Source organism: Haliotis cracherodii, unplaced genomic scaffold (assembly GCF_022045235.1).
Source record: "Haliotis cracherodii isolate W230 unplaced genomic scaffold, xgHalCrac1.p SCAF_22, whole genome shotgun sequence".
NCBI lineage: Eukaryota > Metazoa > Mollusca > Gastropoda > Lepetellida > Haliotidae > Haliotis > Haliotis cracherodii.
In genome coordinates this window covers 7,099,503-7,232,723 of record NW_027266278.1, presented here as the reverse complement: position 1 = coordinate 7,232,723, position 133,221 = coordinate 7,099,503, and the positions used below count along the sequence as shown (strand labels likewise).

Genomic DNA, 133,221 nt, shown 5'->3' with positions numbered 1-133,221 from the left:
GCGTCCTTTGGGCACATCAAGAACCTATGATTGTGGGTTCAAATCCCAATTCGCCCCAATTATGTTTCTAGGTTTGTCAGCAACATACCCGTGCTCATGGGTTTCACCAAAGTGATAAACGTCTGAGACGTGCATCACTTCAGGCTTTCCTCCCACATTAAGTTGACATGCTGCGGTATAACTGGAATACTGTTAAAAGCGACGTTAAACCCAACTCACTCACTCACTCAAATGAAGATATTATCAGGAATCTAAGGGAGCCAACTCTCTTTCACCAGCTGATATGAATCGTTCATAACAGCAGTTATCACCTGTATGTGCCTTCATATTTTCTATACTGTTCAACTTAAGTCATGGACCTACAGTCTGTATGATGGATAATGGCCGTTCTACATATTTTTTTGTTGGTTTCACAAAATAAACATTTAGCCGTGAGTGAGCAATTTGAATTCATGAATTTTCATTATTGTAGTTGTAGATCTTGTCTGTTCGTATCTGAATGAAAACCAGTATAAACTTGATCAAATATTTTCTTTATTGCCCTTTTGGTTACAGCATTTCTCAGCAATGAAAATGGATTTTGAAATAACTGTTCATAGGTGGATCAAGAGGGGGTACTGAAAACCGAATGTCGTGTGTTGTAGACAGTAAAATTGACTGAGAGAGAATTTTGATATTTTGGACCCCTCCTTTCTGAAAATGCTGGATCCATCCTTGGTTTTGAGTAGAAATGATTTTCTTATGCAAGTGATTATGCAAATGTCAGTTTAATATCAATACGTGTTTGATTTGTTTAGATGTTTAAATTTATTGAGTTATGTTTGAGTATTTGTCATTTCAAAGTCTTACATTTTATTTGTGTAGGCTTTTCTATGAAAATCATCCTGAGACCGATGAGTTCAAGAGAATATGTAGCTTTGTTATGTAATTTAATCTGTCTTGATGACAACTCTTCTGTAAAATCTTTAATGTATCCCTTTGATTTTCAGAGATTTCTAATAAACTGTTAATAATTACGTTGTGTTATGCTGTGTCATTGTTGAATTATCATGAAATGATGGACGAACCTCCAACCAGACCATGTGGTCTGAAATACTGCTACTTGCTGTGCAGAGTTGTGTCCCTTAGCTGACAGGATCCTTCTGGGTTTAGATGCACTGATTATGATCCTTGGTTTGGCAGCACCATATCCGTGCGACCGCCTCCGTGGTCTAGTGGTAGAGCGTCCGCCCGGAGAGCGGAAGGTCCGGAGTTCGATCCCCAGGCGCGTCATACCAAAAGACGTTAAAAGATGGTACTTGTTGTTACCCTGTCTGGCGCTTGGCATTAAGGGGCTAAAACAAGGACTGGTTTGCTCGGAGTCAGTATACTGTGTCTGAGTGGGGTATTCATGTTAAACTGCGGCATGGTATCTCAGTGAGCTAGCACTATAAATTGGCATCAGTCCGCACACACACACACGTGCATGCACGTCGCTATATAAGTGCAATAATCTTGGACGCGACGTTTAACCCAATTTCACCTCACCCACCTCACCATATCCGTGCTCGTTGCTTTCATCATAGACATACATCTCCAACCAGCATAACTTTGAACTTCCCTCAGCCAACATGATAAATAACCTAGATCTGAGCCACCTCCGTGGTCTAGCATCTCACTGGATAGCAGGAGGATCAATCCCCAGCCATGTTATACCAAAAGACGTTTAAAGATGGTACTTGTTACTCTGCCTGTCAGTTGGCGTTAGTGGGACACGCCTTATACGAATTGGAGTAGGGTACTCCAATGTTAAACTGCAGAATGGTTTCTGGGTGGGCTATCACTATTAAACCGGCATTGGTCCAGACTAGTACACGAACGTACACAAACATGCAATAATCTTGAACAAGACATGAAAGCCCATTTCAACTCAGCTAACTAAATTTGAACAATTGTAGCAAATTTGATGTACGTGCTTGTTTGTAGGTCATGTCTGAGTACGCAGTGCACAGCACACAAATTGAATCGGGGTTACAATTGGTAGCTGAAGGATGTTGCTATGGAGACCGGTGTTAAATGGTTGTCCTCTCCAGGTGTCAACAGCAGCCCTGTCTACTCCATCAGCGGAGACCTGGACAGCATCTTCAAAGCCAAACAGATGTTGAGACAGGTTTGATTCTGATAGATCTTGATCAGTCAGAATTCCAGTCATGTGTTGTTTGTTTGTTGTTTAACGCCGCACTCAGCAATATTCCAGCTATATGATGGTGGTTTGTAAATAATCAAGCCTGGACCAGACAATCCAGTGATTGACATAATGAGCATCAATCTGGGCAATTGGGATACGATGAAATGCAACCAAGTCAGCGAGCCTGTCCACCCTTACGACACTCATAGTCGCCTTTTAGGGCAAGCATGGTTTGCTGAAGAATTATTCTACCCCGGATCTTCATATGTGTTCACGAACAGTCAGTGAATTCATTTGGCGAGAATTATTTGTGCGCAGACAAGTGATGTATGGCACTAAAGTTTCTGTGCAGAGTTGTGTCCCTTTGCAATTCCAGGCTCCACTAAATGTGGACCCCTGTATGAACTGGTTGCAGGAAGCTAGTGTGGCGTTAAACAACAAACAAAATTATTATGTCATGAACAATTCACAATTCCTAATCTTGGCTCATTGTCTGCTTTTGATGGATAGTTGCTCGTCATCAGCCTCTGGTTCAAGAATTAACAATTTCTTTGGTAACAAGTTTATTCAATACACGAGGATGAACAATTACTTTGTAACAAGAATTTTGACATTTTACCCAAAGCACAAGATATGATCTGAGATGGTCAAAATATAAAGGTGACCTTCTTCAACAATAAATATTAACAAGGAACATTTTCATTAAATGTAAGAGATATTTACAATTAACTATGTGAAACAACTGGACAAAATTATCCGCCATGCCTTCAGAAACAAACAAATCATTTCTGTGCTCAACTAATTAATGTTAATATAATTGCAGTTTGGGGTCATGTGGGCACAGGTTACAGTGCAATGTAACTGTTTATTTGTTTTTTTTATTTGTTGTTAAATGCCCCACTCAGCAAAATTCCAGCTATATGACGTCGCTCTGTAAATAATCTAATCTGGACCAGACAATCCAGTGATTGACATCATGAGCAGCGATCCACACAATAGGGATACGATGACATGCATCAACCAAGTCTGCAAGCCTGACCATCCGATCCAGTTAGTCGCCTCTTACGACAAGCAGTCGCCTTTTACAGCATGCATGGGTTGCTGAAGACCTATTCTACCCCGGATCTTCACGGGTCACAATGCAACTGGGATGATTGTAGTGAGTGAGTGAGTTTAATTTTACACCGCTTTTAGCAATATGCCAGCAATATCACGGCGGGGGACACCAGAAATGGGCTTCACACATTGTACCCATGTCGGGAATCGAACCCAGGTCTTCGGCGTGACGAGCCAACGCTTTAACCACTAGGCTACCCGACCGCCCCGCAGACTCGATATATAGTTTGACCCCTGTATACTTGGGTATACTTGAATGTACAGCGTTTTCATTTCAGTTTCATACTGGTTAAATATGACAGGAATCAGGAATTTATCATAGGATTGCTAGTGTTATCAATGCAATAAATCCAATCCAACAAACATGGTATCATGATCTGATAAACATGCAAAAGGGACTACCCCAACTCAAGGCCTATGAACCAATTTATTTTCCATTTTGTCATCTTCCTGAGGCAAGTATGTCCTGTAGCCTATATCAAAGCCTAGTTTCTACCCTTGCCACATCAAGGCCACTTTTCTTGGCTCGACCCTTGCGCCACCTAGAGTAGATCACAAGTTGTGCCCCTTGTAATGGAATTGCGATATTCAATCAGATCTTGTTCTTATCTCGTATAGCTTCACAAAGATGGCGACTACCATAGCAGACGACATAGTCTATCAGATAATGAAAACATTCAAGATTTCATCCCTGACAAAAACAAAGGCAATCTTGGGGGGTTTAAAAGATGCAGAAGACATATCCATATCAAAAGACAGGCAGCGATACATCTATTTCATACGACGTTGTACCAGTCGGGGATGTTGATTTTGTGAAACGTTCTGACTGGACTATTGATATGTGCGATAGTCCAATCATATTTAGCACAGGAAAGTGGGCTTGACGTGGCAAGGGTGGAAACAAGACTTGGATAAAAAAGCTAGTGGACGCTCTTGCCTGGGAAATAGGCATCCATTGAGTTCTGGAAACCTCTTCATTTCCTTCATCTGGGACTGAGAACAGACTGACGGTGGAATCTCTTCTCGAACCAGGTTTAGCTTCAGCCTTCTCCTTCCAAGAAGGTTGGTTTGTTGTTTAACGCCGCACTCAGCTATATGACGGCGGTCTGTAAATAATCGAGTCTGGACCAGACAATCCAGTGATTAATGTCATGAGCATCGATCCACGCAAATTGCGAGCCTGACCACCCGATCCCGTTAGTTGCCTTTTACGACAAGAATAGTCACCTTTTATGGCAAGCATGGGTTGCTGAAGACCTATTCTACCCCGGAATCTTCATGGGTCGCTTCCAAGAAGGGAGAAGTCATCTAAGTTTCCTGCGTACACCATAGTTTGAATCCACTGATTTTAGAGCGTTTAGATGGGCAGGGGTTAATCTGCCTAATTTTGCCACCTCAAACAGACATATCCAGAGGGGTTCCAAGGAGTTCCATCCCATTCTGTTAAAAATGACCTATACACTTGCCAGAGAGTGTGCCATCACATAGAATAATATGCACAGATTACTGCTACATTAGGACACATCACCTCATCACCTATTCATGAATATCTAATAATTCACTCAGGCCTTACAAATTCCCTGACCCCAAATTATGACTAATTCTGATAGACAACATGACTTGTGTTGGTTTCAGTCATCGCGTCTGCTGCTGCCAAGTTTATCTCCGTCAGTTGTATCGTCGGATCCACCATGACGTCCTCTTGAATACTCTCCTCCTCCACCATGACAACACTCTCTTCCTCCTCGCCGATCTCCTCGTGCTCCGTGTTGATATGATGCTCTGCGTCCTCGAACCTCGAAAACCCGATCTGACACACGCTACACAGATAGATCTCCGTCTGCTGCTCCTGGCTGCTACAGTCCAACTGGGGGTCAAGGTCACTGCCGGAGTTGTTCATGACAACAAAGGAATTCATGACCGCCATGTGAACCTCCGATTCGGACACTGCAATGACATTGGGCTCTAACGAAACTTGAGAAACCAATGGCCGTTTTTTCACGACTGCTCCTCTACACTTCTGTTGATGGATCCTCAGAGTTGCCGATGAACAATATGGCTGATCGCATCTGTGACACATGTGTTTGCTGGTTCCAGTGTGGCCAATCATATGCTGCTGCAGCTTTGAAGCCAGTTTAAAACCTTTGTTGCATTCTTTACATTTGAATGGCCGGTCAGTGGAATGCACAAAGATCTTATGTTGGGCAAGCTGGCTACGGAACCCGAATGATTTGTCACATTGGGTGCATTTATGTGGCTTTTCCCCAGTGTGCTTGTTTAAATGATCATTGAAGTTGCTTTTGCTTGTGTAACGATTGCCGCAAAATGGACACACGAATCGGTACTCCCTATCGCTAGATTCCAGGTGAATCTGCTCATGGGCCTTGAGTGTGCATTTCTCGTAAAAGGCTTTTCCACATTGATTACAGTTGAAATTCTTGGTTCCAAAATGACGTTTACGGTGACCAATGAGATATCGTTTATGTTTGAATACCTTCCCACAAATATCACAAGAGGCAGTGTGAGATTTCTTATGGTGTAGCTGCATATGAAACTGAAGGTTAGAGGTCGAGTTGAAGGTCATATTACATTCTTTACACTCCAGAACTCCTAATTTGTGCTGCAAGCGGTGTTCTCGGATTTCCTCGACAGTCTTTGCAATGAAGTAGCAAGTCTTACACTCCAAACAGGCTGATTGTCTTGCCTTTTTGAACTTCTTTCTGTGGATGTAAACTTGGTGTTGAATTAAGGATGTCTTACTTTTACATACCAGTCCACATTCAGAGCATCTGTTGGAAATTAACCCTTCCTGAAAAGGTCCATGGTGACTGGTTAGATGAGACTCAAGATGTGAATCACTGTCAAAAACTCTTTCGCAGACGTCACAACGCAATGGATTGGTTACATGATGTTCTGACATCAGATGAGACGACAGTGCCTGGAAGTTCCCTTCATCAACTGAACACAGTGGGCACTTGGTTAAAGGTTTTTCAAACTGAGAACTTGTCCTTTGACGAGGACCGTGTTTCAGGGACAGGTGAATGTCCATCGATTTGTGCTGGCTGAACACTCTCTCGCAGACATCACATCGAAGACGCTCAGCGTCATGCTCGGAAATGATATGGTCCGAGACATCTACAAAGTCCCGAGATGTGTAATGACAGTGTGGACACCTCTGGAGTTTGCTCTCCGAATCATTCTGCTTCCCTTTTTGGCAAGATTCCCCATGAGCTGACTTGGTCTCCTCGTCCAGACACAGGACCATGCAGTCATCACAGTGAAGACCCTCGTCAATCCCATGTTCTTCGGAACAATGGCCCACAACGCTGAGGAAGGAATCAGATTGAAACTCACACACAGGACATCCAAACCCTTTCAAGACCTTGCCCTTCTCTCCCAGAGCTGCAGCCTCTCTGTTACAGGACTTCTTGACACTGCTTCCAATGAGTTGCTTGGACATGCTCTGAGACTGCATGTTGAAGGTGACCACAGGCACGACCGCCATGCTGCTGTACACCAATTTATAAGAAGCTCGAGTTGAAGTCGCTTCCTCGTCATCAGGATCGTCATCGCCAGATTCTCCTTCATCATCAGACACTTCCATCTTCTCTACTGTCTGTGTCCAGGACTCTGAAGAACAGACCGATGGAGAGGTGTCATGTTCAAGCCTTGCCTGAAGAAAATCCTCGCTCCCTTCCATACTCTCTTTTCTTTGTATCATAGCATCTGATGAACAGACAGATGAAGAGGTCTCATGTTCAACCCTTGGCTTGTGAATAGTCTCTCTCCCTTCTTCCTCCACCTCCCTCTCGCCTCCCTCTTTCTCCTGCATCCTAAATTTTGATGACATGACAGACGAGCAGGTTTCTGAGGAGCAGACGGAATGGGATGTCTCATTTTCCATTCTAGACGGATGCAAATCCTTTTCTCTCTCTCTCCCCTTTGTCCTGGACCCTTCTTGCTCTTGTACAGCGATTTCCTGAGGTTCTGGAATCCCCTTCTTTGTCCTCTTCTGTGTCTGGGACCGAGAACAGCCTGGTGATGGAATCTGTGGTTTAGGTTTCTCTTCCTTCCTTTTCTTTCCTGTAGCAAGAAGTGAGAAGTCTACTTTATTTCCCCGTGTAGAATATCTTTTTACGACTGGTGCGCTGACATTATCCTGTTTCTCGGTAGTCTTGCCTTTGCTTCCTCTGGGTCTTCCTCTGGGTCTTCCGCCAGATTTGCTGACAGGCTCCTCAGTTGGTTCCCGATTTGATTCAAGATATATTTGTTTGTCTGAGACTGAAGTATGGGGAGCTTCAGCAAAAGGGGATTCACGTCTCATTCCTTGCCTGTTTTCCCGAGCAGAAGAAGAGCGTTTTCTTTTACTTGTTCTGGTCACTGTCTCTGAAGAAGAAATGTCACCATGTCCTCTCTTCCTTGTCCTCCGAGTTTCAATCACATCAACATCCTGATTGCTGGCAGAGTTAGCCTCGAGCATCGTCTGAACTTCCTCTTGTGTGGTCTGACCCTGTTCTTCTTGTGCCATCTGACCCTCCTCCTCTTGTGCCATCTGACCCTCTTCCTCTTGTGTCGTCTGACCGTGTTCCTCTCTTGCCATCTGACTCTCCTCCTTCTTCTTCACAATCTCCACAGCTGAAGACAACATTTCCAAAGCATTAATCAGCAGCTCCTTCCTGGGAATCTCTTGCTTCACGTCCACATGATCCCCCAAGTCACTGTAGAGGTCTTTAGTGTCAGCCTGAGTGCTCCTCGAGGATCTGTGATGGGGAGTGGTAGCATGTAGGGTTCCAGTCGCACTTGAAGGGGCTCCTGATGAATGTTCTGCTGGAATGTACTGTAGCTCGCTAGAGGCGGCACTGTGGGCGCCAATGGACACAGGAGGGGCTCCTTGGTTACGTGTCGTGTCACTCTGTGAATGACGCCTGTGTTCTGACTCACTTGGGTGTGAGGATGTATCAGGAATGCTTCGTGATATAGCTAGAATGTTGGCTGATATATCTGAAAAGAATGGATTTGATTGTTTTAAAATGGCCAAATGTATTTTTTACATCAGCTCAAGCAACTTACAACAGTATAAGGATCTATAATGAAACGTCGCCTTTACAGAAAATAAAGAAGTTGTTATGCATTAATATACTTTGTCATCTGTCAACTTCAAAGTAATGCCTATCAAACAATTCAAGTTACGATAAGCCTTCATATTACATCCCAATTTTTATGAGTTTGGGTCGTTTGGACTCGCCATCACTGATATCAATATTTCAACAAAATTCCAATTCCACAAAATGTATCATTACAAGCAAACATTTTCCACCCATACAACACATATAAAACTGGCAACTCTCAACCCTATCAATTCACAAGCCTGTCATGTTATACAGTTTTGTTTGTAGGAACCTCTCTGAAAACAAAATAAATTCATTTTGGCGCCACATTTAAGAACAATTAAATATCTCTATGTCGTTGTCGTTTTCTAAAAGAAGCAGGCAGTTGGGTGACCTGGTCGTTAAATGATTCACTCATCACACTGGATTCAGTTTCAAACACCGTTCATTCCTATCAGATGAGATATCGCTGGAATATTGCTAAAAGCGACGTTAAACATTACTTCCTCTGTACATGCGCTGCGGTTTATTATCTGTATGTTTCGACTTTAAGTTCAATATACACTACTCAACAGAAGTTAAAGAACACCCAGATTTTTTCATATGACTAAAACCCGTGTAGATCCAGGTTTGAATTGGTCTTCAATAACCCATGCTTGTCGTATGAGGCGACTAAAGGGATCAGGTGGTCAGCCTCGCCGACTTGGTTGATGTATGCCATTGTATCCCAATTGCGTGGATTGATGCTCATGATATCAATCACTGGATTGTCTGCTCCAGACTGGATTATTTACAGAATGCCGTCATATAGCTGGAATATTGCTGAGTGCGGCATTAAACAACAAACCAACCAACTTAGCTGAGTGTGTGCTCATGATATCAATCACTGGATCGTCTGGTCCAGATTCGATTATTTACAGAATGCCATCATATAGCTGGAATACTGCTGGGCATGACGTCTAACAACAAAGAAACATAGAGTAGGATATTTTCTATATTATGTGGTGCTTAGGTTGCAAAACATCAGTTTCAGCTGAAGATATAAAACCTTATCCTTCAAAAGTGTCTTACTAGCTTACCTGAAAAAGGATTAAGGTTAATAATTCTGCTCATTTATATACATTGTTTGAAATGGCAGTGTAGTTAGTGAATGAATGAGTACGATTTTACGCCGCTTTAGCAATATTCCAGCAACATCACGGGGACACCAGAAATGGGCTTCACACATTGTACCCAAGTGGAGAATCGAACCCAGGTCTTCAGCGTGACAGGCGACCGCTTTTACCACTAGGCTACCCCAACGCCCCGAAATGACAGAGGAAGGAAATGAATACGACAGTAAACTTACTTGATTAATAATTGCTATAAATAATTTCAGGCTGTTATTTTATGATTCATCAAAAAAGTTTTGAGTTGAAATTTTACACTGCATTGAGTGAGCGAGTGAGTGACAGCAGAAATTTTGCTTCAAACAGAGTAGCCATGTGGGAATCGAACCCAGGTTTTAGGCGTGATGAGCAAACACTTTAACCACTAGGCTACCCTAACGCACTGCACTGCTTTGAACAGTAGTTCAATTACATCACATACTGTCGGCTTCATGTGTCAGAAGAGTGAGTCAAAAAACAAATTCTTATGTATTCTTTAAACCAACAAGCATAGGGCAAGGCTTGGAACATGCGCTGACAAACTCAGTCTGAGCAATAATATTAACAGGACACTTCCTACATTTAGTGTGTGTGTATTTCTTTTTAAAGCCTAACGGTATTCCAGCTATACGACAGTGGTCTGCAAAAACTGTGTCTGGACCAGACAATCCACTGATTGATATTATGAAAAAACAATCCACACCATCATGATATTTTTGGTCTGGTTTGTTGTTTAATGCCACACTATGCAATACTCTAGCTATATGACTGCGGTCTGTATATAATCGAGTTTGGACCAGACAATCCAGTGATTGACATCATGAGCATCAATCCATGCAGTTGGGATACGATGACATGCATCAACCAAGTCAGTGAGCCTGAGCAACTGATCCCGTTAGTCGCCTCATACGACAAGCACAGTCGCCTTTTACGGCAAGCACGGGTTGCTGAATACCTATTCTACCCGGGATCTTCACGGGTCCATCGTGATATGACAACATGCTATCAACCAAGCCACTGAGACTGATAAACCCACAGTGCCACCATACCTCTCCTCTAAAGTACTACTTACCATTAACACTGTAGGATGTCGGGGTCCCTTGGAGCGACTTCAGGAGAGACTCTGGTAGATTCTGTAAACAAAATCAGTGAGTGAGTGAGTGAGTGAGTGAGTGAGTGAGTGAGTGAGTGAGTGAGTGAGTGAGTGAGTGAGTGAGTGAGTGAGTGAGTGAGTGAGTGAGTGAGTAGGGTTTTACACCACTTTTAGCAATATTCCAGCAATATCACGGCGGGGTCACCAGAAATGGGCTTCACACGTTGTACCCATGTCGGGAATCAAACCCGGTCTTCCGCTTGAACAGTGAACACTTTAACCACTAGGCTACCCGACCGCCCCCTGACATTTTTAAGTCACAAGTCTGAATGACTGCAATTCTTAAGGACATTATCTCACTATTCTCCGTTCAGGTACTAATTTAACAAACTTCATAACATTTTGAGATGATTCTGCAATGATTCTTTATTAACCATGTGTATACCACTACAGCTGTCTGTAAACTCATTCACTCACGGACCGATCAAGAACAACTGATATTCAAACCTGTCTCAACATCTGTTTGGCTTTGAAGACGCTGTCCAGGTCTCCGCTGATGGAGTAGACAGGGCTGCTGTTGACACCTGGAGAGGACAACCATTCCACACCGGTCTCCATAGCAACAGCCCTCAGCAAGTCGTCCACGGGCCCATCATGCACCAGGGACGAGATGAACTCCGGTGACAAGATGGCCAACACTGTGTTGAAGACCTGACAACGAATACAGTGGGTGAGTGAGTGAACGAGTGAATGAGGTTTTCAGTAGGGTAATTGTCTCTGTTTGTTTGTTGCTCAATGCCGCACTCAGCAATATTCCAGCCAACTGATGGCGGGCTGTAAAAAATTGAGTCTGGTAATCCAACGATTGACATCATGAGCCTCGATCCACGCAATTGGGATACAATGACATACATCGATCAAGTCAGCGAGCCTGACCATCTGATCCCATTAGTCGCCTCTTACGACAAACTTATAAACCTATTCATTGAGATCCCAATTAAGTAAGAGAGTTCTTTCTATAGGCATTAAAACCTATTAAGAGGTTTTACTTTGAAAGTAAAACCTATTATGAGGTTTTATTTCATTCGGGAGGTTTTACTTTGAATGTAAATCCTCAAATCCCAGGTTTAACCAAGTAACTGAAAAAATGACAAGTAGCAATTAAAATTTTTAATTGAATTAAAATTGAATGTCATGTGTACAGTTTCGCGTGGACATTTAAAAGCGAGTTCACTTCAGAGTCTCTGGTGAAAGGACAGCGAGGTTCCAAAACACGTGCTTTCAAACAAGTGCTTATCAATGCTGCACAATTTGTACGTGCAGTAACTGCTAGCCGTTATGTCACAACTACCTCTATGTAACAGTTGGATTGTTTAAAGTCGAAAATCTTGTAAAGCAAAAAATACCTTTAAAATTTGCGAATTGTCGTTTTGAAAAGTTTAAAAGAAGTGGAATATTGCAACACAAACATTTAGAAACCGAAGATTTCACTTTCATTTAAACGTAAGTATTTTAGTTGTGTTTTGTTGTTGACACATCCAAGTGTCTCTTGAACGCCTGGCAAGGCAGCGAATTTCACGTGCATGTTATGATATCACGTCTTCAAGGAAGCGCTTTAATGAAGCGCCTCATTTATAGATGCTCGTTAGAACATTTAATCAATTTAGACGGTTTATAAGCCCCCTTGGTTTTTCCCTCTCCCCAGGGCATGCTCGGTCTATCAAAACCTCGTAAGCGTGTTTTCTCCAACAGAGTCGCCTTTTGTGGCAAGCATGGGTTGATGAAGACCTATTGTAACTCAGATCTTCATGATCACTGATATACATCAATTTGAGTTAGTGACAAATACAGTGAGTTTTAAATGACTTCATTAAAACTTGCTTGGACTGCAAAGTTTCTGGAGCTTACTCTCCATTTAACCATTCGGTCGGCATCCGTGGTCTTGAAGGTAGATCACCAACCTGGGGGTTAAAATCCCCAGCCACATCAAACCAAAAATATTAATAGAAAATATACTTGTTGTTACCCTGCCTGGCGCTTGACATAAGAGGCTAAAACACGGACTGGTCGGCTCGGAGTCAGTATACTGTGTCAGAGTGGGGTATCCATATTAAACTGCGGCATGGTATCTCTTGGAGCCAACACTATGAAACTGGCATAAGCACCCTACCCCACCACCCCCAACACATACACATCGCTATATAAATATAATAATCGACATAAGCGACATAAATCCCATTTCATCACCTCATTTATGACAAAAATCATCTGGAACAAAGTAATCAAATCACACCTCCAATGCTTTCTTCTGATCACTGTTTGTCTTCTGCTCACTTGTTTCCATGGAAACATCCTCATTCCCATCATCCTCTGTTACAGCAGGCTCTTCTACTGAATGTGAAACAGTTTTCTCCAGTGAAGAGTTATCTTCCCCCTCTCCATAATCAGCTTCACCAGGACCTTCAAAACCTTGGTGGGGATCCTCAGGTTCTTCGTTCTCATCACCTCCGTGGATGTCTGTCTCTGTGGATTCTGACAGAAGACAACATCATATAATATGAGCCAGCGAGTGAGGGAGTTGGGCTTAACGCCACTTTTATTTGTGTTTGTTTCTTGTTTAACGCTGCACTCAGCAATATTCCAGCTAAATGACGACGGTCTGTAAATAATCGAGTCTGGACCAGACAATCCAGTGATTGACACCATGAGCATGAATCCACGCAGTTAGGATCGATGACATGCATCAACCAAGTCACCGAACCTGACCACCCGATCCCCTTAGTCGCCTTTTACGGCAAGCATGGGTTGCTGAAGACCTATTCCACCCTGGATCTTCATGGGTAACCCTACTTTTAACAGTATTACAGTTATATCACAGCGTGTCAGCTTAATGTGGGAGGAAAGCCCGAAGTGATGCAGGTCTCAGACGTTTACCACTTCGGTGGAACCCATGAGCACGGGTATGGTGCTGACAAACCTAGAAACATAATCGGGGCGAACCGGGATTCGAACCAACAATCTCTACATGTGAGAGAATTCTGTACTTGGCGTTAGGAAAGATGAAGATGGCACTATGGGATAAATTGTGCGACTGCGGTTCACTGAAACATTGTCGTCATTTGGGGAAGTTAAGTCTTTACATAGATCATATCAACAAAGGCTTGTATAATACAACTTTTATTACATGATACAAATGATATTTATGATACAGAAGCAGTCAGCTAATAATCTCTCTATATGTTATATTTGGGACAACACTTTCTTAGTAAAAGACAGATTCTCATACTTTTTGGGTTGAGTCCCTTCTGGGATTCGAACCAACACTGCCAGGGTGAGGCACCTAATCGCCAGCACACAAAGACCACGATCTAACCCACTCAGCCACCGAGGTTCCACAAAATGAAAGTCTGACAACTGGTAGTCTGGATCGCGTACTTTGTTTACCCCTCTGACAAGTGTAAATTGGTACGGGATAAAACTTTCTTAGTAAAGTACAGATTCTCTCCTGGACGGGACTTAACCAAAAAGAGTACGAGAATCTGTAGTTTACTAAGAAAGTGTTATCCCAAATTTAACATTTGTTACATTTGACCACTTTCTAAATGGCATTGTGTATTCATACCTGAAACCTACCTGTCTTGATACTTGGTCCCAGACACTCCCTCAAGTGGTTGATGAACTGTATTTTCCGCCTGCGAGACTGTCCACACACTGGGCAGTGGTAGTGGTACACAGACGAGCCGTAGCGGGGAAGGCAAGGCTGATAGCACACCAGACAGCTGTAGGCTGCAGCCAAAACAATAGTGTCACCTCAAGTGACCTTGACCTTGACCTACAGAGCCATGCCAAAAACTTACATACTTTCGGAAACCTGGGCCCATCTGCACAAAGCGATCTTAGAGCTTAGATGATCGTAACTCCCGTACTTTAACATAGGCTTACAATAGTTGAAGCGCTAAGATCACTTTGTGCACGTGGGCCCTGATTTGGAGATGATTTTTGTCAACTCCAAAATACTCATGATGTAGGCGACAGATTTTTCATGCCTTGTTCTTTCATACCTTCAATGTTAAAAAAATTCATGCTTCTGATTGGTTGGCTGGTTGGTTTGTTGTTTAACGCCGCACTCAGCAATATTCCAGCTATATGACAACGGTCTGTAAATAATCAAGTCTGGAGCAGACAATCCAGTGATTGACATCATGAGCATCGATCCATGCAATTGGGATCGATAACATGCATCAACCAAGTCAGCGAGCCTGACCACCCGATCCCGTAAGTCGCCTTTTAGGACAAGCAAAGTCGCCTCTTACAACAAGCATGGGTTGCTGAAGAACTATTCTACCCCGGATGTTCCCTGGTTCATGCTACTGAATATTTCTTTTAACCTTGATGGATTGATTTACTTTTGCTCAAAGTATATTTTCAAAACTAATTTTTCAAGGCTTTTCAAATTAACACCATTATTCAATGGCATTGTTTATGTTACAACTGTTGTCAAATCTGTGACCCCTAAAAAGACATCTCCTAAACCAAGTTTGTTCCTCACCCCCACAAACAGCACGGCTGTTCCAGTGACTCAGGTAGTGTTCCTGAATGTGGCTGAGAAACGCTGGCTTGAATTTCGTTGAAGGACAGAGATTACAGTGAAAACGATTTCGACAACAGCCTTGGTCTTTGCACCTCTCAAAAGGGAGATCACTCAAGTTCCTCACAACAGACATGTGACACTGAAACATGAGAACAGTAAACTCAAAAAGGGTCTATCTCTGACAACAGTTAAGCTCCTTACACTGTTGCAAGGGGAGACCACTCATATGACACAAACAAACATGACAAAGAAACATGAGAACAGTAAACTCAAACAGGGTCTGACTCTGACAAGTCAGGCTCCTTACACTGTTACAAGGGGAGACCACTCATATGACATACACCAGACATGACACTGAAACATGAGAACAGTAAACTCAAAAAGGGTCTATCTCTGACAACAGTTAAGCTCCTTACACTGTTGCAAGGGGAGACCACTCATATGACACAAACAAACATGACAAAGAAACATGAGAACAGTAAACTCAAACAGGGTCTATCTCTGACAACAGTTAAGCTCCTTACACTGTTACAAGGGGAGATTACACACATGACACACACCAGACATGACACTGAAACATCTTATTAATGGTAAACCCTGTAAGGGTTTTACTCTTAACAGTCAAGCTCCTTACACTGTTGCTAGGTGAGATTACTCATATGACACACACCAAGCTCCTTCCCAGCACGTGACACCTTCGTTACACTCTTGGTAACATCGCTGCCACCAATGGGGCGCGGCCATTACAAGAATATTGAAATGTGCCCTCTAACCCCAAATGTAGTAATGTATATACTTTTATTTTTGTCTTTTTGAATGCCAGTACAGTTATGTTTGAAAAGGTTTACGACTGAGCATATTTCCCAGATGAATTTAACTTTTTGTTTGATTGGTTCGAGACTGCAGACGAACTGAAAATCTCCCAAATTCCCCTTACATTCTTACTATACCAATTACATGATGGTTGAAATGAAATAGAAATTCAAATAGACAAAGAAAGAAAATAATTTACTTAGGGTAAGAGTATTCGGCATCACGGCTGTCATTGCTTGTTTGTAAACATAACGGTCCGTCTGTTGGGAGTTCAACTCCAAGCATGGCTGTGACCACATATGACAGTGGGGAGTTTTGACTGGTGGCAGCGAGCTCCGCGAATGAGCTTTCGCTGTGAGGAGTTTGGACACACACCAGATATGACACATCCTATTGAAAATCATCCCAAAACCTCCCATCTCAGTTTATGTAGACTGCGACTACCTCAAAGACCATGTGATTCGCTGTGCGGAGTTGCATCCCGTAGACACGCCAGAAACCTATGATTGTGGGTTCAAATCCCGGTTTGCCACGATTATGTTTCTAGGTTTGTCACCCGTGCTCGTGGGTTTCACCAAAGTGGTAAATGTCTGAGACCTGCATCACTTTGGGCTTTATTCCCACATTAAGCTGACACACCACGATATAACTGATAGGCTGGATAAAGTGGCATTAAACCAAACCCACTGACTGGCTCAGCTTATCCCTGATTTGGTAGAATGTTTAACATTGTTTAACATGTGTGTCAAAACTAACAACTGGGTCCATATTCCCTTTCTTTGTAGGAAATAAGAATTTGATACAGACTGCTTAAAGAAATATCATTATCTGTTAAAAAATATATCATAATCTAATCCAATCTAACACTTGTCTGAGAATATGTAGATTGAATTAATCATAAAAAAATGTGGTGATACTAAATACATTTTGCTCTGAGAGCAATCATTTTCAATCATCAGACAATCACCATTTTGAATTCCTGAACATTTTGCTAAATCTCATTAAAATCAGATCTGATACCTCTCTGAATGAAGATCTGATGATACGATGGTCACATCAAGTAAATCTAAATGAAGAACATCTGGGTTCTTGAGCCAATCAGATTTTAGATTTCGGAAACCATTTGTAACCACCTAAACTAAAATCCCACGTAGAACAGAAATATTACTTCGATGGAACTCCAGTCTAGATGCCAAGGGGCTCAGAAACAACAGGGTTTATAACATATCTACAACCATGTAACCTTAATTATTTACATTCGGAACTCATCTTTTAATTTCATTTTTGAGATTCAGAAATCAGAAATGTCGGTCTAAATGTTTCACTCTCATACCAAAACTTTAGCGGTCTGATAAGGAGGTTTACCTGATGCGACCTCCTCTGGAGGTGTTGTTACATCTTCAGCGCAAACGATCTGATTTCAATGGGATTGCTATTTGCTTAGATGTTGTACCAGTACCTTATCCCCAAATCTCTCCTTGGGAGGAGGTACATTAGTGTTTACAGCCATATTGGCCTTCCACGATTCATCCACGTTCTTCTTTGCTGGCAGGTCCACAGATGTCTTCTCCGTCAAGCCACTGATCTCCCGACATCGCCACAAGTGACCCGACAATGACCCCATCTCTTCAAACTTCTTCTCCTCACACAGAGGACAGTGGTAATGTCGGCCAAGGGTTCCTTCACACTGATTGGAGCAGAGCTGGATCACATGACCTGCATCATACATATTCATGATTAGAGTAAGATTCCCATAATGTATTGTATAGGAATAATGAGCAATAGGGTTGAAAGATTGAGTGTTAGGCTAAAATAAATAACAGTCTTGGTTCTCAGGCACTGCCCGCATTATCATAAAGTTCGCCTCATGTTTCGTTTTTATTTCCATTTTTAAAAAATCATTAATAATTCAAAGTTCAACGGTAGTCAAATACTGTATTCCAGTATTTTACTCATCAAGGAATACATTTATGTAGGGAGGCCCTTTCCTAGATTTTTCGTACACAGCTTGTTTTTGGGTTACACAACTGTTTGTTTGTTTGTTTACATACCAGTTTGAACAACCAATAGAAGAAAAACAGAAATCGCACACCCGCACTTTGTTTTCAAACACCATTGCCTGAGAACAAATTCTATAACTTCCTGGATGTCCTGGGCCCTGACGTTTGCTCCTGTATTACTTAATCTGAACTTCTAACTTTTTAAGATTAGGGTCATGGCAAGGCCTTCTTGAACTTCATTGTTAAATGTGTCTGTGTGTCTAACCACCCCTTTTAAAAGTAAATTACGAGGTAAAGGGGGCAGACCCCCTTTTTTCAAACAAATCGCATGACAGTATAAGTTCATTAATGAACACATATGAATATTCATAGGAGAATGATTATTGATACTTTCTCATTCAAACAAGTCATGTGAGACGTTGAATTCGTCTTTACTGTCAAATAGGTATGTGGACCTAGTTCAATTTCTTTTTCTGCTTCTCTTTCATCATTTTTCTAAACGATCATTTTGCTTTTAAGTTCTACAGATTGTAAACACGGCTGATGAACTAAGAAATGGAATAAAGGCATCAACTGAACAACTGAAATATTTCTTTTCTGATAATGTATTCAGCAAAATAACTGTAAGACATTCCCCTATTCATCCCATACCTATGCAAAGATGCCTTCAATGCTCTCCAAGTTTTATTTGTACAAGAGGGGCACGGGTGGCCCAGTCGTCTAAGGCAACCCGATTCGCTGTGCAGAGTTGCGTCCCTTGGGCACGCCAGAAACCTATGATTGTGGGTTCGAATCCAAGTTCGCCCCGATTATGTTTCTAGGTTTCTCAGCACCATACCCGTGCTCATGGGTTTCACCGAAGTGGTAAACGTCTGAGACCTGCATTACTTCGGGCTTTCCTCCCACATTAAGCTGACACGCCGAGATATAACTGGAATACTGTTAAAAGCGACAGTTAAACCCAACTCACTCACTCACTATTTGTACAAGCCCCAGCATCTGAATATTTACAAGTTCAACACTCTGAGCATAGTTGCTTTCGTAGTAATGAGACCATATAAGGAAAATCACATGATTAGACATGTGACGTCTTACGTCTTACAACACAAAGTCGACACCACAAGAATTCGGCTTCACTTTCTATCGTAAAACTCTCGGCCAACATAGAGGTGGAGCTTTAGACCAAACTTTTCTCATCCAGCTCTTTTCTGGGATCCTTGTGGCTCAAAAATGCCTCCTGACGGATTTCGGCATGCTGGCGCGTGCATGCTTATATCTAAGCAAAGCTGCCGAAGGCTGTTGTTTCCGCCCGAAGTGGGGACCCAAATACACCAATTTACTTCAATTTGGTGTAACACTGTTGCATTGCTAAAAACAATATGAGTGACAGGCCTCAAAGTTTAACTATTTACCCAGAAGCCATATGACTACAAGTTGTTTTTTTCAAGGTAGCCAATGGTAACTCCAGTCTAGATGCCAAGGGGCTCAGAAACAACAGGGTTTAAATCATATCTACAACCATGTAACCTTAATTATTTACATTCGGAACTCATCTTTTAATTTCATTTTTGAGATTCAGAAATCAGAAATGTCGGTCCAAATGTTTCACTCTCATACCAAAACTTTAGAGGTCTGATAAGAAAGTTTACCTGATGCGACCCCCTCTGGAGGTGTTGTTACATCTTCAGCGCAAACGATCTGATTTCAATGGGATTGCTATTTGCTTAAACCCAACTCACTCACTATTTGTACAAGCCCCAGCATCTGAATATTTACAAGTTCAACACTCTGAGCATAGTTGCTTTCGTAGTAATGAGACCATATAAGGAAAATCACATGATTAGACATGTGACGTCTTACGTCTTACAACACAAAGTCGACACCACAAGAATTCGGCTTCACTTTCTATCGTAAAACTCTCGGCCAACATAGAGGTGGAGCTTTAGACCAAACTTTTCTCATCCAGCTCTTTTCTGGGATCCTTGTGGCTCAAAAATGCCTCCTGACGGATTTCGGCATGCTGGCGCGTGCATGCTTATATCTAAGCAAAGCTGCCGAAGGCAGTTGTTTCCGCCCGAAGTGGGGACCCAAATACACCAATTGACTTCAATTTGGTGTAACACTGCTGCATTGCTAAAAACAATATGAGTGACAGGCCTCAAAGTTTAACTATTTACCCAGAAGCCATATGACTACAAGTTGTTTTTTTCAAGGTAGCCAATGGTAAAAATCAAGAAGTCAAGCCAATATCGTAGGTAGCCAAAGCATTTGTGACGCGAACAACGATGCAATTTATGTTACTAGATTATATAGGTATATCATTGCTTATCCAATGAGTATTGTCAACTACAATAAAATACTAATTACATTACTTTTTTGAGAAAAATATCTGAAAATACCTTTAGACTTATGAAAAATATTATAATTACAGTCAAGTCCCGTTAATCCGACACTGTTGGTTGCATATGATTATGTCGGATTAACGAGTATGTCGGATAAACGAAATTAGGTATTATCAACGTTCGTGATCGAAAATTGGACAACTACACGATAGATAACGATTCAAACATGTTGTAATAAAAAAAGGAAAAAGGAAATATTCATATTGTTGTGTTACATTGTTCGCGGAATATGTTTTCTAATCATGCAACCTCTAAAGTTTAACACAAAACACAAAGTTTATCTCTGCAGCCGTTTAAATATGCAGCTACTCGCCGACTGGTCTCGCATCAAAACACGGGGCTGTGTACTCGCGGGCAGATGACCATGGAGTACGCTGATCATCATGTCGGATTAACGAGACTGATTAATGAGTGATTTCAGCAAATCGTTGCAATTTAGCTGTGTCGGAGTCGGAGTGCGAGACTGTCGGATTAACGGGTCTAAACAGCACTGATTTAATCGGTTCCCATCATTTGTGTCGGATAAAGCCGATTGTCGGATTAACGAGTGTCAGATAAACGAGACTTGACTGTACACTGAAATAACCTCTAAGTCAATGGAAGAATGGGAGAGTGGGCAAACTCTTGGCCTGGGAGTGTGTGTCCTCTGTGTTCTACTCACCATCAAACAGGACCTTCTGAGGGTGTTTGAAGTTCGGGGCCTGGACCAGAGACTCTGCCTTACCCTACAACACAGGAGGGAAACCACATCAAACTAAAGGCTTACACCAGTGTGGACCTTATTTTAAACACAATTCAGCCAAAAATGTTTAAAATAGTCTGTGCCAAAATCTTTTAAGTCCACTAGCCCAAACTCGTCGCATCATTTTCATTACAATTTAACACCATATGGTGTTGTATTAGCTGATCATACTAGACCGAACAGAATTTTACTAGATTACTGGCTAAAGTGTGTGACATGTTGCGTAAGCTCCATCCTCCCTATTCAAGGGAGTTAACTGACTGTAGGCTAGAATTTCTGGGCTTGATCGTAGCACCACCAGTGGCTATTATGAGTTATATCCCTTCTACGTCCCCCCTACTGACCAATCAGATTTGTTAAAAATAAATTTGCGTTGCCCAGTCAAGACAATCTGATTGATAATCAACAACTATTTTGTAATAAAACTGGTCTTACTTCACGAAGTGCATCAAATTATGTGAGCACCTTGATCAAAAACATGAAAAGATTTGGAAATATCTGTTAACACTGAGTTGTCGGTACACCAAATACACATGCTTTGCAAATCCTGCAATTGACCAAAATCGAGCAAAAGTTTCCTCTGGAAGATGCATAAGCTCACAATAGTGATATATGTCTACTATGAAAAGTGGGTTGGTTGGTTTGTTGTTTAACGCCGCACTCAGCAATATTCCAGCTATAAATCGGTCTGTAAATAATCGAGTCTGGACCAGACAATCCAGTGACTAATATCATGAGCATCGATCCATGCAATTGGGATCGATGGCATGCATCAACCAAGTCAGCGAGCCTGACCACCCGATCCTGTTAGTCGCCTTTTACAACAAGCATAGTCACCCTTTACGGCAAGCATGGGTTGCTGAAGACCTATTCTACCCCGGAATCTTCACGGGTTATGAAAAGTGAGTCCATGTATAGGCTGCATTCAATCAGTATATAAGATGTGTTAGCTGAAAAGACTACACTGGGTATTGTAACACATTTAACACAAGTAACTCAAAATTAATTGGATAATGGTCAATTTAATCGCACATTTTACTAGCTTATCTGTGGAACCAAGCACAAGTAATGGCATGGAACCTGATTTTCACATGCGTGTGAACTAGGGCTGGGACGATACACCAACAGTGGGATCCGATACGTATCATGATACCTTGCTCGTGCTCCGCTATGTATCACGATACTTGCATGTGCTCTTATCTGTGGTGCGTAAGCCATCGTTTTCATAGACAGGATGGCCAAATACCTGGCACACTGATGATTTACAGATGGCAGTGTCGCATGGCGCAGCGGATGAAAATATTTATGTTTTCACTACTAACTTTCACACCTTATTAGTGCTTAGTGTAACAGTTATCAAAGCAAACATTTAAGGTCAGTATCTATATTTATATTTTGACGATGGTCTGTAAATAATCGAGTTTGGACCAGACAATCCAGCGATTGATATTATGAGCACTGATCCATGTAACTGGGTTGGTTGGTTTCTTGTTTAATGCCGCACTCAGCAATATTCCAGCTATATGAGGACGGTCTGTAAATAATCGAGGCTGGACCAGACAATCCAGTGATTGATATCATGAGCATCGATCCACACAATTGGGTTCGATGACATGCATCAACCAAGTCAGCGAGCCTGACCACCTGATCCTGTTAGTCGTCTCTTACGACAAGCATGGTCGCCTTTTACGACAAGCATGGGTTGCTGAGATACGATGGCATGCATCAACCAAGTCAGTGAGCCTGACCACCCGATCCCGTTAGTCACCACTTACGGCAAGCCAGGCGCATGGATTGCTGAAGACCTATTCTACCCCAGATCTTTTCTCGTGTGTCTTTTTTCATTGTGATCCAATCAATATCTGAATACATCCCCCTCCGACACATCAGGTTCTAATGACGTACCGCCTTCCGCAGGTGTGTGCGCAGGTGGTAGAGGAAGCCGGCTTTCTTCAGGAGCTGCTTGGGGCAGTGGGGGCAGTGGAAGTGCCCGGGGGCAGCGTCACACTGCATGTAGCACTTGACCACGTTCCTACCTGCCAGCACAAACAAGTCCATCACGCAATTTGTCTATTTGTGTTATTGCAAAACTCAATAATATTCCTGTTGTATCACAGCACAATGGCCCGAACACTGAGTACAGGCCAGACAATCCAGTGATTAATGTTTAAAGGGGCACCGTCCAGGTACAATGGCATGCAATCAATGAAGTCACAGAGCCTCACCTAACATCTTGTCGTTTGATCAATGAGTTTTACACCGCTTTTAGCAACATTCCAGCAATATCACAGCGGGGGACACCAGAAATGGGCTTCACACATTGTACCCTTATGGGGAATCGAACCCAGGTCTTCAGCGTGACTAGCCAAAGCTTTGACTAAAAGGATACCAAAAGGATACCCCCACCGCTCCTGTTTTATCAATAACATGTATTCTTTATCACATAAATATTTTCTAAAACTACCAATACGTTTTCACTGCTTCGTTTTCAAATTCCTTTAGGGAATTCATTACAGATCATTATCAGAGTTGAACCTTGACTTACAAAAGTGGGGGTCAAGGAGACCCCAAATAATTAACTTTAAGGGTCCTTGCAGGTGATATGAAGGTCCTGTAAAGTAATGAAATGGTGTGGTGTCTTGTACGTTTTGATAACAGCTTTTGAGCCTGAAATGATGACTAACACACCAGTAACTGCTCTTGATGCGCCATTGGTACAATGAATATTATTGTGTGTCCCACGGGACTCAGTATATTCTTTTTCTGTTCCAATCACAAGATTTGTGCGTCGCTTAAAACCCTGCATGCTATATTTGTATAGAGTACTACATAGAGACTACTAAATGTACCCTACTGAAATCTTATACAGAAAGGTGCTGTAGCTCACCTCTGAATGAGTGAGTGAGTGAGTGAGTGAGTGAGTGAGTCTAGTTTTAGTGAGTATATTTATACGCCGCTTAGCAATATTGCAGCAATATTACGACAGGGAACACCAGAAATGCGCTTCACACATTGTACCCATGTTGGAAATTGAACCCGGGTCTTTGGCATGATGAGCCAATGCTTTAACTACTAGGCTATCCCACCGCCCCTCACCTCTTATACAGGAAGGTACAGTTGCTCAACTCTGCATGAAACAGAAAGGTGATTCCTCTAAACGGAGTGCCAATCACTGGCAATCAGGTGGCTAGATTTAATCAACAGTAACCACATACCTCTATACAGCACGGCATGCTTGAAGTGAGTCTGGTTGAGGTGATCTCGGACCCTGGCCGGACGCGAGGGCTTGTAATTGTGGACACTACAGAAAGGACAGTGGACCCTCGAGCAGCCACAGCTCTGGTTCTCACAGCGAGACAACTCAAGCTGTGACCCGAACTTCACATAGGTCACATGATTAGTGAATGTCTGGAAACAAGGACAGAATTTGTTTTGTTTGGTATGATGTGTAAGATTCATGGAAAAACATCTTCTTGAATAAAATGAATTTCAGTTTCCATTATCAGGGATAATTCCAGGAAGGGCCCTTGGACTTTAGGCCCATAAATGTATTAAAAGGCCCACATCTTTCAAAGCAGTGGGGCTTTATGTCATTGTATTATAAAGGCAACACATAGAAATTGTTCCAAATTTCACTTAACAGTGCTATATGGGCCCACATAAAAAATCCGAGAATGATCCCAGCATTATTATTCCTATTCTATTCTTTCATTGAGGACTGATTGGTTTCAGTACCAACCTAGTATAAGATATGAATTTTTGCGAGGAATCACCAAATTTTGTATAAAGTGTTTGACACCGAAAATGTTTTTTTTAGTGACTAAAATAAGAAATATATATAGTGGTTTTGTTAACAAATTTGAAAATATATGACTTCCTTCGATGTCATTTTCTTCTAACAAATATGAAAAATATTGTTTACAAATATCGTACGTCCTTCTGCAAGATATTACACGCAAAGACCAAGGTCTTAAAAAGAAATGTTGCCTGTTCGCAGTTTTACCAACCATTCCTTCCAAGTATATCATACGAAATAATTAATGTTTTATACACATTACTGTCAATAACAATTAGTTAAAAGGTTTTATACATATATGTATCGTCTGAATGTACACAATAAACTATTTCAGAGAATGTGTATTCCCAATACATCAGCGTGTAACTAGGCCAACAGAAGTCGGCGTGTAATGTTTGCCTGATCGCCTCGGTAGGCGTCTTACAACAATGGGAACAATATGGTACAACTAAATCTACCAATGAATCAACTTCTGTCAAGTCGTTTGTCGAAATGTTGTTCTTTCTTGGCATTATTGCTCTGAAATGTCCACAATGTGAGTTAGGTCACATGCATTTCCATCCGAAGATCGTCTGACGAAAAATGGCGGTTTCCAGCGCCATCTTCACGGGTTTTCAAGGGCAGATAACTTCGAATGGTCAAAAAGTGAAATATGTCATTTTACGTCCGAATCATCGAATCGGTCGTAAAATATTTACACAAATACTACGTCTTCGCTGTGTGTGTGTGTGTGTGTGTGTGCGTGCGTGCGTGCGTGTGTGTGTGTGTCTTATTTTATCTTACAACCAGCATTATTCCATCTTTATCGAGAAAATAGCCTGTAAATACTCGTGATTTCATCTCCGTGGGTGATATTAAACCGGAAACTGAAGGGATCGAACAGTGGCACTTGTTCCTGCAAGTGTAAGCGCCACAAACTAAGCCTAAGTGTATAATTAACCTGGACCCTGGGGCGGTCGGGTAGCCTTGTAGTTAAAGCGTTCTCTCTTCACGCCAAAGGCCCGGGTTCGATCCCCCACATGGGTAAAATTTGTGAAGCCAATTACTGGTTCCCCCCGCAGTGATATTGCTGGAATATATGGCTAAAAGCGGCGTAAAACCATACTCACTCACTCGTCTAGTGACCAACTCCTGATGAAGGAGCAAGAATTAGCTCTGACAAAGTCTTATGTATTCATCTATCGTCCGGAGTTTAGGCATTCTCAAATTTGTAGGAGGTCCGGGTGGGTAAGTCGTCTAAGGCGCTGCGATTCGCTGTGCAGAGTTGCGTCCCTTGGCCACACCAGAAACCTATGATTGTGGGTTCGAATCCCGGTCAGCACCATACCCGTGCTCGTGGGTTTCACCGAAGTGGTAAACGTCTGAGACCTGCAACCTACATAAAGCTGACACGCCGTGATATAACTGTAATACTGTTAAAAGCGGCGTTGAACCCAACATTGGGTTCAACTACAAATTTGTAGTTATGTTGTTAATGTGAGGTTGATATAATCCTGGCACAATTTATGATTATATGATTGTATGATTGATATATGATTGTATGATTGATATATGATTGTATAATTGATATATAATTGTATGATTTATATATGATTATATGATTGATATATGATTGTATTATTGATATATGATTGTATGATTGATATATGATTGTATGATTGATATATGATTGTATGGTTGATATATGATTATATATGATTGACATGTATACACGGAATCCTTCGAGCTTATATATAGATTCAATTCGTTAAGACCCAGTTATAAGGTCAGATAAAACTAGACAACTCGTCACAAGCTTTGAAACCCGTGAAGATCCGGAATAGAATAGGTCTTCAGCAACCCATGCTTTCCGTTAAAGGTGATTATGCTTGTCGTAAGAGGCGACTAACGGGATCGGGTGGTCAGGCTAAGTGACTTGGTTGATGCATGTCATCCTATCCCAATTGTGTGGATCGATGCTCATGATATCAATCACTGGATTGTCTGGTCCAGACTTGATCATTTTCAGACCGCCGCCATATAGCTGGAATATTGCTGAGTGCGGCGTTAAAAAAAAAGAAAGAAAAAAAAAAGCTTTATGTTTGTGTGTATGCTTTTGTCGCTTGGTCTAGTTCTGCATTATTTTCCATTCCGTGTTGCGGCTGTTTGTGTGGCCCGTCGTGGTGACAAGTAACTACAAAACAAATAGAAATTGAACCTGCCTACCCATTTCCTGAACCGAGAAACAAAACTATTTGTGTGTGATCGATTGTGCACACACAATAAACCATCAACTATTTTCAACTCTGATAACAAATCACATTAGCGTTGTACAGCTGCCCTGTTTCGAAGGGCGGGGCTGATATGGAGTTCTCAGACACCGGGATATGAAACAACGCGTTTCCTAATATAGTGTGTCTGGTTTACGAGAAAACACGGACTTGTAACACACGGACTGCATGATGGTGATTTATGGAAACGGTGGAATTGTGTTGTCGCTAGGGAGTAAATTGATGGTGGCCAGTGGATATGTTCACTATTTCCCTTCCCTTTAAAATACAATATATATCATCTAAAACTGACTCCCACAGGAGTATCGCTTGGATGAGATCTAGCGATATCTACTTTGTAGATATCGCTGCAATGAAATTACAGCAATGCTTTGCAGATCATCGTGACGTCACTGGTTACCATGATTACAGTCTACAAATTGAAAAAGTTGGAAGAATGATGTTGGATGATAAACTTCAGAGCCCCCCCTCCATCCCCCCCTTTCGTAACTCGTAACTAAAATAGTTCGTAGACACTCCCGGGGCGGTTGGGTAGCCTTGTGGTTAAAGCGTTCGCTCGTCACGCCGAAGGCCCGGGGTTCGATTCCCGACATGGGTACAATGTGTGTAGCACATTTCTGGTGTCCCTCGCCGTGATATTGCTGGAAATTGCTAAAAGTGACGTAAAACCATACTCACTCACTCGTAGACACTCCCAACTCGAAGACAAACATCGAGGACCACGCGTACACAAAACAAATAAAGATCGGAAATAGACTTGTATATTGATATTCCACATTCATATAGAATTATTATGTGGCAAATGTATTTCAAATCTTATATGTAAATGAGTGAGTGAGTGAGTTGGGTTTAACGCCGCTTTAAACAGTATTCCAGTTACATCACGGCGTGTTAGCTTAATGTTGGGGGAAAGCCCGACGTGATGCAGGTCTCAGACGTTTACCACTTCGGTGAAACCCACGAGCACGGGTATGGTGCTGACAAACCTAGAAACATAATCGGGGCGAACCGGGATTCGAACCCACAATCATAGGTTTCTGGTGTGCTTAAGGGACGCAACTCTGCACAGCGAATCGGGGCGCTAAATGTAAATGACAATAATATGTGATCCATTATGACCTGACGTGACCTGGAGTGATATCTATCACAAAAGTACCTGCATAAGTACCACACACACACACCCTCCCTTTCAAAAAAAGTTAACTACGGCCTTGATTTAGCCAAATACCTTGTCCTTTTCACATGTTTCATTTTGTAGATTATAATATAATTTACTATTTGGGCAAGAGGAAAAAACATTTTCTCTATTAAGGCTTCATTTGCATATAGTTGTTCATTGAAACATTATATTACGCGACTACGCGTGTTTCAAGTAATAATGGTATATAATTGAATATCTGTGGTATTGTAGTATTTATTTCAAAGGCAACAGATCTACAAATGTTATTTACGGATGTAAAGAAGTATATTTCATTCTTTCTGCCCAATGTATGTTTGGTTTAAATATTTTGTACACATATTTTGAACAAAAAACACCATCATGCATAATTATCCCCTCCAAGAAATATGCAAATTTAGCATCTCGGTGCAGAATGCGGAAGTGCCTCGCGAGCTGAGAACAGCGCCCCCTAGTGTTGTACAGTGACAGACGGTCGCACCTGAAGCAGTGGTGGTCGGCCAGTGACTCACAGTGACGCCGGTATGATCAGTTTTGGAGACAGAATTTACTAAAATATCTTGGACAATACAAAGATCCGAAAAGGTAAAAATAGATGTTTAATTTTCACGTTTGTTTTCTCGTTTTCTTGAGCAGGAGAGATTTATTTTCCAGGACACATTGGGATTAGAATACTGTCGCTTTCCAGATGTGAAACTAGTAGTTGTACGACTACTTGTGTGTATCCGGGTTGGCGACAGTCTGTCGCCTCGTATAAGGAAATGAATCAGTCTGAGGCTGTTTGTGTTGTTGTGCAGAGGCCAAATCTAACTGGGTGTGTTGATTGTGAGGATTGGCGTCTTGTAGTTGAGTTCTGTGTAAATGACTAGCTAATATCAAGAAAAATAGGACTAACTTGCCAAACATAAAGTATTTTTGAAGGATTTTGATGAATATTGAATCTATCGTTTCATTAAGAAATTAAGAAAGGAAATTACAAGAAATGGTTTTATACCTCATATTTTCAAAAAAAAGCCAATAACATCCTTAGCATTTTTCTAAATACTGGTGTGTGTATCTGTCAAGTTCTCATTAAACTATTAAACTTTTATCATTTAAACAAGTTAAATATCTTTCAGTTTGTAAGAATGATTTTATTTTGCTGTAATTGCTAAGATAAAGTGAGTCAGAAATACTTTAGTGCCACTGTTGACAAAATATATCCTTTAGTCTTTGGATATATTTTGTTAAACAGTGGTTTAAATTCACCCTAATATATTGTTATATAAGGCTGAAGTGAACATTCTTTTTGATCAGAAAAAATGGTGTTTTTTAAATGTTGGTTTCTTCAAACATGTCAGAGTTGTTCTTTCAAATGATAACCTAATACTATACTTTTTCCTGAAACGGAAATGTTCACACCACATGTTGAACTAGGCTCTAGATGACCAATTAAAGCTACACTTACCATGGCTGCCATGCAATTAATCAGAAAAATATGTGGCACTTTATGTAAACAAACAACCCAACATATATTACTCCAAAGAAATTAAAGAACACCATACTCTTTCATATTACCAACATCTGTTTGGGTGTTCTTAAAGTTCTTTTGAGTAATATATGTAAAACATCCTTTCGGAAAGTGAATCATTCCTTTTCTAACAATTTGCCAATATTTGGTGATTATTTGGGTGAATGCATGAAAAAGGCATGAGTTTTCTGTAAAGTTGGGATGAATATCCCAAACCATGTATATTTATGCCAAAGTAGTTAATTGATTTTTGAGTACTGGGTCCGGAGACTAAGCAGGTAACAAAGGGGGTACTGAGGCAGATGCCCCTGGCAGTGTGTTTTCTGATGGATGGAATACTCAGTCATTCAGTCTGATGGAAGGACAGGTTAAACCAGTTCAACTTATATGTCCAGCTGTAACATTGTAATCAAGTAATTTGGATTCAACATTGTGGCTGTAAGAGTAAGAGAGATCCAGCTGTTCAGAAGTACAGTCTTCGTCTGGGTTGCCCAACAAACGGAGAGCCATTTTCCTCCTGTGTTTTGTTTTGTTTTGTGTTGATAGGTTTTCCTGTCACTCTGATCTATAGCTCTCATACGATCCTCTCAAGCAGAAAAACGAAAGTACAAGACACTGCGATTGACATAATTCTATATACACTGATTCACAAAATGGCACTTCATTGTTGATGGTAACATAACGATCATTATGAGATTAAAAAAATACAACAGAAACAGCTTCCCACATTAGGGGAGTGGATGACTGGTTTGTTAAATCTTTATTAGAAATTATAATTACTTTTTCAATAAGATTGCAACATTTTTCATCTTAAATTAAACCGCCTCTGTGGTCTAATGGTAGAGCATCCGCCCAGAGAGCGGAAGGTCCGGGGTTCGATCCCCGGCCGCGTCATACCAAAAGACGTTAAAAGATGGTACTTGTTGTTACCCTGTCTGGCGCTCGGTTTTAAGGGGCTAAATAAGGACTGGTCGGCTCAGAGTCAGTATACTGTGTCTGAGTGGGGTATTCATGTTAAACTGCGGCATGGTATCTCAGTGAGCTAGCACTATAAATCGGCATCAGTCCAGACTAGTACAAGCAGCCACACAAACACACACACGTACATGCACGTCGCTATATAAGTGCAATAATCTTGGACGCGACGTTAAACCCCATTTATCCTCATCTCACCTCTAGGGCAGGTAACTTGAACCCACTTTCCCAAACATGAAAGAACAAACTGCAATTGAGGCACAAAACATGTTGTGTCTGTGCAGCACCATCATCGTGATCACAGAACATCACTTACGTATGCATCACGAATATTTTTCCCTCCTCTCATCCTTCCTTGTTGCAGAAAGTAATATGACACCCAAACTTTTTTTAAATAAATTTGAAAAAATGAGAATTACATCCTTGTCATGACTTCATGGGAAAATGTCTTATTTTAATTACATTTTATCATGTAAGTAAAATGAAACTTATTTGTTATGCATGGGCTAGTTTCGTTATTGAAGGCCATAAACATGGGAAATATGAATAATACTGCAGCCTATATGTAGACCAGGGTCAGGTGGTCGAACTGTGATTGGCTGATTGAAATTACATGTCATTGCTTCCCTATTGTGTGGATGGATGTGACCAATTACCCGGAATATCTTGTCACTGATAAAGATATTGATCATTTATGTCTGTGTGGCAGCCATAAAATGTGTAAGACCTGGGATGGGATTTGAACCACAGACCTTCTGTCCCGAGGTTGATCGCCTAGTCCACATGACCAAAGAGGTAAACTCGTCAACAAGCTGACAAGGTAAGGATGTCGTCTGTTGGATGACGCCACGCCCTGCTACATACTCCCCCATCAACAGAAAGCATTAGTCCCGGGGCGCATAGTAGGGACCTGAGTCTTAATTTGATCAAATTCAAAACGAAGATATTTTGTGGAATTAAAATGCATGGCCAATTTTTATTTAGGCAGCAGACATATAATTTCCGAGTTCTGTGGTGGGATTTGAACTATGGTCGTTCGATCTGAGGTTGGACGCCTTGTCCACGTGACCAAAGCAGTTAACCCAATCAGGAAATGATGTCATCTGTGGGATGACTCCACACTCTTCTACATCTGTATAAACATATGTAGATTCGCTGTGCAAAGTTGCGTCCCTTTGATCTGCCAGAAACCTATAATAGAGGGGTCAAATTGTGGTTCACCTTGATTTTGTTTCATGGTTTGTCAGCACCATACCCAGGCTCGTGGGTTTCACCAAAGTGGTAAACGTCTAAGACCTGCATCACTTCGGGCTTTCCTCCCACATTAAGCTGACATGCCATGATATAACTGGAATACTGTTTAAAGCGGTGTTAAACCCAACTCACTATCACTTAGTACTGTAGTTTATTTAGTAAGGTTGGTTTTGATGTGTACAGTATTCACAGTATTAACATTTCAATCGTCTCCTGATATATCCTAGAAAAGGCCAGTTAGTATTTTTTATAATAATCAGCATCTTTTCTTATATTAAAACGTTAATATTAGGCATATGTATTTTCCTTGAGGATATATCATGATATATGTTAATTCAAGACATAGTTGGGGTAGCCTAGTGGTTAAGGCATACGTGAGTCACTAACCGGGTTCGATCCCCAACATAGGTACAATGTGTGAAGGACATTCCTGGTGTCCCTAGCTGTGATATTGCTAGACTAAAAGCGGCGTAAAACCATACACACTTATTCAAGATGTAATTATGTGGATATTTTCCGTGAAGATATTGATCAGATTTACTTCTAGTTCTGCTTCAACTTTATAGACAAAACCAGACCTCACTTAGATGAAGATTATCATGACAAACTCAGAAACAAGTTCAGTTTCCAGATAATGTCGAAACACCTTTATGTTAAATTGTTCACTATCAACACCTGTGTTTTAGCAGGTGCTTTGCTACAGTTATCTCCCCTTGAATTCCACACGCTTTATCGACATGATCAAAATTACATTCTCAGCTGATGTGATGCAGTGGTGCATCTACTGGTAACAAGCCCAATAAGACTGCTGTCTGCGTTTGTGATTAGTTAGTGAGACGGTAAGATAAGCATAAGTTAAACTTTCCCCCGAAAGTGACAGGTTAGTTTTTCGATCGTAACATTTAGGGTCTTTCGTGTACTAATCTGAAATGAGTCACACGTGTGGATGTTGTTCTAACACGTTTGATGCGGGGAATTTTAATTGTTCTGACTAGCAGTCCTGTGGATTGATGTTTAAAATTTGGTGCCGTGTTCAGATATTGTTCATATGTGTTTGAAATGTGTCGTGGATTCATCTGCAGTGAAGGTAGGATTTCGTAATAGAGTTTGTTAGGAATTAAAATAGAGAGGTAATGATCTGATTCAGCAACTGTATGGAATGAGGGGGGCCGTGATTGTAGGCAACTAATGTGGATTGTGTGGTCAAAATGTCCGCTGAGAGTGGTGGGGCAGCCTAGTGGTTAAAGTGTTTGCTCGTCATGCCAAAGGCCTGTGTTCGGTTCCATATTTGGGTACATTGTGTGAAGCCGGTGTCTGTTTTTCAGAATACATCCATTAGAAAATGTAACTTCTTGTGGAGTGTTGAACAGCTTATAGAGTGTGGGTGGTGCCAACAGCTTTAGCTGGGTGACAGTATAGTGGTAAATTGTCCACGACCTGCTTACCTCCAACATTAAGCAGACATGCCAAGATTCGACTGAAATAGCATGTATACTGTTCAGATCACCCAACCCACTCGTATATTTTCACAGTCTGTGCCAAAACCTTTAGATTCTTGTCAAGTGACATCATTTTCCAGTAAATTTTTATATTAACATAATGATGTTTGTAAGGGAAGGTTACTTGACCCTAAAATATGTTAATTATACTGGGGATAGTGGCTTAAGTCATATCTACCATATGACTGTTTTCATCTACCATATGACCTGCTGATAACATGGCCAATACCTGTCACTAATTATGCTGATAAGATCCCTTCATTTCTTGCATGTGAGTGAGTATGGTTTTACGCAGATTTTAGCAATATTCCAGCGATATCATGGCGCGGGGACACCAGAAATGAGCTTCACACATTGTACCCATGTGGTGATCAAACCTGGGGCTCTGGCGTGACAAGCCAGTGCTTTAACCACTAGACCACTCAAGTGCTCCTTCAGTTCAGATTACAGCACTCAACACAGGTAGATTTTGGACCAAATCTGGTATGCTGTGGCCTGTTGGAAGTGTCAGTACATCGCCCCAAGGAGAACCTGCACATGGCCTCAGTATGTGGTATAGTTTCTCTGTACACCTCTCCCAGACCCACCGACAGGGAGGCCTTTGTCAGTGTCTGCCGGTATGCCAGGTATTTTTATACTCATCAGCTTGAATTGTGTTAATTTCTTTACCCACAAGCAGACAGGGTGTCAAGTTTCACTGGAATTGCTTAGTTGTGACTTAACCTAGGGACTGCACCTACCTCTCCAGTAGCCAGAGGCTGTAAATAATTATAAGAATTAGGTAATAATGTTATTGGACATTATGTCTGAATTGAGCTGGTCTTGACATCGTCTAGTGTATCTATCCTGTTCCAACAACATGATTCAGAGGTCATTGATGACATGTTATTTTTATCTGATGAAAACCATGATACTTGTCTGCAGTTACCTTGTTAAATGTTTAAGTGAGTGAGTGAGTATGGTTTTACGTCGCTTTAGCAATATTCCAGCAATATCACCGCGAGGAACACCAGAAATGGGCTTCACACATTGTGCCCTTGTTGTGAATCGAACCCGGGTTTTCAGCGTGACGAGCGAACGCTTTAACCACTAGGCTACCCAACAGCCCCTGTTAAATGTTTAAGACCCCCTTAAGACAGTTTTAAAGCAGTGCTGTAGTGTTTAAGGTGGGCCTGTCTGATTCAGTTATTTAACATTTAGGAGTGGGTTATTTCCAACAAGGGCCTCCATCTCTGTCATCAAAATATTCCAGCATCCAAGATACATTCAACATGTTTAGGGGCAAGTAACATATTTGAAGGGCTAGCTGTCTAAGTGGACACTTGTCCTTGTGTTTATATACCCAGCTGCCTAACATTATCATAAGTCCTTAAGTCATTGTTAGTAAGTCTTCTTTGTACTGATCCTCACTTTTGCCTGCTGCTTAACTTGTGGTTTAGCATGTTTAATAGTATTGGTTATAATTCACTTTTATTCTCTGCATTTGATTCTTAGCTCTCTGTTGATACATGCTGTGTTTGAGTCTGATTGTGTGTTGCAAACCTTTACATTTTTAAGGAGTGTATTGTGTCATTCTATGCAATCAGAAATATGTTTTGATGGAATACTCTACAACCCTGGGAACAATAAACAAAATTTAAAAAAAGAAAAAGAAAATTATTTATTATAATTCACTTTCTGTTCAGGAATGCAACATGGAACTAGAAACCACAGTGACAAATTATCAAGCCTTTGAATGGCATTTAGAAGTGATACCCATAATTAAGAGAATTAATGGATGTCAACTTTTATATTTTGAGTAAAACAATGTTTCAAAGTATTTTATTACTCCTTCATCAGGTGAATAAATGCTATGAAGCAGAGAATATATATATGATCCTGTAAGAACAACATAAGTAATAAAATAACAAAGGGAGAAACTTAACAAGGGAAGTTGGTTGGTTGGTTTGTTGTTTAATGCTGCACTCAGCAATATTCAAGCTATATGACAGCGGTCTGCAAATAATCGAGTCTGGACCAGACAATCCAGTGATTGACATCATGAGCATCGATCCACGCAATTGGGATCGATGTCATGCATCAACCAAGTCAGCAAGCCTGACCACCCGATCCCGTTAGTCGCCTTTTACGACAAGCATAGTCACCTTTTACGGCAATGATGGGTTGCTGAAGACCTATTCTACCCAGGAATCTTCACGGGTCTAACAAGGGAAGCCAGCAGTTAATTGGTGCTGATTGGTGATTAGCAATGGACCAATCGAAAAGGACAAGTTATTATTCTGTAACAAGTCCAGAGGAATTTATATACTTGTCTCGTGATCCTTCTGTCCTTTTGAGCCATTGTCAAACCCTCTCACCATCCCCAGCCTCATCCCCTACCCCGACTCCCCAAATTAAATAATGGGATATGACAGTGCTAGTAACTTCTGAGGGAGTTAAACAAACAGTGGCTGAGTGAGTGAGTATGGTTTAACATCGCTTTTAGCAATATTCCAGCAATATCACGGCGGGGGACACCAGAAATGAGCTTCACACATTGTACCCATGTTGGGAATCGAACCTGGGTCTTCGGCGTGACGAGCGAACACTTTAACCACTAGGCTACCCGACCGCCCAAATAATGTCTGAAGAAATCTTTTGTCCTCAGACGATAGTATTGTCATTCATGTTCATACCGTACTTGATAATATATCCCCGATGTATTGTATTGATATAAGACCCGATCAAACAATATTCGTACCATGATCCAGAAATTCTTTGAATTCTTACAGCAATTTATTGTGTTTATATTCATGATGATATTAATGTTAATATACACGACTAAGTTGATGAATAGGATTTTGTTTCAGGAATGATAAAATCCATTCTTATTATTCCTGCACATTTGGATATCTTGGCTGAGCTGATGACATGATATTAAATTTATGGCTTAGGATATCCTTCAAGGGCAGATTATTTACCTGCTTTGGTCACAGTATCGCTAAATTCAGGCGTAGCTAGTTTCTCGCATCTTGTTCATCAGCGAGAGGTCATATTGATTAGTCAGACAGTCAACAGACGCCCTCATCTTGCAGGTTGGTGCTACAACTAGTTGTCACCCCACTAGCATCTGTTCCTTACAAACAACCAGGGCATGAGTGTCAGCAAGATGTTGACAGTGTATACAGATTACACGAGTAATGCTTATTTACCACAAAACACTCTACTTGCTTAGGATACCCTGAGCATGAAGTAAGGTAAGATCGCTTGAGCGGAAAACGAGGGCAAACTCGATTTGGACTAGTTTTACGGGCGTCTGGCTATTGTTGAATTGACAGATGGCCAAACCACTTTGATCTGGCACTGCTTGACATTTCTATATATATCTCATAGATTTGTGCATCCTCAAAGTCATGGCCACTGAGCCATGACTGGAAAACGTAAGAATGTGGAACAATGGCCGAGATATTTGTATTGTCTGGCGTAACGATGGCTGTGGAGAGTGAATCATGAACTGTCGTGGTCTCGGGCAGGTGTGATGCATCAATAATGTGAGCTCTTTATCCTATCTTGTTTTGCTATCTGATATCCATTGTGAATATCATGTTTTCCGTTGCTTATGATTCCCAAACACTGTCACCAGCGTAGTTGACGTTCAGTGTGATGGCTAATTGGTATAATCCTGCTTATTCTCCTGGTGCTGTTTGTTTACATGACTGAAGGTCTTTGATGATGAGTGAATCATTAGAAGTGTTTGTCATGTTTTATAGCGATGCTATTCACTAATACAGTCATTTCTCTGACTGTAAGTATAATTGTATACGATGATCTATTCTTGGTTACGAATTTGTCTTTGTGAAATGATTTTATTTTTATGAATGAAAACAGCTGTGATGAACCTACATCTTTAATTCGATATGTCCTATAAATACTCATTTGAGACATATTCATGGTTTAGTTGATGAAAAGATTACATATTGTCTATATTTTGATGTTATTTATGGTTACATGTCTTATTGATTTAACATGTTTCATGATGACAAAATCAAAACAATTGGAAACCAGTCATCAGGGTCCCATTCCACAAAGCTGTTTTAACAGCACGACTATTGTGTCAGTGCCAAAGCATGGGATTTACGATCATCTTAGTGCTAAGATCGCTTTGTGGAACGGAGCCCAGTATTTAAGTTGCAGCTTATTCCAATGATGGAAACAGGTGGTTGTAATGTTATGACATGGATTTCAAGTCTGTAAGTGATGCATAATTTTCTTACCTTGTACATAGGTTTTATCCCAAGAGAGCATGGTTTTATCCCAAGAGAGCATGGCTGAAACACATACCGTATTCGACGTAATAAGCGCCCTGCTCTAATAAGCGCCCACGGCGATATTTGCTAATATGTTGGCAAGTGAACAATCCCAATTAGCATCCCTTCCGATTGATCAATGTACACAAGACTTATTTATTCGTGTATAATATGCACTTGTGTATTATATGCACCCTTAATTATGGGCAATTAAATTCTGGAAAAATATATCTGTCGTATATAAACAGTTCAGACCGTCAGCATAAACCATGAAATTTATATTTTAACTCTGTTTTTTTCCACCAAAATATTATTCTTATAAGAGCCCCCTATTTTGAGAGCGCCCTTGGCGCTTATTACGTCGAATATGGTAGGTATATATATAAGTGAGTGAGGTTTTATGCAACTTTTAGCAATATTCCAGCAATATCACGGCAGGGGACACTAGAAATGGTCTTCACACATTGTACCCATGTGGGAAACAAACATGGACCTTCGGCTTGATGAAGCTACGCTTTAACCACAAGGCTACCCCTTATGTATAGTGTTATTGATAAGTATTTGGCCTGAAACAATATGCTTGTCCTAAAATATCCTGATATAGGAATCATTATTCATGTATTCTTATTTCACGATATATGATACAGATTATGATGAAAACATGCATAGTATTATATAAAAGGGGCGGTCGGGTAGCCTAGTGGTTAAAGCGTTCGCTCGTCACGCCGAAGACCCGGGTTCGATTCCCGACGTGGGTACAATGTGTGAAGCCCATTTCTGGTGTCCCCTGCAGTGATATTGCTGGAATATTGCTAAAAGCGGATTAAAACCATACTCACTCACTCACTCACTATTATGTAAAACTTAAACATGGTAACAGGTTCCAGTTTGTATCGATACGTAACCTGAGGGTATGGTACAAGCTTTTTAGATCATGTACCATGTATACTGAGACATCTGTCAATACTTACCACGGAAACAGCCCTGATAAGTATTTGTGTTATCACGACAAGAAGCATGACAAGTACAGCTGAGTGGTGATCCTTTGTTTCAAACAACTGCAAATGAAGGCTTGATTTAAAAAAGCCCCATTGCTTCCTGAGTATTGGGGTTGTCATGGGAACATCCTTCTGACTATGATAAGTTGTTTTTTATCATTTCCTGTGGCTTTTGTAGAGGAATACTTAATTATACGACTGACAAATCAGTTCATAGCTCAGCTTCAGATCAAATGATCTTTGCATTCATTCAATGAAAATAGTGAAAAAAATCATAACATATTGTACAGATTTATTAACGTAAGCATTCCAAAGTATTTTGTTTTAATGTGAATGAAGTGTTTCTGGTCATTATAGTAAATGATGTATCAACTTTAATGCATTAAATTGAGTGAGTGAGTGAGTATGGTTTTACGCCGTTTTAAGCAATATTCAAACAATATCATGGCGGGGGCACCAGAAATGGGCTTCACACATTGTACCCATGTCAAGAATCAAACCCGGGTCTTCATCGTGACGGGCTAACGCTTTAACCACTTGGCTACCCGACCGCCCCGCATTAAATTGAATTCATTTGACTTTTCTTGTATAAGAATAATTAAGGTAATTACAGTTCAATCATACGTTGTCTGTTACTAATAAATATTTTTTGCTATATTTCCAAACAAAATATGAATAGGTACTGTCATTAATGTCACAACTTCCATCTTTTCTGTTATGAGCATGATGGGCAAATAATCATCATTCAGTTTGAAGATATTTTCGAATGTTTAATGGACTAGGCAACTTTTTGTACTTTTAGATGCAAGTTGTCCTTGGTCTCACGTTCTGAGGTTACGAGTTTTGTAGCGAATGCAGGTGTCCTGACTTAGAGGGCTGCGTGTTTGCAATCTCTGTGCACAGGCTCCAAGTCGGCGTTAAGTAACACCTTTGTTTATTCTGCAGTCAGGTATTTCAAGAAAACCTAGTCTTACTTAAAATTTTAAAGGTCGAAACTGGTGGAGAGTAGGCCATCATTTAAAATATCTGGTTCGGGAAACTTGACTATGTGATTTGTATTTGTTTTTTTTGTTTAATACCACACTCAGCAGTATTTCAGTTATGTGAGTTAGGACCGGACTATCCAGTGATTGACATCATGAGCATTGATCGACATTGGATATGATGATATGTGATTAATTAAGCCTGACCACCTGATCCATTTGGTCGTCCTATTACGACTAGCATTTGTTGCTAGAGACCTGTATGCTTTCTCAGAATCTCTGCCGGTTCTCACTTGTATGATGCTGGGCAAGAGGGGAGTTTTTGTGTTAGTCATCACAACCTTTCAATGATTATGTGGGGGCACGGGTGGACCAGTCGTCTAAGGCGCCGCGATTCGCTGTGCAGACTTGCGTCCCTTGGGCATTCTAGAAACCTATGATTGTGGGTTCGAGTCTTGGTGTGCCCCGATTATGTTTCTAGGTTTGTCAGTACCATACTCGTGCTCGTTGGTTTCACCGAAGTGGTAAACGTCTGAGACCTGCATCACTTCGGGGTTTCCTCCCACATTAAGCTGACATGCCGTGATATAACTGGAATACTGTTAAAAGCAGCGTTAAACCTGACTCACTCACTCACTTTAGATGATTATGTACTGATTGTTCAGATTGTTGAAAAGAAATAAATTAATCATAAAAATCTTTATTTTTATTATGTCCTCCACTAGTCATGCTAGTAATATAGACTCTCAATAAAAAATGTTTATATATAAATTCTTAGTCTACATCACTATCAGAAATTCATGAAGCCAGCTGTAGTTTTAACGCCATGGCAGAATGATTTTCAAACAAACAAACAATGATTGACAGAACTATATATGTTTATTTTTATTTCAACCAAATTTGTGTGGAAAAGCTGAAATAAATCTGTGAAACATTTCATTTAAAAAGTGTGGCCTAATGTTTTTAATAACCACCAGACAAATTTTGTACGTATGTACATATGTGTGGAAAAACATTATGCATGTGGGAAATACGTCAACTTAAACAGTGTTTGGGCACAAAGGCAATAAAGGCTATATGGCTCTGCCTCGACAAATGCCATTACCCCATTCAGGGATGGGGGACCTGGATGGCCCAGTTGTCTGGAAATGACTGCAGAGTTGTGTCCCTTAGGCATGCCAGGAACCGATAATGGGTTCGAATCACAGGCTGCTTGATTATGTTTCTGGGTTTGTCAGCACCATTTTTTGTTGGTTTCATCAAAGAGGTAAATGTCTAAGACCTGCATCACCTGGGTTTCCTCACAAACTGAGCTGACATAATATATACCTTATTTGATGTAATATGCGCCCATGGTGATATTTGCTAACATATTGGCAAATGAACAATCCCAATTAGCACCCCATCTGATTGATCAATGAACACAAGACATGAATATATCTGTCGTATATAAACATTTCAGACTGTCAGCATAAACCACAAAATTAATGATTTTTCACCAAAATAATATTCTAATAAGAGCCCCCTATTTTTAATTTTGAGAGCGCCCTGAGCGCTTATTGTGTAGAATACAGTAATTGGAATACCGTTCAAAGCAGCGTTAAAACTCAATAACGCACTCACTCACTCATTCACTCTCTCAGCTTTTGAGAAGTGTGCATATTTTGGCATGTGACTATCAAGCAGTGAATACTGAGTATGGGTTGGCGAAATCACGATAATGACAATTGATAAGAGAGTTGAATTAGTGCTGTAGTATTCCTGCCCAGCTGTGTAAGATCATGCAATTGAGCTATCAAGAGGGTTGTCCTGTCATTAAATTCAATATGCAGTTCATTTGAAATTTTGAAATTAACATTTCAATTGGTTACAGAAAGCAGGCTCTGTGTTGTCACTCTTTTCGTGAGTTGATGTCCGCACCTGTTGAAACACTAACCACCAGTCGTTGATATTGGGGCCACCCAGTCCCCATTAAATCATCTCCTGTCCCCTTCTATTGGTGAGTGAGTGAGTTTGGTTTTATGCCACTTTTAGCTACATTATAGCAATTTGACCCCACCACTTAACCACCCCACCACTTACCCACCCCAGTCTTTACCCACCCCAGTCTTTACACACCCCACTCTTTACACACCCCTGGGGCGGTCGGGTAGCCTAGTGGTTAAAGGGTTCGCTCGTCACGCCAAAGACCCGCCTTTGATTCCCTACATGGGTACAATGTGTGAAACCCATTTCTGGTGTCCCCTGCTGTGATATAGCTGGAATATCTCACTCACTCACTCACTCACTCACTCACCTTACCCTTTCATCCCTTACCCAACCCACCCCACTCCTTTCCCACCCCACCCCACCTCTTACCCACACCATCCGGTACCCACCCCACCCCTCTTCTTCTATGGAATACAGGGGACCTATTGTGATGTATAAACAGCACTATGTCGTTGTCCATTAAACATACCACACATATTTCCCAGGGGTTGCTGGACCATAGAGCAATTAGCATGTGTTGTGTGTCTGTTTGCCAAGGATTTAGTGATGCTCCAGCATAATAAGATAAGTATTTACAGAGATTAGCGACAAAACGCCTTCTCTAGTCATGCTTAGTTCAGATGCCCAGTGGGAATTCTGGGTCAGAATGGTAAGGTTGATGCCGATATTTGTCGTAGGAGCTTATCCTAATGATCAGGTGGACATTACGGAGTGTTAAGAATTAAGGGGAGGGTTTTCTATTGTAGTGTTTCAGTCTAGGGATTTCTCGTTTTTGAAGTTTTAACTCTTAGGGTTATGACAAGCCTCTTGCATTAATGTTTAATTTTGAATAGGAGTGACTATTGGTGTGGAAATCACTATTGCGATAACTATTGATATTGAAAGAAACTATTGTGATAACTATTGATATTGCAAGCAACTATTGCGATAAATATAGATATTTTTCAATTTATCATTTTAGATGGATTTTAGAGTTGAACTAAACCTTTGAACTGAAGTTTGAACATGTTGAATGTGATAACCATAACAAAAAATAAAAAGTGAAATTTGAGATATGGCTGATTTGGTTTTTTTCTTTACCCTAATAATTTAAGAAAAAGAAACTTCCACATTTCCATGTGTAAATTACTACCACTCATGATGTAGAGAAAAACAAATTCCAACCACATTGCATGTAATATATTAATATGGTAAATACAATCGAAACTATCGATATTCCTAACCGAAAACGATGCTATTGATCGGAAACTGATTTAACTATCGATATATTGACTTTGAGTGCTTACCAATAGCAATATATCGATATTTCGATTTATCGTGACACCCCTAATTTTGAACACTACAATTCTTTATCTGGCATAATGTGTATGATGGTACCCTGGTGTGTGGATCAAGGTGACAGTCACAGGTTTGTCTGGTGCACACTCAACAGGCAGTCAAACAACATATAATATGGCTGACTGTCCAACAGTTTTTCAGTTTCATGTTGCAGGACCCAAAAAATAAATTACTGGTATCCAAAATAATGAGATCACTGACAAAAAGACTTGTACAGGAAAACCTATAAATCCGGACGTTGTAAGATTTAGGGGCTGACACTTGCATTGCCTCAGCAGGTCTTCGGGAGGAGTGAATCATTCTGTGTACTGTGTGTGTCGCAGATTGGTTACATCTAATGACCGCCCAGTTCCAGAAACACAAGTTTGAATTATCAGTCGGGGTGACCTCTTGTTTAAATGCGACTTTTCGGGGGGTCAATTTCTCTAACGCTGTTCTGGTTTACTGGTAATTACCAGTTTATTACCATTAAAAATAGGTTTGGACCTGTAATTCATGTGATCGTCAGTCCCTGTGGACCGGCAAATAGAATACCCTATGAATCTCTGTTGTTGAACAAAACATCACCGCTAGTCAGTAAATTTGTGAAAGTGAAATATTTAGGGGGGGGTGGAGAAATTTGTGACTGAACTTTGTGTGAATTTTGTGTGAATTATATGTATATCTCACAAAGTTACTTAAGACATGACATCAACCATGAATGTAGACAGCATTGTTGATGATGTTGAAAGAATTTAGAGGGGGGAACTGGTCATATTTAAAGTTGCTAGGACTGACTGTTTCAAAAGCCAGCGGGAACTGTGTTAGAATTTATTTCAAATCTGCTTTTAAGATATATATGCCCTGTCAAGGAAGTACAAACTCACCTTAGGAGATACATAAATAGTTGTGTATATTCAAGGTAACTGTGGTTATGTCATTTTGGAAGATGGGGCACGGGTGGCCCAGTCGTCTAAGGCGCCGCGATTCGCTGTGCAGAGTTGCGTCCCTTAGGCACGCCAGAAACCTATGATTTTGGGTTCGAATCCCGGTTCGCCCGGATTATGTTTCTAGGTTTGTCAGCACCATACCCGTGCTCGTGGGTTTCACCGAAGTGGTAAACGTCTGAAACCTGCATCACATCGGGCTTTCCTCCCACATTAAGCTGACACGCCGTGATATAACTGGAATACTGTTAAAAACGGCGTTAAACCCAACACACTCACTCACTCACTCATTTTGGAAGATCCGGGGTAGAATTGGTCTTCAGCAACACATGCTTGCCGTAAAAGGCGACTGATGCTTGTCATAAGAGGCGACTAACGGGATCGGGTGCTCAGGCTCACTGACTTGGTTGATGCATGTCATTGTATCCCAACTATATGCTCATGATGTCAATCACTAGATTGTGTGGTCCAGACTCGATTATTTACAGACCGCTGTCATATAGCTGAAATATTGCTGAGCTTGGCGTTAAACATCAAATAAACATACAAACAATTTCATTAGGAGCAGCAGCAACAATGGCTGGGAATCAATACGGATCAGTGACTCCAGTAATGGGCATGCAAAGTCAGTGAGTTCGCCCCCAAGTTCATGAAAAAAAATTGATTTTGTAGTTGAAAATAAATATCCACATTTTCAAGAGGCTACCTTGACTGATCATAGGTACAATTTATGTTGTAGAAAGACTCATGAAAACTGACTACCATCTTAGGTTTGACGTCCAATAAGTATTAATGGTTACCCAGCAGTGAATTGGTACCTGGTAGGATAGGATGGTATGTGACTCTTAGCCCTCTAGCACCTCACAGGCAGCCTGGGTTGTATGCTCCCCAGGGAGATGATAATTAAAATGGAGTGCATGCTCATCCACTGAACGGGGTAATAATTCTCTGTGGACTCAGAGCATGATATCCATCATGGAAAAGCACCATACAAATGGACTATTATTATTTGATTTTTACGGAAAATGTGTGTATGTCTTTGATGATATGATTGATAGCATGGAGAGATTTGCTTTATATTGATTATATGTTCAAGCAAAGTTCATGTACATGGTTATGTTTGAAACCGATTGATTTTCATGGTTTGAGTGCGAGAGACATGTAAAGTTCTGAAGCCATAGTATACTACAAGGGCCCATGTCATCAGCATTGTGAAGGAGCTCAAATTGATGAACATGTTATCCCAGTCTGGATGGAACTTGGATCAATAAAAGAACAGGTCCAAGGCCAGCTTCTGCTGGTGTCTTCCGTCAGGTTTCGTGTAGCTTCTGCTGTGGATGTCTTCCATCAGGTTTCCTGTAGCTTCTGCTGTGGATGTCTTCCATCAGATTTCCTGTAGCTTCTGCTGTGGATGTCTTCCATCAGGTTTCCTGTAGCTTCTGCTGTGGATGTCTTCCGTCATATTTCCTGTAGCTTCTGCTGTGGATGTCTTCCATCAGGTTTCCTGTAGCTTCTGCTGTGGATGTCTTCCATCAGGTTTCCTGTAGCTTCTGCTGTGGACGTCTTCCGTCAGGTTTCCTGTAGCTTCTGCTGTGGATGTCTTCCATCAGGTTTCCTGTAGCTCCTGCTGTGGATGTCTTCTGTCCGGTTTCCTGTAGCTTCTGCTGTGGATGTCTTCCATCAGGTTTCCTGTAGCTTCTGCTGTGGATGTCTTCCATCAGGTTTCCTGTAGCTCCTGCTGTGGATGTCTTCCGTCAGGTTTCCTGTAGCTTCTGCTGTGGATGTCTTCCATCAGGTTTCCTGTAGCTTCTGCTGTGGATGTCTTCCATCAGGTTTCCTGTAGCTTCTGCTGTGGATGTCTTCCGTCAGGTTTCCTGTAGCTTCTGCTGTGGATGTCTTCCGTCAGGTTTACTGCAGCTTCTGCTGTGGATGTCTTCCATCAGGTTTCCTGTAGCTTCTGCTGTGGATGTTTTCCATCAGGTTTCCTGTAGCTTCTGCTGTGGATGTCTTCCGTTAGGTTTCTTGTAGCTTCTGCTGTGGATGTCTTCCATCAGGTTTCTTGTAGCTTCTGCTGTGGATGTCTTCCATCAGGTTTCCTGTAGCTTCTGCTGTGGATGTCTCAAAAGGGCGATCCATTCTTATTAATTAAAAAAAAGTTAAATAAGTTTTTATAAATACACTTTTTGTTCAGTGAACTCAGAGTTATTTTTGCGACACAATAAATTTATGAAAAAAGACATACTCATTAGGGATGTAATGATTCACCGATAGCTACGATATCATTGATACCTAGGTACACACAGTACGTGAACTGTCGGTTTATGAGATCGCGATATGCTACAAATAGAACAGGAACTAATAGTTACCTCCTGTAAAGGCAGAAGTAGCATGGCGTCACCTGGAAGCATGGCAGAACATGACGTGGTAGCTGAGGACCCGCCGACTAACTGTTGCGTAATAACCATCCCTTTATTTGAAACTGTTTTGTTCTAGTTGTTTTCTTGAGATTTTGAGATAACGATAAATAAATGTATGAAGAAAGAAGTTTTAGAGCTGTATTTCAGTGATTTCATAGTTTCTTACTATTTGATGTGGTGTATCATGATACCAGTAGTATCGTCAGTCTGTATCGTGATACGAATCGTATCGCAAGATACCAGGCGATACTCAGCTCTAATACTTATGAGGGAATGTGTGTTGAGATGGACGATGGTCACACAGAGACTTTTAGCATGGTTAGCTGTGTCGTATGTTCACTTCCTGCGTCACATTAGGAGCCCAGGATATCGTGGGGAGGAACGGAAATAGGTGGTTGTCAATATGCTTCTTATTTCAGCTGTTTGGTGGAAGATACAGCTAACAGGTCATTTCAATTTTCTTTAAAGCAAGTTTGAAACTTGATAATTGCATCGTCTACGTTTTGATGAATTTGAAATAATTCTTTTGAATATGTAATGAGTCTTAGAATAAGTTTGCATGGTCCGGTTTCATTGTGTGATGCTGAAAATATCTTTTTGTAACTATATACATTCCTAATTAGACCTTGGCATGTTCATATACAGGAGAGCACTGAGGCAACAGCGTACTTTGAAAAGAACTTCAATCACAATGGTCATAGATTGATTACTAAGATCTTTGTGATAGCAGTCCACTTACTTAGTATGCTTCTGGGACGTGTGTAAAGGAATATGTGTTTCTAGTGCTGTAATAGTATTCCTATCTACACCAATCAGACTGTGATGAACATAGGGACTGAGACATGTTTGCTTTCCCAGGTTCAGGGATTTACATGATTTAACTAGTCTGTCATACCGACCCTGACACAAATATATCCAATACAGCCCATGCAAGTCTAAAATGTTTGGCAAGTCTAGATTACTGCGGTACCTGAAAATGAAGAACGTCTCTGGGCTCCTTTTTATTATGTTTTATAACCATAATTTAACAACTGTTTTTTTCTGTAAGATATGTTCTTTTAAGAGACTAAATGATAGTCTAGGATTTATCTAGGATTCCAGACTAAGAACCCTTTGGCTGGAAATAGGGAAACAATCATGATTTTGTTCAAAATGGGATTTTCACAATAATTCTTATTTTCTGAACTACTTGTAATTTTAACATTGCTTTCAATGCAATAACCTAAAACTAATGAAAACCTCACCCTCTTGCTTGGTCCTGTTATCCATGAAATACAAGTCAATGCTGCAAAGCCATAAAATTACTTGTTAATATGAATTAGACATTTTTAAGATCCAATTTGGGAATGTTTACTAACCATGCTGACATCTGTTTTTGCCAACAGCTCAAAATGCAACACTTTTACTCAAGTGCATGCTCTTAAGTCTTTAATTTAAATGCATGCTACCAGCTTGATTTGTATCCAATGTGTTTAGGGACTGTGAGTTTAGGTTTCTCTGCTTCTGTCGTGTCAGAATGACTATGGAATTATTCGTGTTTCACCCTTCAGTTATTGCTTGTCTGGTTCTCCATTGATAACAAGACCCGTGAAGATCCGGGGTAGAATAGGTCTTCAGCACCCCATGCTTGCCGTAAAAGGTGACAATGCTTGTCGTAAGAGTCGACTAACGGGATCAGGTGGTCAGACTCGCTGACTTGGTTGATGCATGTCATCGCATCCCAAATGCGTGGATCAATGCTCATGATGTCAATCACTGAATTGTCTGTTCCAGACTCGATTATTATTTATGACTGCTGTCATATAGCTGGAATATTGAGTGTGACCTTTAAACAGCCAGGAAAGAAAGATTTGGTTGTTGGTTGGTTTGTTGTTTAACGCTGCACTCAGCAATATTCCAGCTATGTGACGGCGGTCTGTAAATAATCGAGTCTGGACCAGACGATCCAGTGATTAATGTCATGAGCATCGGTCCACGCATTTGGGATCGATGACATGCATCAACCAAGTCAGCAAGCCTGACCACCCGATCCGATTAGTCACCTTTTGCGACAAGCATAGTCACCTTCTATGGCAAGCATGGGTTGCTTAAGACCTATTCTACCCCGGAATCTTCACGGGCCAGGATAGAAAGAAAGAAAGAATCATTATAACGGATCAAACTACAACTCTTCTTGCTCATGATGACATTACAGATGCTTAGACGTTAGTGTATGATACTGTATGATACTGCATATGTTCAGAGATTTACCCCGAGCATCATGACCAGGCTGTCCGGACACACATGTTGATGACTGGCAAGCCAGGAAGTCACACACTTCAGCAAATATCCGAATAGTTGACACCTTCTGCTGATCGTGGTTGGCTTTGTTCTGTAAGAACGTACAACCGCATGGGCTCTTTCACCCAATGTTTGTCATAGCAGCTGACGAGAATTATAAGGTAAATCTGACTTTGTTAATAGTAAGGACATTACTCCTTCTGCAACCCGGTCAGCAGGGTAGCCTTGTGGTTAAAGTGTTCACTCATCCCGCCAAAAAAACGGGTTCGAATCCCAACATGGGTACAATGTGTGAAGCCCATTTCTAGTGTCCCCTGCCATGATATTGCTGGAATATTGCTAAAAGCTGGAAAATCCTATTCACTCCCACCCCCACTCTTGCTGCAACCAATGATGCTACAGGCGGTAATGTCGGTAATACAGATGGAATGTTGCTCCCGGCTGCTAAGAATGCTCGATAACTCAATCCAAATGTTCTGAAATATGGGGCGGTCGGGTAGCATAGTGGTTAAAGCGTTGGCTCATCACGCGGAAGACCCAGGTTAGTTTCCCGACATGGGTACAATGTGTGAAGCCTATTTCACTCTGAAATAGGATGACAATGTTGTATCTGTAGGAAGAGGCGACTGACGGGATCGGGTGGTCAGGCTCACTGACTTGGTTGATGCATGTCATCGTATCCCAATTGCGTAGATCGATGATCATGATGTCAGTCACTGGATCGTCTGGTCTACACTCGATTATTTACAGACCGCCATCATATAGCTGGAATATTGCTGAATGCGGCGTTAAACAACAAACAAACAAAGACTTCCATAAGGCGATAACGTCAGTTATGCTAACTACAATAACATGTCGTGGGAATTTTGAATTCCAATTTTAGAATTTTTCCTGTCATTTGCTGTAGAGATAGGGCTAAATATCGGCATCTGACCGGGTCCACATAAATCCCTGGTGACCCAGATTGCTAAGAATACTTTGTTTAGAGGTCACAGCGACCCCAGCAATCCGAGGCACAGTAAGATGCCATTCAGCATCTGCGATGACATGCTGAAGTGTCATGTGTGTTTAATCATTTGTATGTTGGGACCAATTAAGCAAAAAATTGTCTGCCAGGGCAGATATAGCATGACTGTGACAATATGCCAGTGGCAAATGTTTCTCAGGCCTCAAGTTGTGACTAAAATGGTCGCCAATGCGACCCAAATTTCAATTTGTCTACTGTCTAAAATTCAGAGGTCGCCAAATGACTGCCTTGAAAAATATCTTGTGGCGACTAAATTCTATTGCTACACATTTGTAGACACAAAAATGAACATGTCTGCTACTAATTGTACCTGCAAATAATTCCTCCTAAAGTCAACAATGAACCAAAATGCATAAATATTAATGTAATTAGTATTTTATTTTAGTTGATAGTTGATATGCCTATATAAACTAGTAACATAAATTGCATCATTGTTCGAGTCAGAAATAACAAAAATCAAGTACGGTTTCCACTAATATACAATAGTAGTTATTTGATAAAAGATAATTTCAAATGCTTTTGGCTACCTACAGTATTGGCTCGACTTCATAATTTTACCACTGGCTACCTGGAAAAAAATACTTGTAGCCATATGTCTACTGGTACAAATTTGGTAAAACATCCCAAACATCACTCCTTTGTTACATGGTGTTATGGGAATATGATCCATTGATGAATGCTGCTGGTACTGACTGTGATTATGTAACTTTGTTAGAGCTTAATCAATGCGATAAACAGACAATGGTGAGCTGTGAACAGGCTGCAGCATGATAACATGGGGCTCTGTGATGTAGGTTATCAAATCAATTATGGTTATATGTAATTTGAATGTTTGTCTGTCAGACATGTAAATCAGAGTTGTAAATAAGAAGATGTTTGACCTGTGAATTCTAAACTCAGTCTCTTTTATCTCATATTCTCAGCCTTCACTCATGTTCAGACCCTGAAACAAATATATCCAATACAGCCCATGCAAGTCTATAATGTTTAGCAAGTCTAGATTACTGCAGTATCAGGCTGAAAATGAAGAGAGTCTCTGGTCTCCTTTTTATTATATTTTTATTAAGATAATTTAACAACTGTTTTTATTCTGTGAGATATGTTCATTTCAGAGACTAGAAGTTTGTCTGAAGCATGGTCAGCTGAAAAGCTATCGGTCAAATGGCCACTGACCTGTGTTGGACCAATGAGTCTTTTTCATGGCAATTTGGTTTTGATTTCCAAGGAATCAAGTATGGAATCTGTGTTCAAATATTTTCCAATTACATCCAACATCATTAGTTCATTTTAATGGATTTTAGGGGTTAATAAGTCCAGTTAATAAGATTGAGCAGAGCAGGAATTAAGTTGATAAAAACACAGTAATAATGGTCATGGTTTCAGTGGTTTAACCCATGGGGAGTCCATGGTAGAATTGGTCCCCAGCAACCAATATTCCTGAGTGTGGCGTTAAACAATGAAACAATACTGAACACAAGAGGCGGCTAACGGGATCGGGTGGTCAGACTCGCTGACTTGGTTGATGCATGTCATCGTCTCCTGATTGCGTGGATTGATGCCCATGATGTCAATCACTGGATTGTCTGGTCCAGACTCGATTATTTACAGACCGGTGCTATATAGCTGGAATATTGCTGAGTGCGACATTAAACAACAAACAAACAATGGTTTAAATAAGTGTTATTTACAAGATACATATAAGGAAAACTCAAAAGACGAATAAGTCTGTCATGCTTGTATTGGCACATGCTGAAGCAGTGTTTCAGTTTACATGTTTGGGTTTCAGAGCATTGCATAGCCGCGAATAGCTGGAATATTGCTGATGCGGCTTAAAGCAACATTTACTCACTCACTCACTCAGAGCATTGCAGAGTATGGAAAAGTATTGTTTAAGATTATTGCTGTGGTTGTTTGACCTGTGAGGATTCAAGGTTCGAATAGGTACCCAGTAGGGCTGTTACGATTCACTCGCCTATTCAGTGATTCGAACCGTATCCATTTATGAATTGAATTCGTTATTCGTGGTCATCGAATATTTATAAATATGCAATCATGTGCATTTACATACTCTGTACCTAAAAATATCATTGAGAACATATTATATGCATAGATTTCTTCAAAGACAACGCTCTTATGATATTTAATTTGACAGTATTGTGGTCACTGGTCATTGTCTCATTTGAGCAGATGCTAGAACCTGGATAAGTGAAGTATATAAATGTTTAATATATTAATAATTAACAAACCATGTCAAATAATTTATGTTGTTATTGTTTCGCTGAATATAACAAATAATACATCAACTGCTGACTTGTTTTTGTAATTGTGAATTAATATTCATATTCGTTACCCTATATTCATGATATGAATCATATTCGCCTCATGGTGTATTAGATGCAGCCCTAGTACCCAGAACACTTTGCTCGTCGTTATTCATTTCAATGCGATGTTTAACAACAAACAAACAAACAAACAAACAATGGTTTAAATAATTGTTATTTACAAGATACATATCATAAGGAAAACTCACTACCCAGAACACTTTGCTTGTTACTCATTTTGATGCGATGTTTAACAACAAACAAACAAACAAACAATGGTTTAAATAATTGTTATTTACAAGATACATATCATAAGGAAAACTCACTACCCAGAACACTTTGCTTGTCGTTATTCATTTCAATGCGATGTTTAACAACAAACAAACAAACAATGGTTTAAATAATTGTTATTTACACGATACATATCATAAGGAAAACTCACTACCCAGAACACTCTGCTCGTTACTCATTTCGATGCGATGTTTAACAACAAACAAACAAACAATGGTTTAAATAATTGTTATTTACAAGATACATATCATAAGGAAAACTCACTACCCAGAACACTTTGCTCGTCGTTACTCATTTCGATGTGATGTTTAACAACAAACAAACAAACAATGCTTTAAATAATTGTTATTTACAAGATACATATCATAAGGAAAACTCAGTACCCAGAACACTTTGCTTGTCGTTATTCATTTCAATGCGATGTTTAACAACAAACAAACAAACAATGGTTTAAATAATTGTTATTTACAAGATACATATCATAAGGAAAACTCACTACCCAGAACACTCTGCTTGTTACTCATTTCGATGCAATGTTTAACAACAAACAAACAAACAATGGTTTAAATAATTGTTATTTACAAGATACATATCACAAGGAAAACTCAGTACCCAGAACACTTTGCTTGTCGTTACTCATTTCGATGCGATGTTTAACAACAAACAAACAAACAAACAAACAAACAATGGTTTAGATAATTGTTATTTACAAGATACATATCATAAGGAAAACTCAGTACCCAGAACACTTTGTCGTCATTAGTCATTTCAGGGGTCAATGTCTCACTTCCTTATTTGGAAGCAAGTGTTTGCTATTTACTTAAAATGTTCCTTTTTTGTTTCAGAATATGTGAACCATGAGATAAGATCTGCACTGAAGATGAAGATGACGCAGGGGTGTGAGGCATGAGCGTAACTATGGTGATATGATTACATAGAGGAACAGTGTGTAGTGAGCCTGAATCAAGTGATCTGTTGAATTTGTTGGAGTGGTGAGAGGTGCCACCGATGTTGACTCACGTTGTTACGAGACTGTTTTTCACATCGTGTTGACAAACATTTGGGAATGTCTCTGTGACGTTTGGTTTGTATAAATTTTGATGACAAAGTGATTATGACCAGACGGAGAATTATGGCGGTTGTGTATAGGTGTGTAACATATGGATCCTGGTAGTAGATTTGGAGTGAAACTTAAAACGACAGAAATGGAGGGTGCGAAAGCGATAGGGAGGGGTGTGACGTCTCGGACAACAACTACGACAACACGCAGCATCAGGACACCATTGAAGCCGGCAAATGTAAAAGATCTAAAGGCGATGTTTGATCATTCAAAAGAAGACAAAGAAACGTCTAAATCTAAGACAGAAACCAAAGTGGTTAAAACAACTAGTACGTCTGCCTCTGGAATAAGTCCAAGGTCACGTAACAAGGATGATTCGGGGGTCAAGGTCATGTCCTTGACCTCAACAAAAACAGACTTAAAAAGAGAGTATGGTGGCAGTACTGGAAATGTTAATTTGTCAAAGGAAACATCATCAAGCAGTTCTGATCTTCTAGCCAAATACCGAGCTAACAGGACAGGATATTATAAAGACACACCACGACCAAATGAAACTCTTGCAGGAACTGTGAGCCAAAGTTCACCAGATCTGTCAAAGACTGGCAGCAAGTCACCCCAGTCCTCCAAAACAAGTGTGTTCTCCTTTAGTGCCAATGATAAGCCTAAAGAATTCAGTGTTCCTAGGTTAAATCTGGACAGAGTGACCTCTGTAGAAAGTTTCGATAGTGCATCATCGAAAGACGACAGTTCACGATCTCGAAGTGACTGTGCCAGTCCAGTAAGTACAGGTAGTGGAAGCCCAAAGCTGATTGGTCGGGCAAAACCCAAATATCTACCAAGTCCTCGTTCGGATACTGCAGATAGTAGTATACGAGTTGAAATTCCTGTGGCCCATCATTCCAGTAACGATGAGACCAAACTCAGTGCAGTCAGTAGTGGAGGGAGGAGTGGGGTGTCGAGATTTCGGGATACCACCGACAGAACTGCTGTGTCCAAAACAAGCGGGACGTCTCGGTTCAGTGATAGTACAGATAAAACATTTGTGTCGAAAACATCCCGTTTTGGTGACTCTGGCGATAGGACAGTTGTTTCGAAATATTCTACAGAAGTTAAAGGTCCTCTTGGGACCAGGACCAAAACCGTAGAGATTACGCAGTCTGAACGGAAGGTGGGATCGCCAGCAAAGGTTTCAATAGATGCACCGATTCCGTGGTCTGATAGGAACAAAGGCAAAGTTGGTGGCATATTAGATTCTAAAGAGGATGTTAAGGTTAAGACGGACTCTTCCAGCAGTTCACAACCGAGCTGGTTAGAAAAGAAAAATGCGAGGAATGTTTTGACTTCCTTTGTGTCGTCTGCTCAGTCAAAACATGACACTAAGACACAGACGAAGATCGAGCGTGAGATTCCTATTCAGAGGATTGGCGATTCCAATAAGAAAACTCCTTCAAGTAAAGAGGCATGGGTGCCTGCAGTTAAAACGACAACAGAGGTCAAACCTGAAAGGAGGTCAAGACAGGTCGATGTCAAGGTCACGAAGAAGGAAGAGGCTAAAACATCAAGAACAGTCACCGTGGCCAAACCTGAAATTACAAAAAGAACAAGTGATGTCTCAAAGAGGACAAATGATGTTACAAAAAAGAAGGATTTGTCCAAACCATGTGAACGCTCGGCTGCCAGTATTATTCAGGAGAGAAAGAACATGCTTACGTCAACCACCACAACCAGAACATCAGCCAGCAAACCTCCGCCGAGGAAGATGTCCGGGGGTGAAAAACTGGAGGCAGCTGGTCCGGGAGCGGACATTAGGAAAATGGTATCTCGGAAAATGAGCACAGAGCGATTCCAGAGATTGAAATTTGATTTTGAACGTGGTGTTCCCACGGAGAGCTTTGAGAGGCGTGGTTCAGAGATTGATCATATTGAACTTAAACATCGTGTTTCGGAAATAGCATCAAAACCTACAACAACTAAGCTCACAAAAACAGATTCTTTTAAACGAAAAGAGGAATCAATATTTGCCAGTGGTTTGAAGGTGTCGGATTTTGTAGAACAAGTAAATAATTTGGAGACGAACAAAAATTGCAATGCTGGGAGAAAATGGAAAGCTGGTGTGTCACGACTCAAGCGTTCGTCTCGTATGATGGAGGACGGGCAGGAGAATGAGTACCTTGAGGTCGGAGACAACGATGGCGATATTTCGGATAGCGGATCGGATTATGGGATATACGAACATGTTCCAGAAGCTGGTCTTGCAGTCACAGAAGGTGAGTTTATGATACTTATGATGATATTATTGATATATATGTATATACAGCGCTGGGAGCATTCACGTACTGAATCGAATCTGATGCATAACATACAGATCTTGTATTATTATTAATATTATTATTATAATTATTATTATTATAATTATTATTATAATAATTATTAATATTATTATAGAAATTAGTAGCATATTTTTAATAAATTTAAACCGCCTCCGTGGTCTAGTGGTAGAGCGTCCCCCCGGAGAGCGGAAGGTCCGGGGTTCGATCCCCGGCCGCTTCATACCAAAAGACGTTAAAAGATGGTATTTGTTGTTACCCTGTCTGGCGCTCGGCATTAAGGGGCTAAAACAAGGACTGGTTTGCTCGGAGTCAGTATACAGTGTCTGAGTGGGGTATTCATGTTAAACTGCGGCATTGTATCTCAGTGAGCTAGCACAATAAATCGGCATCAGTCTGGACAAGCACAAGCAGCCACTCAAACGTACATGCATGTCGCTATATAAGTGCAATAATCTTGAACACGACATTAAACCCCATTTCACCTCATCTCACCTTATAATAAATTTAACAAACACATGATAACTGACAAACTATTCATCATGTTTATTAGAATAACATTATACCACAGCACGTGCATGCAGGACTAGTTTCTTTGGCGTTTATCATGTTTATGGATTCTAATGTTAATGCTAACTACCACTATAACTATAGTAATGAAACCTGCGGTTGAGCATCAACCTTAAGCAGCACAAATTACATGCCCAAGCATTGGGAGCAACTACCCGCATATAGTGCCGCATGTATAGTGAGGGAGCATCACTGAAATGAGAGTGAGTGAGTGAGTGAGTGAGTGAATATTGCTTAACGCCGCATCAGCAATTTTGCAGCTATTCGCGGCGAGCACTGAAATGAGAAGCTGCTTGACTGAGCATCAGTCATTACTGACCCCAGCATGAGGTGCATTCGAGTATATGACTTACGCGTCTGATTTGGTTGGTTGGTTTGTTGTTTAACGCCGCACTCGGCAGTATTCCAGCTATATGACGGCGGTCTGTAAATAATCGAGTCTGGACCACGCTTCTCAGCATCAGAAACAGTATTTGGCAGCATGCCAGTAATACATAAATATGCACAGCAGTGAATGATGGGGGAAACTATCCCTGGAAACATTATGGATATTTAACTGCCATTTTACACTGGATATTTAAACATGTACAACAATGAATGGTTGGGGAAAAACGATCCCCAGAAACATTATGGATATTTAACTGCAATTTAACGCTGGATATTTAAACATGTACAACAATGAATGGTTGGGGAAAAAATATTCCCGGAAACATTATGGATATGTTTTAACTACCTTCTATGAATCATCATGAGAATCCCTGTCCCGACCGACAGGTACAGCATGACAGAATGATTGGGACAAGGAGTTGTACAAGCAACACTGATTGGGTATAAGACAAATTCCCCCGGACTTAAACGGTATTAACCTTCTAAAGCACAACATGACACTGGAAGCGCTGAGACTGTGAACATGGACAACAGGTGGTGTTGAGGGAGGAGGTGTGATTTTCTCAGATTCACTCTAGGATCAAACTGATTGTATGTCAACTCCCACAACGTAAAAAGGCAAAGAAAGCTAAGCTGGACAAAAGGCTGCCTTGAGCATGATGTCATGTATGACAAAGACATGCCATGGTTCAAGGTCAGTACTTATTGTTGCAGCACCATAATTGTTACTGAAAGGAATCGTTTTTTGGCACTGGATGTCTTCTTCACAGACCGCATGATGGTCTCTAAATGCAACAATGTACCAGGACACCAAGGATTGTCTACCCCATGACGTAGATGGGCAAACCTGATCCGGCTCAGATATTCCCTGATTGTAGAGTATGTCAGTCCAAGTTTGTGATGGCAGTGAGACACAAGATTTAACAATATTTGTTCTGTGAACTGAGGTACAACACGAGGAAACCACACCACACCGGACATACTCATAAATAACATTAAGGCTCTTAACCCAGAGTCGTACACAGTTCTTGTTTGCTTGGAGATCGCTTGTGACCAGAGGCGATCTAAGTCGAGATCGGAGGCATTGTTAGGCCTTTGAGCTGCAGGCAGGAAGTGGGGTGTGGTTGAGCCCTGGGAGCTAACTGATGGAGCTTCTGCATCGGGAACCGGACAAAGCATCTGCTATAAGATTGTCTCGACCTGGCATATGGACGGCGCTGAACACAAAGATGTACATTGCTGCAGTAACGACTAATTTCCGAAGGAAGAGCATGACTACCATGACTACTGGAATCTTTGATCTACCGTTATTGAGAAGTGACACCGTTGGAGCGTTATCACACACAAAACAGATGCTTCTTGAAACCCACAGGTGACCCCACAATGATGATGCCATGACAATGGGGTAGTGTTCCAATAAAGCCATTGACATGTCCACTCCTGCTACGTCGAACAGCTGTTGTGGCCACCTGTCTGCGAACCATTTCCCTTGAAAGTAGGCACCAAAGCCGACCGAGGCAGCGGCATCCATGAACAGGTGAAACTGAGCGGCAGTTATCATGTCTTTCAAGAAAAAGGATTTACAAGTCCATTGGCTAAGGATAGTTCTCTTTATGTTTAAGTCAATCCGACCTTCCTTGGTCAGAGAGATATGATGATGTAGTTCGGGCACGGAATGGGCCAGTTTGAGTAGGTAGGGGACGAAGGAGCGGCCTGGGTGAATTATTTGCATTGCAAAGTTTAGGTGTCCAAGAACCCTGAGGAGCTTTCGTTTAGTGATTTTCTTTTTTCCATCAATCGATTCCATTATCTGCAGAATTCTGACAACTTTAGCTTCTGGGAGATGGGCTTTCATGTTCTCTGAGTCTAGCACAATGCCCAAATACTCTAAGCACTGAGTGGGGCCGATTGTCTTATGTAAGGACAATGGAATATTTAAGTCTGCAAACATGCACTAATTCCATCAGTAGATGGCCAAGAAGTAGCCCTTAAAACTTAAAACGTTATAAAAATGTTATCAATAAAAAAAGGTGATATTTTCCAACTTCTATAACAGCAATAAAAGAATTCTATGTTGAAGTAGAGTCCAACTCGATGTGTTTAATTGTTAAACCCATGTCAGCAAATTTTCTTCCCCATATAACTTCCCAAGGCCAACAGTTTGATGGTGATGCTGCAGGTGCACGTTGGATTAAGTGTTGCAGACATGTAGATAGACTAATTAATGTATGGCAAAGCATGTCTGGCTAGGGAAAACTGATACATTTTATCCTGATGAACTCTGTCTTATCTTCATGAGAATATTGTGAGTATAAACAGTCGACTTGGATAATATTGAAAAGTGTTACTCTGCACTCTCCGGGCATCATAAGACAATACAGCCCTTGTGGGGAATAATTAATGAATGGGATCTGTGTGCATTTCAGGTTTTTTTCTGATTAAAAAGTGAAATGTTCTTTCTGACTTGGATGATGATGTAGGTTGATTTTTTCGGGATATGTTTTTATTAGTGGCACAAATGGTTCAGGGTGCTTTGTACTGTGGAAGAGGAGTCATCATGAACATGATAAAAGGATTGCCTCATCCATACTTGGTTTCAAATTTCTTTTGATAAGTACAAAATTAGGTATCATTGATTGGAAATGTTCTGAAGAACTGTAGTCAGAAACTTGGACCGTACATTGCTTCAGGGATGTTGTAGAACATACATTGCTTCACAGATGTTGTAGAACGTACATTGCTTCACGGATGTTGTAGAACGTACATTGCTTCACGGATGTTGTAGAACGTACATTGCTTCACTGATGTTGTAGAACGTACATTGCTTCAGGGATGTTGTAGAACATACATTGCTTCACAGATGTTGTAGAACGTACATTGCTTCACGGATGTTGTAGAACGTACATTGCTTCACGGATGTTGTAGAACGTACATTGCTTCACTGATGTTGTAGAACGTACATTGCTTCACGGATGTTGTAGAACATACATTGCTTCACAGATGTTGTAGAACGTACATTGCTTCACGGATGTTGTAGAACGTACATTGCTTCACGGATGTTGTAGATCGTACATTGCTTCACGGATGTTGTAGAACGTACATTGCTTCACGGATGTTGTAGATCGTACATTGCTTCATGGATGTTGTAGAACGTAGATTGCTTCACAGATGTTGTAGAACGTACATTGCTTCACGGATGTTGTAGATCGTACATTGCTTCATGGATGTTGTAGAACGTACATTGCTTCACTGATGTTGTAGAACAGCCATTGCTTCACGGATGTTGTAGATCGTACATTGCTTCATGGATGTTGTAGAACGTAGATTGCTTCACGGATGTTGTAGAATGTACATTGCTTCATGGATGTTGTAGAACGTACATTGCTTCACAGATGTTGTAGATCGTACATTGCTTCACTGATGTTGTAGAAAGTACATTGCTTCACGGATGTTGTAGAACGTACATTGCTTCACTGATGTTGTAGGACGTGCATTGCTTCACGGATGTTGTAGAACGTAGATTGCTTCACGGATGTTGTAGAACGTACATCGCTTCACGGATGTTGTAGGACGTACATTGCTTCACAGATGTTGTAGAACGTACATTAGCTCACGGATGTTGTAGGACGTACATTGCTTCACGGATGTTGTAGGACGTACATTGCTTCATGGATGTTGTAGAACGTAGATTGCTTCACGGATGTTGTAGAACGTAGATTGCTTCACGGATGTTGTAGAACGTACATCGCTTCACGGATGTTGTAGAACGTAGATTGCTTCACGGATGTTGTAGAACGTACATTGCTTCACGGATGTTGTAGAATGTACATCGCTTCACGGATGTTGTAGATCGTGGGAATTGAGGGGCATGTGAAATTGACCATGTATTCCGAAACCTTTCTCACAATAAATTTTCGAAAACACTGCGTAACAGGAAACATTGCATTTCCTCTTTTTTATCCACAGAGCCTGTAGGTAGTCTGTTTGTTAAATCGTTCACTTGTCATGCCTTAAACACGTTCGATTCCTTCAAAGGGTGGGAAGTCCATTTTGGCTGTCCCTGAATATTGCTGGAAGTGTTGCAAAACCATACATTGAACCTTTTTGCTATCATGCACATAGTTTTGAAATTTTTTTTGAAATTTTGAAGAAAACATATCTTGGTGTCATCAGATATTTGGCGGAGACTCATGATTTGCAGTTACTGTTCAGAAAATGTTAATTTTATTTGTCTTCATTTGGAATGCATATTTGATAACCATCCCAAAACATGAAAATTTGATGTGATCAATGATTTCCTCTGACGGTTGTGCAGAAAGCAATAGTGGACAATGATTCAGTGTCAACGATTCAGTGTCAATCCTCGCAGTGTTTCGTTGATCTTGTAATGAATGAGACATGATTGAATCCCAGCATTTTGTAGCAGTCATTATCAATCCTTGATGTCTGTACCGTATTCAGAATTTTTTATGCACCAACCTATCTTAATCCATGGCACATGTGATCGCACTGAACCATGGACTGGTCTACTTGTGGTTATCACACACCCAGCTGGGGCATAGCATTTGGGGGACATCTCAAAACCTATTTAATCTTTAAATGGTTTTGACATATTGACTCAGTTTGAATTATGTTTCAAAAGTATACTGAGTGTTTTTGTATAGAACTTTTGCGTTAAATGTTATTTGTAATTGTTGTAATTGAAGTTTGTTTGGACTGGAGTTTGTTGACATTATACCACCCATTATGGGTGGGAGGGTCCATTAAGGCTTTGTTCTGACGGCTGTTGCCTGTTGGTTTGCATCATGAATGATGATAACATAGTGGGCCAAATTCCAAAGTAATTTGTATTCCTATCTGTACATTATATACATCAATAACCTCGTAGATGAGAGGTTGTGGCGATAAATGGAACGTTTCCTGCAATTTACGTTAAACCACTGATGCAATAATTGGTACTATTAGACCACTTACATTTAAGAAAAAATATCGCATGCTAAAGTTTGGTTCCCGTTTTGCATTTATTGAGATATTTTCCATCCAGAAGTTGCACTTTTTGATGTAACTGGTCTTGTCAGCCATCAATGCTGTTCATGAATTTGTAAATAGGGAACTTCTTTCCTTTTGTTATGAAATTGTTATCATTTAGTACAATTGGAATTGAGGAAAAGGTTGCACTGGTTGAGGAAAAGAAGTGAAAATAGAAAATATTTCTATTCTAATTTACTCAACAATTTGTTTATGAGGTGTTGTTTTTATATGGCCTTTAACCTTAAAAACATGTACTGTGTTTTTTGGAAAAAAATGCGCACTCATAATACTCAAGAAATTACAGTGGATCTTGGGACTCGTGACCTCAACAGCAAAAACGTTCCACATGAAAGCTTTTTATTTTTGTTTCTCAGACTGTTTTTTTGTTGAACTAATGGAAAGACAAGCTGCCCATTATTGCCACTTTTCAGAAATCATAGCCTCATTTGTTTCGGTAGTGAGATATTTTGGTATGGTCCTATTTCCAAAGAAATTAATTACCATGCTTTTGGGATAGTTTTAGTTACAAATTTCCTCAACTTGTTTTTATCAATTCTGTCTATGAACATCGTACATTTTATGTAAGTGGTCAAAGGGTGGCTTGTTGATGTAAAATCTCATAGAAGAGTTATGCCCCTTAGCTGCCAGGATCTGCTGATCATGAGTTTGAATCCCCGATTCACCCAGATTATGATCCTTTGTCAATCAGCACATCACCTGTGCTATTTCCACTAAGGTTGTAAATGTCTTTTAGCTTCATCACGATGATATTCTCCTACATCATGATGACACACTGTTGTATAAATGTAATACTGTTCAAAGTAGGGCTGGGATGGGTAACTTGGGTACCCGGATTGGGTTGGTACTGAGTAGGACCCGGGTACCCACAGGACTACCCGGACCCGTGGTCACATGATATATTTGTTTAATGACAAAAAATATCTAGAACTCTATGGTTGAACTAAAAGTCACTAATGTCCGCATTTCTTTTTGATTATGCACCCATTCCTTCTGATTTTTCTTATGGTTGAAGAAAGATATAACTTAATTCAGCTTCAGTGTATGAATGACCAGATTGTTTAATACGTGTATCTAAATACGTTTTTGGCAAGGCTATGCTAAAAATGTTCCCAATCAGACATTTTGAGACATCTCCAGAGACCTACAGTGGGTACCCGGGTAGGCTCGGGTAATAGGGGGGTGGGTCCCCGGGTAGTAAACTTGGACTCGTCCCAGCCCTAGTTAAAAGTAATGTTATCTCAGCTCACTGACTCATTCATAACCATACTTATGACTTCATTCAAGAGCTGTTGCCTTGCAATGATGAACTCAGCAAAACTCTGGCCATGGCTATCTGATGATCACTCTTTGTCCGTAATTCTTTCACCTCATTTGATCAACAATTTAGGTGTGATAAGCCCCTTATCCAGCTGACCATGCTGTCAGACAACAGAACAGGCCCTCCCTTGAATCCCCCCTGATCCTGTAATCAGCTTCAGTCTGTAGTCTCCATGACTAATGTTCTTGTGCTGACTGAAGCGGAGGTACTTGAGAAGCATCAGGGCATGGTCTTAGCCTTGTCAGCTTCATGGAGCAGTACTTCATGGCTTACTGCTGGGAGTGGGGACAACAAGATGTGTTGAGGGGTGGTGGATAGCAGGGTGGGGTTAGGTGATGAGGGTTGTTAGGGGTGGGGTTAGGAGCTGAGGGTGATGGATTGGATGGGTGGGGTTAGAAGAGGGTTGTTAGGGGTGGGGTTAGGCGATGAGGGTTGTTAGGGGTGGGGTTAGGCGATAAGGGTTGTTAGGGGTGGGGTTAGACAATGAGGGTTGTTAGGGGTGGGGTTAGGCGATGAGGGTGGTTAGGGGTGGGGTTAGGCGATGAGGGTTGTTAGGGGTAGGGTTAGGAACTGAGGGTGATGGATTGGATGGGTGGGGTAAGGCGATGAGGGTTGTTAGGGGTGGGGTTAGGCGATAAGGGTTGTTAGGGGTGGGGTTAGACGATGAGGGTTGTTAGGGGTGGGATTAGGCGATGAGGGTGGTTAGGGGTGGGGTTAGACGATGAGGGTTGTTAAGGGTGGGGTTTGGCGACGAGGGTTGTTAGGGGTGGGGTTAGGAGCTGAGGGTTGTTAGGGGTGGGGTTAAGAGCTGAGGTTGTTATGGGTGGGGTTAGGCAATGAGGGTTGTAAGGGGTGGGGTTAGGAGCTGAGGGTCGTTAGGGGTGGGGTGAGGAGCTGAGGGTGCTGGATGGGAGGGGTGGGGTTAGGTAATGAGGGTTGTTAGGGATGGGGTTTGGCGATGAGGGTTGTTAGTGTTGGGGTTAGGCAATGAGGGTTGTTAGGGGTGGGGTTAGGTAATGAGGGTTGTTAGGGGAGGGGTTAGGAGCTGAGGGTTGTTAGGGGTGGGGTTAGGAGCTGAGGGTTGTTAGGGGTAGGGTTAGGCGATGAGGATTGTTAGGGGTGGGGTTAGGAGCTGAGGGTTTTTAGGGGTGGGGTTAGGAGCTGAGGGTTTTTAGGGGTGGGGTTAGGAGCCGAGGGTTGTTATGGGTGGGGTTAGGAGCTGAGGGTTGTTAGGGGTGGGGTTAGGCGATGAGGGTTGTTAGGGGTGGGGTTAGGAGCTGAGGGTTGTTAGGGGTAGGGTTAGGCGATGAGGATTGTTAGGGGTGGGGTTAGGAGCTGAGGGTTGTTAGGGGTGGGGTTAGGCGATGAGGATTGTTAGGGGTGGGGTTAGGAGCTGAGGGTTTTTAGGGGTGGGGTTAGGAGCTGAGGGTTTTTAGGGGTGGGGTTAGGAGCCGAGGGTTGTTATGGGTGGGTGTAGGAGCTGAGGGTTGTTAGGGGTGGGGTTAGGCGATGAGGGTTGTTAGGGGTGGGGTTAGGAGCTGAAGGTTTTTAGGGGTGGGGTTAGGAGCTGAGGGTTGTTAGGGGTGGGGTTTGGTGATGAGGGTTGTTAGGGGTGGGGTTTGTCGATGAGGGTTGTTAGGGGTGGGGTTAGGAGCTGAGGGTTGTTAGTGGTGGGGTTTGGTGATGAGGGTTGTTAGGGGTGGGGTTAGGCGATGAGGGTGGTTAGCAGGGTGGGGTTAGGCGATGAGGGTGGATAGTAGGGTGGGTAGGGGTGGGGTAAGGAGGGGAGGGTAGGTAGCAAGGGTAAGGTTTGGTTAAGAAAAGAGCCTCCCTCCCACCCATCCCACCACCCCCCAAAAAAACACCCTACTGGATTCACATGTGTATGGAAGAGGGAGGATGGGGTATAAGGGTGCATATGGGTCAGTATTTTGAAAGATGGGGGAGGAGGGTTCGTTTACAGCAGGAGTTGTGGGTGATTCAGGGCTCACTTAATGATAGGATTCAGAGCAGATGTGTGGGCAGTGTTTAAATGGGGGAACATCTGGCAAGTCACAATCAATAAGTTCCACTTGTAATCACCTTTGTCTGATGACATGACCCCATCAACTTCCCACCACAGACTTGTACCTATACGGTGGTCTACAGAAGTCCCTATCTTGTCAGGAGGACAATAAAACACATACATGTAACACTGTGACAGTCAGTTGTGTCTGATGTAAAGCCCCGTCCACTCACGCTGACCTGTTATAGCATGCCATGCATTGTGATTGATTGTTTGTGGTAGTGGACAGTGAGTCATTCAGTCATGATAAGCCCGATAATGTCCAGAGGCCAATTCCACTTTTACTGTGAAGCTGGGGACAGTATTTTGACTAAGGCTGTAACACTACAGTTAGTTGCAATATGATGTGCATCTTCATAGTAAGGTGATGTTAAGGTACATATCTCCATAGTGGTGTCATGACACAATTCATATATCCATAGTAAGGATAGGATACATATCTCCACAGTAAGGATACAATACATATCTTCACAGTAAGGATACGATACATATCTCCATAGTAAGGATACAATAGTATCTCCATAGTAAGGATACGATTCATACCTCCATAGTCAGGATACGATGCATATCTCCATAGTAAGGATACGATGCATATCTCCATAGTAAGGATACGATGCATATCTCCATAGTCAGGATGCAATATACATCTTCATAGTAAGGTCACGGTATGATACACATCTCCATAGTAAGGATACAATAGTATCTCCATAGTAAAGATACGATACAAATCTCCATAGTAAGGATACAGTATGTATCTCCATTGTAAGGATACAATACACATCTATATAGTAAGGATACGATAGTATCTCCACAGTAAGGATACGATACATATCTTCATAGTAAGGATACGATGCATATCTCCATAGTCAGGATGCAATATACATCTTCATAGTAAGGTCACGGTATGATACATATCTCCATAGTAAGGTCACGGTATGATGCATATCTCCATAGTAAGGTCACGGTTTTATTCATATCTCCTCTGTAAGGCCACAGTAGGCAGTTGTCTGCACAAGTCAGATAAATTCAAAACATTTTGGGTCACCATATTAGCCAATAAAATTATTCATGAAAATTATGAAATATTTGTGTCTTGTACATGACAATTATGATGTTAATTCATTTATAATTATTTGTTTTGTTTCATTCTCATTTGTCATTTATCAAATTGTCCAAATATACTTGATGATAATTCTTATTTATCATTGAGTTATATTGATGATGATAAGCTATAGAAGCAGTTGTCATTTTACATGTAACACCAACGACTCACACTAAGCTCTGATAGTGAAAGCCGGATGAGTAGCTTGGCATGGTAGTTTATATATGAACATCTTGATATTGATGTGCCTGTTAACTATGACACAGATATGTTGTGTTACGAGGACCATTGTGTGAGATACGAGGTCATATATCACAGCCCACAGTAGCAATATATTCTCATTTTATGGCTAGTTTATGGACTCTGATCTAAATGTACATATTGATTGATTACATGCCTATCTCATACAATTATTTTGACGTATGAATATTCATTTGTTTGAGTTTGATGACCTATTGTCATCTTTTGAATTATTTCATTTTCAAGTTGACTTGTGACTTCTATATTCTTTCAATGTGTTGCTTGGTAAAGATGCTGATATCTTCATCATGCAAAAATATGGCACCAACATCTGTACCGAAATGTTGCATTGAAAGAATAGAAAAATTGACAGCTGTAAGTCATTTCAGTCTTCATTGATTCTTAGGCTTCTAAAATATATCGTTATGTTGATGATCATTAGATTTGTAATCATCACCTTCACAATTTTCACCTTACTGCAAAATTGGACCCGTGAAGGTCCGGTTAGAATAGGTCTTCAGCAACCCATGCTTGCCAAAAGAGGTGACTGACGGGATAGGGTGGTCAGGCTCGTTGACTTAGTTGATGCATTTGATCGTATGCCAATTGCGTAGATCGATGCTCATGATGTCAGTCACTGGATTGTGTGGTCCAGACTTGTTTACTGTTTGGTATATATAATTCCACTGGGGTTGGGGTGGGGGGAGTCACATTGATTTTGAGTCGCATTTTTGGCTAGGGGTCAGCAGTCGTATCAATTTGGAAATGCATTTCAAGATCTACAGTATTACAGACAGCCGTCATATAGCTGGTATATTGCTGAGTGCGGTGTTAAACAACAAACAAACAAATAAAGCATAGTTGACCTCAAAGCTTTTTCCCAAGTGCCTCCAGTCATATAGTCATTAACTTCAAAGTAAACATTACAAGAGATTCCTCATACAAGCAAGGACAAGCAGCTTTATTATCCAGCTGTCGAAATGTCCAACATTCTGACGGGCATGTTTTGGCATAATGAGATTAACTGTCACCTCTGACCTTGTCCTTGATTCTCGTTCCAGATGATGAACAGTTTGACAACAATGTGGACATCGCGGGCAAGGGCCGCAGGTATGGTGTTTACAGGTATGTGCATGCTGCCACGCCCTTTCACTTCTTGTCTGTGACCCCCCCTGTCTCATGTCCCTGTTCAGGGGCTGTCCATTGGAATGTGTTGTATGTACTTGACCTAACTCTCAGTCTTCACCTTTGACCTTGGATGTGCTCTTACAGGCAGTCATTATTGTTTATGATTCACATGATTCAGGTATTTAGTGATCACAACATCAAACAAAATGACCCCAACGCTGTTCTCCCTCCCCACCTAACTACCCCTCAAGTCACTGTAGCGGTAAATAATGCTTTATCTCATTGCGAGTCAGGTGGTATTCTGACCTACGTTAACCCCTTTGTCCTGAGGTGGGATGTACATGGTATAAATGTTCGTAAAGCCTGATCAAAACAGTGATATTAAAAATGTCTGACCCAGTGCAATGTATCAATGGCAAGTTAATATATCAATCATTGACATAGGTCCAAGCTAACAAATTTCATTGATATTGATGTGCCTGTTGATTGACACGAGTATCAGCAAGTGACATGCATACACATTATGTCAGACTGTAATCAGGGTCACGGGTGGAACCCAGAAACCTTAGGTGAATGTGATATCGATACTATACCATCGATACTATCGATATTATGTGTCTAGGGTTAAGAGCACCATACCTGTTCATATGGTTTCATCAAAGTGATGACTGTCTGAAACCTGTGCTTTCTTCCCACATTAAGCTGACATGCCGTTGTATTGGAATACTGTTCAAAGTGGTATTAAGTCCACTATGATCTTCACTTAACTTTAAAATTTCCCCAATGGAATCTTTTGAACTTTTGAAATGACAGTTGTGTATAACAGTTAATACAAGTAGATTATAATTACTGTTTGAATCAGTATCATAAACACCATGCAGTATTCATTTTATGATGCTGTTGTGTTGCTTTGACTGAGATCATCTTCCTGAGGCAAGGGAGGTAACCGACTATAAAAGGGGCACGGGTGGCCCAGTTGTCTAAGGCTCTGCGATTCACTGTGCAGTCCCTTGGGCACGCCAGAAACCTATGATTGTGGGTTTGAATCCCGGTTCGCCCCGATTACGTTTCTAGGTTTGTCAGCACCATACCCGTGCTCGTGGGTTTCACCGAAAGTGGTAAACGTCTGAGACCTGCATCACTTCAGGCTTTCCTCCCACATTTAGCTGACATGTCGTGATATAACTGGAATAATGTTAAAAACGGCGTTAAACCCAACTCACTCACTCACTCAACTCACTGATGATAAAAGGCCAGTTTCAACCTTTGATGAACTAGGCTGGAATTTCTGGGCTCGATCGTAGTGCCACCAGTGGCTATTACAAAACTCCATAATTCCAGCTGAGTTCAGCAAGGGTGGATACTGAACTTTAATAGTCAGTTACCTCCCTTGACTCGGGAGGATTGACTGAGATTGAAGTTCATGACATGCATGTTGGTCTTGTTAGGGTTAATGTTTGTCCTTCCCTGCCTTGGTAAATACACACATCAGTTTGTTATGTGCTCTTGGAGATAGTCAGACATAATTTATGGAGTCACAGTCTTCACCTAAATAGGATAACTTAGTGTAAATGGCGAGATCACCAGTTTTGCAAGGAAATAATTGCAATTTAAATTCACTTTCTAGATTTAAATCAATGACAATATGAATAATACACCAACTGTGGCCAAATGACATTTTCTGTTTCTCTGTCCCTATACCGCCCCTATTACCAAAAAGACCCCCACCCCATCTACCCTTTCCTCAATACTCCAACCCCACCACCCCACCCCCCAACCACCCAACCACCCTAACCCTAATTCCTGCCACAGTACTATTCCCTGTTTCAGTTCTTTCATTTCGTCCCACCCTTCCTCATCCCTACCCCTATTACAGAATACACCCTACCAATCTACCCATACCAAGCACAATCACTCCCACCACCCCTACACCTATACTGGACTCCCCTCCCTCCCGCCCAACCCACCCACTAGATGGCTTTGGGCATGCATTACTGAAGACCCCTCCCTCATTGTCCTCAGCAATATTCCAGCTATATGACGGTGGTCTGTAAATACTCGAGCCTCGACCAGACAATCCAGTGATCGACATCATAAGCATCGATCCACAATTGGGATCGATGACATGTATCAACCAAGTCAGTAAGCCAGACCACCTGATCCCGTTAGTCGCCTCTTACGACAAGCGTAGTACTAAGCTTTATACAGCAAGCATGGATTGCTGAAGACCTATTCTACCCTGTATCTTCACGGGTCCAGGGTATATTGAACATTTTTTATGCAGGAAATAAGAGGTTTACCAGGAATACGCTGATCCTCCCTTACCAGCAAACTGATATGCACCTTTGGGATTCCCATTGTAACTACCACCTACTTGACTGCTCACCCGTGAAGATCCGGGATAGAATAGGTCTTCAGCAACCCATGCTTGATATAATAGGCAACTATACTTATCAAAGGAGGCAACTAACATGATTGGGTGGTCAGGCTCGCTGACTTGGTCAGTGCATGTCATCGTATTCCAATTTCATAGGTCGATGCTTGTGATGTCAATCACTGGATTGTCTAGTCCAGATGCGATTATTTACAGACCATTGTAATATAGCTGGAATATTGTTGAGTGCACAGGAGTGTACGGGAGACCATCTGTTAGTGTGTGTTCCTAAGTGGTGCTTGTATGCCATACATTGTGATGGCCCATTATAACGTACTTCAGTCAGCAGGAAACACTCCAGCGTCCTCTGTTGTCCAGTGTAATGTCCCAGCAGCCATGTTGTTGCCTTCTCGTGTTGCTTTCAACACAAACACATGGATGTACAGCGTTAGAAATTGGCACTAGTCCTGTAGTCCTCACCAAACTGCCCAATGGTAAAGGTATCTTAAGGACTAGTAGAAATTGGCTAATTTTAAGGGTTTTGCTATATGTTATCATTATAAGGACAAGTGGATGAAAACTGTTAGTTTCTAACCCTGATGTAGATCATTCACTACATGATGTTTTCTAGTCCTGTACCTTAACTGCGGTATATTTATGTTAATTGTAACAAGTCTATGTTATAAAAATGATAAGTGTCTGAGATGAAAAGAGATAAATTTTTTTGTGTACAAAGAGATTTCATAGAACTGTATGCTCTTTATTGGGATGAGGAATGCAGTAAGGGTGTACGGTATTATCAGTATATCGGCAAATTGAGGTTCATTCTTTCCATGATAAAAAATCACAATATCATTCTTTCATGCTCGATATATCGGGCGATGTTAAATAGTTTTTAATGCAAGATGGCAACATATTTATTGACTGAGTAAACATGGTGTACCAGCATCTTGTTTTGTTCCATTTATGAACTTCAATTCATACCTTAATGTATGAGATTGCTGCCGAATTCAAAATTTATGATTATTTAATTTATAATTGATACACATAAAAATACGGCCTTGTGCATCGCAAAATATTGTGTTACACTTTAATCCTCCAATACCCATCCCTAGAATGCTGGGAGGGAACGGGGGACAGGGGGCAGGGGGGGGGGGGGGGGGAACATGGTGGACGAGCCATCTATTCATGGTGCAGAGCTGCTTGCCTAACCAAGACAGAAACCTGAGTTAATGGTGATGGGTTTGATTCCCAGTTTGACCCAGATTATATTTCTAGGTTTGTTGGCACCATACCAGTGCAAAGAAATTGTATAAACATAGCAGTTTAAAAATAGAGCTTTGCCTACATGTTTTTCAATGTGTGTCATTTTCTGACTACACACAATTGTAGGCAATAACCGGCCCTTGGGATCCCAGATTTCTCAAATTATTTATCAGTAAGCAACATGAATAGAAATGTTGAGCAGGGTACTTCACTATTTCTGTTCCCTTGTGATCCTGATTATTAATATAACATTCCTCTGACTCTCAGGACATCCATCACTAAAGCCATGCTTGCATGTGACAGGATTTGTTTTCATGCAAGCACTCTATTGGTCTCTGATAATTAACTCTCCTCCAAGAAACAGCTGTCACATGTGGTACTACCTTCCTAACAACTTGTACAGTTCATCTCCTGAACTGAAGTCCTCATGCAGACACTGTATTAATCTCTGACAGATCTCATGCAAGATATAGATGCTACCATCCTAACAACCTGTACAGTTCATTTCTTGAACTGAAGTACTCTTCAGACACTCTATTAATCTCTGACAGATCTCATGCAAGATATAGATGCTACCTTCCTAACAACCTGTACAGTTCATATCTTGAACTGAAGTGCTTATGCAAACGCTGTTGATCTCTGATTAAACCTCTGCAAGAAATAAAAGTCACATGTGATGCTACCATCCTAACAACTTTTTCAGTTCAGCTCTTGAACTGAAGTGCTTATGTGAACGCTCCTTTTCCTCTAGGAGCACTTGTTTACCAATTTGAAGTTTATGGATGTTAATCATTTTTGTGGATTACCGTAAACTATTCCCTTCTTCTTGCACCAACCAGCATTAACACTTAATAGATATGTTGTAATATCTTATCTCTTCTCACACATTGTTTGCTGTCAGGTGAATAGCATGAGATAATAAGAAGAAGCAAGCTCCTTCCCAGCGCGTGACACCTTCGTTACACTCTCGGTAACATCGCTGCCACCAGTGTGGGCGCGGCCATTACAAGAATCTTGAAATTTGCCCTCTAACCCCATATGTAGTAACATTTTTACTTTTGTTTATGTCTTTGGGAATGCCATCATATTTCATTTTGAAAAGGTTTACGACTGACCATGTTTTCCAGATGAATTTACTTTGTTGTTTTGATAATGAGATTGGTTCGAGATCAACCAATTTCTCCCTTACATTCTTACTATATCAATAACACGATAGTTTTAATGAAACAGAAATTCAAATTGACAAACGAAGAAAGTAATTTAGCAGCGATAAGTGTATTCGGCGTCACGACAGTCGTCACTTATTTGTAAACATAACAGTCATTCGGTTGCGAGTCCAACTCCAAGCATGGTTGTGGCCACCTATTCACAGTGGGGAGTTTTGACTGGTGGCAGCGATAGTATAGAGAGCTCCGGGAACGTACTATCGCTGTGAGGAGCTTGAAGAAGAAGCTGAATGTGCAACTTGTATGGGTGTTACAGAAACTAGGAATGAATGGGTGATAAGAGATAAAATACAGCTATTCTTTATCTTATCAAGAATATACAAGTCTGCATGTTATCATGTGCACTGATGTCACGCTCACATGCATCATCTAGTGTGTTGTAATATTTTTCTTTGTCCATCTGTTTATTTGCTATGTTTGTGTTTGACGATAGATTTTTATTGTCAAAATATACAAATGATATCTTTATTTTTGTTATTGTCTGAAGGAAACAAAACTAAAGAAAAAGTGTTTTTCTTCCAGACATGTGTAAGAGTTACTTCCTGTCTTATGTTGACATACTTTTATTACTGAAATCAGTTACCATATTTGAAGTATTAAGCGCCCTGGGTCTCAGAAAATCGACACTTTTTAAAAACTTGCACAAGTTAGAATTGTTTTCAGAGATTGAGTAGCAGAGAACAGAATTGGGTCAAACATCCATAAAACTAAAACTTTTTCAATAATAATTATAAGACGGTTACATACTCCACTGTTGTGTTTACTATAAATAGATCTGTTATATGCACAACAAAATATAAATTGGGACATCAATTTTCAGATTTATTTGGGGCGCCAGAAATTACGCACAGAATGGTCCAGAATTTGGCCAAGGGGTGCTTATTGCAGCAGGGGGATTAATACAGTGAATATGGTTACACATTTCTCAAATTAAAATATTATTTTGGTCTTTTTTGTGTGAAATTCTCAATCTATGGCTGAGTTTCAAGAAATAAATAGTGGTATTACCATGCCAGCTTTTAGCCTGGAGCCCAGTTTTGAATGAAAAAGGCACTGAGAAGAGAGGGTAACCGAATAAGCGATGGCTGCATGTAATGTCAGATTTTGTTTCAGAATCTATATTTGTTGTTTTTGTGTGTTTAGTTTCAGCATTTAGTATTTCCATTGATCGTATTTCGTTATCTTGAATTTTAGAAAATAAGTTGTTTATATTAAGTCATGTTCGTTAAACCATATTTGATGAAATATGAGATTTTTGTTCAGAAACCATGGTCATGTAGTCCGTCATGGTCATATTGTGCATGGTCCAAGGACTCCTGTCTTCACATTTTGTTTATGTCTTCATGTTCATAGCATCAATGTTTAAGCTTTTTTATTATTTCAACAGCACTTTCGACTTTATGAAAAGTATTGCCAGCAAAATGGCCAAGTTGTAAGTAGCGTGAGCAGCACGATCAGTTTGACGCATCATGACCGAACCTCTCTCTCCTTAACTGTTTTCCTCATCTAACTTCACTTCACAACCATATACATGCTTGTCACTCAATCTGACAGTCACCCATCTGAGACTGGCCTGGCTGCCCTGGTGTTATTTGTGACCCATGGTAGCCGGGTCATCTTATTTGCAGCAATTCGCTGTGCAGAGTTGGTCCCTTCGGTATGATGGACGTGCCAGAAAAACCTATAATTCTTTCGAATACCATACCTCTATTACGTCATTGCCATAATCCTGTATATTGGCTGTAATCACACTATAACTTGATCTTAAGATTTTTCAACAGACGTCCTCTTCACTGTCAACCATACATGATAAGTTGTACCCGTAATAGCACAGACCCGCTTACAGCTCTTCCGTATGCAAAGGTCGGAAAATTCTCACTTCTTTCCAAACATCTACCAACTAGATGCAGACGATTGGGTGAAGATCCGGGGTAGAATAGGTCTTCAGCAACCCTGTCGTCCAAAGGGCCGTAGTTCACTGTGCAGAGTTGTGTCCCTTAGGCATGCCGACACCTATGATCATGGGTTTGAATGCCAGCTCACCCCGATTATGTTTCTAGGTTTGTCAGCAGAATACCCATGAGTGTCACCAAAGTGGTAAACTTCTGAGAACTGGATCACTTCGGGCTTTCCTCCCACTTGAGAATCTGACACGCCCTGATACATGTATAACTGTAATACCTTTGAAAGTGGCGTTAAATCCAAGTCACTTACTCCTCTGAGACAACTTTCTTTCATGGCCTTCCTTCTGTTTGCATTGGCCTTTTAAAACAAACTCACCCACACTTGTTGTGTCCCCCAGACATGTCAGAAAGCAGATTGTGGCCATCCTGTTTCTAGGTGTGTCAGCACCATACCATCTTCCTGAGGCAAGGGAGTTAACTGACTACAAAAGTCCAATTTCCACCCTTGCCGGACTAGGTTTTATAGTCAGTTAACTCTCTTGCCTCGGAAAGATGGCACCATACCGCTAAGTGCTTGTGTGCATTACTTTGGGCCATCAAGCTGACATGGCATGGTTTTACTGATATAGTATTCAAAGCGGCATTAAACCCCACTCACTCACTCACTCCAAGCCATCCTGGTTTGTGTTATGCCGCGTTAGCTGAGTTCCCTACCAACCACTCCCTCCCATGCTGATGTTGAACTGCCTGGCTATTTGTTTAGCATTAGAATGGTTTGTGTAGTTAGACTGAACTCCATTCTCAACTTTGATTCTAACTGAAATATGAAACAAATTAACAGCAACATTTCTGCATGTTGCATGCTGGTTAACGAGCTGATGTAACTTATTAGAAGAAATACATTAATTTCAATACGTTATCATTTTCACAAGGATGGAATTTTTCCAGTTATTTTTCTGGAATAAAATCTCCATTGCATGTTTAACATGTGGGGTATTATGGCACTTCTAGATGCATCAGTAATCATTTAGATTAGGAATTAGTGAACCTGATTTTTATATTTTGTTATTGATCATAATGGCTGATTGGTATAACAGGCATTTAAATGCTAAAATCTCCTGAATTTAGACACACTTGTATGTTTTGATACTATGTTTTACTTGAAAAACGAAGACATTTTCTTGTCCATCACAGCTAATTTGTCATTTTCTTCAACATTAAAAGTAATATTCTTATAATGAGGTTTAAGAAATATGCGTTTGATATCTTGACTGTTCAACACAAGGTTCAAGATTACGGAAGGACATAAACCCTATTTTCCTTGTCAATATCAGCATATTGTTAATTGAGTTCCTTCCCTTAGTGACCCGTGAATATCCGGGGTAGAATTAGGTCTTCAGCAACCCATGCTTGTTGTTTAAGGCGACTATGTTTGTCTTAAGCAGCGGCTAACAGGATCAGATGGTCAGGCTTGCAGACTTAGTTGATGCATGTTATCATATCCCAACTGCCTATCGATGCTCATGATATCAATCACTGGATTGTCTAATCCAGGCTTTATTTATTTTCCCTGTAGGAAATAAAAACTCAGGTCATCAGCTTTGACCATGAGGGTTCGTCGTATAGACTGCCGTCATACAGCTGGAATATTGCTGAGTGTGGCTTAAACAACAAACAAACAAACAAACAAACAAACAAACAAACAAATATCCATCTTTCCCATAGTTATCTGATTATCTGTTCATCCTGTGATTCTTAAACCTCTGAAGAATCCTGGACCTAGAACTTGTAGTCTAGTGGTTAAATTATAAACCTATTCATTGGGATCGCTATTAAGTAAGAGACTTCTTTCTATAGGCTTAAAACCTATTGTGAGGTTATATAATATCCTGGGTATTTCATTAATATAACTTCCGTTCAGATTGTAACATGTAATGAAATGTAAAATCAAATGACAAATGTTTTCTTTATATTCCCGAGGATCGAACTCGCAACCTTCATATCTGTAGCCCAGTGAGTGTACCACGAGGCTACAGAGGTGTTGATAAGCCTCACTGGTTTTTAGAATGTCCTTTTCAAGATCCGTATGCCAACAGATATTTTACACGCGTTTCCTAAGGTTCATGGAAAGTATGTTCTAAACATTTAAATGTTGATAAATGTTGTTTTAAGTTTCTTTTTTCGGTTTATAAGCTTGGAAAAACACTTTCCCTCGGTTTTGGTAGACAGAGAATGCCCTGGGGGTCGGGAAAAACCGCGGGGGCTTCGCCCCCTTGGTATTTCCCTTTCCCCAGGGCATTCTCTGTCTACCAAAACCGAGGGAAAGTGTTTTTCCAATACGTATTGAGTCACACCAAAGATCAGGTTTTGATTCACCACTTGAGTTCAATGTGAGAGTGTGTTTCTGGTGTAGTATTTCTAAAAGCAGCATAAAACCCTACTCACTCACTGAGTCTGTTGGGTGGTAGGTTAGCCCAGTGGATAAAACGTTAAAGCTGATGACCTGGGTTTTATTCCCTACATGGAACAATGTGAGAGCGAAGCCCATTCTCTGTGTCCCCTGTCATAATATTTTTAGAATATTGCCAAAAGTGTTAGAAAACCCAACTCACTCACCCTCCCCTACTTCTCAACCGAAAAGGGGCATTGGTGGCCCAGTCGTCTAAGGTGACGCGATTCGCTGTGCAGAGTCGCGTCCCTTGGGCACGCCAGAAACCTATGATTGTGGGTTCGAATCCCAGTTCGCCGCGATCATGTTTCTAGGTTTGTCAGCACCATACCCGTGCTCGTGGGTTTCACCGAAGTGGTAAACGTCTGAGACCTGCATCACTTCGGGGTTTCCTCCCACATTAAGCTGACCAGCCGCGATATAACTGGAATACTGTTAAAAGCGGCTTTAAACCCAACTCACTCACTCACTCACTTCTTATTCTAGTTATTTGAGTTAACCTGATCTTGTATGTATATTTTTTATGCATTAGGTGACTGTTGAATATCATGGTCCTCCGCCCCCCCCCCCAAAAAAATTTTTTTAAAAATTAGCAAATATTGTGATTATTTTTTTATCCTGATACAACACGTTGCCATTTCCTTCCTGACTTTGATCTTGTGACACAGAAACAAAAATGGCCCCTTCCTCCGCCGGGACCTCCTGCCCTCACAATGGTTACCAACAGGAGTTATCTGCCCCTGCTGCATCCACTTCCTTCTCACTTCTACAAGTTTTGCTGTGACCGGGAAAAATCACCGGGGTTAGAGATAGTGCCAGTGTTTTCAGAAGCCGGTTTACACAGTGTCCACTGTATCAATCCATTGTGGCTTTGAATTGATGGCAGTATGTTGTTGACAGGTTGAAATATTGATAGGGCTGTTATGATTCACGGATACCAGAAGGTCCGTGGTTCGAATCTCATCACGGGACTTTTATTGCCGCTACACTTGCATTGCTGTAGTGGAGAGGAGAATGATTACATAAGACAGTCCGTTAAGTAACAGCATGATTAAGTTGTCTGTGGTCCAAGTAAGCATGTTAGAGTGTCAGCTGGTGATACTACTGATAGCGACAACCTACCGTGTTGACAGATGGGGAAATTCACTTACCTGCCTGCTAATGAGTTTACAATGTCCTGGTTATTGGTGCCATGTTTGGTGCTACTTGCTGTACACCTTTCTAAAGCATTAACAAGGCCCATATTGGAGCATTCTGCTTGTTAAGGAAGTAATGGCACATTTATTATTATTTTGGTGTCAGAGAAATACAAAGAAAAAATGACATTGTGTTCTGAAATTTGTAGTCATTCTGACAATGGACAAAGATAGAGATTTGCATGAGTCATGTTAGTTAAAGATTCCTCGACCCTTTGTCCCAAGTTTGGTTTACAAAGTATACACAAGTCATATTTGGATGGACTTGACTTTGGGATGCATAGAGAACAATGCATCTTGTTGCCATGGAGCTCGCTGACACGTTGCATGATGTGTTGGGATCTGCACTGAAATTATCACATTGGATAATTAAAAAATGTAGATAATATTTGTCTTAATATTTAGGATAAACCAAGATATTGTTGTGTTTTGGGGGGCATGTGATATGAAATCAGATGCCTGAGAAATTTGGGAGTTGCATCCGTTACTTCCATGTCAGATAGGGGGCACGGGTGGCCCAGTTGTCTAAGGCGTCGCGATTCTCAGTGCAGAGTTGCGTCCCTTGGGCACGCCAGAAACCTATGATTGTGGGTTTGAATCCCGGCACGCCCCGATTATGTTTCCAGGTTTGTCAGCACCATACCTGTGCTCGTGAGTTTCACCGAAGTGGTAAACGTCTGAGACCTGCACCACTTCGTGCTTTCCTCCCACATTAAGCTGACACACTGTGATGTCACGGGAATACTGTTAAAAGCGGCGTTAAACCAAACTCACTCACTTAACCCATGTCATATGTCATTGGTAAAGTACTCAGAATTGTTCTGATTATGAACCTTGGGTTGTCAGCACCAAACTGGTGCTGATGGTCTCGTGGTTGGTGCTTGTTTAGTTGACCACTGGTTTCCTGGTCCCAAGTTGATTATACACAGTTATGGCTGGAATATTGCTGACTTGGCAGAAAACAACATTCATTCACTCACTCACACTTATTGAGGTCTATCGGTTTCATTGAATTTGTATATGTTAAGACTGCCCTTCTAAATTCACTGTAAATGTTAAAACACCAATGTAAAACTTGCATCGAGACTGAATTACGTCCCCTGGTTGCACTTTTATCGGAGCTGAATCAGACATGGGTTCTACTTTCTTTGTGTGATCAGCAATTTTGTTTATGCCACCTGTGATGAATGCTGTAGGCTGGAATGCCCACTGTAAACTTGCCTACCACCAGCATTGGGGGACCGTCTCAAAGTTTGGAAGCTTTTTTCAATTTGATATACTTGATTGACTTTTTGAGGTTTGATTTCTTTTCACAAATTGATGATAAAAATAATAATGAAATAATGATGATGATGATGATGATGATTTTGTGTGCAATATTATCGGACTGATGATAATTAAGGTGATATGTTTTTTTATTGTGTGTCTCAGTCCTCTTGTTTTTGTATAAGCAGACTACGTTTGGCTTATTAAAGATACTGCTGACACAGTGCCTCTTTGACAGATCTTAGGGATGTCATAGAGAAGGTAGTTACTACAGTTATGACACTTCCTTGCCATGCATATTCTGTTTATGTCGGCAGTTACAATATCACCTCATCCATTCAAATCAGTTGTTTCCTTTTTGACACATACCCTTCAACATGTTCAATAGTTATGTACCAATTACGCATTCCCCATTTTGTCTGTTTACAGGAAGCAGAAGGGTTTGAAGAAGCCAAGTTTTAAGACCAAGTCCAAATCGAACTCTCTGGGACGTAGCAAGAAACTGCCGACCTCTGTACCCAGCATTCCAGATCTTACGGCCAGCACTGAGAGGATCGTGAGTATTCACTGTGGTCAGACACTAGACCCTGCCTGAAAGCCTGGTTTTGATTTCCAACATAGGTACAATGTGTGAAACTCATTTCTTGTGTTCCCTGCCTTGCTATTGCTGGAATATTGCTGAACACGGTGTAAAAACATACTCACTCACTATGCACCATGGTCTGTGAGCACATGTTACCATATGAAATCCTTGCACCTTTATTAGAGTGCCAAAACATCCGGCAGTAACAATCAGCTGTGCTGAAGTACTGTGTTTATGGTTTTTATTATTCTAGGGCGGTCGGGTAGCCTAGTGGTTAAAGCGTTCGCTCTTCAAGCCGAAGACCCGGGTTCGATTCCCGACATGGGTACAATGTGTGAAGCCCCTTTCTGGTGTCCCCCGCCGTGATATTGCTGGAATATTGCTAAAAGCGGCGTAAAACCATACTCACTCACTCATTTTATTATTCTAAATATTATTGTGAAACGACACTCACTCACTCACTCACTGGCTCTCTTCCCAGGTTGGGTCAGAGGAAGAAGATTGGGAGACTGACAGCAACAGCACCACCTATGAACCAATCCCTGGCGAGAGTCTGTACGAAGAAGCCGACTTCTTGACAGAAGAAAAAGACTCGAGGAAAAAGCGTGATGGTCCTTCACAATCCCTCGGCGACAAAATCAAGGCCAAGGTCAACATTTCGGCCCAGGCCACCAGTGTTCTGAACAAAATTGGAAACAAATTTGGTAAAATTGGTAAAACTAAAGGTTCGGAACCGCCGTCAATCTCAACCGGAACTGATTCCGATATGGAAGCCGTAGATGAAGCGCTTGGTGATGAGCTGGAGAAAGTGTCGTCCCTGTCTCGGAGCTCCAGCGAAAGGAGCAGTGGAAAAAGACAAAAGAAAGAACTCAGCGAGACAGTTTCATCCAAGTTGTCGGAAGACGAGGGTCTGTCTTGTCCTACACCTCCCCCGCTCCCACCAAGGTCATCCCGGGTTCTAAACCAAACAAACATCGAAAACTCGCCACCCCTTCCCCCCCGGAATCAGTCCGCGTCCGGTCCAACCCTGGACATGGTCATTCCTCCACCCGACCGGGCGCCGTCGTCGCATTCCACGGGTGACCTTCGCCGTAAAGGTCAGCTGAGTGTCAGCAAGGACAGTTATCTCCACGGTCAGCATCTCAAGTCCGCATCGCTGGGGGACGTCCCTGCTTCCATGGACCACACAGAGGGTAATGGCGAGGAGTTTCCAGGTAATACACGCGCAATGACGTTTTATCACATGCCACTCAACTTTTGATAGGAATATTCCGATATGTCATTGTATTTAAAAATACACTTGATTTGTTATGTGAATCAGTTTTGTGTATCATGGAAAGATAAAAAAATGTTCCTATCCAAAGTTGGGTAGCATATGAAGGATATAGATGCAATAGACTGATCACAAGAATATGCAAATGAGGTCACCTGGGTACATAAGTATTTCGTTATGTTACAGGACCCTCATGTTGCCTGTAAGTACTAGGGATGCTAAAATACACCGGGTACACTGGTTTTCATGCAACGATAAGATACACGATGCTCTATATACTATATCGATACAAGACGATACACTGCTACAATAAATTACGTTCCGGTATTACACGTTTAATGTACCCCAGTGTAATTGGCTGCCTTTTCGACAAAATGTGTTGTAATCAGCCTTTAAAGTTCACTTCGAATAATAGTCGCTATGCACATGTGTCTACAGCCAGCTTTACCTTTGAAACCAGGTCTGAAATATCTATGGTCAAGATGTTTCCATGTGATTTGACATAAATGTGCGTATTGCGATACACATCGTATCATAACCTATGTATAGGGATACGTATCATATTGTGACCTCCCTGTATCGTTTCACCCCAAGTAAAGGAAATTAGTAATTGGGCATCTCTGGACCCCTAGGTTTGTAGGTCAAGGTAAAACCCTGCCTTGCTCATGCCACGATCGGCTGATTGAAGGTTTGAATACTTAGTATGATCCTTCCAGATTAGGACCCTCGTTAGTCAGAACTTGACCCATGCTCGTAATTTAACCAAAGTGGTAAATGTCAATATAGCTTTCTTCTACCCGTGAAGATCCGTTTTAGAAAAGGTCTTCAGCAGCCCATGCTTATCGTGAGAGGCAACTATGCTTGTGTAAGAGGTGCCCAACGGGATCTGGTGGTCATGCTCGTAGATAAGCTTAATACATGTCTTCGTAACCCAATTGCGTGGATCGATGCTCATGATGTCAATACCTGGATTGTATCGATTATTTACAGACCGCTGTCATAAAGCTGAATATTGCTGATTGCGATATTAAACAGCAAACAATCTGTAATGGAACTGAAATACTGAAGCGGGTGGTGTAGAACCCACCTCACTGACTGACTGACTGACTGACTGACTGACTGACTGACTGACTGACTGTTTTGCAGCGGGTTTTCATCCCACATAAAATGCTGTAATATTACTGGGGCGGACGGGTAGCCAAGTGGTTAAAGCGTTGGCTCGTCACGCCGAAGACCCGGGTTTGATTCCCGACATGGGTACAATGTGTGAAGCCCATTTCTGGTGTCCCCCGCCGTGATATTGCTGGAATATTGCTAAAAGCGGCGTAAAACCATACTCACTCACTCATTCACTCACTGTAATATTACTGACATATTGTTCCAGCGAAAGAGACTAACTGTTTTAGTCCACTAGTCCTTATCATGAAGGAATATAGTAAAACCCTTAATAATGGCAAATTTCTACTAGTCCTTATGATGCCTTTACTATTGGGCAACTCGCAAGGACTATAGGACTATTGCCAATTTCTAACACTGTTGTTCATTGCGGCACTAAGACCCATGAAGTTCTGGTGTTGAATAGGTCTTCAACAACCCATGCTTGCAGTAAAAGGCAACTGTGCTTGTCGTAAGAGGCGAACTAACCGGATCGGGTGGTCAGGCTCGCTGACTTGGTCGATGCATGTCATCATATCCATATTGCATGGATTCATGCCCCGTGAAGCTAACATGCTATTGTTCATAGCGGGACTAAACCAAACCCAATGTACTCTCTTTGTGTAGATGGCTACGTGGATTATGATCCAAGCACTGGTCGGACTGGCAAGACGGAATCTGTCGACAGAAGAGAGTGAGTATATATGCTTTGCTACTTTTCATTGTCTACTTCCCAATTATACTTAAAATTAAGATTTTTGCATGAAATATTAAGCCTTTTCTCTTTCTGAATATTTACAAATAATTACCTGTTGTTTCCACACACACTCTTAAAAGGTCACAGAACGAAGCAGAGAGATAGAATTGAAAGTGACATTGTATCATTGCTTATGCAATTACCCGGTCTTTGTCTGGTCAAGACTCAATTATCGCCCAGGGACTGTGATCTCTTATCATATGGCTACAATCATTCACTCTGGCGTGTGATAGTGGATAGGTGGAACATCTGGTGCGTCGTGATATTCTGTACCTCAATACAGGCATCGAACTGTGAGAACATTTATCGATAAAAAATGATACAAGGATGTGGAAGAGAGATGTGTAAAATTGTGTCTCGGGTGTCCTATTCAAACTGCATACATGTTTAGCTGATACCTCTTGGAAGGCCTTGATGGCTGATTAAAAGATTCCTCTTTAAGAATTGTAGTTTTGATAGATAATTTGGGGACATGTGTATTATCTTATCAATGTAGCTTTCATACCAGTCATAAAAGGTCACTGTGACATATCCTGGGTCACCATGACCTTGTGGCTTTTCTTCTTCTTCTCATTTGTTTATTTAGCTGTGTTTCAGGGATATTATAAGTGTTTATGTACAGTAAAGAAATAAGATGATATAAAAGATTTTTTTCTGGTATTGGTATGTCAAAGTAACGAAATGCATTAAGTAGAATTTTGCTGATGTGTGCATATATGAAATTATCACTTTGTGATAATTATGCTTCTCTGCATTCCACCTACTATCTGGTGCACCTGAATGTAGGTTTGGTGCACAATAATAATGGTTCCTAAATAGCTATCGTTAGATAACATTCTACACACAAGACTGGTAACATCTCTGACAATATGTCGTTGAATCTTGGAACCGGTGATTCCAAGGACTGTCCATATGAATTTGAAGTGGTATCACGGACTCTTCTGTGACCAGCAGAGATGGTTGTTATGGGATTATTGTTAAGGTGGGGGAAAAAGGAAATCAGAATTGCAATTGCGAGAGAGATGTTAATGATCTTCAGACAGCTGTTTACTGCAAATCTGCGTCTACAAATGATGGAACTTTCCTGAAGTGTGAGATTAAACTTTGGATTTGGTACAAAATAATGTAGAAATCAAATCTTTATATTAACATCTCGAAGGTTTTGATAAAAAAAAACAATCTTTGCACAGTTTTGCTAAGTCATCTGTGAAGAAGAAAAAAGGATCTTTCTTCAGGTAAGTATTTGAAAGCGTTGGCTTTTTGATGTTGTCATGGTTACCTCTTCAGTTACAGCATGTCATGGTGGCAATGTGTTTACTGCCATGGTAACCTTTGTTCACAAGCAATCCAGCATGTTGCCATGGATACAAAGATGGTTCCATCACCATGGCTACAAAGAGCTTAGTTTTTAGTATCCTCACTCTTCACTCTTCACATGTTGCCATGGTTACATAATACCCATCCATTGCATGTTGATATTGTTCATGTGAGATTCATTTTTGATTTGGTAATTCAGTATCATGATGTTTTCTCTTCTGTTGGCATGAGCTTGATCAGTTTTCATGTTTTGCTTGTTTGATATGTGATTGAATTGTAGAAACAACGAATGTGTAACACGAACATTGACAACAACATACTTGGAGGGCAGTGGTGTAGTCTAGTGATTAAAGCGTTTGCTCATCACGCTGAAGACCAAAGTTTGATTCCACATGGGTACATTGTGTGAAGCCCATTTCTGGTGTTCCTAGTCATGATATTGCAAGAACTATATACAGTACATTATGGTTATCACGAACTCGAAGGGACCAATAATTGTAGTTTTTTATAACCATAGTTCGTTATAAGCATATATACAGCGTGTATACAGCAAATGGGGGGACCAAAAGATAAGTTCGTTATATTCGTCTGTTTGTTGCAAGCGTGTTATAAACATAGTTTACTGTATTGCTAAAAAGGGCGTAAAACCATACTCGCTCACTCACTCACTCACTCACTCACTCACTCACCCACCCACCCACCCACCCACTCACTCACTCACTCACTCACTCACTCACTCACTCACTCACTGTTAAGTCAGCAGTCTGTACCTGTTGCTTCAGGATATCTTATTTGCTTTTTTTTGTTCAAACAAGAAATGCTTCTATGATTATACTGCCGTCATCAATTCTTCACAGGTTTCGTACATACTACGTTTTGCAAATGTTGACCGCTTCCGTGGTCTAGTGGTTGAGCATCCGCCCGAATAGCTGAAGTTCGGGGTTTGAACTCCCTCTGTGTCATACCAAAAGACGTTAAAAGATGGTATTTGTTGTTGCCTTATCTGGCGCTCGGCATAAAGGGGCTAAAACAAGGACTGGTCGGCTCTGAGTCAGTATACTGTGTCTGAGTGGGGTATTCATGTTAAACTGCGGCATGGTATCTCAGTGTGCTAGCATTCTTAAATCAGCATCAGTCCGGACTAGTACAAGCAGCCACACCCACACACACGTGCATGCATGTCGCTATATAAGTGCAATAATCTTGAACGCAACGTTAAACTCCATTTCACCTCGCCACGTGCAAACGCTTTGCAGCTTATAGTTGGTATTTGTCATGAACACGAGGGATACCAAATAGATGACAGCACAGAACAAGCTAGTGAGAGTGTGAAAAAGTAGAAGTCGTACGGGAAGACGTCCACAAATTGCATGTTGTCTTGATGTAACTAGATTGTCACTGCATTCAACATTTATCAAAAGAAAGCCGTTTATAAAAACATAAACGCGAGCCTCGGAAAGGTATATTATGATATTCAACGTAAAAGAAAATTTTGTGTTATGAATTTTGACTTTAACATCCACTAGTTATTACTGATGTGTGAGGTGGCACGGGTGTCCCAGCCGTCTAAGGCGCCGCGATTTGCTGTGCAGAGTTGCGTCCCTTGGGCACGCCAGAAACCTATGATTGTGGGTTCGAATCCCGGTTCGCCCCGATTATGTTTTTAGGTTTGTCAGCACCATACCCGTGCTCGTGGGTTTCACCGAAGTGGTAAACGTCTGAGACCTGCATCACTTCGGGGTTTCCTCCCACATTAAGCTGACACGCCGTGATATAACTGGAATACTGTTAAAAGCGGCGTTAAACCCAACTCACTCACTCACTACTGATGTGTGATGTCAGATGTGTGTGGTTTTATTTGTATTTAACAAACAAGAAAATCACTATTAATGTCAATCACTGGATCATTGTGCTTTTTTATGAAAAAATGTCCAACTGACGTTACAATTATATTTGTAAGTACTGAAACAGTTTCATTGATCATATGTCACATGTCTTTTCATTCAAACAACAATAGTTACCGTGGTTACATCTGATTCCAGTTGGGAATCAGGCACAGGCTCGTACCTCATGTGAGGCGGCTGTAGTGAGGATTGGGTGGTCATAATGTAGGACCTTGATGAAGTGACGACATCGTATCCTGACGGCATGGATAGTCTGTCTTGTCTTGAATAGCTTGAAATCTGCTGACTGAAGCACAGACTTCATCCCGTAACTCCAAGCCACTGATCACTGAGGTGGTCGGGTAGCTTTGAGGTTAAAGCTTTTGCTCATCATGCCGAAGACCTGGGTTCAATTCCCGACATGGGTACAATGTGTGAAGCCAATTTCTGGTGTCCCCCGCTGTGATATTGCTGGAATTTTTAAAAAAGCAGCGTAGTACTATACTCACGAACTCACTGACAACAGTCCGTAGGCCACATGTGTTAGACTCAGCTTGGTAAACAATCTTCAACAGAGACAATACTGACACACGATTTCACCTTTTCCAGAAAAACTGCCACAGCTGATGATCGCCCAGCGTCGAGCACGTCATCGTCTGGGTACATCTATCCTGAAACTGACCAATGGCATCCTGCCGGTGTGGATGGACAGTCCCTGTACCAAGATCTCGTAAGTCACGTGGATATGGGACAAGTATTGCCTTTCACTACATTTTGGCATCATTTTTAATAGGAAGTTGAATGTTGAATAGACCCGAAATTTTACACGAAATATGGCATCTTATATTGGCTTAAAATCCTTAATATGAAATTAGTTTTGTGTGCTACATTACTATCATTATGATAATAGTTACAGAACTGAATAGTCTTGTGTACCCAATGAATACAAGACTGCGACAGACTAATTAAATTTTATGGGATACGATATATACACATAATTCTATGCCAGTAATTTTGCAACAGTTTTGCAAGAGTGGTTTTAATCATTGCAATGCTTCGAGGACCGGCTTGATATATATTTGATGTTTCTTAAAAAGGAGCACCGCTCTTGTATGGCAGCTGGGTGGTCATGTGCGTGGAGTGTTTGCCCAGGTTGGACTCCTCACTTACGATGTCCATCGCAAGCTTGTGATATTACTTAATATTATAGAATATTGTCAATGTTACCAAACTGAACTAATGTTAAAATCACCATAGAGTGATCTCCCTTGCTGTGGAGTGATCTCCCTTGCTGTGGAGTGATCTCCCTTGCGTGAGTTGCCTCCCTTCATCAGTGGCTGGATGTTGCAGGATGATGATCAGGTGTACGGCCGACTGGGGCGAGAGATGAAGATGAAGACAAGCAAGTTTGTCAACGAGCCTCTCTATCAGTATTACACGAAGGAGAACCTCATTCGAGCTAACCGCAAGCTTAAGATGGAAGAGGCCATTAGTGATGATGATAGTGGTGAGTGTCTGCCTCTTTGGCCTTCAATCTTTACATCTAGGTGTTAGCTGCAATTTTGCTCACCTGAACAAAACATTTCCTCTGTAAGACAACTTTTGAATCTGAAGCGGTGTTAAACCCAACTCACTCACTTCTGAATAACTCGTGCAGATTCGGGGTAGAACAGGTCTTCAGTAACCCAGGCTTGCCGTAAAAGGTGACTATGTTTGTTGTAAAAGGCGACAGGTGGTCAGGCTCACTGACTTGGTTAATACATGTCATCGATCCCAATTGCGTGGATTGATGTTCATGATGTCAATTGTCTGGTCCAGACTCAATTATTTTTCAGACTGTCGTCATATAGCTGGAATATTGCTGAGTGCGACTTTAAACAACAAAAAACACAAACAAACAAATAAATAAACAAACAAAACACTTCTGAATATGGTGATGCCTAACTTAATGTTAGTTCTAGGTTTGATCACTGTCCTGGCCTTTGTGACATAGCAGTTATACTGCTGACCACTGGCCCCTGATACAAAGCTGTAATGTGGACGACTTTCTACCCCTGTAATACTGGGATTTTTTAGTAAATCCTTTCCCCTGAAAGTTCCTACCCGGAAAGAATAGTCATGTTTTTTACCAACTCCAATCAAAGAGAAAATTGAAAGGTGTTAATTATTTGGCTTAACATGATTGATGAAAAGGAATAGTTACTGGTCCAAATGCATGTTTTTCCCTCCAATTTATTGACCGATTGATAAGCAAGTTCCCTTTGATTTATGCTTACTAGTTGTTAAGAGGAAGAGAAAGAAAGGTAAGAATGCTGTTGTATATATGTTGTTGTAGCTCACATGTGTGATATATGCTTGTTTTGAAATACGAGATATTTCTTCCTACTAGTTGAGTTGAAATATGAGGTATTTCATCCTACTAGTTGAGTTAAAATATGAGGTATTTCTCCCTACTAGTTGAGTTGAAATATGAGGTATTTCTTCCTACCTGTTGAGTTGAAATATGAGGTATTTCTTCCTACTAGTTGAGTTGAAATATGAGGTATTTCTTCCTACTAGTTGAGTTGAAATATGAGGTATTTCTTCCTACTAGTTGAGTTGAAATATGAGTTATTTCTTCCTACTAGTTGAGTTGAAATATGAGGTATTTCTTCCTACTAGTTGAGTTGAAATATGAGGTATTTCTTCCTACTAGTTGAGTTGAAATATGAGGTATTTCTTCCTACTAGTTGAGTTGAAATATGAGGTATTTCTTCCTACTAGTTGAGTTGAAATATGAGGTATTTCTTCCTACCTGTTGAGTTGAAATATGAGGTAGTTCTATCTACTAGTTGAGTTGCTTGTACACATTTGAAATTTTCAGCAGATACAAGAAATTAAATTAATATGGTATTTTAATTTCACTGAACTTGTCAAACCTTCTACCAGTACCTAATAGTACCAGAACATGGGATATGGTAGAAACAGTGTCCCATCTTCAGACATTGACAAAAAAATTGCATGTGTCTGGTTATAAATTTGTCCCAAGACATTTGGACAAAATCCTTTCAATATAAGTGTTAACATTGTTTCTGTGTCAAGATACATTGTATGGAAATGTTGACAAGGAAAAACTGCAATTGTTTTTTTTTTATCCCTAAACATTTTGACAAACGGAACCTTTTAGTTGAAATGTTGACATCTCCAGGTAGATAAGGCTCTATTGCAGTATATCAGAGTATCTCAAGAAGAAGTGGTTGTAGTAGTGGTCACACTAGTAGTTTTGATGTTGTCATTGTTGTAGTAGTTGTTGATGCTGCAGATTCATGTTATCTTTATTTGAAATTTCTGTTCAGTGTCAGAGCAAGAACATGATCAATGGCCTTCTTCATAACAAATCTTTGTTTACATGGGGTGGGTCAGGCTCGCTGATTTGGTTGATGCATGTCATCGTATCCCAATTGTTTGGATCGATGCTCATGATGTCCATCACTGGATTGTCTGGTCCAGACTGGATTATTTACAGACACCGTAATATAGCTAGAATATTGCTGAGTGCGGCATTAAACAACAAACAAACAAATCTTTAAAGTAGACACTGACCCAGTGATTGATGTTCTTAAAAGTTTCTTTAGTCAGGATTTCTTAAATTGCAATAGTATCATGCACAAGGATCCACGTCCCCAAATTTCTGTAAAATAACGCCACATTAGATCCATTTATCCCTTTCCCATTTTACCCCATTTATTCCATTATTGGAGCGATGCTCATGATGTCAGTCATTGGATTGTCTGGTCCAGACTGGATTATTTACAGACGCCGTCATATAGCTGGAATATTGCTGAGTGCGGCAATAAACAACAAACAAACGAAAAAACTAATGAAGGAGGGAGTGCTTGGTAATGTAGTAGACAGGCCAACAATCATTTCACTTTGCATGTCCGTGACATATTTGTTGGTATAAATCAACCGCCTTGGAATACCCGATAAACTAAATCTTCAGCATTACTAAAATGAATAATTGTATTACAGCAACAAAAATCAAATTATCTGTTCTGGGTATTAAGGCTTGAGATAATCAAACACAAAAATGCTGTGGTATTGGTTTGAATCATATTCGATGTGTTTGGAGATGAGCAAAACAAAACATATATTTTCTGATTTCAGGTTAAAGCTGGTTATGTGTTTTCAAACATTTCAGATTATGTAGTCCCTATGTCTTGTCCATCGGTATATTCTTCATGATCCGTTCACAGACCTCCAGGTAAATGCTAATGGTGAAGCTTGTGCTGTTCCAGAAGGGGGAATTTACGAGGATGTGGAGCAGATGCTGCAAGATGGGATTCTGACGGACGAGGAGGCCAAGTCCGCGGAGGACATCTCACCCAGCAAACGCTCCACCATGTTGGAGGTCCTGGGCCGGACGGGATCGTTGCACAGAGCCCTCTGGTGTGAGATGCCAGAGGTAAGGCGTCAGGATCTTAAAATTTATTTTTTTCTGAATTTGAATTTCCAACAAGTCTGTCCTTGAAGTCTCAGTTCCTTTGTGGAGATTGTGGGTAGAATACACTACTGCCTAAAAGTTCATTCCCCTAACACGCGTTGAGAACGCGTGTAACACGCATGTGACACGGGTGCTCAACGGGTTGCACACGGGGTGCACACCCGTTGGACACGGGTGTGCAACGGGTGTGTAGCGCGTGTGCAACCCGTTGCACACGCGTGTGCCACGCGTGTAACACGGGACCGGGTTCCAGTTGAAGTTGACAAATTTATCAAATGAAAATTGAGATAAAACAAAACAGTGAGATGTGAAATTTGAGTTAATGAGCGGCCATTGAGCTGTGTTCACCAGACCGTCCAACAAGGTCGGCCCGTCTTAATTAGTGCTCGGTTGCTAGACTTTTATGGCATGAACCATTCCACTAGGGTCCAGTCTAGCCATTGTGGCTAGCCGACAGTAGAATAGTAGTGAATTTAGATGCGAGTTTATTGCTGGGGGAACCCCGGTGTTGACACGATTGTCGCGGGTTTGTCGCGTTAATGTTCGCCATTAAGGAATATGTCCCATTTCCCCACACCCCACTTTCTGTTTTGTATTTTAAAAGAATAAATAAAAGAAGGTTTTGTGTGGGACACTTTTATACTAATTATAAGGGGATGTTGTAAATGAATATGAACAGCCATGCTGTCTGACTGTTGATAGAATTTGAGATCTTCACAATCACCGGGTGTGACCATGTAGACAGAATCTCGTTAGGGTTTGTGCTTTTTACATTTGCCCAATGACCATAGTGAGTATTGCTGGGGATACCAAACGTAACAGTTTATTATTAGAGGTTGTGAGTACCTATACCACGTAGATAGGATATCTTTAGGATTTTAATCCTTCTTTGAGAGGCATTAGGAAGTTTGAGTACTAGGTTAGGATAAGATTTATGGGTGACTTTAATCCTTTCTTTCTCTGTGGGTAATCCTTTCACGTTGATTGGAGGAAGTCACTCAACCAGGTCATGACAGGTCGTGAGTTTACTCACTAACTACTGTGAGCGTTTTTGGCATGACATCTTTTCTTGTATAAACATAGAAACGATGCTCACTCACTCACTGTTAATCTTCTGCAGTTTGCTGGCAAAGTGGGGATAAACCTCAGTGTCAAAGACGATCAAACTTAGTTCGAATCCTTGTTTATATGTGACATGTCCCAAATGGGGACATTACTTGGCAAGTGATGATGAATTTTAATATTAATATTATTATAGTTTATGAAATTGGTAATAAAACTTTAATAAAATTGTGCTTCACTCTCACGAAAAATATATTGTCTGTGAGTAAATTTATATGTCACGTTACATCGGCATTTTTCAGTGATATTGGGACTACATGAAACATGGCTGGTTTTACATTTCTGATACAGGTGCTTGACTGACTGAGTAGTTCATGATCAATTAGATATGTTTAAATCAGTCAAGTTTGCAACAATAGATGAATAAGTTGATACATTTGGACTGCAGTTACCGATTAACAACTTAAGACATAGAGACAGGGAGGAGATATATAACCAAACCTATGGTCCTGTTGAGACAGTTGACAGTTAGAACGTTGGATTAAATGACAGTAACTAATGTGAACATTCCCCGGTAATATCATAAAATACATCATAACTCATAACAGTCCGAGAGACAGCTTCCAGCCATATACTAGTATTGAAGGGACAATCGCTTTTGACAGTTTAAAAATAAACTCACCTTAAGGTGCTTGGCAAGTCAAAACTGACCTCCCTGAATATGTTTTTTAGGTTTGACAGCAACTATGCTTGTGGATTTCAGATTTGTTAGCTAGATGTTATTACAATAAGCGAAAATGTCTTAAAAGTCCACAGTTTGTTTAATAGTAAAAAAAGTGTGTTATAGATCTATCAACGTTTTCTTTTATTGAACATAATATTTGCACTATATTGCTGTAAGCTGTAAATAATCTAGCCTCCCCATGTACGTAACTTACATATATTTATGTATGACCAGAACAGCAAATAAAGTTCTGGTAGATAGGTATCTCGGAGATTTAACGTGCGCTTTCCGACTTAAGCCTATCTCGCACACGGGGAAGTACTTACGCTTGTACTATTAGGGTAAAAAAAAGCGTAAAAAGAAGTGTGTGTGTGTGTGGGGGGGGGGGGGGGGGGGGGGAGGCACGGCGTCGGCTAGCGAGCGTGTGCGGCTAGAAGTCTAGCGGCGGTATCCTTGTAGTAGTCTCTTGGTCAGCTTAACATCCTTGGGGTCGGGATTCTGGTAGAGACTCTTGGCAAGGTGGGCGGCGGTATTGGCGACGAAGTGGTTTGAGGTCCTTACGCCACTACTCTGGAAGAAGTGGTACAAGTCTGTGTAGTTTGTGATGTCGTACTCGATGTCCTTTCCCCCCTTCTTGTGCACCATGACTAAAGGGACTCCTTGTTTGGCGTAGAGATGTTCCTTTGGGGTGTTGATCTGGTCAACCTTGAGTTCCGGCCGGGCCTTGTAGTGGTTGATCGGAATGTCTGACTTTTCCACTTGTAAATAAAGTTCTTTGGTATGACCTCTTTTATCCCTGCTGACGTTATCCTAATGTTCAATTTAAGTCTGCCTCACCAAGCGTAAGAAAGCATTGTACATGTTCTGATAAACCACACTGATGCAATTAAGCACATGAATATTTGCTGTGGGCAAATATCTATTTTCTATATATATTTGTGGATATGAAGCATTCTAGTTAATTGTGGATACACTTGGCAGACAGAATTGTGTTTATTTCCAGGCCATCCTGATCGTCGTTTACTACTATATGGTGTATGGTTGGAGGCAAGATCAAAGGCGCCGCACAGCATTTATTAGATAACAGAAGGGGTCGTCCGTTTCGCTTTGAACAACCACCCCACCCTCTCTGTAGGAGTTATATAATCGGTGCGCAAATAACTGTGTCAAGTCCACTGCCGGGCTGATGCGGTGTCAGTGTCAGCGATGAACATGAATGCTCAAATTATAGACCTGTAGCACTCACAAGTTGCTTAGCCAAAATATTTGAAAAATGTATATTCAATTCTCTGATAACAGCAAATATAACCTTAGAAATAGATTCAACATACAAACAATCAAATGTAGAACACAGACCTATGCTTAAACATTTCTACTTGATATGATCAACCTGCGGAGCCCTCTATCCGATGAAGTAACTAATGCTCGCTCATTGAAAGAAATCAAATCCTTAATTAATCGTTCTGATGCAATTATCAATAATTTTGACTTCAAATATTTTCATAGATCATGCCAAATTGTCCACTGTCGCCTTAGGCTCGGCTGCAGTGACTTAAACGCTGATATGTTTAGACGACATGTATCAGACATACCAGACTGCACATGAATATCACCTTGAAGATGCAATTCACTTTTTCTATAACTGTCAAAAAATACGATAATATCAGAAACACTATGTATTTCTACACACATGGGTATGGTTTAAAAATGATATTACATTGCAGTGGTTAAGCAGTTCTACGAACATGACTCTTCTTAAACCAGTTAACGACATTATTGTCAAAAGCAAAAGGTTTGAGTAGCTTAATTTTATGCATGTAGTAAAGGAAAACTGCATTACCTTATTTCACAGACACCACTTGCTTCAGTGTATTGGCTTCGTGTAATTTATTTGTGCATTTTGTATGTTTATGTTCGTCACTCTCTTATATATATCCAGCTGTTGTTAAGTAGTTACCTGGAGAGGTATTACATAAGCAAGTTTTGCTTGTTTACCGATCCAGATTTCTTTTGAAATAAAAATACGTTTAAGCCAACACAGCTAACCCTAAAACACATGATTGTAAACTATTCAATAACATGACATACAATTATCTACAATTTTTATTATGTACAATTTTACAAAAATAATAAAAATAGGATACGTGGATACTAATACAAATTACCAATTGTATTGTACACATTGTTAAGGAATTTAGATAGGCCTTTTAGATTTCCTACACTGTTAGTGGTCATAATTTTCTTAAATGTTTGGAAACTTAAGATATTGCTTATTTAAGAGTTCATATCGCCGTTGGTGAAAAGCTTCACATCGGAATAAATAATGCAATTCATTTCCCACAGCGATAGAATTACAGAGTGGACACTGGCTGTCTTCCCTGGGAATGTTCAGCAGTCGACCAGTTTCAACTGGTAATCCTTGGTTAGAAAGTTCTGACTTTTAGTATTGGGAGAAATATTGATTTTGAGAGCCGTAGATATTTCTCAAATGAAGGTTGATTCTTCAGGTAATACGACCTTGGGATTTCCGCTTGGGCTTACTAGCTGCCGTGAGTCAATTTGCTCGTTAACGCAACCGAGCGTGACAAGAGACTGGGCTACCAGTCTGCAAGGACAGCTAAATAAACTTACGCATTTTTGAAAACTGATTGGTTACCCGTGATCTATGAAGATTTCGACAAAGGGCGCATGGTAATTAATTTCTTCAGCCTAAACAAACAGACAAATAACTGCAAAAGCTCATCGGATGTCGTTATTTGGAAATACCCCTGATGGTTACAGTTTAATAATAAAAAAGTTTCCCTGAGTGAAAGCATTTGCGGATTTCGGATTGCGTGGATGATACAATTACTACTCCCTTGTTGTCATCCACATTTTCTGGTATAACCCTATACTTCTGTATTTGTCGTAATTCACTTGCTGCTCAGTTAATGAATTTATAACATGTATACTTAGTTGTAGCACACCTCAGATTACCCGATAAAGGTTCAAATTTGGTCTTTCTTGTACCTGGGGTAATTATTCAATCTAAATCCAGGTTTGAAGTGAGGTGGAATGTGAGTTATGTGACATGCACGTGGCAGCCCAGCAAGAGATGTATGATCAGTTGCTTTACTTTTTTTTTGTAAATCAACTGATCATTCCCAGACATCAAAGGATCAACTGGAAATACGCTGATTGATTAATTACTGTTATCTTGCACAGTGGATATGTCAAAAGTAAGTGTTTACATGTGAAGGTAGGTTTAATAAACCTAGGGAATACACTCATATCATGGCGTGAAGTACAGATGTAAAAACAACATACTTTGTTCAAAGGGTAACCGATAATACATTGACTGGTTGTTCATTGTTATCTAACACAATGTATGTTTTTAAGAACCGTGGACATTATAAAAATAGTTGTCACGTGGGCTTTCTCAGCTAACTTGGCACCTATGTGAAACAATTGAAACAAACTAAGTGATCAGTTAAGAAACAAACACGGGTTATAATATTCGATACATTTAAATAACGTTTAAAAACGATATATCTAAATATTGTAATATATTTCATATATATTCCAAATATTGTTTCCAAATAATTATTATTAAAGTTTTTGATTCTCACATAGACATTTGACATCGAATAAGTATTTTTGTACAGCTGCAGACGCAATGGATATTGTTCCTTTATGTTGATATTCCCGGATACATTATAACTTTGGTAGGTTGTAATAATGATATTTGCATTTTGTTTTCATTCATTCGCTGCAGCTTTGAACAGAATCATTCTTGTTCCTTTCCGTTTGGTTGGGAAGTTTTTCGATGCGCGATAGACGTTGTTTTCACATGTATTTTCTTTTGTAAGTGTGTATATGTTACCGTCATGAGTAAAATACGATTCACTCAGGCAATTTATTAAATATCTAAATATTTCAGTCATTTTACAAATTGACTGAATAATCTATTCATTTATTTAACCGACTGACTAAAAATGATAAAGACGATCAAAAGAGCTTAAACACATCACAATATACTAATTATGCTAAGAAAAGAAGCCAAACAATACAGAACTGTACTTGGTGATGATATTAAACATAAACAAATATTTGGAATTCATTATCATATTAATAAAGATGGACATATTTTTCAGTTAATTTGTAAAATAAACTGAATATTTAGGCGTTTAATAAATTTCCTTAGTGAAATCTGTTTACATTTTGAATGTAAACATATACACACGGTAAAATAAGCAATGTTCAGATGAAATATTTACTTTGTGTTGCAAGTCAAAATAGTGTACGCGAAGATCGCACAATTACCAAGCACGTGACTTATCAAAACTGCATCACCATTACCGATGCTCCCCACTAATATACCTACATTTCCAAAACTGTATTTCATTTTTGTTGATCAATGTGACCATACGTCCTTCTACTATCAATAAAAATGCGCTTACGAATGGCGAGCACAGGTCGCGAACAAGTCTAGATTTCTGCTATATCATCCGGGTACTCACTGGGAAAATACAGTAATGCACAGGTAACAACTACTCCCGCGGAACTGCTTTAGATCAGTGCTCCTTTGTACGTTGAACTAAAATGATGTATCAAGGATCAAGTAGAAGATACACTGACCGTAGCGCTGGGAGTTTATTCAACAGACCCGTGAAAATAACACTGCTGTGTGTTATTATTTATTTTAGATGACGCAGTCAAAGCTCACTTCTCCTGGCGGCCATTATCGAACGGCCAGCTAAAACACAACCCCGCGCTTACGTCTACAGGTCTCCATCAAGTGTATCCTCAATGATATAACCCACCCTCATTAATTACATGCTGCTCTTTTCAAGCCTCACGGCTATGGAGCTGAGATAAAGAGTCCAAGTCATCATAAAGTAATTAGGGTCCAATAAAAACAATGCGCCGCCAAACCTCATACATATTATCACTGAAAGTCGTTCTACAGACGGTTCATGTCAAATCACAATAAAAGCATTTCAATTGCAATAACATGTTCCAGGACCATGTATTCTCTTAACACCATCGGATTTAGAAGCAATGGTCGTATAAAACAAGACAGATCTATTTAATCACAACAGTTTTCATGTTATTCCCACAAAATCACATCAAGAAAGGAGACATTAGCAAAAACATGTGTATTATCATTTTTTGTCAGTATGACAAAATTTTCTCTCTTTGTTACCACCTCCAGGTTCTGCTTAACACGGGTCCTCCTTTGGTCAAAAGTTTGTTCCCCCTCTAATGAGTGTGTCACGCGTTGCACACGAGTGGCGGACGGGGTGCACACCCGTGTGCAACGCGTTGCACACGGGTCTCACACGCGTGACCAACCCGATGCACACTGGTTGCGTAACGCGTTGCCCATGCGTGTAAGGGGAATGAACTTCTAGGCAGTAGTGTAGGTCCCAATAGGTCCCAGTTCCTCTTCACCGAAATGGACAACATCAGTGACATAGGTCACTTTGGGTTTTCCCCTTATATTATGCTGTACTGCTGTGATATAAATAAAATACTGATCACAGTGGCATTGACATCAATCCCTTCTTGGATGACATGTAATTTCTATGATTCTGAGACGTCATTGTTATACGATGATATTTCTTTCAAAGAATTTACGATATCATATGATGTTTGTTTGTGTGTTGTTTAACGCTGCACTCGCCAATATTCCAGCTATATGACGGCAGTCTGTGAATAATTCAAGTCTGGATTGATATCAAGAGGATTGATCTATGCAATTGGGATACGATGACATGCATTAACCAAGACAGCGAGCCTGACCGCCCCATCATAGTCGCCTCTTACGGCAAGGGGTGGTCCGGTAGCCAAGTGGTTTAAGCATTCTCGCGTGCCGAAGACCCGGGTTCGATCCCCGACATGGGTACAATGTGTGAAGCCCATTTCTGGTGTCCCCCACCGTGATATTACTGGAATATTGCCAAAAGCGGCGTAAAACCTCACTCACTGACTCACTCACTCTTATGGCAAGCATGGGTTGCTGAAGACCTATTCTAACCCGGATCATCATGGATCTGTTGTCATATGAGTAGGTACTGCCCTCATCATGATGTGGCCTCTGTGTGGATTCTAGGTGAACCGAACTCGTAAGAGGCAACTAAACTGATTGAGTGATCAGGCACACAAACTTTGTTAATAGCTTGTCCTTGTGCCCTGAAAGCATTGAACTCTGCTCATAACGTCAATCACTGGTTTGTCAGGCACACAAGCTTTGTTGATAGCTTGTCCTTGTGCCCTGAAAGCATTGAACTCTGCTCATAACGTCAATCACTGGTTTGTCAGGCCGACGAACTTCGTTGATGGCTTGTCCTTGTGCCCTGAAAGCATTGAACTCTGCCCATAACATCAATCACTGGTTTGTTAGGCACACAAGCTTTGTTGATAGCTTGTCCTTGTGCTCTGAAAGCATTGAACTCTGCTCATAACGTCAATCACTGGTTTGTCAGGCCGACGAACTTTGTTGATGGCTTAAGCATTGAACTCTGCTCACAACGTCAATCACTGGTTTGTCAGGCACACAAGCTTTGTTGATAGCTTGTCCTTGTGCCCTGAAAGCATTGAACTCTGCCCATAACGTCAATCACTGGTTTGTCAGGCCCAAACTCAAATGTATTCACAGCTCTCTGTGATATGTATTTGAAATTGCTGACTGTGGTGTTCAACAAACTGGCGTCCTTATATGGCATGTTATATTTCAGGTTGTGGACAAGGGGGTGCTCGACAAGATGGAACCGCAAGAGAGGAAACTGCAAGAAGTGAGTCGTGCACAATAACCTTTATCTTATTAATGACTTCCCCAATCACGCGCTGACAAACAATATATTGCGCATCTTAAAATGTTAGTCTAAGTGACATATAAATTCAGATATTTCCCAAGCGATAGTGAGGTAAATACCAGACTTTAGGACGAGTGTCATAAACATAGTATACAGAGACAAATTTTAGTGTTTACCTTAAAGGACAGCAAGTTGCAATTTGTTGAATGATGTCAACAATCTTCAGCTATGACATTGTTTATATTGTGACGTCATTCCAACCACACGTCACAATAAGATTCAATTATGTCAACAATGCCGTCCGGGTGACGGAAACAATGCACTGTTGTCTTGTGATCTCATATGACCCTAGGGCACATGATTTTTATGAACCCAGATATGTTTGCCCTTGTAGGTAATAACAACTGTTTCTAATGTATAAACTATTTAGTTTTTCTGTACGGGTTTGTAGGGGCGGTCGGGTAGCCTAGTGGTTAAAGCGTCGCTCGTCACGCCGAAGACCCGGGTTAGATTCCCGACATGGGTACAATGTGTGAAGCCCATTTCTGGTGTCCCCCGCTGTGATATTGCTGGAATATTGCTAAAAGCGGCTTAAAACCATACTCACTCACTCACTCACTCACTCACTCACTGTACAGGTTTGTTGAATGATGGTTGACCTTGTGACCTTGTGACAATATGACCTTGTGACCTTGTGAGTAAATCAGAACTATTAGGTGACCGCTAACTGTGCCATTGTCCGCGGCATGTCTTTATGCTCTGTTTATGTTTCTACAGGCGATGTTTGAGATTATTACATCTGAGGCGTCGTACCTGAAGAGTCTGAACATCCTCATCACGGTGTTCCTGATAGCACCAGAGTTTTCTGCCGACCACTCCGATCGCTGTGTCGTCACAAAGAGGGAACGTCAGGTTCTCTTCTCCAACATCGGTGCTATTAGAGATGCTAGTGAAAAGTATGTATGAGTGGGTTTAACTAAAGTGAACCTTAAAACAGTATTCTGTTGTTTCAAGAGTGGAGCTGGTCCTCAGTAGCCTGTGCAAGTCTATTAAATAGGAACCCAATGGTCAGGCAGATTGCATGGTATTGTTGACTGATGAGCCTGTCTTCGGGACCAGTTCAAAAGTTGATGTCGGATAAATAACTTAATTGCTTAAGTTTTGAGGCATAACTTCAAACTTTTGAACTGGTCCCTCATGTGACTATAAAACCAATGTGAATTCTTTACTACAGAGGGGGTGGTCGGGTAGCCTAGTGGTTAAAGCATTCGCCTAAGACCCGGGGTCGATTCCTGACATCGATTCGCCTAAGACCCGGGGTCGATTCCTGACATTGGTACAATGTGTGAAGCCCATTTCTGGTGTCCCCCACCATGATATTGCTGGAATATTGCTAAAAGCGGCGTAAAACCACACTCACTCACACACTCAACTCACTTTACTACAGAGGGCAGTTGGGTGTAGTTTGAAACCCATGTTGGTATCCCTATTGATGTAAGAAATGAGCATTTGGTGTCCGTAAGACTGACTATGTGTCGTTCACGTACGTTTCACATGGAAAAGTGGAGTTGCTCACTGTTGTGTTTTCTTTGGCTCAAGTAGATAAAAAAACCGAAGGCAAGGTGTCTGGAAAAGTCCACTCTTGATGTCCCTTAACTGGTGGTATATACCAAGGTATTCCATCCGTCCCTCTGTCCTTACAGGGACATGTTTGTGTGCGACCTATCACTTGAAAACTACTGCAATAGGAGAAGTGCAGTGTGAAGTTTGATTGAAATATGTGGATTTTTCTGATTTTTCAGTGTAATCATATTTTACTTAAACATTTGAGCGACCTATAGCTTGGAAAGTACTTCATGGATTCTTTTCAAATTAAGCGAACAGTTTTCATACTAGTAGAAGAGGTGTAGTGCATATGTTGATTTTCTGAGAAAATATTAATTTTTACATGTTTTGAACTTAATGTTTTTTTACTTCAACATTTGTGCTAGCTATAACTTGAGAACTAATTCATATATTCTTTTAAAGTTTAGGAACACTTTCTCTACTATAGGAGAGGTGCAGTGCAAAGTTTGCTTTCGATAAGTAGATTTTCTGAACAAATATTGCTTTTTCAATGTTTTGATCTAAGAAGTATATCGGGGGTATATTCTTCACTCTTTACCTTGTTCCAAAGTATAATTGTGTATGTGACACTTTGGGATGGGGTGTGTGTGTGTGGGGGGTATTACTTAACTTGATTTACAGTGATTTCTACTCATTTCATTGTGGGTAGGGAGAGGGTAGGTTTTCCAATGGTTCTTCCGAGTTTTGTCCCTTTCCGTGCGTAGGATTTAGATGATGTTCCAATGGTTCTGCCCATGGCAAGAATTGCTGGATTGTGTCACTGATGTGGTTCACATCCAATCTTCAACAATTTGTCCGTAATGCTGACGTGGGGGCATGGGTGGCCCATTCCGCTAAGGCGCCACAATTAACTGCACAGAGTTGAGCCACTTGCCAGAAACTTCTGATTGTGGCGTTGAGTCCCGGTTCGCCAAGATTTTATTTAAAGCTTTGCCAGCACCATACCTGTGTTCCTTTGTTTTTACCAAATTTGGAAACTTCACTTCTGGGTTTTCTTCCACTTCAAACTGAAATTCTGTTCATAGCAGCATTAAACACATGCTTGTCATAAGAGGCAACTAATGTGATCAAGTGGTCAGGCTAGCAGACTTGGTTTATCTCATCATATCAAAATGATGCCCGTATTGCAATCACTGGATTGTCTGGTCCAGACTCGATTACTTACAGACCATAGCCATATAGCTGGACTATTGCTGAGTGTGGCTCGCTTGCTTGCCCTCACTCACTCACTCACTCACTCACTCACTCACTCACTCAATCACTCTCATCTGCAGATTCCTTGCGGACCTGGAGGAGAGGTGGCAGTCCAACTGTGTGCTGAGTGACATCTGTGATATCATCTTCAACCACTCCATCAAGAACTTCGAGCCATATGTACGCTACACCAGTAACCAGCGCTTCCAGGAGCACATGCTCGACACATTGAAGTAGGTGGACAATAGGGAAATATTGGCACTTCTTGCATTGGTTACATTTTCTTCATAGATTATTATTTGCCTGGAAATAGGAGGAGAAGTCAATTTCACATATTTCGGTGTGATGGAACTCTAGAATGTCTGGGGGGCGGTCGGGTAGCCTAGTGGTTAAAGCGTTCGCTCGTCACGCCGAAGACCCGGTTCGATTCCCGACATGGGTACAATGTGTGAAGCCCATTTCTGGTGTCCCCTGCCGTGATATTGCTGGAATATTGCTCAAAGCGGCGTAAAACCATACTCACTCACTCACTCACTAGAATGTCCGGTGAGGTTATCCATATTTCTTGACAGACAAAATGTCAATAAAATATTACAGTGACTTGTCATGTATTTGTAAGACTGTACATCAGGTGCTTGAACAACCCGCAAATAAACTGGCAGGAACATCAAGCAACAAGACGTCTGAAGTACATTGTCATGACGTCACTCCCGATGCTGGGGCACGTGACGCATGGCGTCATAGCGCGTGCACATTGGCGCTCACAATATTTAAACAAACCTGACACAACAGTGACAATTAGGATTCTGACTGGACCGTAGACAAACAGTGACGGACATTACTGTAGACAATGAAGTTCCAGGTAAATGACATTTTTATATTGCTGACTCCTTCCTGTTAATGATTGACAGTTTACTATAAAAAATTCCTTCACGTAAGCTGACGGATAATATATTGAATTGAATTAACAATCAGTGTACATCCTTTCAGGAAACGCGTAGAGTATATAGAAGCTGTGCGTCGTCTCGAGCGTAATCCTGAGTGCCAGTCACTGCCGATGTCGTCATTCCTGTTGCTGCCGATGCAGAGAATCACCAGGCTGCCGCTATTGGTGGATGCTATCTGTCATCGTTTGGAACCAGGCTCCCGGAGACACAAGTCTTCCGCGAAGGCTCTCGAGAATCTTCACAGGGTGAGTGGATCGATCACAAATATGACTTATGTCAGTGAGTCAGTGGCGATTGTGCAATAGTGAATGTCCTCAGTGTGTGAGGGGCCACGGTGACCCAGTCGTCTAAGGGGCTGCAATTTGATATGCAGAGATGTGTCCTTTGGGCAGTCCATCATTATTATGCTTCTGGCAAAATAACAAACCACACTCCTCTTTGTTTTCATATATCTTGTTTAGTGGTCAACATCGAACAAATCATGAGACTTACCTCCCTTACATAGTTGAACATTACATCGTTATCATGTGTATTCTACTATGACAATTTGCAGTTGTTAAGACTTCTATCTACATTGTTTGTGAAGACCAATGTTGTTTCTGTGGAGGTAACTGATTGTTGATAATCGGGTGTGCAAAATGTGTGATCAAATTGTGTGGCTTCGTCCATTGATGGCAGTGGTCATTGCTATTGCTTTCATCCATGATTGCATGACTTCTCGGTTGTCATGACAACATTCACTCACTTTGGTGAGCGTAAAACCCAATTCATTCACTCACTCATTTAGGGCGGTCGGGTAGCCTAGTGGTTAAAGCGTTCGCTCGTCACGCCGAAGACCCGGGTTCGATTCCCGACATGGGTACAATGTGTGAAGCCCATTTCTGGTGTCCCCCGCTGTGATATTGCTGAATATTGCATAAAGCGGTGTAAAACCATACTCACTCATTTGACATCGGTGTGCAGGTAGTGCGGAAGTGCAATGACGGAGCGAAGAAGATGCAGCAGACAGAACAGATGTGTATCCTGGCGTCGCAGCTCGACTTCAAGGTCAAGGTCAGTGTGATGGATGATATTTTTTCACTTCTATTTATTTACACGTGATGTCATCGCTGATGTTCCGTGTTCTTTTATATACTTTTCACCTCTGTTTACACCCAGTGGAATCTGTTTTGGAGGATAATGGAGGCTGGTTATCCTTTGGTGTTGACGATTTATTTTTTATATAGTGAAACATTGTTAGCCTGCGTCGCGTTAGTCTGGAAACTTCTGGATGACTTTGTTGAGAATCTCTACATGTACCAACGTTACTCTGTTTTGTTTATCTGGAAATTTTTATGTCCGGTGGAATTCCCTTATAATGGTAGCATCTGGATGAGTGTACTCTAGACAGTTTTGTCTGTGGTTCATTTGAGCAGCAGACAGCCTCCGTGGTCTAGTGGTAGAGCGTCCGCCCAGAGAGCGGAAGGTCCGGGGTTCGATCCCCAGCTGCGTCAAACCAAAAGACGCTAAAAGATGGTACTTGTTGTTACCCTGTCTGGCGCTCGGTTTTAAGGGGCTTAAACAAGGACTGGTCGGCTCGGAGTCAGTATACTGTGTCTGAGTGGGGTATTCATGTCAAACTGCGGCATGGTATCTCAGTGAGCTAGCACTATAAATCAGTATCACTCGGACTGGTACAAGCAGCCACATCCACACACACACGTCGCTATATAAGTGCAATAATCTTGGACGCGAAGGTCAACCCCATTTCTCCTCATCTCATTTGAGCAGCCTAGTGGTTAAAGCATTTTGTTCTTCAATAATTTCAGAATTAGTGAGTGAGTTAAACTTTCACTTGCATCAGCAGTACCTCATCCAATCCTATTTCAGTATTAGGATTCATATGTAATTAAGGCTACCTGTGAAGATCTGGGGTAGAATAGGTCTTCAGCAACCCATACTTGCCGTAAAAGGCGACCACGCTTGTTGTAAGAGGCGACTTACGGGATCGGGTGGTCAGGCTCGCTGACTTGGTTGTACAAACAAAACTGTTCAAAGTGCCATTTAATCAAACTCACTGGCTCACTACATGGGAAGTGGTTCATAGGATGCTATTATACCCTGACAGCATGGACTGTCTACCAGTGGTTTGCTGAACCGTATGATATTGAGGGTACCAAGCCTTACGAGTGCGACATTAAACAACAAACAAAACAAACAAAAGTCATCCAGACAGAGACTATTATAACAATCCGTGCAAGATTATTGCCTGAGTTAATGTTGTGTTTGTTGTGCAGGAAATCCCGCTTATCTCATCATCCCGATACATCGTGAAACAAGGGGAGCTAACTCGGATCAGCACCGATGCCAGTAGCCGCATACCATTTGGGAAGGCGTTTCGAGGCCCCAGCAAACAGAACACCTTCCTGTTCCTGTTCAACGACATGGTGATGGTCACCAAGAAGAAGGGGTAGGATGGATTTATGTGTTTTGTTGTCATGGAGATTGATTTCTCCTACTTGTAGAATAGATCTTCAGCAACCCAAGCATGTAGGCAGAGGTGGCCCAGAGGTTAAAGCATTCACTCGTCACCCTAAATGACCAGGGTTGATTCCTCACATGGGTATAATGTGTGAAGACCATTTGTAGTGTCCCCTGTCTGGATATTGCTGGAATATTGCTTAGAGTGGTGCGCTCTCACTCACTCACTCACTCACTCACTCACTCACTCACTCACTCACTCACTCACCAAGAAGAAGGGGTAGGATGGATTTATGTGTTTTGTTGTCATGGAGATTGATTCTCCTACATGTAGAATTGGTCTTCAGCAACCCAAGCATGTAGGCAGAGGTGGCCCAGAGGTTAAAGCATTCACTCGTCACCCTAAATGACCAGGGTTGATTCCTCACATGGGTATAATGTGTGAAGACCATTTGTAGTGTCCCCTGTCTGGATATTGCTGGAATATTGCTTAGAGTGGTGCGCTCTCACTCACTCACTCACTCACTCACTCCATGTGACTTATCGTGTGTCCTCTTTCCCTGTGGCTTAATAACACATCATTGTATGTAGTCCGACTATTGCTGACTGCACAACAACATTCACTCCCTCTAAGTAATTTCTGCTGGTAATCTTAAGACCCATGAAGATCCGGGGTAGAATAGGTCTTCAGCAACCCATGCTTGCCGTAAAAGGTGACTATGCTTGTCGTAAGAGGCGACTTACGGGATCGGGTGGTCAGACTCGCTGATTTGGTTGATGCATGTCATTGTATCCCAATTGCGTTGATCTATGCTCATGATGTCAATCACCGGATTGTCTGGTCCAGACATGATTATTTACAGATCGCCATCATATAGCTGGAATATTGCTGAGTGGGGTAAAATGACCGCCCTGTAAAAACCTTCAAAATTCATTAAAAGCGCATACACAATCCCAACATTTGCGATAAAACCCTTTTTCTTAAACGATGTTTGCTGGCACACTGCACCATTTTGAGTGTTGACACAGTACAAATTGGCAACGGTGACAGAAGTTTTTCCTGTAATAACTCTTCTGAAATCAGTTGTCTAACAAACAGTTTCTGTTTTCAGCAACTCCTACTCTGTGACTGATTATTGCCAACGTAACTCTCTCCACGTGGAGGCAATAGACAACGTAGAGAAGTGTCGCCTACTGCCCCAGGGCGTGCCCCATGGCTGCAAAAACCTCTTCCTCCTCGTCATGCTGGAGAACTTCGAGAAGAAGCAGGTCGAGATGGTGCTGTCATGTGCATCAGCGTAAGTTGGGGGGGACCATGGCGGAAATATTAGTAACAGATTATGATATCAGAAAATCTTTTCTTTTTAGGATGAGAACTTCTTTGAGGAACATGGCTAAAGTACTTTTTAAGTTGTTTGAGAGGCATTACTTAGAAGTTGACAGATGACAAAGTAGACACAATTTATTGATAACAACTTCTTTAATACTGTAAAAGTGACGTTTCGGTATAGATCCTTATACTGTTAAAGCAAGACGTCGCTTTTTACAGTATTAAAGTTGTTCTCCATGCATTGTGTTTACTCTATAATGAAGTCATTAAAGCTTAAAAAGTTGTCATTTCTGAAGGACACAAAATATATTTGGATAGCAATGTGACAAATATGTTTTTATGTGTTACCAGCTTCTAAATCTTCTGGGGACACGGGTGGCCCAGTTGTCTAAGACGCAGCGATTGTGGTTCGAATCCCGATTCGCCCCGATTATGATCCTAGGTTTGTCAGCACCATACCCGTGCTTGTGGGTTTCACTGAAGTGGTAAACGTCTGAGACCTGCATCACTTCGGGCTTTCCTCCCACTAAAAAGCTGACACGCCGTGATATAACTGGAATACAGTATAAAGCGGGGTTAAACCCAACTCACTCACTCACTCACTCTTTTGTCATGTGACGAAACTATTCATGATAAGAAAAATATTACATTATTATCATAAACATAGTAGATTTCCTCACCTGTGAATGAGTTGCCGTGTGAATTACCCTAATATGAGAATAGTAATCATTATGCTTGGACATTTTATCATTGCTACTTGGAAAATTGTGTATCTTATGAGTGCAATAATTGTGAACGCGATGTTAAACCCCATTGGACCTCACAGCACCTCACTTCTAATCCCGAAATGTTTGTTTCCAGGAGCGATAGAACTCGATGGATTGATGCCGTAACTCCAGTACAGACGTCAGAAACAGAAAGAATTTATGAAGACTGGGGTGAGTGGCCCCAATACCAGAGTTGTCCAAGTCTTTACTCTAACCCACCTCAGTGGAATAGCATAGAGATTAACTCTATTTATAAACCTATTCATTGGGATCGCTATTAAGTAAGAGACTTCTTTCTATAGGCATTAAAACCTATTGTGAGGTTTTACTTTCAAGTCGGGTTAAATCTCATAAACAGGGACGTTGTAATGTCCCTGGGATTTTATATAATATCCCAGGGATTTTATAGGATATTCAAGTCATATTTGCTATAATATCCTAGGGATTTTATATAATATCCCGGGTATTTTATTAATATAACTTCCGTTCAGATTGTAACATGTAATGAAATGTAAAATCAAATGACAAATGTTTTCTTTATATTCCCGAGGATCGAACTCGCAATGCCCCCTTGGTTTTTCCCTCTCCCCAGGGCATGCTCTGTCTACCAAAACCTTGTGAGCATGTTTTCCCCAATACATAATAACTCTACCGCACCTCAGTGGAATAGCATAGAGGTTAATCCTATCTACAAACTGAAAGAGTTGGAAGAATGATGTTGCATGATCGATAAAATCTCACCCTAATGACTTTTGATATCAAATATCAAGCCTCAGAGTTTTTCCACTTTGATCAACTCGTGTTGATATATTTGATTTCCAAAGACACTTGGGTGAGATTCTCTATATAAGAAAGGACTGTTTTTATGGACCTGAAAAGAACAACATTGAACGAGAACAAAGTCCAAATTTCGATTATATCCATAAAATCAAGTATTGACTGTATATTAAGACTAGTATTGTTTTATTATTGCAACAATGTAATGTTTGTGGCAGACAATTCCTTTTTTTCAACAGTCTGAAACATAGTTATATTTTTATTATGATGTTCCATTTGCTTGTCATGCCAAAAGCTTGGGTTTGATTCTCCACATGGGGACATTGTGTGAAGCCCAATTCCGGTGTCCCCACTGTGATAATGCTGGAATATTGCTAAAAATAGTGTAAAACCCACCTCACTCACTCACTCACTATAGAGGAAAAGTCATCTGCTTGTACAGTTATCTTCTTAAGCTAGATGCTGCGGCCATGTCAATATTGCAGAGTATACCTGTAGACAACAGTGAGTGAACCATCGTTATCAGTGTAACCTAGTGACAAGAGGCTACAGGTGCTTGGCGTAGGGTGGGTGGTTAGGGTGCTAGAGGTTGACTGGGTGTATGCCATGTCAGTAATGCAGATTATACCGGTAGACAACAGTGAGTGAACCATCGTTATCAGTGTAACCTAGTGACAAGAGGCTACAGGTGCTTGGCGTAGGGTGGGTGGTTAGGGTGCTAGAGGTTGACTGGGTGTATGCAGGTGATGGATGGGTTACTGCATAAGGCCATGTCAGTATTGCAGAGTATACAGGTAGAAAACTGTGAGTGAACCATCGTTATCAGTGTCACCTAGTGACAAGAGGCTACAGGTGCTTGGCGTAGGGTGGGTGGTAAGGGTGCTAGAGGTTGACTGGGTGTATGCCATGTCCGTATTGCAGAGTATACCGGTAGACAACAGTGAGTGAACCATCGTTATCAGTGTAACATGGTGTCAAGAGGCTACAGGTGCTTGGGGTGTAGGTTGGGTGGTTAGGGTGCTAGAGGTTGACTGGGTGTATGCCATGTCAGTATTGCAGAGTATACCGGTAGACAACAGTGAGTGAACCATCATTATCAGTGTAACCATGGTGACATGACGAGGCTGCAGGTGCTTGGGGTGAAGGGTGGGTGGGTGGGCAGGGTGCTAGAGGTTGACTGGGTGTATGCAGGTGATGGATGGGTACTGCATAAGGCCATGTCAGTATTGCAGAGTATACCGGTAGACAACAGTGAGTGAACCATCGTTATCAGTGTAACCTAGTGACAAGAGGCTACAGGTGCTTGGTGGAGGGTGGGTGGTTAGGGTGCTAGAGGTTGACTGGGTGTATGCCATGTCAGTATTGCAGATTATACCGGTAGACAACTGTGAGTGAACCATCGTTATCAGTGTAACCATGGTGACATGACGAGGCTACAGGGGCTTGGTGGAGGGTGGGTGGTTAGGGTGCTAGAGGTTGACTGGGTGTATGCCATGTCAGTATTGCAGATTATACCGGTAGACAACAGTGAGTGAACCATCGTTATCAGTGTAACCCAGGTGACATGACGAGGATGCAGGTGCTTGGGGTGGAGGATGGGTGGTTAGGGTGCTAGAGGTTGACAGGTTGTATGCAGGTGATGGATGGGTACTGCATAAGGCCATGTCAATATTGCAGAGTATACCGGTAGAAAACTGTGAGTGAACCATCGTTATCAGTGTAACCATGGTGACATGACGAGGCTACAGGTGCTTGGGGTGGAGGATGGGTGGTTAGGGTGCTAGAGGTTGACTGGGTGTATGCAGGTGATGGATGGTCAAACAATACTGACTGACTCACTCCTTTGGTCAGCTTGCCAGATTTGACCTTGGACAATGTATATGGGTGAGGTGTTGCATGACACAGTATGGGCATGATCTACTTCCCCAAATCCATACATATAGTGAAGCCAGTTTTGGGTGTTTCCATGGTGATATTACTGCTTAATTACTATATTGGACATTGTTCAATGTGAAAGATGCTGTCAAAGGCCACATTTCGCAAAGCGATCTCAGTGTTACTATGACCTTTTCATGGATTTCAGATATGTTAGACCGCCTCCGTGGTTTGGTCTGGGGTTTGATCCCTGGCCGCGTCATACCAAAAGACGTTAAAAGATGGTACTTGTTGTTACCCTGTCTGGCGCTCGGCATTAAGGGGCTAAAACAAGGACTGGTCGGCTCGGAGTCAGTATACTGTGTCTGAGTAGGGTATTCATGTTAAACTGCGGCATGGTATCTCAGTGTGCTAGCGCTATAAATCGGCATCAGTCCGGACTAGTTAAAGCATTCACACACACACGTGCATGCACGTCGCTATATAAGTGCAATAATCTTGGACGCGACGTTAAACCCCATTTCACCTCACCTCAGATAAGTTAATGGGCACATAGGCAATTCACAGTGTAGAGTTGTGTTTTTTAGCCTTGCAAGGATCTTTTAGCAGTGGGTTCAAATCCAAGATTTGACCTCAGTAAAATTATTAGTCTGTCAGTGCTATATGCAATCATGGTTTCATCAAGAGTTGATATGATGGATATCAATAAAATAATGCTCAGAGTAGCTTAACACAAATCACTCCCTCATTATAATTGTGGGTCTAAGTCCCGGGTTAGGCTACTTGGTTTGTCAGCACCATACTTGTGCTCATGGGTTTCACCAAAGTGGTAAATATTGAAGACCTACTTTCCTCCCATATATTGTGATATGATTGCTATACTGCTCAGAGTGATGTTAAAACAGCCATTGCTATTCGCTGTACAGAGTTGCGTCCCTTAGGCAATCCTCAAATCTATGAATCCCAGATTATGTTGCTTGCTGTGTTTCTCCAAAGTTCTTATCGTCTTTAGACCTGCATCACTTCTTCCCATATGAAGCTGAAACACTGAATAAACTGAAATAGAGCTCAGAGTTACGTAAAACCCATCTTCCCATGGCAGTGGAGTTAACTACTATAAAAGTCCAGTTTCCATCCTTGCAGAACTAGGATGGTATTATGGAGTAATAGTTTGACTGGACTAACAAGTCTGTGCATAGTTCTATCAAAATCGTGTAACGAAATCGTCAGCCGGTTCATAAACTTCAGTGCAGATTTCGGACCATTGCAGCATTTGCAAAGCATGTGTACCATAAACTTAGCAATGATAGATATTTTCCAAATCTTTTCATGTTTTTTAATCAAGGCGCTCAACTGGTTTGATGCATTTTGCGAGGTAGGACCTGTTTTATTACAATAAATATCATGATTAACAATCAGATCGTTTTGACTGGGTGCCACCATTTTGTTTGAAGTAAATGCAAGGGAGGTGTGGTGTGGTGTTAGGAGTGGTGGAACTTGATTGGTCAGTAGAAGGGACATAGAAGGGACGTAACTCGTAATAAGCACTGGTGGTGCTACGATCAAGCCATGGAATTCACTCACTCATTCAAATCCCATTTACTCACTCACTCACTAACCCGCCCACCCACTCACTCACTCACTCACTCACTCACTCACTCACTCACTGGTTGTGTTGCAGACTGTCCCCAGGTGCAGTGTGTCAAGAAATACGTGGCCCAGGAACCGGACGAGCTGAGTCTGGAGGAGTCGGATGTGGTCAATGTCTACAAGAAGACTGAGGATCGTGAGTACTTCCTCGTACATTTATGAGGGGCGGTCGGGTAGCCTAGTGGTTAAAGTGTTCGCTCGTCACGCCGAAGACCCGGGTTCGATTCCCGACATGGGTACAATGTGTGAAGCCCATTTCTGGTGTCCCCCGCCACGATATTGCTGGAATATTTCTAAAAGCGGCGTACAACCATTCTCGCTCACTCATACATTTATGGCTCCCTGGGGATTCTGGTTTGAATTGGTCCCCAGCAACACATGCCTGTCGTTAGAGACGACTTAATGGATGGTGACTGGGTTTTCCTTGTACCCGACAGCATGGATCATTGCTCACATTAATCACTGGATTGTCTGGTCCAGACCGAATTATTTACAGGTTGCGGCCATACAGCTGGAATATCGCTGACTGTTCCTTTAAACAATATTTATTATTCAATGATATATTCCGAAGGAAGAGAATTCATGGATGTCAACTTCTTTATTATGAGGGACACAACGTTTCGGGGTATATAATTACTCCTTCATCAGAGAATATTCTTATTCACGTGATGAAGGAGGAAGTATATACTCCGAAACATTCTGTTCCTCACAATAAAGAAGTTGACATCCATAAATTCTGTGTATTGCTTCTAAATGCCATTCAGTCTGTCGACCTAATAAGCAATATTAGTACTTAGGCTCATTCAAGTCAGTGTGTTACAATACGGGAGTCATGATGATCTGTGCATGAAGATAACCCTGTGTACCACATGAGACATGTATTTCAAATTAACTCATAAACGGTCCTGAAAGAATGATACATTTTTATCATTTCACCCAAAGTAAAAGCCAGCTCGGAATATATTCTTTGAATACAGTTTGTATTTTTAAGGGACTAGCAATTCAATATGCACAGTTCCGTCATGGCTGTATGAAGTTAAACGTTTTTCTTACTTATAAGCGGGGCGCTTATTACGTCGAATACGGTATTCACTGTGTATGGGTAACACGACAGTGTTAAATGTCTGTGTCTCCTCATGGTTTTCCTGCTATGTTAATCTACGTTGAGGTATATAACTTTAATATTGTTCAAATTAGGGTAAGACAATACTCTCACAGAGGGCACGGGTGCCCCAGTCGTCTAAGGCACTGCAATTCGCTGTGCAGAGTTGCGTCCCTTGGGCACGCCAGAAACATATGATTGTGGCTTCGAATCCCGGTTTGCCGCGATTATGTTTCTAGGTTTATCAGCACCATTCTCGTGCTCGTGGTAAGCGTCTGAGACCTGCATCACTTCGGGCTTCCCTCCCACATTAAGCTGACACGCCCTGATATAACTGGAATAATGTTAAAAGTGGCGTTAAACCCAACTCTCTCACTGAATACTCTCACACCTTTGTTTCCGTATGTGTTTTTCTGATATACATCCTCTTTTGTTGACACAGAGTGGTACGAGGGAGAGCGTATTCGGGATGGAGAACGAGGCTGGTTCCCGGCATGCTACACAGAGGAAATCATGAACTCACACGTTCGATCCCGCAATCTGCGCCTTAGGTACCGGCTACTGTTGGCATCACAACAGTACACAGAAACGGCCGCCAAATAGTGACGGGACTATCACTGACAATGCAAATTAGTAGAGACACGATTTCAGGATGCTGCTAAGCATCCACATCCGACATTTCATGATTAAGTTAAAGATGCTACTGATGAGGTCATGTGCTGCATGTTTCATGATTTCAAGTTTCGCATCATATATGCAGTGAAGCACATGAGGACGATTATTGCCAAGAGGGGCATCCTTTAAATGTCATGTGATCCGAAACTGTGTACAAACTAGTCATGTGACCTGGGACAGTCTTTTGACATGTCATGTGATGTGCTGGTCGCAGTGGTATCACTGAGGATTGAGTTGCACACAACTTACATATCAAACACACATGACAATGTTTTCATGTTGATTATGTGAAATTATTTTGTTGATGTTGAGCATCAGTGGATTCAAGCTTCCTGTGGATGTAACGTTGCTTCTTGATTGTTTGTTCTCCCAAGATTCGGCTAGATCTTGTTCCTGTGTCAAAGTCTCTGTGAATATCTTGATCAGTATTTGTACATTGTGTGCTGTTATGTGATACCAGCTGGAGTGATGTTGCGGCACTTGGTGCGGTGAGGGATGTACAGCGCACAATGAGGGGGGATGGTCTGGTGAACAGGAGGGATGCGTGAGGTCAGACTGACCAGTGTATGTGAGTGGTCAACTGCTTGTGAAGATAAGACGAGGTTAAGTACCTTTGATGTGTCGAGACACATGATGAATGGATGTGTCAACTGGACCTGTGTTTTTAGGTTACAGCATGTGAAGATTAAGCCTGGTCAAGTACCTGTGATGAATCGAGGTCATTTGGTGGAAGTAAGCGAGGTCAGTCTGACCTTTATGATGCGAATGGTTAACAGTATGTGAAGATTAAACATGGTCAAGTACCTGTGATGAATCGAGGTCATTGTTGGACGTAAGCGAGGTCAGTCTGGCCTTTATGATGTGAATGGTTAACAGTATGTGAACATTAAATATGGTCAAAATCGTGTGATGAATCGAGGTCGTTGGTGGACGTAAGCGAGGTCAGTCTGACCTTTATGATGTGAATGGTTAACAGTACGTGAAGATTAAACATGGTCAAGTACCTTTGATGCGTTGAGGTACATGATTTACGCATGTGAGGTCAGTCTGACCTTTATGTGAGAATGGTTAACAGTATGTGAACATTAGACTTGGTCAAGTACCTTTGATGCGTCAAGGCACATGATGGATGGATGTGTCAGTTTGAGGGATAAACAAGGTTCATGATGAACAGTAATCTACAGTAATCTGAGTCAGCCAACACCAACAACTGTGAGATGCTACGTGCATGAGAATGATAGCCAGGATGTGTTCAAGGTCAGCGTGATCTGAGTTATGGAATTGGGTCAGCTACAGTTATGTCTCTTCAAGGTCAGTCTGACCTGTAGGATGGAATTGAGCCAAGGCATGATAGGTCCACAAGGTCAAGGTCAGCGTGACGTGAGGGATAGAATTGAGGCAAGGCATCATTGGTCCACAAGGTCAAGGTCAGCGTGACCTGAGGGATGGAATTGAGTCAAGGCATCATTGGTCCTCAAGGTCAGGCTAACCTCAAGGCTCTAACAAGTTGGCCAAAATGTCCCCCAAAGGTACAGCTGATATAAATCAGATGCGTTTGGTTAATGTATCCATTTCTTCAGTCTGACCTTGCTGATCTGTTTGGTCCAAGATGACAGAAGAGTCAAGAAATGTCAATCTCCAAGTTCTGAGCGTATAAATCCAAATGATGCCATCTTTTCTGAAGTTCAACCTGGAACACATACCACTTTTTCATATTAATGTTTTATAAAACTTTGGATAAAGTAGATGTGAAAAATAGTTGCTCAACTAAACCAAGGACAGATGAAGTCCACGGATGTTCCATGAAGCAGCTGGAGGAAGAACAGATGAAGAAGAACCTTCAGAAACTGTCACCCACTCCCTACGGAGCTGATCATCTTTGTCATGCAAAATGAAAATGCAGTCACTTTCCTTTCATGACTGGAAGACGTTGATAATCTGGCAGAAATATGTTTGTGTTTCTAGTTATTGTTGCTATTAGTGCCTATTTGCACCAAAGGTGAGATAACATGTGAGAGACTTCTTGAAGGGTTCCATGTCTGGTTACCATGGTTACTGTGCCAAGGGTGCCAAGTCAAATATTTCGTAAGCTATGCTACACAGATAAATGAATATGTTATTGCCTAAGGACATGTAGCACAGGTTACAGTATGTATATAGTCAGTGGATAACAACACCAGACAATGGTAAATTTGGCATTGATGGTTTAATGGTACTTTACATCAATCACAAATAGTCAAAATAATTATTTATGATTATTATCACGTAAATATGTATTTTTGTTTGTAATCAAGTAATATATATGTCAGAAATATTCAGCTCCAACTGTGGCTAATTGGGAAGAATATTTACCACTGCTGTGGTTAGTTAGGGATTACAATGCTGTATTTAAGATTTTTAGTGCCATGACCTTGACCATTATTAGGTGAACTACTTTGTAGTACAGCACCTATGTACCTGCATCAGACAATTATATGAGTTGTCAGCTGAAGGTTATCAGTAAATTGAACCTGATCTTATCCTAGTTTGGCGAGGATCTGCTGGTCATAGGTTTAAATCCCAGATCCTGATAATTATCATTTGTCTTCACATGGCTGTTTTCATGGGTTTCACCAAATTTACAAAGACGATATCTGGCTATGGTCACATAGTGTATTGAACAAGTGAAAAATATATGGCAAAAATTAGCCAGCTTATGAAGACAACCTAAATTATGTCAAAATGTAAGCGTTGCAGCATTTTGTATTTTATTGATATTAAACCTCAAATAGTTGTCCCCAGTAGTTTTGATATCTTTCAATTAAAACTAGAAAATGTGATAATGACTTTAACAAATCTATCAAGGGCACTAATTATGTTAAATAAGGTAACAGTGTTCGAAATTAAGGGGGTCAAGTAACCCCCATCTATTATAAGGGTTGTGACAAGAACCTCTTGACACTCATGCTTAATTTCGAACACTGAGTAACAACCTATTTTCTTCCAACAAGGTCAGTGTTTTATCACTGGTATATGTGTGTTCTGTACAGATTGCTGGTTCTATGGAACAGTGGTCCAATGTTACTCCAGACTGTCAATATTTCACTGGCTGTTGTAGACGATGTTCCTGGCTTATGCAGTGTGTACACATGATGGTGCTCATGACGTCATTGTTGATGTTTTTGTAATTATTATAACCAGGCAATTCCAAAAGGTCTGTATGACCGTAAATCAGTCACTTATGGACTCTACGACTGGTCCACTTCTTCCTTGGGGAGGGGTGGTCCTGTGGTTCAGGTGTTCAGTTTCTGACAAAACACATGGGTTTGATTCCCATGGTCACAAAGTTGGTTTTGGTGTCCCATTTGATATAATACTTCAGTTATGACAGTGGGTAGTCAATACACCCACTCACTCAATGTTCACTTACTTTTCTAAAGGTGTGGCCACATTTAAGGTGTTAAACAACAGTTATTCATTTACCCGTTTGACATGTAAGGTCCTGAATGGTTACCTATGTATATTAACCCTATGTTGCCAAGCTGTACCCATTGAGTCTGCATACTGGTCATGTTATGTACTTCTCCATGCTGTTGAGACTTAATGGGTAAAAGCCAGGGAACTACTTGTTTTGTAAGTCATCCAGTCTCTGATATCATTCCTTCTTGATGACTCTCTACCTGTATGTATTGATTTTTGTAACAAGTTTTGTGATATGATGACGATTTTGCTGATTGTGGAAAAAACCCTGATTACCTCAGGTCCAGGAATAACACTCACCGATAAGTATGTTTCTCCATGGAGACATTGATATGCATTTAACAAGAACAGTGTAAGAAAATATCTGCTTTGTCTGAAGTGAACTGGAAAATAGTCCAAGGTAATGATGCATTAATGAACATTGTATTTATTTCGGGGCAGACATCTTAGATGAACTAATTTTGCTGATTCAGCATTTTTGATATTACTTTTCTAGGTGTTATGGAAGAAACAGATGGATTTTGGGAAGTTTGTTGATTAGTATAATATTAACATGATGATACCTTGATTTATGAATCTTCATTCAATTTTTATGTTTGATCTCTGAAGTCTAACAATGACAACCTACAATATGCCCACCAAGCTATTCCTCGAGGTCATCTGGAGGTCGCAATGCCTTGTTCCTCAAGGTCATCTGGAGGTCGCAATGCCTTGTTCCTCAAGGTCATCTGGAGGTCGCAATGCCTTGTTCCTCTAGGTCATCTGGAGGTCGCAATGCCTTGTTCCTCTAGGTCATCTGGAGGTCGCAATGCCTTGTTCCTCTAGGTCATCTGGAGGTTGCAATGCCTTGTTCCTCAAGGTCATCTGGAGGTCGCAATGCCTTGTATCTCATGGGCATGAAGAAACCACAAACATATATGTCATGTTTTTTGTCCAATATTGTGTTCATCTTTTGATACTAGGATTTAATATTTTTCAAAGTCAAATGTCTTTTATTAGTCTTATTTTTGACAGCAATTCCTGAGATAATTTGTTGTTTTTGGATCAGAACCAATTTAAATCAAATTACACTTGCGATCCAGGAATGAATTTTCTCGGGTGTTGCTATGGTTTATGTTTGTGAATATCAAGAGGTATTTAGAAATGAATACATCGATGAGTAAAATACAGGGTCTAATTGATTGATGAATTTATTTTGATCAGCTGTTTAGTTTAGTAGCTGAAGCATATTAAGTCTTAAGTTATTACTGTTCACAACACTTGTAAGTACCGTATTCGACATGATAAGCGCCCAGGGCGCTCTCAAAATTAGAAATAGGGGACTCTTATTAGAATATTATTTTGGTGAAAAACAACAGAGTTGAAAGATCGTAAATTTCGTGGTTTATGCTGACAGCCTGAAATGTTTATATACGACAGATATATTTTACCAAAATATAATGTATATGCATATGACACACGTATTATACACGAATATATAAGTCTTGTGTACATTGATCAATCGAAAGGGGTGCTGATAGCAATTGTTCACTAGCCAATATATTAACAAATATCGCCGTGGGCGCTTACTAGAGCGGGGCGCTTATTACGTCAAATACGGTGTAATAATTGGCTGAGGGCAAACCAGATTAATTATTTTTTTGATTAAAATGCCAACATGCAGGAGGCCAATAAAGAAACTGTCAGGATTGATTTGGGGTGAATGTCTTATAAAGAAAAACCTTGAAATAAACCTGTAAAACAATTTTTTGGAAATAAACCACTGTAATGTCTTCTGAAAAACTTAGATAAAATGATTTTTAATGAAAGAATGTATTTTTTAAGATATAGTGTCACTCTGGACTTGTATAACCTATATTGAAGTCCATGGTGTCTCTCATCTATGAGGGGCGGTTGGGTAGCCTAGTGGTTAAAGCGTTCGCTCGACACTCCGAAGACCCGGGTTCTATTCCCGACATGGGTACAATGTGAGAAGCCCGTTTCTGGTGTCCCCCGCCGTGATATTGCTGGAATATTGCTAAAAGCGGCGTCAAACCATACTCACTCACTCTTATCTATGAAAGAAATTCATAACTAAATGGTTGTAAATTCATGATGATTTTATTACCCCAGTGGATCAATTATCAAAGTTAACCAGCTGAATTGTTTGATAGGTATTACTTAGAAGTTGACAGATGACAAGGTAGACACAATTTATGGATAACAACTTTAATACTGTAAAAAGCAGTGTTTCGGTATAGATCCTTATACCTTGTTAAAGGGGCAGGGGTGGCCCAGTCGTCTAAGGCGCTGCGATTCGCTGTGCAGAGTTGCATCCCTTGGGCACGCCAGAAACCTATGATTGTGGGTTCGAATCCTGGTTCGCCCCGATTATGTTTCTAGGTTTGGCAGCCCCATACCCATGCTCGTGGGTTTCACCGAAGTGGTAAACGTCTGAGACCTGCATCACTTCGGGCTTTCCTTCCACATTAAGCTGACACGCCGTGATATAACTGGAATACTGTTAAAAGCGGCGTGAAACCCTACCCACTCACTCACTCTACCTTGTTTACCAGCTGGTTTCATTTTTCCTGTTTTTGGACCTTATTTTCAGTAAAACTAGATCACTCAAATACCAATTTCATCCTTTAATTTCCAATAAAGACCTGTCCTCGCTCTTCCTCATGTGTTGCTCCAAGTAGGAAGTGAATAACCCTTAATACAAGATTTAAACAGTTGAGGACTTGAGAGAGGGGCAAAATCGTTCGTGTTCAATTATTGAAAATTGTATTTGTTGCATTGTCATTTCAATGTTCTTATCATTCTTCAATTATTTCAATTAATCTGAACACAACCAAGTACTGCTATAAATAGTACAGCTCAACATGTTTTGTTGAGGCACTTTCAAACCTCTAGATCAAACACATGTCATGAATCAAAAAATGTATATTTAATTGAAAAATAAGCTTAGATATTGATGTAGCTCTTATGACTATGTGAACAGTTATGACGTTTTATTTCAACTTCTTTTAAAATATCCTTCATATTGTGAACCTTTCATGTTTTGTGTCTCCAAAGGAAATGAAAATGAAAGTAGAGGCTATGTTTTCTTAGCCCTGGTTGAACATATGTATCATTTTTTTCTACTCAAATGTCTAAAAACAATTCCCAACATAATACTGGTACTCTGTTACTGTTAAAAAGGTATAAGGAATCATATATGTACTCAGAAATTTCTACATATATTTAACTTGCATGTTCTCTTTTGTTTATGCTGCAGCTTGATTACTCGACAAATTATTTCCCTATTCTGTCATCTGAAATGAGAATTCTACAATACTGACTATTAATAGCCAACAAGGGAAATCACTCTGGCCATAAAGGGGAATTACTCAGTCAAACCTATCTCAATTATCAGAGACCGTATTATGGTATATTTTCTCTGGTTTAACCAAGTTATTTTAAGAATTAACTTATATATGTAAAGGGCTATTAGCAAAATCAGTATATGATTGAAATACTTTTCAAAGTGGCATTAAACACAACTCACTCTTTGATACACCCTTTTAAAGGCATTATTAGTTAGGCTATATTGTTCCAATAATATTATCATTAAGTCTGTTTTTTAGGCTAATAACATATCATCTTTATCATTTAAGATATTTTTCAAAATGTTTTTTAAATATTCAGGTAATGCTCACCCCAGATTTATAAGGAAATGTCTATTTTTGCTCACTGTTTACATAAAAATAATGAAAATACTCATAAAAGTAAGATACTTCAAGACATATTATTACTGTTTGAATCACTTATGGTATTTTAGCTGATCTTGTCCCCTGGGATAAACCCAGAGAGAATTATGAAGATCGTTTCCGACAGAGTAACATGAATGATCCTGTGATCTAATTTGCTCGACATTGGTCATAAGAATGTGAAAAATGGAAACATAAAATAAATCTGAAAAACAACTTGTGTGTAGATCAAAACGAAATATGCAAATACTTACAAATATGTCAAGTGGTCATCAACTAGTTGAACAAATTGGTTTTGTTGGTATCTCTCTTTTTCAAACTTGATAATTACCTGTCCGAAAATATGCATTCCATTGATAAAATTTCACTCTCTGTTTAACAAGCATGGCACACTCAAATTTTTTAGAGAACACAACAAGAATGCTGAGGATATGTTTTGTATGCTATGACCACTTAATATTTTTTGGCAGAATATTTTAGCATATCCTTTTAAATGGTAAAACATCATCAATAACATTTTAGTTTTAGAAGCTTTTTGTTTTTATCATTTCGTTTATTTTATGAGTTATACAGTTTGGGATGAGTTTTTTAAGGATTATATCTTAAGTGTGCAATATCTGATATACAGTACCACAAACATTGAGGAAACAGTGAATTCTACTTATTCCAGTATGCTGTGCCAAGTTCTACTTCAAACAAGCTAACTAAAAAATAGTGAGAAATAACATGGTATTAAAACTCTTGTGTACATTTTCGGATGAGATCATCCACATTCGGATATGTAAGAAGTGTATCCAGCTAATGATTCCCAATGTTGCCATGTCAGCAGTTTCTGTTTATGGTTTTGTTGTTGATGTTGAATTTTATTTCTGTTCGATTTTCAATAATGTTTAGAAAATCATGGTTACGTTTGTTTTGTGTAGAAGTACGTTTATTTACTCTTTGTTATTGAGTGTTTCTGTAAACTGTATAATTTGCGTGGTTATTACGATGTTATAAGGACCAAAATTCAGGGCTAGACATTCATTTGTTAAGACTATAGGTGAGGGTGCCGTGGGAGAGGTATATTCTTTATTTACTCCCGATGACTTTGCATTATTATGATGTAAAAGTTATAAGTTATTTACTCAACGTTTTGACAGGGATATTGAGGTGTAAAACTATTCATATGAAAGGAATATCCCTGTCAAAAGTTGAGGAGTCATGGAAATTCCAGCTTTAAGAAATACAAAGTCGGTAGTCTTATGACATTTTCAAATTAAAGGTTTTGAATTTAAAACTTGAGTAGAATCAGTGAAGATTTACTAACTTAAGCAACGCAATTTTATATCATTTTGAAAGACAACTGCCATTAGCTAAACTCAAAAGTTCCCCTCATTCATCATCTGCCTTCACTGAACATATGACCCGCCTCAAACCACAAGACCACGGACAATTAAATGCAATATTGAAAAAACTCTGTTGAATTTTCTGTTTGGAAAAGTGTAAATTAAACAAACCATTTAATTGTTGATCAGTGAAAACCTGCACCAACACGATTGCTATGGCTTACCAAAGTGGTTCTATTTAAAGCATATATGTTTATTTTATACTGTAGTATGTATTGCATTATTGCACAGTATTTATATATATTTGTGTACATTTATCGCAGCACAAGCGATGTGAGCAGAGTCGCCTATTTTGCACAGACAGCAATGCTTGAACCACATTGCTGAGTTGTTGGAACGCGGACAGCTCGTGATGACCGATATGTATATTTGATAAATGTATAGATGATTGAGGTATTTTATACAGATGTTCAGTGGCTCTCCATGCTTTTTATACAGTCTTGTTCTCCATGGTTACAGTTTCTGTGGTTACGGTTTCCATGGTTACGGTTTCTATGGTTACGGTTCCCATAGTTACTCTGTTGTCATTCGCACACAATCAGTCACCTCACCCATGATTCAATGATGCTGTAGTTGTCCGGAGTAAGGTTTCCTGCAACCCGGATCTCTCAGCCGTTCTGATTCAGTGTCATTTTCCTCTATCTTGTCAGGCATGTGTTGTATTTGTGTTACAAAAAAATTGCAATTTTCACAGCTCTGATACAGTTTTTTTTCACTTAAAAGCAGTACAAATTGTACACAAAGTTTTCCAAGTTCTTCTTGTGCAAAGTTTGACATTGTGATGAAGTTTGACATTAGTTGGTTGTTCCACTAAGAGTAACAGCTTGTTTCAAAGTCAATTTTTCTGGATGAAAGTACTTTCAAGAAAGCATTGACGTATCAATAAATGTAATAAAGTTTAAGAGTGGCTTCATTGAAAGGCAAGTGGGTTTACAACAGATAAATGTTGTAACATTTTGCATTGCAGATGATGTTTGCAATAAGTAGCTATTTATATCTCCTTTCCTGTGTTCAATCTTGTTTATACATTCCATCATCGACATTCATGTTCATATTTATGATGAAAATGTCATCATGAAAATAAAACGGTAACCATAGTTACCATGATTAATAAAAATTTACTTGTTTTGTATTTTTTTGTATTATGTCGTCAGTTTGATTACTGAGGCATGTGACATGAATAAGATCATGCTGTCAGTGGGGCGTTCGGGTAGCCTAGTGGGCAAAGCGTTTGCTGGTCATGCGGGAAAACCCGGTTCGATGCCTGACATGGAAGCCCATTTATGGAGCCCCGTGATATTGCTGGAATATTGCTGAAATATTGCTGAAAGCCGTGTAAAACTAACTCACTCACTCACTCATGGAATATTGCTAAAAGTGGTGTAAAACCATACTCACTCACTCACTCATGCTGTCTGCCAAATGAGTCTGACTGAAAGCATGTTCAACAATCCACACTGGCTTGATAGCTTCATAGCTCCCAATGAGATAATGAGACAACCGTTTGAAGTTCTGTTGGGGAGGCCTTGTATGTAATGAAATATTCCTTCACCCAAAATGTTTGTCAGTTGTAACCAAAAACATTTGTTGGTTGGACATGTTCTGAAAAACAAAGGTTGCCCTCCAAGTGTTTGGGGCTTATCTTTTCAGAGAAAAAATAGTATGTTTTAAAGAACTGACTGAAAAACTATTCTGTCTGGAACAAACACCCCGCACCTGAATATTTAGAGGTCGAACCTTTAGTTTTGTCACCCAGCAGGGCTTCCTCCGTGTCTGTCCAGAGAGCGGAAGTTTTTTGGTTCCATCAAACTAAAAGACATTAGAATATAGTACTTATTACCCTGCCTGGTACAAGGACTAGTCGAGTATAGTACTTATTACCCTGCCTGGTACAAGGACTAGTCGAGTATAGTACTTATTACCCTGCCTGGTACAAGGACTAGTCGAGTATAGTACTTATTACCCTGCCTGGTAAAAGGACTAGTTGAGTATAGTACTTATTACCCTGCCTGGTACAGGGACTAGTCGAGTATAGTACTTATTACCCTGCTGGTACAGGGACTAGTCGAGTATAGTACTTATTACCCTGCCTGGTACAGGGACTAGTCGAGCACAGTACTTATTACCCTGCCTGGTACAGGGACTAGTCGAGTATAGTACTTATTACCCTGCCTGGTACAAGGACTAGTCGAGTCGGTATTATGCGTCTTTTCAATTAAAAAATACCTGAATACCTTAACTTGAGTGAGACAATGTTTCAATATCACAATATCCACGCATTTGGGATTTGATGACATGCATCAACCAAGTCAGCGAGCCTGACCACCCGATCCCGTTAGTCGCCTCTTACGACAAGCATAGTCGCCTTTTACGGCAAGCATGGGTTGCTGAAGACTAATTCTACCCCGCATCTTCACGGGTCTTATGAAGTATGAAGAGTGGACTAAACCGCAACGTCGCAAGAAAACACCAATTTTGCCTCAGACACAGTTATAATTTGACAAATTTTATGCAAGTGAACGAGCGAACGCTTTAACCACTAGGCTACCCGACCGCCCCGTCACGCCGAAGACCCGGGTTCGATTCCCGACATGGGTACAATGTGTGATTTCTGGTGTCCCCCGCCGTGATATTACTGGAATAGTGCTAAAAGCGGCGCAAAACCATACGCCCATCAGACTTCAGACACGTCTCGTTGAAAGTCATCTACGGTGGGGAACTTTCCCTTACAACCCCCAATGGCATCTACACACTTCAGTGCTGTGGGTTTCACCGAAGTGGTAAACGTCTGAGACCTGCATCACTTCGGGCTTTCCTCCAACATGAAGCTGACACGCCGTGATATAACTGGAATAATGTTTAAAGCGGCTTTACACTCAAGTCACTCACTCATAAATTCTTCCATTAAGAATACATAACTTAGTTTCTATTAAAAGGTCAATACAATAGGTCTTCAGCAACCCATGCTTGCCATAAAAGGTAACTATGCTTGTCGTAAAAGGCGACTAACAGGATCGGGTGGTCAGGCTCGCTGACTTGGTTGATGCATGTGATCGATCCCAATTGCGCGGATAGATGCTCATGATATAAATCGCCGTCATATAGCTGGAATATTGCTGAGTGTTTAAACAACAAACAAACAAAACATAAGTTACCATGAGCAAAATCTTTGTAATCAGTTTCCCCTCTATCGGGTGTACAATCCACACCTTGAATGGAGTCAAGCTGGTTACTAGCTGGTAAGCATACCTATTCCGAAAGGTTATTGAAGAATTGTTCTGCATCACTAGCTCGTGTTTTACATAATGGAGATAGACAACAATTACACAAGACAATTGTTAAGCTTGTATCATGCTAAAAAGACATTTTCAACAGCATAATATCTTCATTGTCACATTTAAATCTTTCAGCATCTTCTTGAAAAATGCACCACTCTGCCTGATCCTTTCTTAGCTCACCTGTTAGTTTTCTTCCGATTATGGTCGTTTCAAGTACTCCTGACAGACAGAGTAGATTCAGCTGGTAGAAATGTTCCACAGATACCAAACACGTCGTAATCGCCATTAATCATTACTGACTCACGAAATTGACTGTTGCTCAAATCTCGCTTAGCCCACCCACCAGTAATCCTAAGCCTCCAACATCTATGACTGACGTAAGAGGCGACAATATGGCAGGATATGAATCGGCCGGTCAGGCATGGTACATTGCTCATAATCTCAATCTCTGGTTTGTCTGGTTGAGAATCGAATATATACAGACAGATGTGATAAAGCCGGAATATTGCTGACTGCAGAGTTAAAACAACATTCACTCACTCTCTTATTGTTTATGGAGGCGGTCGTGTAGCTTTGTGGTTAAAGCGTTCGCTCGTCACGCCGAAGACCCGGGTTCGATTCCTGACATGGTTACAATGTGTGAAGCCCATTTCTGGTGTCCCCCACCGTGATATTGCTGTAATATTGCTAAAAGCGGCGTAAAACCATACTCACTCACTCTTACTGTTTATGAAGTTGAAATCGCAATTAGTTCGGTATTTAAACAAGTTGTAGCTAGTTTGGTTGTGTATCAAAGAATCAAAACAGTTTGAAAGGGAAAGATACGTTTATGCGCAACTTAGTTTCTTGTGTAACAGTTTGGACATTGACAAATACGTAGCGAAGGATGTATCGAGTGAAAACGCATTTACGGGCTGCAATCATATGGCTGCAACATTGCTGAAAGCGGGGTTAAACCACAACTCTGGTTAATAATTTTCATTCGTCGGCTATTTCAGCCTCCTGTTATATGTCGTTGGAACAGTTCGTTCAATGACAGACTAGAGCAATCTCTAATCTATCATAAGGTAAATCATTTATCAAATAACTTTTAACAACCAAAAACCAAAATTTAATTTTAAGATATTGAAAAATTGTTAAAAACAAACTTGTAAATTGTTGCAGTGTGTTTTTTTATGTATTCCGTACATACAAGGGTAGAGGTATATCTCGGATTTGTTTGAAACTGCGGTTTCACCGAAGTGGTAAACGTCTGAGACCTGCATCACTTCGGGCTTTCCTCCCGCATTAAGCTGACACGCCGTGATATAACTGGAATCCTGTTAAAAGCGGCGTTAAACCCAAATCACTCACTCACTTGATAAGGGTGTTAGAACCTACTCCGAAACGTTGCTCCTAAATGATTAAATGCATTAAAATGTTAAGGCGCTTGGCAACTCATGGTCGACCATCCACTGTATTACATATCCATTCTATTATGAAGAATACCGCTAAAGATTACCACTTAATATTACACAATCATTTGCGAAATTTGGAACTAACACTATCCAAGCCATATTATGGGAAAGGGCGTCAAAATCAGCTCTACATTGTGTACCCATGTGGTGAATTGGTGTGACGAGTCTACGCTTTAACCTCGCTGGACAAACCCCACCGCCAATGGCTTGGTCGGTTAAGATTATTTATATAAACAAGTGTCAAATCAGGTTAAAAGTGTTGTACATTTCATGCAGGTGTTCACCAGAATAGTCACGCGATGTCATGGTTACAAGTTTAGCCAATCGGGAACCACTTCCGTTGCACGAGTTTTTCCTGCGTGTAAACAGACTCTTTGGATCGAAGCAGACGACGCTCACTTTATCAAATGCACCGGTGCATGTTAAATTAATTTCAACAAGCTGTTTAGAATTCATTCATAATCGAGATTACAATGGGCTTAGACCCCTATTTCTCATGTTTGAACGCTGCTTTTAAAACTTTGGTATGTCATGTGCATTATAAAGACTTTTCTCGAAGAAACATTTTTCAGCGTCTTTTCCTGCTCTATTTTCAATCTGCAGGGGACGTTGAACAAAACGACAAGGTAAGTGCAGCAATATGTAATTAAACAATCTATTGGTGAACTTATAATTATGTGTGTGAGGAGGGTGGGGGAGACTGTACCATGTCGTCAACGAATTGAAAACATTATGAAATGTAAGCATACAGCATGTACATAAAACATATTGATTCTAAACCCGTTTCGCAAATACTCTGTATGTATGTAGATGTTGTTGGACAATGTGTGTGGAGGCGTCGGACAAAATGTGATCAAATATGCATATAGTATATTTGTACAAAGAGCATATTTAATGTTTTTCTAGCAAAAGTAACTGTATTTGGTTTCGTTTAAAAAAACAACACCTAGGTTATCTCTATTAGTGAAAGACAAATATACGACATGTTATTAAATATTGTCTATTGAATAATTGCATTCTTTAAACCAGAGTCATCCGAAGATGACATATCCCCCGACGTGGCATGTCGGTGAACTGTGTGTACCTTCAAATGTATTTGGTGGGAATAAAAAGGGTGATTCACGACATAAATGTATTCCAATATAGATTTATTGATCAATTTATTGATATTTTGAGAGCCAAAGTTAAGCACATATTTGCGTATCGTATTTTCGAGAATGGCGCTGTGAAAAGTAAAAAAATGGGTTCCCATGCTCATTTGGGTTTAAAATGTAAAAAAGTAACTTATTTTGAACATTGTCCAAAATTCACTTTCCAATATATTTGCGCATAAAATGTTTATTGAATGAAATTTACTGATCAATATAAAATAGACATTTTCACCACAATAATCTTTGAATTTTGGATTCAGTGGATCGACTTTTGAAAAAAATAATTGATGTTGGTTTTAAAATAATTAAGCGTACATTTACCCGTTTTATATTAACAAAATATAGACATTTGAGACCATTCAAACGCTAATATCATTGTTAAGGAAAGGGTAACCGGACAAATACTATTAATTGACCCTCAGCAATGCTGTCAGACAAGCCAAACGTCGTCGAACTACGTTCGGGAATAGACTTCACTCATTGACGCCTGTGCACTAAACTTGACAATTCATAAATTATCTCCCTTTGAAAACGAAAGTGACACTTTCAAATTTTGATAAGAATTATGGATCTTATGGTAAAATAAGAATACATCATCTAAATACAAATAATATGATATTGTATTTGAGTCCTTTGTTTATTCGTGAAATATATTGGGTATATAAATAACAAAAGAAACTTACATTGTCATTATATCTCGCTTGTGCATGGGTTGCTTCCTGAAGAATTTTTGTTTTGAGTGTTTCCAGGTATAATGTTGGTGATTTCTCTACAAACTTAACTTTTGACATAAACACAAAAACAAGCAGTATTGTGAAACCGACCCAGCATACGTTACGTAACATCAGACCTGACCACGCATCTGACATGCTGAACGCCTGGTGTTCGATCATAAATCTCGTCATTGTCATTTAGAATAACGTCCCTTATTTACTTTCGTCCTTGACTTTGTACCCGATGTGTTCACATAAACCTCTGCGCGCTCGCGAGATGATCAATAGAAGGGAAAATAGTGAAGTATCTTTTTTGCACATTATTTCAATTCTAATAACGATAATGTGGTAACACTACACTTATTGATTATAACATTTATTGGGTTTGAAAAATGTCAGACCCAATTTAATCATTTATCATAAAAACAAAACGTGTACATGTAGGGATATGTAGCATTGAACGGACTGTCACTCAAATAGTTGCGTGTTAAACAATGTGACCTGACAATGTGATCATGAATTCCGTGCTACTTCTCCATGTTGTTGTTATTGTCAGCAGCTAGGACATACCCGTGACATCACCGGAAAACACCCCGCTTTTTCAATCTCTTACACAAATGAGTTCTGTGAAAGGGATCGTAACTTTATACGATCTGCGACATATTTAAGATAGTTTCGAAAATGTATCTGATCTTGAGATATCTTATCTTTGAACGTAAGTTGTTAATATTAATCGTATCTAAGATCATTTCGAAAATCTAGACCCTGGTCTCTAAAGTATCTTGCCCAGTTGTGACACGTCACTTCATAATAATGAGTTGATCTCTATTATTTCGACTAACGGGATCGGGTGGTCAGGCTCGCTGACTTGGTTGATGCATGTCCTCGATCCCAATTGCGTGGATCGATGTTCATGATGTAAATCACTGGATTGTCTGGTCCAGACTCGATTATTTACAGACCACCGTCATATAGCTGGAATATTGCGGAGTGCGGCGTAAAACAAACCAACCCCCCCCCCCCCCCCTCCCTCCCCCCCAAAAAATATATATAAAAAATAAAAAAATAAAAAAACTCTAATATTTCAGCCCCAGTTGCGATGCACCGCTTCATATAATGAAGTGCTACAACGTTCTTATTATTTCACACAGTGTAACCAAATTGTATAACATGCAACCCGAGTTGATTGTCTTTCCAGCAGTATCTAACATGTCTAAAGTCAACGAATCCAAAAGATCTATTAGGCCAGTTGGAAAATCCCCTAATTTAATTACACCTAGACATTTTCGATAACAGACAAATATGTGTGCCAAAGGTATTCTCATGTTCAATTGTCATTACCCCAAAAATGATTATGGGAGCATGTCTACCAGGGTAATACGCATATGTCACCTTGACTTAATTTTGAATGGGCCTTTTGCTGCGTCTAAATATTAACTTCAGTCTTAAAGTTGCTACAAACATTCAAGTAGGAATGAATAAGACCAACATTTTGACAGTTGATGCAAGTATGTTTAAAGGGAGACAACTCAAGTATGGCCGTGCCACATATCACCGTGTTAATTGTTAATTTCCTTAACAATTAATCCCAATTCCATTTTCTATCATCATAATCTGTATTTGTTTACCAAATATGGCAAATAATCACCATTATGTGTTTAAAGACATCCTGATTAACGCCTCCATGAAGAAATCATTTCCCCTTTTTTCTAACATATTGGCCCCGATGGTTGAAAATATATTTGCCAGAGGTAAAATAAACATAAAATAAACATAAAATTTGTCTGTTATCATAAATGTCTAGGTGTTTCAATATTTCTACTGGCCTATATGCACTGCCTAGCCATCGATAAAAGTGCCGGTATTGTAAGGTTCCTACTTTTCAACATTAATCGTAATATGGAAGCACCCGAAAGCGCTCTTGTTTTAAATCTAATTGTCCAATAATTCATATCATTGGAAAGTACATATACTGACAGTGATAGACAAATGGCATTTATGAATTTTATGAATTTTATGAATTTTCCATGATTAATGTTTACTGGTCACCGACCAGTTATTTTTTTTTTCATGTTGTTTCTGACATAATCCGTATACAAAGTTGACTGTGCCAACATCTTTTATTTTTGTGAAACTATGAGCAAATTCGCTCATTTCTGTCTGTGGAATAAGATTCAGTTGATTTTTGTTAACGCTTCGATAGGGAATCAAAACAGTGTGAAACAGACCTTTCCTGTGGCCACAGCGTTAGAAACTAACAGTTTTAGACCACTAGTCCTTATAATGATAACATATAGCAAAACCCTTAAAAAGAGCACATTTCTACTAATCCTTATGATACCTTAACTATTGGGCAGTTTGTCAAGGACTATTGGACTGGTGCCAATTTCTAACCCTGCGCCATCGTCTTAACAGCACGTGCCACATGATCACGCGCAGCGCTTCAGTTATACGAATTGAATATTTTAGTATCTCGTGTATCGCAATTATTTTTTTCATCAAAATGAATAAAGAATGCTATTATCAATTTGTCATCTGCAAACTGACGAAAACCAATATCCCCCAAATTCGAGCTGCTTTATTAGTAGCATCAAACACACATGGCGGATATAATGCATGTGTAGCCAAATAGGTTTCAGAATTGTATTTTTGGGAAGAAATAACAGACAGATAGAAGCAATGACAGAACTGAAACTGCATCATCGTGTTTGATTTATATTTTCGCGTGAAATACTCACGTGACACAGCCCGCGCGACTTTTCTAAAGTTGTATTTCAGCAAGGTGATTATGGTGAATGGCTCATTTTATTCATCATTTTCGGATAAATGATAACGAGCAAAAGTAAAATGAGATGCGAGATCACGTGCGCGCTAGCGGTAGTTGGTCCTCAGCATAACTGGTCAGTACCGATATATATATATATATATATATATATATATATATATATATATATATATATATATATATATATATATATATTTATATATATAGTCAGTGTTTTTAACATCAAAACAAAATTGACGGAAGTGGTCGTGATTAGTTCGTAAGCAGACTGTCAAAGAGAATGTTACAATACGAATGACAGTTTGGAATGTATATCTTGAAGAAATCCCGGCTACGTCCATGTAGGTTTCCGTGTCCTTATCTTTCATTAGTGAAATGAAAAAACAACTTCGGGGTAATTGACGTCGGACATTTTCAAAGGACAAAATATGAAAGATCGAAAAAAATTTAAAAAATTGACAAGTTCATACGCATACTGTGTCAAAGTTTATGCAACAATACGAATGACCGTTTGGAATGTATATCTTGGTTACACACAACCAAATGGTTTCCCATAGACTTCTATAGTAACGTTATTTAAAATAAATAAATAACTAAGCATTCAACAGCTATTACCTGTACGTGTGTGCACAGTTTGGCCTTAGAGCAGCAATGTAAACATAAAAAATGACTAGCTTAGCCAGCCCCTTTTCCGAGTACCGGAAGCTAAACACACAAGATTATAACGTACTACCACCCAAGAGTAAGTACATGTAGATTAAATCAAAATCGTTGAAACGTTTTCATGGGCAGCAAATCTATTCAACAAACCTATTTTGGATCACTCGTAACTTGGGCACTGTATGTCATACACGCATATTGCTTCGTTGTTCAATCACACAGACCGATAAATTATACTTCGGGTGTTATGGTGTGTTGTTAATGGTTTAAATCTACCTTACAAAAAGCTTGAAACGAAATGTAATTGGACAATTTTAATACTTGAATTTGAAAGCTCAAGAAGCATAGAGTTGGCTATATTTAATACAAGGAAACGATAACTTGCACAGGTGAAAGAAGGCAATATTATTGGGGTTTTTTCTGGTACAGTTATAAGTAATATCTAGATCAAGTTATAGAGAAAATAACGAAAATATGAATTGCTTCGATTGAAGTAGTATTCAATGTTCAGTAAACTACGGTTATAACGAACACGCTTATAACGAACTAACGGATATAACGAACGACTATATGCTGTAGCTATGCTGTATATATGCTTATAACGAATTACGGTTATAACGAAATAAAATTCGTAGTCCCTTTGAGTTCGTTATAACCGTAGTTTACTGTATATACAGTTCATGTGCTCAAAACTCTGCACAAATTTGTTTTACGA

General features: G+C 40.6%; 1 protein-coding gene across 8 annotated transcripts; it reads left to right on the top strand.

Moving 5' to 3' along the window:
* The first annotated feature begins 28,893 nt into the window (after positions 1-28,893).
* On the top strand, positions 28,894-120,455 carry LOC139471326 (uncharacterized). Of its 8 annotated transcripts, none has more exons than XM_071253640.1 (22): positions 28,894-29,008; positions 53,363-55,844; positions 67,700-67,748; positions 74,020-74,064; positions 79,877-80,003; positions 80,512-81,244; positions 83,086-83,152; positions 84,406-84,450; positions 87,025-87,145; positions 87,766-87,922; positions 88,695-88,718; positions 90,693-90,859; positions 99,404-99,460; positions 100,259-100,437; positions 102,382-102,534; positions 103,292-103,497; positions 104,216-104,301; positions 105,525-105,697; positions 106,821-107,006; positions 107,900-107,976; positions 112,139-112,243; positions 113,652-120,455. In XM_071253640.1, the coding sequence occupies exons 2-22, from the start codon at positions 53,678-53,680 to the stop codon at positions 113,810-113,812; spliced, it is 5,085 nt and encodes a 1,694-aa protein (XP_071109741.1). In that variant the 5' UTR covers positions 28,894-29,008; positions 53,363-53,677; the 3' UTR covers positions 113,813-120,455. The 8 variants fall into 8 exon arrangements, with proteins under 8 accessions (XP_071109741.1, XP_071109739.1, XP_071109737.1 ...); XM_071253638.1 differs by having other exon boundaries at positions 67,700-67,763; positions 103,292-103,493; positions 104,212-104,301; XM_071253636.1 differs by having other exon boundaries at positions 67,700-67,763.
* The last annotated feature ends 12,766 nt before the right edge of the window (positions 120,456-133,221 follow it).

Bases quoted from the DNA above. Each gene is read 5' to 3' on its own strand.
- LOC139471326 (XM_071253638.1), top strand. From the start codon at position 53,678: ATGGATCCTGGTAGTAGATTTGGAGTGAAACTTAAAACGACAGAAATG. The intron at 87,146-87,765 runs GTAAGTCACGTG...TGGATGTTGCAG, and splicing joins AGTCCCTGTACCAAGATCTC to GATGATGATCAGGTGTACGG. The intron at 100,438-102,381 runs GTATGTATGAGT...TCTCATCTGCAG, and splicing joins ATTAGAGATGCTAGTGAAAA to ATTCCTTGCGGACCTGGAGG.